The 143,180-nt window shown below is 48.7% G+C and overlaps 6 protein-coding genes across 17 annotated transcripts; 4 read left to right on the top strand and 2 right to left on the bottom strand.

Moving 5' to 3' along the window:
• Positions 1-11,717: 11,717 nt before the first annotated feature.
• Positions 11,718-22,452, bottom strand: LOC138801584 (nucleoside diphosphate kinase A1). Of its 2 annotated transcripts, none has more exons than XM_069984569.1 (5): positions 22,442-22,452; positions 14,671-14,800; positions 13,087-13,188; positions 12,619-12,731; positions 11,718-11,966 (listed from the first exon to the last, which is right to left on the bottom strand). In XM_069984569.1, the coding sequence occupies exons 2-5, from the start codon at positions 14,797-14,799 to the stop codon at positions 11,846-11,848; spliced, it is 465 nt and encodes a 154-aa protein (XP_069840670.1). In that variant the 5' UTR covers position 14,800; positions 22,442-22,452; the 3' UTR covers positions 11,718-11,845. The 2 variants fall into 2 exon arrangements, with proteins under 2 accessions (XP_069840670.1, XP_069840669.1); XM_069984568.1 differs by lacking the exon at positions 22,442-22,452 and adding an exon at positions 15,024-15,119.
• A 7,642-nt stretch (positions 22,453-30,094) lies between these two features.
• On the top strand, positions 30,095-39,511 carry LOC138801583 (FMR1-interacting protein NUFIP2-like). The gene is made up of 4 exons (XM_069984567.1): positions 30,095-30,403; positions 33,385-34,389; positions 35,403-35,435; positions 38,736-39,511. The coding sequence occupies exons 1-4, from the start codon at positions 30,274-30,276 to the stop codon at positions 38,783-38,785; spliced, it is 1,218 nt and encodes a 405-aa protein (XP_069840668.1). The 5' UTR covers positions 30,095-30,273; the 3' UTR covers positions 38,786-39,511.
• Positions 39,512-50,098: 10,587 nt separating this feature from the next.
• Positions 50,099-56,444, top strand: TMEM219 (transmembrane protein 219). Its single transcript, XM_069982265.1, has 6 exons — positions 50,099-50,311; positions 52,454-52,650; positions 52,861-53,089; positions 54,381-54,531; positions 55,919-56,066; positions 56,218-56,444. The coding sequence occupies exons 2-6, from the start codon at positions 52,495-52,497 to the stop codon at positions 56,350-56,352; spliced, it is 819 nt and encodes a 272-aa protein (XP_069838366.1). The 5' UTR covers positions 50,099-50,311; positions 52,454-52,494; the 3' UTR covers positions 56,353-56,444.
• Positions 56,445-59,014: 2,570 nt separating this feature from the next.
• Positions 59,015-92,825, top strand: TAOK2 (TAO kinase 2). 2 transcript variants are annotated; one of them, XM_069984565.1, is made up of 20 exons: positions 59,015-59,573; positions 76,039-76,242; positions 76,321-76,392; positions 76,473-76,574; positions 79,664-79,709; positions 79,910-80,006; positions 80,163-80,276; positions 80,359-80,450; positions 81,499-81,592; positions 82,056-82,137; positions 82,233-82,400; positions 82,520-82,726; positions 83,566-83,694; positions 83,773-84,009; positions 84,336-84,464; positions 85,673-85,876; positions 85,961-86,200; positions 89,683-89,895; positions 90,831-91,013; positions 91,509-92,825. In XM_069984565.1, the coding sequence occupies exons 2-20, from the start codon at positions 76,111-76,113 to the stop codon at positions 92,049-92,051; spliced, it is 3,084 nt and encodes a 1,027-aa protein (XP_069840666.1). In that variant the 5' UTR covers positions 59,015-59,573; positions 76,039-76,110; the 3' UTR covers positions 92,052-92,825. The 2 variants fall into 2 exon arrangements, with proteins under 2 accessions (XP_069840666.1, XP_069840665.1); XM_069984564.1 differs by lacking the exons at positions 89,683-89,895; positions 90,831-91,013; positions 91,509-92,825 and having other exon boundaries at positions 85,961-88,728.
• Positions 92,826-100,990: 8,165 nt separating this feature from the next.
• CDIPT (CDP-diacylglycerol--inositol 3-phosphatidyltransferase) lies at positions 100,991-108,273 on the top strand. Of its 10 annotated transcripts, none has more exons than XR_011364628.1 (7): positions 100,991-101,126; positions 102,819-102,953; positions 103,086-103,239; positions 103,386-103,467; positions 103,551-103,632; positions 104,870-107,364; positions 107,397-108,273. XR_011364628.1 is itself a non-coding variant. In XM_069984562.1 (6 exons), the coding sequence occupies exons 1-6, from the start codon at positions 101,084-101,086 to the stop codon at positions 105,034-105,036; spliced, it is 663 nt and encodes a 220-aa protein (XP_069840663.1). In that variant the 5' UTR covers positions 100,991-101,083; the 3' UTR covers positions 105,037-108,273. The 10 variants fall into 10 exon arrangements, 2 of the variants coding, with proteins under 2 accessions (XP_069840663.1, XP_069840664.1); XR_011364635.1 differs by having other exon boundaries at positions 104,870-107,556; positions 107,653-108,273; XR_011364634.1 differs by having other exon boundaries at positions 104,870-107,556; positions 107,621-108,273.
• A 3,101-nt stretch (positions 108,274-111,374) lies between these two features.
• Positions 111,375-134,050, bottom strand: LOC138801869 (uncharacterized). The gene is made up of 9 exons (XM_069984968.1): positions 133,021-134,050; positions 127,401-127,495; positions 124,890-124,945; positions 122,268-122,494; positions 121,711-121,979; positions 118,537-118,662; positions 117,627-117,768; positions 111,866-111,916; positions 111,375-111,748 (listed from the first exon to the last, which is right to left on the bottom strand). Exons 1-9 carry the CDS (start codon positions 134,048-134,050, stop codon positions 111,648-111,650), a joined length of 2,097 nt encoding a protein of 698 aa, XP_069841069.1. The 3' UTR covers positions 111,375-111,647.
• Between the last annotated feature and the right edge of the window lie 9,130 nt (positions 134,051-143,180).

Raw genomic sequence — 143,180 nt, 5'->3', positions numbered from 1 at the left:
AGGGTGCGGAGGAGGGACGGAGGGGTGGTGCAAAGTTTAAAAGTTGTTTTTTAGGACAATAACTGCATCACCTGCTGAACGGACCCCAGGACAAATCTTGGATTAAAAGCAGCTATCTGAAGGTACAAGTGGTTTGGGGGGTCAGATTGAGGCTACAGAGTCGCTTGAAAGTCCATCTTGTCAGGTAAAATGACCACCTATAAGGTACAAACATCCTAAGAGGGGGAAAATGTTTTCTTAGGGTATATTCACACGGGCGGGCTCGCTGCGAGCCCTGCAGGTCCTGTCAGTTCCCATAAACTACATACTTGCTGCGGTCTAAACGACCGCAGCGAGTATGTAATTATACCGCGCTTAACCCCTTCTACTCCCGCCGGCTCCCCCGCTGTAAGCAGCATACATTACCTGTCCTTGCTGCACGGGTCCGGCGTCCTGCTCTCCCGCCCGGCCAATCAGTGGCTGCGGCTGGGCAACACACTAATTGGCCGGACGGGAGAGCAGGACGCCGGACCCGTACAGCGAGGACAGGTAAAGTATGCTTACAGCGGGGGAGCCGGCGGGGGCAGAAGGGGTTAAGGGCGGTATAATTACATACTCGCTGCGGTCATTTAGACCGCAGCAAGTATGTAGTTTATGGGAACTGACAGGACCTGCCGGGCTCGCAGCGAGAATCTCCGCCCGTGTGAATATACCCTTAAAGGGATTGTCACACCTTTCACTCCTTCACCACTATGGGGGTTCAGAGAGACGCCATGACACTATTCTGATCCCGCACTGCTCCGGGATGCTATCCGCAGCCGGCGATCGCAGCTATTACCCAGCAAAGGCCGATTCCTGCCCCTCGCTATTTAACCAAAACTGACAGAGGCAGTTAAATGGCTTAAATTGCCATACTTGGTGGTCTAGTGCCCAGGCCGGGCCTCAGCAGCACTATGAGGTTGATCCCAGCTCTGCAATCCTTTACTATGGGCTCCTGCAGCCCATAGTAATCGAGCACCGATCTCAGAGATCAACGCAATACACATGTACTGTATTAATCTATATAAGAGATGAGTGCAGTAATTACAGAGACCCCAGAGAGACAAGGTACAGTGAAAAAAAATAAAAAAAAGTCTTTCATTAATAAAAAAATCCCATCCCATTTCATTTTAAAAATAAATAAAGATATTTGATGTTGCCGTGTAGAAGCGTCTGAACAATTAAATTATCACATTCCTGATCTCACAAACAACATAATTGCTAAAAAAAAAAAAAAAATAGGCCAAAGTGCAAAATTGCTGATTTTTTTATAACATAAAATTCTGAAAAATTGTAATAAAAAAGTGATAAAAAGTCACATATATGTAAGTAAGGTACCAATAGAAAGCACAGATCATGGCGCCTCACACAGCCCCAGAGACCAACAAACAAAAGTGTTATAAGGATGGGAATAGGGACATTTTAAACAGTTTTTAAGGTTTAAATAAAATAAAACTTACATAAGTTGCCTATTGTTTTTATCGTACTGATTTAAGGAACATAGATGATATGCCAGTTTTACCACAGGGTGAATGGCGTAAACACAAAACCCCCATCCATACTTGTTATTACCTATTCAGTCTCCTTCCCCCAGTTATGAGCTGCTGCTTTTTGCTGAAGACACAAAAATCTGTGTGTGAGATTCTCTTTCTGTCTCCCCCTTGCTCCCCTCCCTTCTGAGACGGCTGATGTAAACAAGTCCTTGTCTGGCTTTTTCTGCAACATTGTAGCTTCTTTGTAATTCCAGGTGGGATAACGGGAGGGATAATCACAGTTATGCCATCAGCAACCTGACCTCAGAATAACCCTCCCAGCATTACAAAGAAGCTATAATGTTGCAGATAAAGCCGGACAGGGACTTGTTTACAACAGCCGCCTCAGAAGTTGAGGAGAGTGAGACAGAGAGAAAGGCTCACACACAGATTTTTGTGTTTCCCACAGAAAGCAGCAGCTGAGAACTGGGGAAAGGAGACTGAATAGATAACAACAAGTATGAAAGGAATTGTTAGTCTCACCATGAGCAACAACATATCAAAAGTTTTTGAGTGGAGTACTCCTTTAAGGATTTGAATCTGAGGAGTCTGGAGAAAAGCAGGGAAAGGAGAGACATAATGGAAACCTTAATATATGTTACAGGAGGAAGAAGGGAAAGGGAGGAAATCCTTCCGGGTCAATCATTTTAGTTTATGTATAAATACTAGTGTGTAATGTACTTAATTATGCCTGATGAAGAGGGTGGTTAACCCTTGAACCGCGTAGCAATAAAGAACACATCTGGTTGGCAAGAATACTGGAAATCTCTGCCTCTTGATTGAAGTGGAGTGACTGCGCCTGGAGGTTTGAGCGCCAAGGAATCCACCATTGTTGCAAGGTCATTTGGATTTCAGTCCTCCTTATATACCTACAAGCCTACATTAGAGTCGTGCCTAATACGTACGACCTAACCAGGTGAGTGTGCATTTGTGTGAATTTACACATACACATCTCACAGGGTTAATCCGCCAGCACATGCAGCGCCACTGTGTTTCCATTTTTTCTTTTTATGTACAATAAACCTTTATATATGTTACAGGAGGAAGAAGGGAAAGGGGGGACATGATGGAAACCTTTATATATGTTACAGGAGGAAGAAGGGAAAGGGGGGACATGATGGAAACCTTTATATATGTTACAGGAGGAAGAAGGGAAAGGGGAGGACATGATGGAAACCTTTATATATGTTACAGGAGGGAAGAAGGGAAAGGGAGGACATGATGGAAACCTTTATATATGTTACAGGAGGAAGAAGGGAAAGGGAGGACATGATGGAAACCTTTATATATGTTACAGGAGGAAGAAGGGAAAGGGGGGACATGATGGAAACCTTTATATATGTTATAGGAGGAAGAGGGGAAAGGGAGGACATGATGGAAACCTTTATATATGTTACAGGAGGAAGAAGGGAAAGGAGGGACATGATGGAAACCTTTATATATGTTACAGGAGGAAGAAGGGAAAGGAGGACATGATGGAAACCTTTATATATGTTACAGGAGGAAGAAGGGAAAGGAGGGACATGATGCAAACCTTTATTTCCCTTACGTCCCATTGGCATCACAACATATGGGGGTAAATTCGCCCCTGCGAGCCCCTGGGACGAAGGAATATTTAATGAAAAAATAACAATTAAATTTTAATCCCCTCCTCCATGAGGTATAAATAGGCTCCACCTCCCCCTAGACCTCAGTCTTTTCTTACTTCGTTGCTGTTAGCCCTAGGGGACTTTGTCCCTCCTCCGTTTTTATGCTTTGTTAACCTGTAGCTCAGGGAACCAGGTTAGCGTAAAAAAACGAGTACGCTCTCAACCGCTGCCGAAGGGCGCTATGGTTAAAACCCTGGGTTGGAGATGCTAACTCCAAAATTCAGCTCTGTAATATGGAGTTCCAGCCAGGTAGGCTGTTTGGCTCTGAGCTGGATAAATTAATGGAGGAATTGTCTGACAAGGAGGGGAAGTCCCTACCATTGTCCTATAAGAGCGGTGATTCCTTTCTCAGAGCAAAATCTCCTCAGCGAGGCAAAGGGAGATACCAGTACAGAGGTCGAGGAAGAAACTTTTCCAGAAGAGGTTCCGGGAAGCAGCAGAATAAGGACACCAACAAGAAACCAGACTTCTGACGCAGAAGCTGTCCAGTGGGAACACGTCTGAGTTTGTTTCTCCCTGCCTGGGAAGAATTAAGAAAAGATCACTGGGTGTTAAATATTATTCAAAATGGTTATGTCCTTCATTTATCATCTCTTCCTCCTCCAAGATTTCTTTTGTCAAGAAATCTTAAGCCAGAAAGACACTTAGTCCTAGAGACAGAAATTCTTCACCTCCTTTCCATTGAGGCTCTAGGGGATGTTCCTCTATCTGAGATCGGTCAGGGAGTTTACTCCCCAGTGTTACTAGTGCTGAAGCCATCCGGAAATTGGAGGCTTATTATAGATTTGCGATATCTCAACAGGTGCATCGTAAAGAAGACGTTCCACATGGAGAACATAAGATCGGTAAAATCTATCCTCCAGGAGGGAGATTTTATGGTCACCATAGATCTACCGGATGCATATCTTCATGTACCGATTCTGAAGGCTCACAGGAAAGCCTTCGCCATCCAAATCCAGGGGAAGGTAAGACACTTACAATTCAAAGTCCTTCCATCCGGAATACCTCCGCACCCTTTGTTTTCACAAAGGTAGTGTCACCATGATGGTTCGCTTCCGTTTACAGGGGATAAAGTTATCCCTTACCTGGACGATTGGTTGATTATGACTCAGACTCAGGATCTTCTGAGAGTTCAGTTGTGTCCAGGACATACTTCAACAATTAGGTTGGCTCATCAACATAGAGAAATCAGACTTAATTCCTAATTCCTCCTCGTCAGGTATCCATAAGAACATAAATGCGCTTTTTAGGGCTCCTTGTCTCAGCTGCGGACGCGGTGCCATGGGCGTTATGGCACATGAGATTTCTTCAGAGAGAAGCACTAACAGTATGGAACCGAGGACTGAAGGACTTGGATGCGATGATGTTCTATCGACTCAAACAAGACATTCTCTAATGTGGTGGAGACAAGTCAAACATGGAGTTTTATTTTCAGAACCACACTGGATAACCATCACGACAGATGCTTCAGGAACAGGTTGGGGAGCTCATCTGACAGTCATCACGACTGCAGGATCTTGGAGTCAACAGGAATCCGCTCTGCCCTCCAACGTGAGGGAGCTCAGAGCGATTTACCTAGCTCTTCTTCATTGTTCTCCTCCTATTTTACAGAGAGCAGTCAGAATCCATATGAACGACATGGCCTGCGTGGCGTACCTAAACAGGGAGGTACCAGATCCCTTCTCTCCTCAGGGAAGTAGAGAGGATTTTCTGTTGGGCAGAAACCAGAATAACCAGACTCTCTGCCATTCATATCAGGGGTGTCGACAATATATTGGCGGATTGAGTCGAGGCCTGACATTACCGGGGGAATGGTCTATCAAGGAGAGTGTTCATTCAGCTAACCCAGAGGTGGGGGCTTCCTCAGAGAGACCTCATGGCATCAGCAAGCAATGCCAAACTGAGGAATTTCTGCTCCCTTTACAGGGCAGACAATCCCACAGTAGTGGACTCAATGACAATACCATAGACATACCAGCTGGCGTATATCTTTCCTCCCATAGCCATGGACATACCAGCTGGCGTATATCTTTCCTCCCATAGCCATGATTCCCAGAGTTTGATGAAGATCAGTCGTCAGTAATAATAATAACTCCTTTCTGGCCGAAGAGGTCATGGTTCACCCTGCCCATGAATATGAGCAGAGGGGAATTTTGGAGATTACCTCTGCATCCGGATCTAATATTCCAGGGTCAACATCTGTGCAGGAATCTTTCCAGCCTCAGCTTGACAGCTCGGAGACTGAGAGGACCGTATTGGACTCTAGTTTTTCTGAGAAGGTATAGTATACTCTTTCTCACGCTCGTAGTAGCACTACAAATAAATCTTATGCACGTATTTGGAAGATTTTTCAAGATTGGTGTGCAAGCAGGAGTATTGATGGACTTAAACCTTCTACTCCACAGTCATTGGAGTTTTTACAGGAAGGCTTCTATAAAGGATTAAAACCTAGTTCCATCAAGGTGCAGATAGCAGCCCTCTCTGCACACCTAAACTCACGTTTCTTTCAGATCTTGGAGGTAAAGAATCTTGTTAAGGCCTAACCTGGACTAACCTTAGACTAGGCCTAACCTGGACTAACCTTAGACTAGGCCTAACCTGTTAAAGCAGGTAGACCCATGGGACTTATCCTTTGTGTTGAGACGCCTGTGTCTTCTTCCCTTTGAGCCTTGGGAGGAAGTAGACTTCAAGTTAACATTAAAAGTTTCTCTTTTACTAGCCATTACCTCTGCTAAGAGAGTTGGAGAACTTCAAGCCCTTGGCTCCGCACCTCCATACGTGATTTTTTCCCAAGACAAGGTTATCCTTGGGTTCCTTCCAGGATTCCTGCCTATGGTGGCTTCATTTGCCTATAGTATTGCCTGTATTTTCTCCTACTGGATCATCTGAAGAAGACTTGGATCTTTCTTTATTGGACGTATCCAGTGCTATCAAGATCTATCTACATAGAGTAGGTGATTTTCGTAAAGACAAGAATTTCTTTATCCCTTTCGCAGGAAAGAATAAGGGGAGGAAGGCTTCAAAACCTTCAATATTCAGATGGATCTGTGACTCCATTGCCTTATGTTACTCCTCTGCAGATCTGGATCCACCAGAATTTACCAGGGCTCACTCTACTAGAGCTGTGGCCTCCACTTGGGCAGAGCGTGCCGCTGTGCCACCTGAGGACATATGCCAGGCAGCTACCTGGTCGTCTTTGACCTTTGTGAGATATTTCAGGCTGGATACTTCTTTCTTGTCAAGAACAACCTTTGCAAGATCTGTTCTTAATGCGGACGTAATAAATAACCCGCCCATTGGGGATAATGCTTGCTAATTCCCCATATGTTGTGATGCCAATGGGACGTAAGGGAAGCTAAAATTATTATGTTAATTTGTTTTCCCTGAGACCCATTGGCATCACAAGACTCCCTCCCTGTGTTTTATGTTTCTTTATAATTAGACTGAGGTCTAGGGGGAGGTGGAGCCTATTTATACCTCATGGAGGAGGGGATTAAAATTTAATTGTTATTTTTTCATTAAATATTCCTTCGTCCCAGGGGCTCGCAGGGGCGAATTTACCCCCATATGTTGTGATGCCAATGGGTCTCAGGGAAAACAAATTAACATAATAATTTTAGCATATGTTACAGGAGGAAGAAGGGAAAGGGAGGACATGATGGAAACCTTTATATATGTTACAGGAGGAAGAAGGGAAAGGAGGACTTGATGGAAACCTTTATATAAGTTACAGGAGGAAGAAGGGAAAGGGAGGACGATAGAAACCTTCTAATATATGGGAGGCAAACACGTTGCTACTGGCATAACCTTACAAACATTCAGCTATGTACTACTTTCCACCAGCAGAGGGCAGTTTAGATCTGCAGCTCACTGGGCAGACAGAAGGTACACCGTACACATGAATTCAGTATAAGGGTACGTGCACACTGAGGAATGGCGACGGATAACCCGTTGCGCATTCTGCAGCTCACACCCGCCGGCGGACTGAGGCAGTCGTGCTTGTCTACACCCGGGTCATGGACTCCAATCGAAGCCTCAGCGGATTCCGTCAACCTCCAAAGAATGAACGTGTTACATTACTGATCCTGAGTTACATCCTGTATTATACTCCAGAGCTGCACTCACTGTTCTTCTGGAGGGTGCATGATCTTCCTAGATTGATATGATGAGATATAAGGCCATATTACATAGAACTATAATCTGCCCAATCGGGCCAATTCTCCAGATTACCACTCTGTTGGTTGATCGTTACCCTTCAACTTGTCAAAAATCATTGGCCGTCAACCATACATCATTCTGTGTAAAAAATAAATAATATTTACCTGTCCACGCTCCTGTGTGTTCTTCTTGCTTCTGCCTGCAGCCCCCACTGGAACTTCGAAGTCAGTCTCTGCAGTGAGACCACTCAGCCAATCACTGGCCACAGTGCTGTCCTGGCCCAGCCAATCACCAGCCGCGGTGCTGTCCTGTCTCGGTGAGTGGTCTGTCACTGCAAAGACTGGGCTCAGAAGTCACAGCGGCGGCTGCAGGGAGTGGACAGAGGGCAGAAGCTAGAAGGACAGCAGAGAACGTGTACAGGTATGTATAAAGTTTAAGGCTAGGGCTGCATGGACATCGCTAATGATATACATATATCTATTGCTACACGATAGTCGAGCCATGTAATAGTCTCCATAAGTCAGCGCCGATCTAGCAGATTCAGCAAATCAGGCCGTGTAATGCGGCCCGTGTGGCTCCTATGCAGAGTATAGGGCTGGGCAATTAAAGGGGTACTCCAGCATGGGGGCTATTTTAAGAATCAACTAGATTTTTTGTGAAAATCGTAAATCCGATTCTCACAAAAATTCTGTGATTCTGCCCCATTCACCCCCAGCCTGCCCCTCATCTATACCTGTACTACTACTACACCCCTCATCTAAATATGTACCACTACAACTCTCATTTATACCTGTACTACTACACCCCTAATCTATACCTGTACTACTACACCCCTAATCTATACCTGTACTACTACACCCCTAATCTATACCTGTACTACTACACCACTAATCTATACCTGTACTACTACAACCCTTATTCACTATACCTCCACTACTACACCCTACCTAGATGGAGGCACAAAGAAGATCTCCTATACTATATGGGGGGGGGACAGAGTGGCACATATTCAGCAAACCTACTTATATGGGGCACAGTGGGGGCTTGTCTATTACATGGGGGCACAGGGGGAGCACTGTTACAGTGGAAAGCTATACAGTTGTCTCAAACGTCATTATCAGTATCTGACACTGCAAGGAGAAAAACGTTCTATTCATTTAGCGAAAAAGAATAAAATTGAGAATCATCCTAAAATAAAAAATTGAGATTTTATTTTTCGGCCATATTGCCTTGCCCTAGCAGAGTGTTACTGACTGAACTCCCAGCAGGGGGCAGCAATGAGCACCATCCTGATCTCCAGCAGTAGAGATCGCTGCAGTAACCTGCGGCCCTGATCAGGAGGGAGGGGAAAGATCACAGGAATGTTTGCCCCATATTGGGGAGGCAGAGAATTAATAAAGTTCCCATTGGGATCAGCGCACAGGGATTACAGAGTATTATTACCGCAGTGAATGCGCGGAGGATTATCTGGACAAACCTGCACATTAGCTTCAGCGAGAGGACGGACCATGAGGGTTTATGTAGGAAATCCCCCAGAATAGAGCAGAGAGGGAGGTGGCTACCGCAGCGTCCTCACCAGCTACTGCCCCCCAGGGACATCTCTCAGGTCTGTCTCAGTCTATACAGAATATGACCTTTCCTTCATGAATCAGCAGGCTCCGGCTGAATAAAGGAGAAAGCTGTGGCTCAGAGGCCGGAAAGGGAAGAGGGTGGTGAAACCTGATCTGCCCCGATCACAGACAGATGTATGGAAGTGTGACTGCAGTGCACCAAACCAGAGTGACAACCAGCACCTGTCACTGCAAGTCCGACACCCGCAGCGGCTGAGACCCCCCCCCCCCCATGACTCAGAGGAATGTGCTGAGACTACACCCAACCGCTTCCCCAATATATATATACACACATATATATATATATATATATATATAGCATGGGTTATACTCCAGAGCTGCACTCACTGTTCTACTGAAGTCTTCCCACCTTCCTCTGTGTCTGCACATATTGCCCTGGACTTCTGGGAAAACACACTAGGCTCTGTACAGTCACATGTAGGGGAAAAACTGCCCCGTCTTATATAGAAGTTAAGGGGTATATAGTGCCACCCAGTGACTACTGATAATAGTGAATTAAATGTAATAGCACAAATATGTATATAGGATGTCTGTGCTGTCAGTGTCCAGATGACTAGCAGCATGGATGTAAGTATACACTGTGCATGATCCAGGACCCAAGTCTCTGTCCTCCGGCTGTCTCTTCAGACCCCACCACCATGATGGCTGACAGACAGCAAGAGAACATAGGGCCTAAACATACAGCCATGACTAAGGAGCTTAGGCTCTGAAACGTGTCAGTTCTCTTTTCATATAGACATCCATGTAATTTTTAACATGCATTTATAATAAATTTGGATTTTTTACTACACTGGCTGGAGCTGGATTCACACTTTTTGCCATTTGGCACATTGCACCTGTATCTGTGGATGGGAGTCGGCCCATTGCTATCCATGCTCCACCGAGGATCGATACACAGGTTTGAGGATTTGGGTGAGCTGAATTCTTTTTTGCTTTGTTGTTACAGAATTTCCATGGCTGCACAAACAATGCAAGGATTGTTTGTGCAGCCCGATTTGTTGTGCCATGTAAAAGGATACCACAGCTGACAAATCTTTACATCTATAAAAGCATGTTAAAGAGGTACTCCCACTTAAAGGGAAAGCCCAGCAAATATTTTTATTAAAGTATTGCATTGCCCCCAAACGTTATACACAAATCCCCAATATATTAGGAGGAATGCTTATAAAGTGCTTTTTCCCTGCACTAACTACTACATCAAGGCTTCACTTCCAGGATAACATGGTGATGTCACGACCCAACTCCCAGAGCTGTGCGGGCTGTGGCTGCTGGAGAGGATGATGGCAGGGGGATGCTCAGTGTCCCTCCAGTGCCCTGTGTCCCTTTGCCATCATCCTCTCCAGCAGCCACAGCCTGCACAGCTCTGGGAGTTGGGTTGTGACACCATGTTATCCAGGATGTGACGTCACCATGTTATCCAGGAAGTGACATCACCATATTATCCAGGAAGTGACATCACCATATTATCCAGGAAGTGACATCACCATGTTATCCAGGAAGTGAAGCCTTGATGCAGTAGTATAAGTGCAGGGGAAAAGTGCATTTCCAGTAATAAGTGTATATTGAGGATTTGTATAACTTTTGCTGGGAGATGCAATTTCCCCACCAATGGCAGCTTGAATAAAGACTTAGAAAAACTTGTAATTCTGGAACTGTGGCAGTTAGACAGGAAAAAGCTCAATACGCAAGGGACTTTGTAAGACCACCTAGCTTTGGGAGCATTTAATTTACCTCTTGGGTGGAATACCCCTTTAATGCAGTATCTGTAAAGTGCAAGTAATGTATGTACACTGCAGAACTCCCAGGAGATGCTAGGACCTGCGGGTGCACATTATATCAGACATGGACAGAATTACCATATGGGACCGTTCACACTAAGACTAGCAGAATTCTGCAGCAGAACTCTACCGCGGAATCCCACCAGCCTCTGTCATACTGGCAGTCTATGGGAGGTTCGCGCACCTCCTCTTCAAAGAATTGACTTGTCAATTCTTAAGCGCAGAGGGGAGGAGCGCGAGCCTCCCATAGACTGCCAGTATGACGACTGCCAGTATGACAGAGGCTGGCCAGTTTTACTGTGTGAACTGGCCCTAAGTATTCCCTTTCGCTGCCAACAGTGACAGCTCAGCCCTTCAACAGGATTAATGTGAATACTGTCAGTCTGATTTGTCAAAATATTGTTTTGGGTCTGTGTGCTCACTGTACGGAGCCAGGCGAAGCACAAGACGAGCACTTCCCTCTCCAGCATCAGCATGCTGCTCTATGGGTTTCACTGCAGGAGATTTACCAAACTGGTGTAAAGTAGAATTGTCTTAGTTACCCCTAGCAGCCAATCAGATTCCACATTTTATTCAAACAATCTGAGGTATGACGAGTGGAATCTGATTGGTTGCTAGGGGTAACTAAGAATTCTATTTTATACCAGTTTGATAAGTCTGCCCCTAAGATTTGCTCTTTGCTGCAGCAAGCCATGGAGAGAAGCCCCCAGCCTAGTGCTTCTCCCCAAACCATCTAGCAGTCAGTGGCAGCCTGAACACCCAGACACCTGATAAAAACCAGACATATCCCCACTTCATATCACCAAACCTCACCCTTCAATAAGCCTCAGATGTCATTTTGGGTGTTCAGATCTCCATGTGACTGACAGCTGACCTGTAATAACCCTGCATGTTGCCCTGTCCCATAAGGATTATTCCCCCCCCCCCCAGGAACCACAGCAGCAGATCAGATTGTGCAAACCAGGTTGGAGGTTTTATTAACATGTTGGATTGGTCCCGGCCGGAGCATGGCCTCTGGGGTGTAATACTTATATAGAGAAGTAACGGAACACATGGCGGTGTGAGCAGGAGAGGGGCGCTCAGTTCTCACACACCCACTGGTAGGCACAGCTTGTGTAATTGGTCAGCTCCTCAGGCTTGAACCACAAGGCAATCTCCTTCTTGGCACTCTCCACAGAGTCACTGCCGTGGATGATGTTCCTGCGGAGAGGAGGAAAGTCCGTGAGCGGGAGGAGCAGGGTGTGACAGGTCAGATCATATAAACCCTACATCTCCTAAGTGCAGCACAGCTGACCACATCTATACGGCTGGAGTATAAGACACGTTAAGTACAGGTTAAATGAAGACAAGGGCAAAGTAACACGACGGGATGGACTCTGCAGACAGGAGATGGGTATTACTCTAATCTGCATCGGGAGCTGTCTGCTAGGATTGACACATGAAAGGTTAATCCCGAGGCAGATGAGAAGTCACATTGCACTGGATTAGCAGCCAGCACTCCGGCAGCTCCACAACCTCTGACCCCAAGAGAACCAAGACCCCCCGCAATGTCAAGTACTCTAGGTTTAAAGGGGACTACCGAGAAGTGATGGACTTACAGCACAATGCCCTGACTACCTGCATGCCTAGAAAGCACAGAACAGTGCATGCTGGGAGTTGTAGTGCCACAGCCAACACTGCCCTAATCCATTAAAATTAACAATGTGTAAAGAGGTCTCATCTCAGCCACACGATCCACCCCACACCTACTGCTGTCAGGGCATGGTGGGAGTTATAGTCCGGGAATTGCTGAGAGCAACACCCTGAAGAGTCCATGCCAACCACAAGGAAATAAGTCACAGCAGCTACTAACCTGCCAACCTGGATACAGAAGTCTCCCCGGATGGTGCCGGGCTTGGAGTCAGCAGGGTTGGTCTCACCCAGCATCACACGACCAGTCTTCACCACATTCAACCCTTCCCAGACCTACAAGGTAAAAATAAGTGTTACAAGCCTGACCAAGCGTTCTCTACACAAGATTCTTCACTGCGAGGGGTCACAGCTACAATATGCAGGTGGAGAAGACCCTACTATAACCAGACTACAGGGCAGAACACCTTAGGCAGGTTTAAGGATCAGGACTACCCATTCAGCCTAAACCACCAGTCTAGCTGTATCACTGATCCCCAATCCGTCTCTCCAGCCTTTGGCTCTCAGGGCCTGCTGGCTGCTGTAGTTTTACAGCTGCAGGAGAGAGACAGGACTCGTGTAATGTAGGAAAGTTATACAAGTCCTGATGCACCCGTGACAGGAGGGGGACAAGTCCCCAGCGGGCACTAACCATGGCGACCACAGGGCCGGAGTTCATGTATTCCACCAAACCTTTGTAGAAGGGACGATCCTTAAGGTCGATGTAATGTTCCTGCAGAAGCTCCTTGGAAGCCTGGGAGGAGAAGATAGACACCTGGTAAGTGAGAAACCCTCCAAGGGGAAGGAGGCAGCAAATACAGAGGAGAATGCGACACTACGGCACAGAAACATCACCCCAAGTGACACATGAGTCGCCATACACCTCAAAGGGTTAACACCACAGAGTCAAGTTTCTTATGCCAACCCGGAAGCCTGGAGGCCTAATGCGTCACACGGAAGAAAAGGAAGCAAGGTCATAGAGGTAGCCGAAAGCACACGGGGCCCCCAGGACGTCATACCATCAGAAGCACCAGACATGGCCCTCAGGATATCATACAAAGTTAGACGAAGCCCCTAGTATGTCAAAGTCATAGCAGTATTAGACAGGGCCCTGGATGTAATGGCAGAGTGCAGACGGGGCCCCCAGGATATCATACAAAGCTAGAGGTAGCGGAGGGCAGACAGAGCCCCTAGTATGTCAGTCAGTAGTACTAGATGAGGCCCCAGGTTGTCAAACAGGGACTAAAGGGCAGACAGGGCCCCCGCAGTTAACAGTCAGAGGGGTACCAGAGAGGGGCTTCAAAATATAAAACAAAGTCAAAGGAACCCTAGGGCAGATGGGCCCCCCCAGGACGTCTCAGCCATAGAGGCGCCGGAAGACGGGCCCCCCCAGGACGTCTCAGCCATAGAGGCGCCGGAAGACGGGCCCCCCCAGGACGTCTCAGCCATAGAGGCGCCGGAAGACGGGCCCCCCCAGGACGTCTCAGCCATAGAGGCGCCGGAAGACGGGCCCCCCCAGGACGTCTCAGCCATAGAGGCGCCGGAAGACGGGCCCCCCCAGGACGTCTCAGCCATAGAGGCGCCGGAAGACGGGCCCCCCCAGGACGTCTCAGCCATAGAGGCGCCGGAAGACGGGCCCCCCCAGGACGTCTCAGCCATAGAGGCGCCGGAAGACGGGCCCCCCCAGGACGTCTCAGCCATAGAGGCGCCGGAAGACGGGCCCCCCCAGGACGTCTCAGCCATAGAGGCGCCGGAAGACGGGCCCCCCCAGGACGTCTCAGCCATAGAGGCGCCGGAAGACGGGCCCCCCAGGACGTCTCAGCCATAAAGGCACCAGCCAGGCCCACCAGGACATTAGTCAGATACCAGAAGACGGGCCCCCCAGGAGGTCTCAGCCATAGAGGTACCAGAAGACGGGCCCCCCAGGAGGTCTCAGCCATAGAGGTACCAGAAGACGGGCCCCCCAGGACGTCTCAGCCATAGAGGTACCAGAAGACGGGCCCCCCAGGACGTCTCATCCATAGAGGCGCCAGCCAGGCCCACCAGGACATCAGTCAGATACCAGAAGACGGGCCCCCCAGGACGTCTCAGCCATAGAGGTACCAGAAGACGGGCCCCCCAGGACGTCTCATCCATAGAGGCGCCAGCCAGGCCCACCAGGACATCAGTCAGATACCAGAAGACGGGCCCCCCAGGACCTGAGATTAGGAATAAGGATGATGGGAGTAGTAGTCACCTGCTGCATCCTCATGGCCACCAGACGGAATCCCTTCTGCTCGAATCGCTTGATGATTTCCCCGATGAGGCCGCGCTGGACGCCATCAGGCTTGACAGCGATGAAGGTCTGTTCCTTGTTGGCGGCCATGCTTAAAGGAAGCAAAAGAGAAAATGTGGTCAAGTTCAAGTTTATAGGCTACATAGTGAAGGGCAAGTGTCTTATAGGGGCAGCAGGCTGACAGAAGAGAACAATGGCTGCACTAACAATCAGGACTCTATACCAACCACACAATGAGCTAAACCTATACAAGACAATAAGAGACTGAAGCAGGAGAGAACCGCACCCGGCGCCGCCTCCCGCCCGCCACTCACTTTCACTGCGGGAGACTGAAGGCGAAAGAAGAACGAAGCGCCGTCCACAGCCCTTTTATATTGGCGGTGACGTCACGCGCCTATCGGCTCCCCATTGGACGACGAGCTGGCACAGCGACGGAAAGAGCCGGGCGGGATGTGACGAGTGACCTGATTGGTCGGATAGAAGTCGAGCGGCGATTGGCCGGTATATTTAAATAGGCGCATCCCTGTGCTGTGCTGTGCGGTGCATGTTGGTCCTGACAAGACAAACTATGGCGTGGAGCCGCGATGCATTCTGGGGCGAAAATGTACATACATTCAAAATACGGTGTAGAGGCGTTGTCTATGGGAAGAGATGACTTATGAAACGGATGAAAACAATTATAATGTAAAATTGTCTATAATAGTAAAACTGACTTGGTTGCCCATAGCAACCAATTAGCGCCCAGCCTTTAATCCATAAATGACTACAATTGCTATGGGCAACAACGACAGATTTACTGTTAGTTGTTCCAATCTTGATCATTTGTTACCATAGAAACGTTGACCTTGACCGCTCATAAGCTATGACTCTCCAGCTGTTGCAAAACTACAACTCCCAGCATGCCTGGACAGCTGAGCATTGTAGTTTTGCAGCAGCTGGAGAGCCACAGGTTGACAACTACTGCCGTACACATGAGCCGTGATAACACAATGACTATCATGGAGTCTGTGGTATATAAGGAGGGTATATACAGGGTGACTTATCCGCAACGTGTACAGACGCTCTTAGGGACCTATTACACAAAGCGATTTTTAACGACTAACGATAAATGATCACAAACGAGATTGTTTATCGTTAACTTGAAATCGTTCACCATATTACACAGAGCGATGGTTGTTAGATACTATGGTTACTGCGATCGTTACTATGATCGTTTATGCTGCGTTTACAAGGAACGATTATCGTGCGAATGTGCATGATAACGATCGAATTCGAACGATAATAGTACGTGTAAACGCAGTAAACGATCAAGCGACAAGCGAGAAATCGTTCGTTTTGATCTTTGAACGTGTTCTCAAATCGTCGTTGGTCGTTCGCAAAAAAATCCAGATCGTTCCGTGTAAACAGTCGTTTAACCTATGGGCGAGGTAGGCTTAAGCGACCGCAAAACGATCACAAAACGATTTTTCCGTACGATATATTGTTCCGTCTAAACGCTGATCGTTATAAAAAAAAATCGTTACTTCGAAATCGTTAATCGTACGATCGGGCGAATAATCGCTCTGTGTAAATGCAGCATAACTCTATCTGATGCCGGCAAAACAATGAGCAATGTGCAATTACACTGAACGATTAGTGAACAAATGTGGAACTTGAGCAAACGAATGATTAACGATAATTTTAGGTTCAGATCTAAATCAACGATCAACGACACACAAACGATTTTCCGATCGTTGCCTGCAATTACACAGAACTGTTATTGTTTAAATTTGAACGATATAACGATTTTTCGCACAATGATCGTTCCGTGTAATAGGGCCCTTAGACCTTGTTCACACAGCCGGAATGCAACTGCACTTCAGCGTCCAAGAGCCAGACTCCCACAGGACTTAGTGCGCCATTGTGTGATCTTCACCGGTCGCCGACCTATCACCCAACTTTTGTACATTTTTGTCATTCTACAGGATCTTTGCTTAAAATATTCAAGTGCCCCGAAACGTTTACACAAAGGGAAAAAAAATGCTCCAAAAATGCGAAAACAGGCAGTCCACACACTGTTAATTTTCATCAGAGATTATATCGATTTGTTTGGGGTGATACTTGCCTCCAGTAACGTCCCTTTTTTGCCCAATATCGAATGAAGCTTTTTGTGCGTTTTCTTGTGAGTTTAGTAAAGCAAAGATAAAGACGCAGATACAAATGTATAAAATGCAATAAAAGAAGTGCAAAATAAACGTGAGGTTAAAGGGGAACTCCAACAAAAGTGTTTTTCTTTCAAATCAACTGGTTTCAAAAAGTTGTATAGATTTGTAATTTACTTCTACATAAAAATCTTCAGTCTTCCAGTACTTATCAGCTGCTGTATGTCCTGCGGGAAGTGATGTATTCTCTCCAGTCTGACACAGTGCTCTCTGCTGCCACCTCTGTCCATGTCAGGAACTGTCCAGAGCAGGAGAGGTTTTCTATGGGGATTTGCTGCTGCTCTGGACAGTTCCTGACATGGACAGAGGTGGCAGCAGAGGGCACTGTGTCAGACTGGAGAGAATACACCACTTCCTGCAGGACATACAGCAGCTGATAAGTACTGGAAGACTGGAGATTTTTAAATGGAAGTAATTTACAAATCTGTATAATTTTCTGAAACCAGTTTATTTTAAAGAAAAAGACTTTCACTGGACAACCCCTTTAAGGCGCTGTTCACACTGCATTGCACAGATTGTGGCTGCTCTGCTGCAGTAAATCTGCAGGGTGCTTCTGGCCTGAATCCGCTTCTTCACTTTACATCATCTGCTCCACAATCCTCTGCACCATATCCATGGGATGTCATGTGATCTGAATTCTGCCCTGTAGATTTACCTGCAGAAAATTCACAGCTTTACTATTTCTCGTCAAGGCTTCCTAGAAAGAGATACGCGAATCTCGAGCACGCGCAGGTCTGTCCGAGCCTGAACGCTCCGGTGGCTAAGGAAGTTAGATGCAGCCCTAAGGAGTCCTGGTGAATACAGCCTATGGCTATGTTCACACTACGTAAAAGTACTTTTCACATTGTGGAACACTGCCTTTGCTTCTGTGGGATCCCGGCCGGAGCGTACACACATCGCACACGCTCCGCCCGCGATCCGTGCGGCGCCGCAAAGAACTGACATCTCAGTTTTCTGCGACCACAATTCAATGAATTGCGACCGTAGGAAACCCTGTCAGTGCACACAGTAAAGCAAGCGGCTCCGGCCACTCGCTTCACTGTGTGCTGTGGGAAGCTCTGATGCGGGTGCGCGCTGATGCGCCCGCATCAGAGCTCTGCGACCGGAAAGATCATCCGGGCAGAGACCGGCCGTTCGTGACCCGGAATCGCCAGGAATCATGGAATCGCCGGTTCCTTACGTAGTGTGAACATAGCCTATGGCTGGGTTCACACACAGTATATTTCAGGCAGTATTTGGTCCTCATAGCAGCCACAACCAGTGAATTAAAAACACAGAAAGGCTCTGTTCACACAATGTTGTAATTGAGTGGATGGCCGTCATTTAATGGCAAATATTTGCTGTTATCTGAAAACAACGGCCTTTGTAGTGAAAAAATGGCCGTTATTTACCGTTATATGGCGGCCATCCACTCAATTTCAACATTGTGTGAACAGATCCTTTCTGTGTTTTTAATCCACTCCTGGTTTTGGTTGCTATGAGGACCACAATACTGACTGAAATATACGTAGTGTGAACCCGGCCTATGGCTGTATAAATGTTTTACAGGACTTCCTAGTGCTGTATCCAACTTCTTCAGCCACCGGAGCGTTCGGGCTCGGACAGACCTGAGCGTGCGTGACATTCGCTCACCTCTAAACCTAGAGCTGTGTTCACACTATGGGTTTTATCAGTGTTTTTTTTCTGGCACTTTTTCTGAGATTTTCTCTGCAGTATAGACCAGGAGTATTAAACTGCAGGTCTTCAGAGGATACAAAACTACAACGCCCATCATGTCTGGACAGCCAAAGCCTTAGCTATCCAACAACCAAAGGGAAAAGGGAAGCAGGTATATATCAACTGCTTCAGCTATGGAGGCATGATGGGAAATGTAGTTGTGCCTCAGCTGGAGGGCCTTGAGTTTGGTAACTGTGGTCTTGGTTTCTGTATTACTGGCATAGTTACATAGTTCCTTACTGTGTTGATCCAGAATAAGTCAAAAACCCTCATGAGGCAGAAGCCAACAGCCCCATCACAGGGAGAAAATTCTCCAATATGGCGACCAGAATAATCCCTGGATCAGCGTCCTATCACATAAAGCTTTTTATTATAAGTCATGTGATTCCAGGATTTCTCTAGAATTGGGGAAACAAACACCAGTAACACACAACAAGATGCATATAGGCGTTTTTTACTGGCGTTTTCCCCCCATAAAGACGTGGCAAAAAAAGGGAGGGGAAAAGACCACTACTTAATGGGAAGTCAAACGCTCCGTCTGCTGCAGGTGTGCAAAACTACAGAAGAGCAGAAAAATGCCAAAATCTCCTAAAAAAACATCATGTGGGTATTGGAATTCATATTTCCTCAGTGTTTCTGAGCCAAATACCCTAATATAGGACTATCCTATTTATTTAGGACTATCCCCGTACAGGACTATTATATTCATTCAGAACTATCCCCATAAAGGACTATCCTATTCATTCAGGACTATCCCCATACAGGAGTATCCTATTCATACAGGACTATCCCCATACAGGACTATACCTATACAGGACTATCCCCATACAGGACTATCCCTATACAGGAGTATCATATTCATACAGGACTATCCCCATACAGGACTATCCTATTCATTTAGGACTATCCCCATACAGGACTATTATATTCATTCAGGACTATCCCCATACAGGACTGTCCTATTCATTCAGGACTATCCCGATACAGGATTATCCCCATTCAGGAGTATCCTATTCATACAGGACTATCCCCATACAGGACTATCCTATTCATTCGGGACTATCCCCATACAGGAGTATCCTATTCATACAGGACTATCCCCATACAGGACTATACCTATACAGGACTATCCCCATACAGGACTATCCCCATACAGGACTATCTCCATACAGGACTATCCCCATACAGGACTATCCCAGTCATTCAGGACAATCCTATTTATACAGGACTATCCCCATACAGGACTATCTCCATACAGGATTATCCCCATACAGGACTATCCCAGTCATTCAGGACTATCCTATTCATACAGCACTATCCACATACAGGACTATCCCCATACAGGACTATCCTATTCATTCAGGACTATCCCCATACAGGACTATCCCTATACAGGACTATCCTATTCATTCAGAACTATCCACTTACAGGACTATCCTATTCATTCAGGACTATCCCCATACAGGAGTATCCTATTCATACAGGACTATCCCCATACAGGACTATACCTATACAGGACTATCCCCATACAGGACTATCACCATACAGGACTATGCTATTCATTCAGGACTATCCCCATACAGGAGTATCCTATTCATACAGGACTATCCCCATACAGGACTATCCCCATACAGGACTATCTCCATACAGGACTATCCCCATACAGGACTATCCCAGTCATTCAGGACTATCCTATTTATACAGGACTATCCCCATACAGGACTATCTCCATACAGGACTATCCCAGTCATTCAGGACTATCCTATTCATACAGCACTATCCACATACAGGACTATCCCCATACAGGACTATCCTATTCATTCAGGACTATCCCCATACAGGACTATCCCTATACAGGACTATCCTATTCATTCAGCACTATCCCCATACAGGACTATCCTATTCATTCAGGACTATCTCCATTCAGGACTATCTCCATACAGGACTATCCCTTTTATTCAGTACTATGCCATTCACTCAAGACTATCCCCATACAGGACTATCCCATTCATTCAGGACTATCCTATTCATTCAGGACTATCCCCATACAGGACTATCCCTATACAGGAGTATCATATTCATACAGGACTATCCCCATACAGGACTATCCTATTCATTTAGGACTATCCCCATACAGGACTATTATATTCATTCAGGACTATCCCCATACAGGCCTATCCCCATACAGGACTGTCCTATTCATTCAGGACTATCCCGATACAGGATTATCCCCATTCAGGAGTATCCTATTCATACAGGACTATCCCCATACAGGACTATCCTATTCATTCGGGACTATCCCCATACAGGAGTATCCTATTCATACAGGACTATCCCCATACAGGACTATACCTATACAGGACTATCCCCATACAGGACTATCCCCATACAGGACTATGCTATTCATTCAGGACTATCCCCATACAGGAGTATCCTATTCATACAGGACTATCCCCATACAGGACTATCCCCATACAGGACTATCTCCATACAGGACTATCCCCATACAGGACTATCCCAGTCATTCAGGACTATCCTATTTATACAGGACTATCCCCATACAGGACTATCTCCATACAGGATTATCCCCATACAGGACTATCCCAGTCATTCAGGACTATCCTATTCATACAGCACTATCCACATACAGGACTATCCTATTCATACAGCACTATCCACATACAGGACTATCCTATTCATACAGGACTATCCACATGCAGGACTATCCTATTAATACAGGACTATCCCCATACAGGACTATCCCCATACAGGACTATCCTATTTATACAGGACTATCCTATTCATACAGGACTATCCCCATACAGGACTATCCTATTTATACAGGACTATCCCTATACAGGACTATCCCCACACAGGACTATCCCCATACAGGACTATCCTATTCATACAGGACTATCCTATTCATACAGGACTATCCCCATACAGGACTATCCCCATACAGGACTATCCCCATACAGGACTATCTCCAGGGAATGCATTAGACCCGGCCCCCTGAGCTGACATCCCCTGCAGCATTGTGCTGCACATTGTCACGGCCGCGGCGGCTTCCCGCGTCCCGGGTGGCCGCCGCGACCGCCTCCTGTCCCGTGCAGCCGCCGGGGTCCTTGTGTAGGGACCCGGCGCTGCTGCTGCTTCGGCCCCTGGGGCGCCTCACCTCTCCTCCGTGCATGTCGCGGTCCGTGCCGGCCGGCGCGCGCGTCCCTGCCTCCTAGGGCGCGCGCGCGCCGGCTGTCTCAGATTTAAAGGGGCAGTGCGCTCCTAATTGGTTAGTGGCACCAATCACTCCCCTATAAATCCCAGCATGCCCTGTCCTTAGGGTTGGAGCCTCTACATGCTTCCCATAGCGTTGGCCCAGCCCCCTGTTGTTCCTGTGTCCTATTCCGCTACCTGGTCTTAGTCCCTGTTCCTGAGTCCTATCCGTTACCTGGTCCTAGTCCCTGTTCCTGAGTCCTATCCGTTACCTGGTCCCTAGTCCCTGTTCCTGGTTCCTGTTCCCCAGTCACTCCATCTGTTCCCGTGTTCAGCCTGTCACGTGCGCTCTCACCTGCAGACCATTGCCTGTGCCATCTCCTGCCACGCCTCGCCTGCCGACACCAGCAACCAAGCCAGGGGTAGCGACCTGGGGGTCGCCTGCCGCAGCAAGTCCATCCCGCCTTGCGGCGGGCTCTGGTGAAAACCAGCGGCCCCTTAGACTCTGCCCCCTGGTGAGGTTAGTGCCATCGCTGGTGTCGGTCCAGTGGATCCACTACTCCAGGCGTTACACACATGCCCTCCTACATTTCCTGATCTGGCACTTTCACTGCGAGCGCTCCTGAACGCAGCTATATGCGGGGCTGTGATTGACAGGGAGGCTCCTGGCCCTGCCAATCACCCTTGTGTCCGGATTTAGCATTCTGCCTCCAGATACAACAGCCCGCCCCCTCCCTCAGTGCTCCGGTGTACGAGTGACATCACTGCGCTCAGAGCGGGGAAAGGATAGAGACGCAGGACCATGCAGCTAGGTGAGTATTATTGTTTGGGTTTTTCTCCCACAAGGGGATGTCTGCATTGGTGGTGGGGGGGGGGGGGGGGGGGGGGGGGGTAAGCTACCTAACTGAGGCTAACTGAGGGATGCCTACATGGTGGGAAACGGGTTAATTTACCAGGGGGCGGACATGTGGAGGTGGGGTAACTTACAGGGGGATGCCTACATGCGGGGGAGGCGGCTAACCGGGGGATGCACACATGGGGGGAGGGTCCACCAAGGGAGCTGCTTACATTGGGGGTTGGGGGGGCTAACTACCTGAGGACAGAGGAGATGGCACATGGAGGAAGGGGGGCTGACTACCAGGGGAGATGAGTACATAGGAGGGGGCTGACTACCAGGGGAGATGAGTACATAGGAGGGGGCTGACTACCAGGGGAGATGAGTACATAGGAGGGGGCTGACTACCAGGGGAGATGAGTACATAGGAGGGGGCTGACTACCAGGGGAGATGAGTACATAAGATGCCTACATGGGAGCGATGGGGGTTTACTAACAGGGGAGATACGAATATGGAGGGCGGAGACTACAAGGGGAGACGCCTACAGAAGGGGGCTAACTACCACAGGAAATGACTTTGTGCAGGGGTAACTTACAGGGGGTGATTACCTACAGTGGAGTACTACATACTAGTGGGCTTACTACTGGGAGGGGGAGGGGCTTACAGGGGGATGCCTACCTTCCAGGTAGGTGGGGATACTACTTACTAGGGGGGCTACCTGCACAGGGAGGCCTAACTTCTATACAGATGTATAGAGAGGAGCCTACTGGGCGCACAGAAGGGTCTAACTACTGTATGGATACAGAGGGGACTAACCACTATATGAGGGCACAGATGGGGCAATATAGATGTGGAGGAGTGAGGAGCCTGAAATGATTGTCTGGCAGATCCTACAGGGACAACTCGTGACTGAGAGAAGTCCTCATGATGGCCCAGGCCAGATGGAGAGGAAGAGGAAAATGAGAAAATCCAATTGAAGAAGCCCCCTGTGATTCCCTCATAGAAGACGCCCCCTGTGAGTCACTGACCGTACCTGCACTGTAGTCACTTATGGTGTGCAGGGCCTGTGTAGAGCTGATATATGCTGCTATATAGTCAATGTATGAGGTGATACTGGTCTTTGTACAGTGGAATTTGTTCAGTAGCAGAGTGGTGGCATTAGTCAGCATGTTGGGGAGGTGAAGGATGGTGGGAAGCCATTTCTAGTTACACCCCTGACTATCCTATTCATTCAGGAATATCACCATACAGGACTATCCCTATAAAGGACTATCCCATTAATACAGCACTATCCCTATACAGGATGACTATCCCCATACAGGAATATCCTATTTATTCAAGACTATCCTCCAGCAGAATCTACCCCAGTCACGTAGCTGTACCGCGCTGCTGCATCGGGAGCAGAGAGACAAACTACTATATGGGGCACAGTGTTGGGGCCTACCATGTGGGGGCACAGAGGGAGAGTTACTACTATCTATAGGCGCAGTGTGGGAGCCTTATCGTACATGTGGCATAGAGGGTGTTTACTATAAGGGAGATATAGAGGGGGTCTAACTACTATGTAGAAGCACCAAGGGGACCTAATTACTATATGGGGCACAGTGTGGGAGACTAAGTACTATGTAGGGGCCTAATGACTATAATAGGGCACTGCAGAGGGCCTAATCACTATATAGGAGCACAGTGGGGAGCGAGGGCCTAACTACTATATGAGGCATAAAGTGGGCACTATTACTATGTGGCACATTACAGATGGTTAATCTGTATAGAGTTGAGGATGGTGCCAGAGTGAGCAGCCTAAAATGATTGACAGATTCTGCAGAGATAGGTTGTGGCCAGGAGATGTCTTCATCATGGACAGATGATGAAAAAAAAATGTGAAGGACTCCAAGAACATATCACCTGTGATTCATTTAGAGGATGCCCTCTGTAGTCTCTGAATCTAACTGCACTGTAATTACACATTCTGCAGATCCTGTGTACAGCTGGGACCTACCTCTGTATAATCAATGTAAGGGGCTATGTTGGTGTTTGTATAGGGGATGTTATTGAGTAACAGTACAGTAGTCATTATGTGGCAGTAATGGTAGTGGTCATGGTGTGGAGATACTATTTTCATACATTTCCCTTATATACAGGTATTGGTAGTATTGGTCTCTGCTTTCAGCAATGGTTCGGTAACAGTATAGTAGTTATATTCTTGTATATAGGAGCGGTATTATAGTAGTTATAATCCTGTATATAGGAGCAGTATTATAGTAGTTACATTCTTGTATATAGGAGCGGTATTATAGTAGTTATATTCCTGGATATAGGGGGCAGTATTATAGTAGTTATATTCTTGTATATAGGAGCAGTATTATAGTAGTTATATTCTTGTATATAGGAGCAGTATTATAGTAGTTATATTCTTGTATATAGGAGCAGTATTATAGTAGTTATATTCTTGTATATAGGAGCAGTATTATAGTAGTTATATTGTTGTATATAGGAGCGGTATTATAGTAGTTATATTCTTGTATATAGGAGCAGTATTATAGTAGTTATGGTTCAGGGAAGAAAAAGAGTGCTGCACCTCACACCTATGACTGATACTAGTACCTCTCGGCTGTATATAAAAACATCAGATTTCTGTATGTGAATTGATCAAGCCACACTGCCCCATGTACCGCGTGCAGGTATCTGATACACATGGGTCCCTACACTAAGTCCACACCGTGCCAGTCAGTGGCCACCAACCCCGCAGGCGTGCACAGTCAGGGAACGGGGGCCATGGAACGGCCCTGCAACCCCCATGCCACAGGACCAGACCCAAAAATGCCACACCAAAACCCAGCCAGCACCACCGGCGGAGGAAGCTGCCCCCAAACAGCACAAGTCTGGATAAGGTATTGCACTCACCATAGCTATCACAGATAGAATGGGACAGACAGGAGGGATTAAAACCATGAGCACTCAGGTGTCTCCTGCTAATTGCGGTCATGTGGGTCTCACCAGGAGGAGTGCAAAACACAGAGAAAAGAGCTGGCCGGGTTCTGGTGTGGCGTTTTTGGGTCTGGTCCTGTGGCATGGGGGTCGCAGGGCCGTCCCAGGGCCCCCGTTCCCTGACTGTGCACGCCTGCGGGGTTGGTGGCTACTGACTGGCACGGTGTGGACTTAGTGTAGGGACCCATGTGTATCAGATACCGGCACGAGGTACATGGGGCAGTATGGCTTGATCAATTCATACAGAAAATTCTGATGTGTTTTTTATTTAGCCAAGCGGCACTAGTATCAGCCATAGGTGTGAGGTGCAGCACTCTGTTTCTTCCCTGAACCGCATTATAGTAGTTATATTCCTGTATATAGGGGGCAGTATTATAGTAGTTATATTCTTGTATATAGGAGCAGTATTATAGTAGTTATATTCCTGTATATAGGAGCAGTATTATAGTAGTTATATTCTTGTATATAGGAGCAGTATTATAGTAGTTATATTCCTGTATATAGGAGCAGTATTATAGTAGTTATATTCTTGTATATAGGGGGCAGTATTATAGTAGTTATATTACTGTATATAGGAGCAGTATTATAGTAGTTATATTTTTGTATATAGGAGCAGTATTATAGTAGTTATAGTCTTGTATATAGGAGCAGTATTATAGTAGTTATATTCCTGTATATAGGAGCAGTATTATAGTAGTTATATTCTTGTATATAGGAGCAGTATTATAGTAGTTATATTCTTGTATATAGGAGCTGTATTATAGTAGTTATATTCCTGTATATAGGAGCAGTATTATAGTAGTTATAATCCTGTATATAGGAGCAGTATTATAGTAGTTATATTCTTGTATATAGGGGGCAGTATTATAGTAGTTATATCCCTGTATATAGGAGCAGTATTATAGTAGTTATATTCCTGTATATAGGAGCAGTATGATAGTAGTTATATTCCTATATATAGGAGCAGTATTATAGTAGTATATTCCTGTATATAGGGGCAGTATTACAGTAGTTATATTCCTGCATATAGGAGCAGTATTATAGTAGATATATTCCTGTATATAGGGAGCAGTATTATAGTAGTTATATTCTTGTATATAAGAGCAGTATTATAGTAGTTATATTCTTGTATATAGGAGCAGTATCATAGTAGTTATATTTCTGTATATAGGAGCAGTATTATAGTAGTTATATTCTTGTATATAGGAGCAGTATTATAGTAGTTATATTCCTGTATATAGGAGCAGTATTATAGTAGTTATATTCTTGTATATAGGGGGCAGTATTATAGTAGTTATATTACTGTATATAGGAGCAGTATTATAGTAGTTATATTTTTGTATATAGGAGCAGTATTATAGTAGTTATATTCTTGTATATAGGGAGCAGTATTATAGTAGTTATATTCTTGTATATAGGAGCAGTATTATAGTAGTTATATTCTTGTATATAGGGAGGAGTATTATAGTAGTTATATCCCTTTATATAGGGGGCAGTATTATAGTAGTTATAGTCTTGTATATAGGAGCAGTATTATAGTAGTTTTATTCCTGTATATAGAGGGCAGTATTATCGTAGTTGTATTCTTGTATATAGAAGCAGTATTATAGTAGTATATTCCTGTATACAGGGGCAGTATTATAGTAGTTATATTCTTGTATATTTAAGCAGTATTATAGTAGTTATAGAATGGTCTATAGGGGGCAGTATTATAGCAGGTATAGTATGGTCTATAGGGAGCAGTATTATAGTAGGTATAGTTTGGTCTATAGGGGACAGCAGTATAGTAGGTATAGTATGGTCTATAGGGGGCAGCAGTATAGTATGGTCTATAGGGGGCAGCAGTATAGAAAGTATAGTATGGTCTATAGGGGGCAGCAGTATAGTAGGTATAGTATGGTCTATATAGGAGCAGTATTATAGTAGGTATAGTATGGTTTATAGGGGGCAGCAGTATAGTAAGTATAGTATGGTCTATAGGGGGCAGCAGTATAGTATGGTCTATAGGGGGGCAGCAGTATAGTATGGTCTATAGGGGGCAGCAGTATAGTAAGTATAGTATGGTCTATAGGGGGCAGCAGTATAGTATGGTCTATAGGGGGGCAGCAGTATAGTATGGTCTATAGGGGGCAGCAGTACAGTATGGTCTATAGGGGGCAGCAGTATAGTATGGTCTATAGGGGACAGCAGTATAGTATGGTCTATAGGGGACAGCAGTATAGTATGGTCTATAGGGGGCAGCAGTATAGTAAGTATAGTATGGTCTATAGGGGACAGCAGTATAGTAAGTATAGTATGGTCTATAGGTGGCAGCAGTATAGTAAGTATAGTATGGTCTATAGGGGACAGCAGTATAGTATGGTCTATAGGGGGCAGCAGTATAGTATGGTCTATAGGGGACAGCAGTATAGTATGGTCTATAGGGGGCAGCAGTATAGTAGGTATAGTATGGTCTATAGGGGACAGCAGTATAATATGGTCTATAGGGGGCAGCAGTATAGTATGGTCTATAGGGGGCAGCAGTATAGTATGGTCTATAGGGGGCAGCAGTATAGTATGGTCTATAGGGGACAGCAGTATAGTATGGTCTATAGGGGACAGCAGTATAGTATGGTCTATAGGGGGCAGCAGTATAGTAGGTATAGTATGGTCTATAGGGGACAGCAGTATAATATGGTCTATAGGGGACAGCAGTATAATATGGTCTATAGGGGGCAGCAGTATAGTATGGTCTATAGGGGGCAGCAGTATAGTATGGTCTATAGGGGGCAGCAGTATAGTATGGTCTATAGGGGACAGCAGTATAGTATGGTCTATAGGGGACAGCAGTATAGTATGGTCTATAGGGGGCAGCAGTATAGTAGGTATAGTATGGTCTATAGGGGAAAGCAGTATAATATGGTCTATAGGGGGCAGCAGTATAGTATGGTCTATAGGGGGCAGCAGTATAGTATGGTCTATAGGGGGCAGCAGTATAGTATGGTCTATAGGGGCAGCAGTATAGTATGGTCTATAGGGGACAGCAGTATAGTATGGTCTATAGGGGGCAGCAGTATAGTAGGTATAGTATGGTCTATAGGGGACAGCAGTATAATATGGTCTATAGGGGGCAGCAGTATAGTATGGTCTATAGGGGGCAGCAGTACAGTATGGTCTATAGGGGGCAGCAGTATAGTATGGTCTATAGGTGGCAGCAGTATAGTATGGTCTATAGGGGGCAGCAGTATAGTATGGTCTATAGGGGGCAGCAGTATAGTATGGTCTATAGGGGGCAGCAGTATAGTATGGTCTATAGGGGGCAGCAGTATAGTATGGTCTATAGGGGCAGCAGTATAGTATGGTCTATAGGGGACAGCAGTATAGTATGGTCTATAGGGGGCAGCAGTATAGTATGGTCTATAGGGGGCAGCAGTATAGTAAGTATAGTATGGTCTATAGGGGGCAGCAGTATAGTAGGTATAGTATGGTCTATAGGGGGCAGCAGTATAGTATGGTCTATAGGGGGCAGCAGTATAGAAAGTATAGTATGGTCTATAGGGGGCAGCAGTATAGTAAGTATAGTATGGTCTATAGGGGGCAGCAGTATAGTATGGTCTATAGGGGGCAGCAGTATAGTATGGTCTATAGGGGGGCAGCAGTATAGTATGGTCTATAGGGGGCAGCAGTATAGTAAGTATAGTATGGTCTATAGGGGGCAGCAGTATAGTATGGTCTATAGGGGGGCAGCAGTATAGTATGGTCTATAGGGGGCAGCAGTATAGTATGGTCTATAGGGGACAGCAGTATAATATGGTCTATAGGGGGCAGCAGTATAATATGGTCTATAGGGGGCAGCAGTATAGTATGGTCTATAGGGGACAGCAGTATAGTATGGTCTATAGGGGGCAGCAGTATAGTATGGTCTATAGGGGGCAGCAGTATAGTATGGTCTATAGGGGGCAGCAGTATAGTATGGTCTATAGGGGGCAGCAGTATAGTATGGTCTATAGGGGACAGCAGTATAATATGGTCTATAGGGGGCAGCAGTATAGTATGGTCTATAGGGGACAGCAGTATAGTATGGTCTATAGGGGGCAGCAGTATAGTATGGTCTATAGGGGGCAGCAGTATAGTATGGTCTATAGGGGGCAGCAGTATAGTATGGTCTATAGGGGACAGCAGTATAGTATGGTCTATAGGGGGCAGCAGTATAGTATGGTCTATAGGGGGCAGCAGTATAGTATGGTCTATAGGGGGCAGCAGTATAGTATGGTCTATAGGGGGCAGCAGTATAGTACCGGTTCCCTTCCTTGTAATGCTGTGAGGTGTATTTTTAGCTTTTTCACATATTGCGTCAGAAATCTTTCCACCAACAATATGGCGGCGCTCGCTCTCGGCGACATACGTAATAGACGCGTCGCACGTGTCCCCCGGCCTCCCCCAGCACGTAACCCCGCCCCGCTAAGCTCCTCCCCCGGGCCGGAGCGGGCGGCCTCTGTCTCTTCCTGCTGCCGCCGCCTGTGTGGGTGAGGTTATTCGTGTCCCGGCCGCTCCTCTCCCGGTTTGTCCTCCGTTCTCTCCGCCTTCTCCGTTGATCAGGTCCGTTTCCTCCGTCGCCCCGCACCCTGATTATTATGCACAAGGAGCACCTGGCCCAGGATGAGAACAGTAACCCGCGGGAGGGCCCAGTGAGCCGGAGGAAGGAGAGGCTGAGCCCCGGCGAGCACGACATGAACCAGCTCAACCGCAGCCGCCCCAAGACAGGTAGGAGCGCGGGACCGGGAGGTATATACTGGATATACACGGTGCGGGGGGAGGATGGCCGCAGGGGGCGCTGCACTCCGCTCCGGCCGCCGCCGCAGGGCATGCTGGGGGATGTAGTTTCCCTACAGGTCAGGGAGCAGCGCCATAGATAGGGACGGGGCAGTGTGTGGTGTGCGAGGAGGAAGTAGTGGGGGAGGGGGAGTATATACACAGGCCTGGGGGGGAGAGGGCCGTATGTATATTTATATATATATGTGTGTGGAGAGCTTAGGGGAGAATATATAGGAGAGGGAGCAGTATATATGCCATGTGCTTTCCTTATAGAGGATGCAACTGTTATATTTATTGTTATATGTATACATGGTACAGGGGCTAAGGGGTTATATATATATATATATATATATATATATATATATATATATATATATATCACGCATGATGCCCTATGGGGGACTATATATATACACACACACACTATGGGGGACTACATATATATATATATATATATATATATATATATATATATATATATATATATATATATATATATATATATATATATTAGTCCCCCATAGTGTGTGTGTATATATATAGTCCCCCAACAGTATATATATATATATATATATATAGACACACACACACACACTATGGGGATCTATATATATACCACACACTGCCCTGTTGGGGGACTATATATAATATGTGCACACACACTATGGGGGACTATGTATAATATATATATATATATATATACACACACACACACTGCCCTATTGGGGGGTCTATCACTATATATATATATATATATATATATATATATATATATATATATATATATAGTATCTCTAGCATGCTGGGGGGGCTCTGTATACATTATATACCAGGATGTGATTATATACACGGGGGAGTCTCCTGTGATCTCCCGGGGGTCCCGCTCTTGCCCTCAGTTACAGGTGTGTGGGGGTGGGGGTTTGCGCGGGTTTTTGTTATGGTGGCTGAGGGCACTGAGGGGTTAACGTCTGCCCCTCCCCCGCCAGCCTCCGGAGGGGTGACTTTCCATCTCTATAGCGGTCTCCTCTTGGGGCCCCGTGAGGTGCTGGTGGCTGCCGCTTCCTCCTTCCTGTGTGCAGGGTGTGTGTACGGGGTTATATAATGTACCGGGGGTTACATATAACCACAGCCAGTTACAGGGTCTCATAAGGTGATCAGAGGGGTCCCGTCCATTCACTGTCAGCAAGTGGAGACCCTGAAAAGTGAGGAGGGACAGGAGAGAGGACAGGCCATAGGCCGGATCCACATGGCAGTCACATGTCCGGGCTCCGGCTGTGCTACTCTTTAAGTGAGGAGGATAGAGGGGATCTGTGATTCCAGACTCTCTTACTTCCAGTCATCTCTCTCATCTCACTCTGGTTGGCTGTCTCTCTCTCCAACCCCCTCAGCTGTCTGTCTCCCTTTTTCTTACCCCCATTGATTGGGTTCCTCATAGTCACACTCTTCTCTCTCCTGTTGGTTGGAGTCTCTCCCTTCTCTCTCTCCTGTTGGTTGGAGTCTCTCCCTTCTCTCTCTCCCGTTGGTTGGGGTCTTTCTTCTCTCTCTCGCTCCCGTTGGTTGGGGTCTCTCTCTTCTCTCTCATTGGTTGGTGTCTCTATACTCACTTTCTCTCTCTCTCTCCCGTTGGTTGGGGTCTCCATTCTCTCTCTCTCTCTCTCTCTCCCGTTGGTTGGGGTCTCCATTCTCTCTCTCTCTCTCTCTCTCCCGTTGGTTGGGGTCTCCATTCTCTCTCTCTCTCCCGTTGGTTGGGGTCTCCATTTTCTCTCTCTTTCGTTGGTTGGGGTCTCTTCTCTCTCGTTGGTTAGGGTCTCTATACTCACTATCTTCTCTCTCTATCTTCCTCTCCTGTTGGTTGGGGGGTCTCTCCCCCCGTTGGTTGGTGTCTCTATACTCACTCTCTTCTCTCTCTCGTTGGTTGGGATCTCTATACTCACTCTTTCTCTCTCTCTCTCCCTCCCATTGGTTGGGGTCTCCATACTCTTTCTCGTTGGTTGGGGTCTCTTCTCTCTCTTTCCCGTTGGTTGGGGTCTCTATACTCACTATCTTCTCTCTCTATCTTCCTCTCCTGTTGGTTGGGGGGTCTCTCCCCCCGTTGGTTGGTGTCTCTATACTCACTCTCTTCTCTCTCCTCTCTCTCGTTGGTTGGGATCTCTATACTCACTCTTTCTCTCTCTCTCCCTCCCATTGGTTGGGGTCTCCATACTCTCTCTTTCTCGTTGGTTGGGGTCTCTTCTCTCTCTTTCCCGTTGGTTGGTGTCTCTATACTCACTCTCTTCCCTCTCTCGTGTTGGTTGGGGTCTCTATACTCACTTTCTCTCTCTGTCTCTCTCCCGTTGGTTGGGGTCTCTATACTCACTCTTTGTCTTGTTGGTTGGGGGTCTTTATACTCACTTTCTCTTTCTGGTTGGTTGGGGTCTCTATACTCACTCCCTCCCTCTCTTGTTGGTTGGGGTCTCTATACTCTTTCTCTCTCTCTCTCGTTGGTTGGGGTCTCTTCTCTCTCTTTCCCGTTGGTTGGGGTCTCTATACTCTCTCTCGTTGGTTAGGGTCTTTATACTCACTATCTTCTCTCTCTCTCCCGTTGCTTGGGGGGTCTCTCTCACCCCCCGTTGGTTGGGGGTCTTTATACTCTTTCTCTTGTTGGTTGGGGGTCTTTATACTCACTTTCTCTTGTTGGTTAGGGGTCTTTATACTCACTCCCTCCCTCTCCCGTTGGTTGGGGTCTCTATACTCTTTCTCTCTCTCTCCCCTGTTGGTTGGGGTCTCTCTATTCTTTCCCATTGGTTGGGGTCTCTATACTCACTCTTTCTCTCTCTCTCTCTCTCTCTCTCGTTGGTGGGGGTCTCTCTCTATCTCTCCCGTTGGTTGGGGTCTCTCTCTTCTCTCTCCTATTGGTTGGACTCTCTATACTCACTCTCTTCTCTCTCCAGGATCCTGGGACTCTAACGGATACGGTCCAGAGATTGAGGCTCTCGCCAGCCGCCCCGAGGACAGCGTCCCCCTCAGTCCCTCCAACTCCCTGAACCTGCGTCACCTTCGAGGGTGTGAGAAGGACTCCAGCCGAGGGCTCCAGAGACCCCCGCCATCCCAGTACCACCCCAACTACTACCCCACACACCACCACCACCACCACCGCACCTCCTACACCGGACACCGCAAAGGCTATTGGGACTATGAGAGCCAATACCGGGATGGTAAACGTAAAGCCTGGGTGCCCCGACCCGGAGGTGGGCCCCACACCCAGCGCCCCCGCAACCGCGAAGCCTTAACCTCCACAGAGACCCCGTGTGCGGATATGAGGCCCGAGCAGACGGTGGTGGCGGCGGGGGATAAGAGCAGGAGCGTGTCACGCCAGCCCTCCCCCCCGGCAGAGAAGGAGCCGGCCGCCGACTGGCTGCTCTTCAAGCCCCTGCCCGTCTTTCCTGTTGACAGCAGCAGCGCCAGAACGCTGCCCAAAATCAGCTACGCCAGCAAAGTGAAAGAGAACCTGGATGGCAAAGGACTGGTGCCCAGCTCTGCCCTCCGCACCTCCACCACCCTCCCCAACTGCCTGCTGAATGCTGCACAGAGCGGAGCTGCCAGTGACAGCACCGCCGCCCCCCACTCCCTCTCCTCCTCCTCCTGCTCCTCCCTCTCCTCCTCCTCACCACCCTCCCCTGTCAGCCAGGAAAACCTGGGCGCCATTTTCCAGAATGAGTGGGGGCTGTCCTTTATCAACGAACCAGGGGCCGGGCAGGCAGCACCGGCCCAGGCCAGGGAGTCTGAGGAGGGGGTCCCTGGTGGGGTGGAAGGTGGTGGCGGCGGGGACCAGGCCTCTCCGGTGACGGCTCTGGTGCGTCTGTCTCACGGCTTCTACATAGAAGGAGCTGATCCTGAGGTCAACGCCATGGAGAATCCAAGGGACTGGGAAACCATGGTTTCCTTTAGCCTGCAAGGTGAGTAGTGTGCACCCAGCTCTGCTACATAGTGTGTAACACCATGGCCCTCTGTGGAGGAAGCCTTTTATTCATAACATTCCTTAAAGGGGTTGTCCACCAACATTTCTTTTCATCGCAATTAACTGGTCCCAGAAAGTGCCAGAGATTTGTAATTTACTTCTCTTAAAAAGTCTTCAGTCTTTCCCTACTTATCAGCTGCTGTATATCCTGCAGGAAGTGGTGTATTCTCTCCAGTGTGACACTGTGCTCTCTGCTGCCACCTCTGTCCATGTCAGGAACTGTCCAGAGCAGGAGAGGTTTTCTATGGGGATTTGCTGCTGCTCTGGACAGTTCCTGACATGGACAGAGATGGCAGCAGAGAGCACTGTGGCAGACTGGAGAGAACACACCACTTCCAGCAGGACATACAGCAGCTGATAAGTATTGAATGACTGGAGATATTAATTAGTTGAAGTAAATTACAAATCTGTATAATTTTCTGACACCAGTTGATTTAAAAGAAAAACATTTTGGTGAACAGCTCTGGATGGCGAGACCAGTGTGATTGTGTGCCCAGTTGGTGGCGCCAGATCAGTCAGCCAGCCGCTGCTCTCCGGGGTACAACTATACTATGGAGCAGTGATCCCCAACCTGTCTCACCTCCAACTGCAAAGCTACAACCCCCAACGTGCTCTGTCAGCGTTCCGCTGCAAAAACAGCTCCCTCCAGCTGTCAGGGCATGATGGGACTTGTAGTTTTGCAATAGGTTGGGGAGTAGAACACTATCTTGGAGACATTAGGGTTTTCCTTTAGTTCTGTAGTTGAGTTTACATTTGGGTAATCGGGTTGACTACCAAGATGGTCGCCATCTCTCTCTCTCTGATATATATGTCTCCTTACAGCTGAGGGTTTGTTACAGTTGTGTACAGTGAGCAGCAGCCCTGTGTCCCGTCTCGCAGGGTGTTTGTTACTTTGTGTCCTGGTTTATGCTTCCAGTTATTTATCATGGTCTTTGCTTTCTTGTTTTGCAGAATGGAATCGTGTGTGGAGCTTACACAAGAAAGGTGAGAGAAGCGGAGACGCTGCCCCCGACAGACAACTAGCTGAATGTCCCCCTCCGCTCCTATAGTTATACAGCTGAGCTGGTACCATCTATAAGGTGTCTCCTATCCCCTATAGTTACCCTGTATACAGCTGAGCTGGTACCATCTACAAGCTCACCTATGCCCTATAAGTTACCCTGTATACAGCTGAGCTGGTACCATCTATAAGGAGTCTCCTATCCCCTATAGTTACCCTGTATACAGCTGAGCTGGTACCATCTATAAGGTGTCTCCTATCCCCTATAGTTACTCTGTATACAGCTGAGCTGGTACCATCTACAAGCTCACCTATGCCCTATAAGTTACCCTGTATACAGCTGAGCTGGTACCATCTATAAGGTGTCTCCTATCCCCTATAGTTAGCCTGTATACAGCTGAGCTGGTACTGTCTATAAGGTGTCTCCTATCCCCTATAGTTACCCTGTATACAGCTAAGCTGGTACCATCTATAAGGTGTCTCCTATCCCCTATAGTTACCCTGTATACAGCTGAGCTGGTACCGTCTATAAGGTGTCTCATATCCCCTATAGTTACCCTGTATACAGCAGAGCTGGTACCATCTATAAGGTGCCTCCTATCCCCTATAGTTACCCTGTATACAGCTGAGCTGGTACCATCTATAAGGTGTCTCCTATCCACTATAGTTAGCCTGTATACAGCTAAGCTGGTACCATCTATAAGGTGTCTCCTATCCCCTATAGTTACCCTGTATACAGCTGAGCTGGTACCATCTATAAGGTGTCTCCTATCCCCTATAGTTACCCTGTATACAGCTGAGCTGGTACCATCTATAAGGTGTCTCCTATCCCCTATAGTTACCCTGTATACAGCTGAGCTGGTACCATCTATAAGGTGTCTCCTATCCCCTATAGTTACCCTGTATACAGCTAAGCTGGGACCATCTATAAGGTGTCTCCTATCCCCTATAGTTACCCTGTATACAGCTGAGCTGGTACCATCTATAAGGTGTCTATCCCCTATAGTTACCCTGTATACAGCTGAGCTGGTACCTTCTATAAGGTGTCTCCTATCCCCTATAGTTACCCTGTATACAGCTGAGCTGGTACCATCTATAAGGTGTCTATCCCCTATAGTTACCCTGTATACAGCTGAGCTGGTACCATCTATAAGGAGTCTCCTATCCCCTATAGTTACTCTGTATACAGCTGAGCTGGTACCATCTACAAGCTCACCTATGCCCTATAAGTTACCCTGTATACAGCTGAGCTGGTACCATCTATAAGGTGTCTCCTATCCCCTATAGTTAGCCTGTATACAGCTGAGCTGGTACCGTCTATAAGGTGTCTCCTATCCCCTATAGTTACCCTGTATACAGCTAAGCTGGTACCATCTATAAGGTGTCTCCTATCCCCTATAGTTACCCTGTATACAGCTGAGCTGGTACCATCTATAAGGTGTCTATCCCCTATAGTTACCCTGTATACAGCTGAGCTGGTACCATCTATAAGGTGTCTCCTATCCACTATAGTTACCCTGTATACAGCTAAGCTGGTACCATCTATAAGGTGTCTCCTATCCCCTATAGTTACCCTGTATACAGCTGAGCTGGTACCATCTATAAGGTGTCTCCTATCCCCTATAGTTACCCTGTATACAGCTGAGCTGGTACCATCTATAAGGTGTCTCCTATCCCCTATAGTTACCCTGTATACAGCTAAGCTGGGACCATCTATAAGGTGTCTCCTATCCCCTATAGTTACCCTGTATACAGCTGAGCTGGTACCATCTATAAGGTGTCTATCCCCTATAGTTACCCTGTATACAGCTGAGCTGGTACCTTCTATAAGATGTCTCCCCATCTGCTCCTGTGGTTACCCTGTATACAGCTGAGCTGGTACCGTCTATAAGGTGTCTCCTATCCCCTATAGTTACCCTGTATACAGCTGAGCTGGTACCATCTATAAGGTGTCTCCTATCCCCTATAGTTACCCTGTATACAGCTGAGCTGCTACCATCTATAAGGTGTCTCCCCATCTGCTCCTGTAGTTACCCTGTATACAGGTAATCACATCTACATTTATAAGGTGTCTCCCTCCTTACTACCCCCTCACCAGGAGCCAGCGGCCCCCTCTCACTTTCGGGTTAAAAGAAACTTTTGGCTCAATATGCGCAAAAGGAAATGAAGGTGTGCTGTGTGCAGGTAGTTCTTAGCATATGTATCCAGGGGAGAGCCGGCCGCCTGCTGCTGATCACAGTCCTGTTTAGCATCTCTAAGAGTCTTTGATGTGAGACTGGGTGCAGCCGGTGGATGTTGTGCAGCCGTCTCCATGACTATAATATACCCAGATTCATTACCCATGTCTACCTCAATGTGAGCGCCTGCATTGTGTGACCTCAAGAGGCTGAAACCTCTAAAGTCTACCTGTCACAAAAGCTTTTTTTTTATTCCAATTTTTTTTTTTTAGTTTTGTGTGTTAAATCAGTGTTATACATCCGGCCACTAGCTGTCTCCCTTCCGGGCTCCATGCTCCCTCCCCATCCGGCCACTAGCTGTCTCCCTTCCGTGCTCCATGCTCCCTCCCCATCCGGCCACTAGGTGTCTCCCTTCCGGGCTCCATGCTCCCTACCTGACGATATTTGGTCTTTTCTCTGTTCAGAAAGCGAGACCAAACACAAGAGGTCCCCATCCTTTGTGCAAACACAAGGAAAGACGCCTGTCCATCATGCAGGTTGTAGGTCAACTGAGGGCAATAACTGAGGCTAAATATATTACCAGCTCTGCAGCTTACCAGGACACAATGCTCTTTGTTATGTAACTGTTCAGTCACTATAATGTTGCTGTAAGGTGTAAGGTTTTGGTGCTGTGTGACAGGAGAGCTGACCATGCAATGCAAGCACCCCCAGGATTCTCTGCTACTGTATATGGATGCGAGCAGTGAAGACTTGGCTTGGGTATTGATTGACAGCCATTCCTGAGTATGCATGGAGTGCGTACTGGAACTTCCTGTGTTTGGTCTTTTTTTTTTTTTTTTTTTTTTTTTTAACAGGGAAAAGACCAAATATTGGCACTGAGGGCCAATAGCAATGTATTTAACCATACAGGGTTTAATTTCCCAGTGTAAAGGTAGGGTGTAGGGCTCCGGAGCTACAGCTTCCAGTATCCCTGGACAGCCATGCTGGGAGTTGTAGTTTTGCAGCACCCGGAGAGCCATTGATGTAGATGGAGGCACTGTAGGAATTTTTTGAATTCCTCTTTTACGTGTTCCAGGATCTGACCACCTCCTCCTCCTTCTTTTGCAGATCCCTCCCGTGTAGTCGTATATGCAGAAACCATGGACGGAAAAGGCTAACCCCACCGGACCAGCAAGAGGAGCCCCCCCGTCTCCTGAGCGAGGCCCGTCCCTCCGACCCCACACCCCACCTCCCCACCCAACACTCAGTCCGCAGAGCGGCACCCAAGACGCGCCACAGAGACCGTGCCCCATGAGAGACTGCGCCCCACGAGAGACTGCTTTACACCCCCGCACAGGAAGGGGTTAAGGTGGCATTTCCTGGAGAATCGTTTTTCGTTTTATTTTCCCCTCTTGTGTTGCCCCCCTGGGCGGAGAGTCCTGGATCTTCTCACAGAAGGGGGGGGCCCGATTGCCTCCTGCGTTCTGGCGCCCACGTGTGTGGATGAGTGGCCTCAGCCGCCCGGACTGGCGCTGCTTCCTCCTCCTCTTCTCCTCGGACTCGGCTCTTCCTTTCTGACCTTAGTTTCTTTGCTCTCTTGTTTTGGCTCCGGGTGGTAAGAGATGAGGCGCCTCCCCTGCGGGATCACTGTGCAGCGCCGCCTCCTCACACCGCCAGGCTTCTCCGGCACGGACATCCCACTCCCTCTTTTGTTGTCTTTTTTTTTTTTTTTCTTTTTTTTTTTTTTTTTAGGACTCGCTAAGCACCTTTCTTTTAAAAAAGTTTTCTGCATCTTATTTTAACCCTTTTCACGCTAAGTTGTGGCTGAGGCACCAAAACCCAAACTGGCGATTGGTTGAAGGCCAGACCTGGGCGATATTGTCATTAAAATCAGTTTTATTACCCTCCTGCCTGCTGGATTCCGGGTTATTCCTCATGGTGGGATAGAAGTCATAGATGGCGATCAGAGCCCTGTCCTCTATGGGTCCTAATACACGGCCGATGTGTAATGTGAACGAGCGCCAATCTGGCAGATTACCGAGCAGGTTACACAGCCAGACTATCGTGCAACAAGGGCTGTATAGATATATACATATATATATATATGTATATGTATGTGTGTGTTTGTATGTGAAGATATAGTTCTGTGTGTGTGTGTGTATATATATATATATATATATATATATATATATATATATATATATATATATATATATATATATAATGTGTATGTCTGTGCAGCAAGGGGTGTGTGTAATAGTGTAATATAAAAAAAAACTATATATATATATATATATATATTTATTTACACACACACACACACACACCCTTGCTGCATGGACATTGCTATTTGTGTAGATAGATAGATAGGGGCATGGCCAGATATTGATATACTTTATTATTTTTTCTCCCAGCAGTCAGTTGTGCTTCACTATTACACGTAGTATTTAGCGGCCGGTGATTTTTAGGTCAGAACCTAAAGACACAATCAGCCAATCGTTTTCTTTATTACACGTAGCGATGATCTGCTGAATCGGCCTGATTTGGCAGATTATCGCTCCATGGGGCCCTGATACAGAGCTCCCCAGCCTGGACAGATGCCCCACTCCGGCCATCACCACTAGGGGGAGCACTGCATTCTATGAGGTCGCAGGATACATTGTTTGAAGTCAATGTCCCCTAGTGACGGACACTTTGGGGGAGATTTATCTGACATATTGAAGCTAAAGCCAGAAACTATAGACTATATAGAATATAAACAGAGAACAGGTCATAAGGGAAAGACTGAGATTTCTCCTCTTCTCATATCAGTTCCTGGCTTTGACTTCAGAAATCTGTCAGATAAATCTGTGTGTAAGGGCACCAGTAGTTAAACAATTACATCCCACCTCTCTCTGCTGTGACAGCAAAAGAGGCATGCTGGGAGTTGTAGTTTGCTGTAGAGTTAGAGAACACTGATCTAAACCCCTGAAGGGGACGGATCACTTTGCAGCAGGTTAGATGGAGTATCTGATCGGTGGGGTCTGATGGGCGGGACCTTATGAGGACAAGGGTCGCTGCTGGTTACCGCCACATCAAGCCTATACGGCTATACCGCGTACTTTGGAAACCCCACAGTGCCTGGAGAGGCTGTCTGTCATCCAGGACGCCTGTTCTTCTGATCAGTCACAGCACTTTCCCACTGATCAGATACTTGGACTATGGTTCACACACTTAGGTTTGCTTCAAACATACCGTATCGCAGCAGATTTGTGGATTTAATGCTGTGTTTATTCATTTAGTCACATCTGCTGCAGATCCGCTGCGATACGTTACGTGTGCAGCTACCCTAAGGGGGAGATTTATCAAAACTGGCTCAGCTGCCCCCGGCAACCAATCAGATCCCACCTTTCATTCCTCACATACTTTGAAAAATGAAAGGTGGGATCTGATTGGTTGCTAGGGGCAAATAAGACAATTGTACTTACCAGTTTGATAAATCCCCCCCCTAAGCGTCTCTCATAGGTAAATTCCTTGAAGTGTCACTGTTATAACAAAGCCTTTGATGTGTCATTGGTGTTGATGGGTCCAGGTGTGCATGTTCGAACCCTGACCAAACGTGAGGGCGAGCCAAGAGAGGTCCGTCTTATGATGATGGAGTAGCGGACACTGCACACTGTGATGGTGTATTCATCCTTCTATGTATCCTTAGATGGTTTATTATTGTAGTGGCCGTGTGACATCCCTCTAAGGGCCCATGCACACTGAGTAAAAGAGGCTGAATTTATAAGCGAGGTTTGCCCGTAATTCTGCCTGTCCTATTTCTTCTATGGGATTTCTCTTGCTCCTCTCCGCACATGTCCATTCTCCACTCCGGACGCCGCTAGGCCTATTTTTTTTTTTTCCTCCCTGATCTGTGGAAAGTCGTCCGTATTTGCATCTGTTTCCATACAATGTGAATTGTACTCGTTTGCATAGATTTGATCTGTGTTTTATGGATGTCACATCCGTAACATCCATAAAAAAAAACCAGATCTTATGGTGCGTTTACACAGACAGATTTATCTGACAGATTTTGGAAGCCAAAGCCAGGAATGGATTTGAGAAGAGAAGAAATCTCAGTCTTTTCTTTATGACCTGTTGTCTGTTAATAGTCTGTTCCTGGTTTTGGCTTTCAAAATCTGTCAGCTAAATCTCCCTGTGTAAACGCACCCTTATAGACTTCTATTAGTAATCTGTCCCGCAATCACAATCCGCACTAGGTCATGTCCTTTTTCTTTTTTTAATTTATCGGAACAGATTACGGATAGAGATGAGCAAACCTGGAGCATGCTGGAGTCCATCCGAACCCGAATGATTGGTATTTGATTAGCGGTGGCTGCTGAAGTTGGATAAAGCTCTAAGGTTGTCTGGAAAACATGGATACAGCCAATGACTATATCCATGTTTTCCACATAGCCTTAGAGCTTAATCCAAGTTCAGCAGCCTCCGCTAATCAAATGCCGAACGTTCGGGTTCGGACGGACTCCAGCATGCTCCAGGTTCGCTCATCTCTAATTACAGATCAAATAAAACATGGACTGCGGTGTGAATAGCCCAATATAAATCAATGTGCTCTAAGGTGAATGGGGATTACAGATCCGCAATTACAGACAACTTTACGGGATGTGTGAATAAGGCCTAAGGGTCATTTACTGCAATGGAGGGAGAATTCCCAACAGGCCTGGTCATAATGATTGGTCAGGAAAGGGGAACCATCTACTCCCACTGTTGCTGGAGGGTCAGAGGTTCCTCATTCCCAGTGTAGAGGTCTGGAAATGGTTCCAGTAACCACAGATGTTGTGTATTGGCCCTAATACTGCCCCCTATGCCAGGGATGGGGAATTTGTGTCCCTTCAGCAGTTGCTGAACTACAATTCCCACAATGCCAAAGGGTATATAACAGCTATAGTACTGCCATCTATGCATTCTTGCAGAGAAACATGGCCGGTCAGATGGATTCAGATCTCTGAAGTAACATGGTTGATCAGATGGATCCAGATCTCTGCGGAGAAACATGGCCAGTCAGATGGATCCAGATTAGAGATGAGCGAACCGGGTTCGAGTCGATCCGAATCCGAACATTCGGTATTTGATTACCCGGGGCTGCTGAACTTGGATAAAGCTCTAAGGTTGTCTGGAAAACATGGATACAGCCAATGACTATATCCATGTTTTCAACATAGCCTTAGGGCTTTATCCAACTTCAGCAGCCACCGCTAATCAAATGCCGAAGGTTCGGGTTCGGATCGACTCGAGCATGCTCAACTCTAATCCAGATCTCTGTAGAGAAACATGGCCGGTCGGATGGATCCAGATCTCTATGAACATGGTCGGTGATATGGATCTAGATCTTTATAAACCTGGTCGGTCAGATGGATCCTGATCTCTGTAGAGAAACATGGTCGGTCAGATGGATCCAGATCTCTGTAGAGAAACATAGCCGATCAGATGATCTAGATCTCTGAAGTAACATGGCCGGTCAGATGGATCTAGATCGCTGTGGAGAAACATGGCCGGTCAGATGGATCTAGATCTCTATAAACATGGTCGGTGACATGGATCTGGAGCTCTGTGGAGAAACATGGCCGGTCAGATGGATCCAGATCTCTGCGGAGAAACATGGCCGGTCAGATGGATCCAGATCTCTATAAACATGGTCGGTGATATGGATCTGGAGCTCTGTGGAGAAACATGGCCGGTCAGATGGATCCAGATCTCTGCGGAGAAACATGGCCGGTCAGATGGATCTGGATCTCTGTGGAGAAACATGGCCGGTCAGATGGATCCAGATCTCTGCGGAGAAACATGGCCGGTCAGATGGATCCAGATCTCTATAAACATGGTAGGTGATATGGATCTGGAGCTCTGTGGAGAAACATGGCCGGTCAGATGTATCCGGATCTCTGTGGCTCCATGCTGATGTTGGGGTCAGGATCTGTCAGGTGTAAACAGGACAGGCTGGTGGTCATGGTCGGGGGAAGGTTTTCTTGACGCAGCTGTGGATGGATGTTTGGACAGTAGGGATTATCTAAGCATTGTGGTGGCCGTGTTCATCCCTCCATAGCAGCTGTTTCCCTTATGGCAGGAGAGGACAAAGGTCATATAGTCATGGATTCTCTCCGGAAACATGGCCGTAAGTTTTCTCTACTTCCCGGATCTTCTTCCTGTAGACGTCTCTAGTCCAGAGCAGGTCAGGACGTCCGTGTAATGGGGGCGAGGAGCGAACCTGTCCACATGGGCCGATATCCCAATGTCATCGCCCATCAGGATCTATAGCCGGAGGAATGATACTAGATGGGGGCTCTAGGGGACATGAGAACTATACTGCCCCCTATGGGTGACATTGCTGTGTCTTTGTCTGTAGGGGGCAGTGTATACCGTCAGGCAGGAGGCGCCATTGTCAGCCCCTGCAGGATATGGCGGCAGGAAGCTCGGCTTTCATAGCTTCCTGGATACTGCTTCCTGCATTCTCTGTACAGAGGGAAACAGGAATAGCAGCTGAACGTGAATAGCGAGCGGCGGGGGCTGTGGCGACGGCCGCCGGGGATAAATAGGTCGCCTGCCTCTCCCGTCCTGTCCCACGCACCACTATAGAAAGAAACAAGTAATAGCGCCAGCCAAATGACACCGCACTGATTCCAGCTCCGTTACTATGGCAACCCGTGAACGTGGCGGACGGTGAAGGGTTAACACTGTGCAGAACCTGCTGACTGCCGTGCCTTCTGGGTTCATAGACGGGGCCCCAATGGCTTCATAGCAGGGGCCAGGGGGGTGGACACCGAAAGTTCTCCACATAGCAGGATTAGATACATGGTTCTGCAGTGTATCACACAGGATGGGCTTAGATACAGCAGCTCGGCACAGTATTGGACTAAAGGATTAGATACAGAAGGTCAGCAAGTGGTATCTCACTGGATCGCCTTAGATACAACAGTTCGGGAGACAGTATTATAAATGAGAGGATTAGATACATGGCTCAGCACACAGTATCGCACAATCTTTTCATATTCAACAGCTCAGCAGACAGTATCACGCATAATAGGATTAGATACATGGCTCAGCAGACAAGATCACACATAATAGGATTAGATACATGAGGTAGGAGACCGTATCACACAACAGTGGCTCATCATACAGCATCACACAGATTAGGCTTAGATACGGAGGTTCAGTAGGTAGTGTCACGTATCACAGGCTTAGATACAGTGCATCATACTGGACAGTCTGAGATACAGCGGCTCGGCACACAGTATCACAGAAGGATTGTGCCTGCAGAACCTTGGCGTAATAGGCCCGGCAGCAGACCGCCGCTGTCTCCTATGTGCTGCCCGGATGATCTGACGATCGCCCAGGCAGCTCCCCACAGTGTAATAGCGCCAGCAGCGGGCGCTCGCTGGCTCTCCACATGGCCCTGTGTAATAGGAGCTTAAGCTATATGGCCCAGCTGGCAGTATTACACAGGACAAGCTTAGATACACAGCTCAGCTGGCAGTATTACACAGGACAAGCTTAGATACATGGCCCAGCTGGCAGTATGACACAGGACAAGCTTAGATACATGGCCCAGATGGCAATATTACACAGGACAAGCTTAGATACACGGCCCAGCTGGCAGTATTACACCGGACAAGTTTAGATACACAGCTCAGCTGGCAGTATTACACAGGACAAGCTTAGATACACAGCTCAGCTGGCAGTATTACACAGGACAAGCTTAGATAAATGGCCCAGCTGGCAGTATTACACAGGACAAGCTTAGATACACAGCTCAGCTGGCAGTATTACACAGGACAAGCTTAGATACATGGCCCAGATGGCAATATTACACAGGACAAGCTTAGATACACGGCCCAGCTGGCAGTATTACACCGGACAAGTTTAGATACACAGCTCAGCTGGCAGTATTACACAGGACAAGCTTAGATACACAGCTCAGCTGGCAGTATTACACAGGACAAGCTTAGATAAATGGCCCAGCTGGCAGTATGACACAGGACAAGCTTAGATACACAGCTCAGCTGGCAGTATTACACAGGACAAGCTTAGATACATGGCCCAGATGGCAATATTACACAGGACAAGCTTAGATACACGGCCCAGCTGGCAGTATTACACAGGACAAGCTTAGATACACAGCTCAGCTGGCAGTATTACACAGGACAAGTTTAGATACACGGCCCAGCTGTCAGTATTACACAGGACAAGCTTAGATACACGGCCCAGCTGGCAGTATTACACAGGACACGCTTAGATACATGGCTCAGCTGGCAGTATTACACAGGACAAGCTTAGATACACGGCCCAGCTGGCAGTATTACACAGGACAAGCTTAGATACACGGCCCAGCTGGCAGTATTACACAGGACAAGCTTAGATACACAGCCCAGCTGGCAGTATGACACAGGACAAGCTTAGATACACTGCCCAGCTGGCAGTATTACACAGGACAAGCTTAGATACACAGCTCAGCTGGCAGTATTACACAGGACATGCTTAGATACACAGCTCAGCTGGCAGTATTACACAGGACAAGCTTAGATACACAGCCCAGCTGGCAGTATCACACAGGACAAGCTTAGATACACGGCTTAGAATCCATACTCCTTACCTTCCCTATAGACTCCATGCAGCCATCTGGTTACTATGGGGACGTTACCCTGCTATTATATAAAGCATCATGTCTGGTAATAGATGACATTCTGTACATATAGCACAGACATATATATCACACATGTAACATTTCACACACACACACACACACACATATATATATATATATATATATATAACATATCACATACTCACATATATAACGTATATCACACATATATAACATATCACGCACACATACTCATATATAACATATATAACACACACATATACAATAATCAAACACATAACATATCACAAACATATGTAACATGTATATAACACATAGGCCACGTTCATACAACAAATATTTTCATTAAACAACGCCCGTTGTTGCAGGTTTGCAACAATGCAAATGACAGCAGCCAATCACTTAAATTACTATGGAATCCTGTCCGGAGTGTATACACTTAGTACATATATACATACACTCTGTATACATTCCGGCCGGGATTTTTTGCAGCCACACAGAAAACTGACATGTCAATTTTGTGCGGCTGCTATACTTTGAGCAGCAGACACACGATATAGACTGTGCAGACAATGGAAAGTGCGGCTCCGGCCCTTCTTTACATTGTCTGCTATGGTTAATTGGAACATGGGCGCACCCAAATTTAATATACAGTGGTGCCTTGGATTACGAGCATAATTTGTTCCGGGACGGCGCTTGTAATCCAAATCCACTTTATACCAAAGCAAATTTCCCATAAAAATCACTGATATGCAGAAAATTGGTTCCGCACCCCAAAAATATTTTTTTTTATTCTGAATAACATGTAGAACAGATGAAATAAACATTTATAAACAGCTGGATATGTGATATATAAGTTACTGTACAGTATAGCAGCATGTGGTATATAATGTATAGTAACTGTATAGCCCTGATAACACAGCAGCTGGATATGTGATATATAAGTTACTTTACAGTATAGCAGCATGTGGTGTATAATGTATAGTAACTGTATAACCCTGATAACACAGCAGCTGGATATGTGATATATAAGTTACTGTACAGTATAGCAGCATGTGGTATATAATGTATAGTAACTGTATAACCCTGATAACACAGCAGCTGGATATGTGATATATAAGTTACTGTACAGTATAGCAGCATGTGGTGTATAATGTATAGTAACTGTATAACCCTGATAACACAGCAGCTGGATATGTGATATATAAGTTACTTTACAGTATAGGAGCATGTGGTATATAATGTATAGTAACTGTATAACCCTGATAACACAGCAGCTGGATATGTGATATATAAGTTACTGTACAGTATAGCAGCATGTGGTGTATAATGTATAGTAACTGTATAACCCTGATAACACAGCAGCTGGATATGTGATATATAAGTTACTGTACAGTATAGCAATCAGCATGTGGTATATAATGTATAGTAACTGTATAACCCTGATAACACGGCAGCTGGATATGTGATATATAAGTTACTGTACAGTATAGCAATCAGCATGTGGTGTAAAATGTATAGTAACCCTGATAACACAGCAGCTGGATATGTGATATATAAGTTACTGTACAGTATAGTATCAGCATGTGGTATATAATGTATAGTAACTGTATAACCCTGATAACACGGCAGCTGGATATGTGATATATAAGTTACTGTACAGTATAGCAATCAGCATGTGGTGTAAAATGTATAGTAACCCTGATAACACAGCAGCTGGATATGTGATATTTAAGTTACTGTACAGTATAGCAGCATGTGGTATATAATGTATAGTAACTGTATAACCCTGATAACACAGCAGCTGGATATGTGATATATAAGTTACTGTACAGTATATCAATCAGCATGTGGAGTATAATGTATAGTAACTGTATAACCCTGATAACACAGCAGCAGTTTGTAGATACAGGATGGAGCTGCAGGTCCCCATAATGCAGTAGTGTAGTACAACAGGCTAGAATAGAGAAGCAGGGCTGCTGTCAGGGGTCTGTGTGGGCAGGACAGCAATAGGAAAGGGGTGTGTTCAGCATGGACCAATCAGGAAGTGAGAATCACAGAGCTGTGCAGGACAGTGACAGAAACTTCTCTATATAGCAGGCACATTATAGGAGCAGTGTGTATAGCTGAGTGTGAGTGCAGGCACATTATAGTAGCAGTGTGTATAGCTATGTGTAAGTGCAGACACAATATAGCAGTGTGTATAGCTGAGTGTAAGTGCAGACACATTTTAGCAGCAGTGTGTATAGCTGAGTGTAAGTGCAGGCACAATATAGCAGCAGTGTATAGCCGAGTGTAGGTGCAGGCACATTATAGCAGCACTGTGTATAGCAGAGTGCAAGTGCAGGAACATTATAGCAGCAGTGTTTATAGCTGAGTGTAAGTGCAGGCACAATATAGCAGCAGTGTATAGCCGAGTGTAGGTGCAGGCACATTATAGCAGCACTGTGTATAGCAGAGTGTAAGTGCAGGAACATTATAGCAGCAGTGTTTATAGCTGAGTGTAAGTGCAGGCACAATATAGCAGCAGTGTATAGCCGAGTGTAGGTGCAGGCACATTATAGCAGCACTGTGTATAGCTGAGTGTGAGTGCAGGCACAATATAGCAGCAGTGTGTATAGCTGAGAGCAAGTGCAGGCACAATATAGCAGCAGTGTATAGCCGAGTGTAGGTGCAGGCACATTATAGCAGCAGTGTGTATAGCTGAGTGTGAGTGCAGGCACAATATAGCAGCAGTGTATAGCCGAGTGTAGGTGCAGGCACATTATAGCAGCACTGTGTATAGCTGAGTGTGAGTGCAGGCACAATATAGCAGCAGTGTGTATAGCAGAGAGCAAGTGCAGGCACAATATAGCAGCAGTGTGTATAGCAGAGAGCAAGTGCAGGCACAATATAGCAGCAGTGTGTATAGCAGAGAGCAAGTGCAGGCACAATATAGCAGCAGTGTGTATAGCTGAGTGTGAGTGCAGGCACAATATAGCAGCAGTGTATAGCCGAGTGTAGGTGCAGGCACATTATAGCAGCAGTGTGTATAGCTGAGTGTGAGTGCAGGCACAATATAGCAGCAGTGTATAGCCGAGTGTAGGTGCAGGCACATTATAGCAGCACTGTGTATAGCTGAGTGTGAGTGCAGGCACAATATAGCAGCAGTGTGTATAGCTGAGTGTGAGTGCAGGCACATTATAGCAGCAGTGTTTATAGCTGAGTGTGAGTGCAGGCACATTATAGCAGCAGTGTGTATAGCTGAGTGTGAGTGCAGGCACATTATAGCAGCAGTGTTTATAGCTGAGTGTGAGTGCAGGCACATTATAGCAGCAGTGTGTATAGCTGAGTGTGAGTGCAGGCACAATATAGCAGCAGTGTGTATAGCAGAGAGCAAGTGCAGGCACATTATAGCAAAAGTGATGTTCATTCGGCAAGTACTGCAGTACCAGCTGAGGGTGAACTTCATAGACAGCAGCCGTTCAGTGAGGCGGCCATGTCACAGAACGGCCGCTGTTATACAGTATCTGAACATAACATTTAGATCACACGCACAACATATATATGACTCAAAAAATGTATATCACACACAACATATACTTATATATATAACACATAGGTATCACGTACATCACACACACATGTATTGTACATATAACGTATATATAGCACACATAGATAACACACACACATCACAGCAGTCTGTGTATTGGTCTCACTCTCCTCTGATTTACCATCAGACCAGTTATAGAAACCAGAACAATGGCCGCTTTACCCACTGTTGGCGACACCTTGGACTAGCGCAGGCCATTTGCCAGTTTCTATGGTAACCATAGAACACGTGGACATCCGTTTAACTGTCACTCGTCCGCGGCCATTTTGTTGTAGCTCACAGGGATGGTGGGTGACAGGCAGGAGATGCAGACACAAGCAGGGCCCCTCCCCCGTCCCTCACTACCTCTCTGGCTGCCTCCTGCTCTCCTCTGCTGATGGGACAGAAGAAAAGGAGGAGGAGCACCGAGCCGGCTGTGAGCTGGAGACTGTACAACATGGAGACTACTGGAGCTTCACTGTGTACACAGTAAGTGTGCTGGCATGTGTTACATATGTGACTATGTATTGTGCATGAGTGTGTATATCTGTGTGACTGTGTATGCAGTGTGTTGTGTGTGTATGATACATGTAATGTGTACAGGTGTGTAAGTACATTCAGCTGCACTGCAGCCTCTAGTGGCTGTCACATGATCACTAGAGGCTGCCCAGGAGGAGGCCGGACCTTACAGTAAGGAGTGGGGAGGGATGAGTATTACCCTCTGTAGTTGGGGGTGCTTGTATTTGTAATTTAAAAAAAAAAGACTTTTACTAGTTTGTGCTCTTCTTTTTTCTACTAAGCCGGGGATAACCCTAACCCCCACATTATATCCCCAGCACCCACCCACTCTTCCCAGTACCCCTGTGGAGGTGGGTACCGGGGTAATAATGTGAGGGTTAGTGTACATACTGACACTGCGCCCCAGCTTTGTAATGGACACTGTGTATCAGACGGCTTGTGATAACGGAGTCTACAATAAACAAAAAAATCTTTATTAAAGGGGTTATCCAGCGCTACAAAAACATGGCCACTTTCCCCCCACTGTTGTCTTCAGTTTGGGTTGGGTTTTGAAACTCTGTTCCATTGAAGTAAATGGAGCTTATTTGCAAACCGCACCTGAACTGTAGACAACAGTAGGGGGAAAAGTGGGCATGTTTTTGTAGCTGACAGACTTCCATGGTGTAACTGTACATCCAGGGTCGTCTAGGGGTTAAAGGGGTTGTTCACCAAAAATCTTTTTCGAATTAAAGGGAACCTGTCACCACGGACACGGGCAAAGAGTCCGCCCGACCCCCCCGGTTCAGCCCCCCGGATACTTACCCTTTCCGGTGAGTCCTGCTCCTTGAGCTGGTCCAGGGACAAATATATCAGCGCCCAAAGCCGTGCGCGCTGCAGAGATAAATCCGATGCCCATAGAGAATGACAGCTCCATCTCAGGACTCATCTCAGGTAATTTGCATACAGCGCGCACACAGCTTCAAGCACTGATATCTTCATCCCGGGACCGGCTCAAGGAGCGGGACTCACTGGAAAGGGTAAGTATCCGGGGGCTGCACCGAGGGGTAGGGCGGGCTCTGTGCCCACGTCCCCCGGTGACAGGTTCCCTTTAAGCGCCAGAGATTTGTAATATACTTTTATTAAAAAATCTCCAGTCTTCCAGTACTTATCAGCTGCTATATCTCCTGCAGTAGGCAGTGTATTCTCTCCAGTGTGACACAGTGCTCTCTGCTGCCACCTCTGTCCATGTCAGGAACTGTCCAGAGCAGCAGCAAATCCTCATAGAAAACTTCTCCTGCTCTGGACAGTTCCTGACATGGACAGAGGTGGCAGCAGATAGCACTGTGTCAGACTGGAGAGACTATACCACTTCCTGCAGGACATACAGCAGCTGAAAAGTAATGCAAGACTGGAGATGTTAAAAAAGAGGTAATATACCAATCTATATAACTTTCTGACACCAGCTGATTTGAAAGAAAAAAAAAAAAATTCCCGGAGTACCCCTTTAAATCATTGTTTATCACCCAGACATCTTCCCGTGTAAATAGAACATGTGGCCAATAGCAATGTATTTAAATGGCGGTACAAACAATACAGGGATTAATTTCCCAGTGTAAAGGAACAGTGATCTTGATGATCGGTCTGAAAGGACCCTAAGGTAGTGCTGCAAAGAAACAACTCCCAGCATCCCTGGACAGCCATACTGGGAGCTGTAGTTAATGCAATGCGGGTACATAGCTACCCCCTCTCTGCCCCTGTATGTATGGCATGCTCCTTCACACTGCAGCCTCTAGTTATTATGTTATGGGCACTAAAAGCTGCAGTGCAGCTGAAGACACAGCCAAAAGCTCCATTGAGGAGCAGAGCACCTGTCATTTTGACAGGTGTTCTGCTCCTTTATACTTGCCTACTGTCTGGCTGTAAAAGAGTGAAGGACATTTTTGCCGGGAGTTTTGCAGTGACTTGAGAGCCGCAGGTTGGAATTCGCAGGTGTATTAGATTGTGAGCCCTAATGGGGACCAGGACCAACATATATAAATCACATGAAGCGCTGCAAAGTTATGGAACATGTTCTGTTTGTCGTCGTTGACATGGAGACGTCCGCCATTACGCTTGTACTTTATTATCCTATAGGTGTCCCGGTTGAGGCCGGCCTCGGTTCCGGTCAGCACTCCATGGCTTGCACTTTCTGTACAGGGCTACACCTCTGCGCCCGCCATCACCCACCATTGGTGACGTTCTTCCTGTGCCTGCTGACGCTCGCCACCACCTTCCTGTGTTTTGGAGTTTACATCCGCGCCTATCCGGTGAAAGATGCCGACTTCACCAAGGTAAAGCAGACAGGAGCTGGTCACAGCTGAGGGGTTGTTACAGTCGTATCCAGTCTGGACTGACATCCTTTATTGCTTAAACTGGATGCAACTGTAACAAACCATCAGCTATGAGAAGGATGGGGAGTTTTCACTGAGGGCGAGCAGACATCTTGGAATTACTAGGAACTTTCAGTGATGACTTCGCGTTTCTTCTGCGGTTTTCCTCAGGATTTCGACACGGTCCTGCAGACGCTGAGCGCGGGTCGCATCTGTCCACAGAGGAACGCCACCGCTCCGGCCGCCCCCTCTGAGCCACCTCAGGCACTGGCCGGCGGTCCAGCCGCAGGTCTTGGCAGTGTGTCCGTCCTAATCAGTGTTACTCTGTCTCCATGGCAACGATCAGCCAATTACAGCGGCCTACAGATATGCGCTACGGCCAGTCAGCTTGGGATGAAAGGTCAGCGGGGAGGGGGGATCGGGGTTATAAAGGGGCATCTCCTGACATGGAGCTCCTCCGCCATCATTACCTACATATCTAGTATCGCCTTCACCAATACTACTACAACCACCGACATCTATCATAATTACCAACACTACTACCATCACGACACTTATCATTATACCACTGCCACCATCATTACTACCACTACCACTGCTACCGCTACCACCTTCTCTGCAGCTGTCACCCCCCCCCCCCCCCATCCACTTCCGCATACTTGCAGTAGGACTGTGTATTTGTTAGAAGACCAAGCCCCTTGCAAGGCAGCAGGGCCCAGTCTTTCTCCAAACTAAAATAATCATGGCCTCTCCCTGCACTTTCAGTCTGCAGCGACAGAAGATTGGGAAGGCTCCCTGCTCTGCCGCTGATCTGGGACCGGCTAGAGGATGAATAGGAGGCAGAGCCCTTGTGTCTTCATCTGCACTGTAGCCTCTAGGTATCACCTGATTGTCGTCTGCAGTGCAGAGGAAGATGCCAGGACACAGGCAGGAGTATGGAGGGCTGAGGAGGAGGCATACGTAGCATTCTGCTTACTTGCCTCCCCACTCGCAGACATCCTTACAGAGACTTCTGTGTCATGGTGAAAAGCAATATAAAGGGGCATTCTGGTGAATAATAATGATTCCTGACACAGCCATTAGTGGCAGCAGAGAGCCATGTCACCACTTACTGTTCACCTCCATCATCACCTTCTTTACTGACACCACCATTTCCATTCACACCACTGCAATTCCCTGTGCCACCATTCCCCTGTGCCACCAGCATTAACTTCACCTACACTGCTACTACTACCACTTCTACCTTCATCTATACTACTGTCACTGCTATCATTAACACCACCACTGCCTCCACCTACACCGCTACTACTACCTTCACATACACTACTGTCACTGCTATCATTACCACCACCACTGCCTTCACCTACACCGCTACTACTACCTTCACATACACTACTGTCACTGCTATCATTACCACCACCACTGCCTTCACCTACACCGCTACTACTACCTTCACATACACTACTGTCACTGCTATCATTACCACCACCACTGCCTCCACCTACACCGCTACTACTACCTTCTCCTACACTGTCACTGCTATCATTACCACCACCACTGCCTACACCTACACAGCTACTACTACCACTGCTACCGTCACCCCCACCACTTAATCCACGTACACTGCTGTCACTGTTGTCACCACTGCCACATAGTGACCTTTACCTTGTTTTTCTCTGTCCCGTTTTTAGGTTCCTCCACAGGTTCAGACACAGACCCCCATCTGCTTCTCACAGTGTCCTCCAGCTGGTGGTCCGCACAGTGTAATGAGAGTGATACTGAGTGTTCTGGAAAGTTCTGTCTTACAGTCATTGGTCCACAATCGTCCCTGCCCCTGAGCTGGTGAGTACCCTAGCAGCCTTACCACACTGTACTGGGGGAGGAGGATAGCAGCCTTACCACACTGTACTGGGGGAGGAGGAGGATAGCAGCCGTACCACACTGTACTGGGGGAGGAGGAGGAGGATAGCAGCCTTACCACACTGTACTGGGGGAGGAGGAGGAGGATAGCAGCCTTACCACACTGTACTGGGGGAGGAGGAGGATAGCAGCCGTACCACACTGTACTGGAGGAGGAGGATAGCAGCCGTACCACACTGTACTGGAGGAGGAGGATAGCAGCCGTACCACACTGTACTGGAGGAGGAGGATAGCAGCCTTACCACACTGTACTGGAGGAGGAGGATAGCAGCCGTACCACACTGTACTGGGGGAGGAGGAGGATAGCAGCCTTACCACACTGTACTGAAGGAGGAGGATAGCAGCCTTACCACACTGTACTGGGGGAGGAGGAGGATAGCAGCCTTACCACAATGTACTGGAGGAGGATAGAAGCCGTACCACACTGTACTGGAGGATGAGGATAGCAGCCGTACCACACTGTACTAGGGGAGGAGGAGGATAGCAGCCGTACCACACTGTACTGGAGGAGGAGGAGGATAGCAGCCTTAGCACACTGTACTGGGTGAGGAGGAGGATAGCAGCCTTACCACAATGTACTGGAGGAGGATAGCAGCTGTACCACACTGTACTGGGTGAGGCGGAGGATAGCAGCCTTACCACAATGTACTGGAGGAGGATAGCAGCCTTACCACACTGTACCGGAGGAGGAGGATAGCAGCCGTACCACACTGTACTGGAGGAGGAGGATAGCAGCCATACCACACTGTACTGGAGGAGGAGGATAGCAGCCTTACCACACTGTACTCGAGGAGGAGGATAGCAGCCTTACCACACTGTACTGGAGGAGGAGGATAGCAGCCTTACCACACTGTACTGGGGGAGGAGGAGGATAGCAGCCTTACCACAATGTACTGGAGGAGGATAGCAGCCTTACCACACTGTACTGGAGGAGGAGGATAGCAGCCTTACCACACTGTACTGGGGGAGGAGGAGGATAGCAGCCTTACCACAATGTACTGGAGGAGGATAGCAGCCTTACCACAATGTACTGGAGGAGGATAGCAGCCGTACCACACTGTACTGGAGGAGGAGGAGGATAGCAGCCTTAGCACACTGTACTGGGTGAGGAGGAGGATAGCAGCCTTACCACAATGTACTGGAGGAGGATAGCAGCCTTACCACAATGTACTGGAGGATATATAATACTATATGTAATACTCCGGTCCCATAATACTATATGTAATACTCCGGTCTTATAATACTACAGTTCCATTTCCATAATGATACAGGAACCGCACTCTCACTGTCCGTCTTCCTCTCCATGCAGGTCGCCCCTCCATTGTTCTCCAGCAAACCCCAATAGACCCCAACTTTTGCCTGAACTATATGAGGTTGCGGGAGGGAGCGACACCTCCTCTCAGTGTTACAGCCTACAGTATAGCGGGGATCCACTCCTGAAAGCCATGATGTCTCTGGTAAGCTCACCTCACAATAACACTTGGGGGGCAAGAAAGAGGGACACTTTGGGGACAGGATAATGACACTTGGGGTACAGGATAGTGACACGCTGACACTTTGGGTACAGGATAATGACACGCTGACACTTCCCGCTGTGTTCCCTGGCAGGTGGATTCCTCCACGTCCTCTGCTCGCCTGCTGGTCGCGATGCTCTGCTGCCTCCTGGCTGCTCTTGTGCTCTTGGTGTGTAGCGCCTGCTGGATCCATCCCATGAAGGAGAAGCGGACGCCTGGAGCGCTGTGACTGGGACTCGGGTCCTCTTCCTGTTTTTCCTTTGGACATTGTAATAAAATCTTTAGAACCCTGGAGCGGCAGTGACTGATTTCTCCTACTGACCCTGTTACCCTCCATACACTACAGATAAGACGTCTCCCCAGAGGATCCCCCCTATGATAGTGTACCGCTTTACTGATACTGGGGAGTCCCCTGTTACTTAAGAGCCACAGGTTTGGGGACACTGATTTACCATATTCCACCATTCATGAATGTTATAGACAATTACTCACTAATTATTTGGGACTTTGATCACAAGAGCTCACAAGAGCTTACAATCTATTAGGAAGGGACAAAGAGCATAAGGGCTAAAGTCCGTCCTTTCTACAATGGTCGACCATCTTTCATTATATTCCAGTCACCAACCAATGTCTGTATGTGTAAGTGATTGGTGTGTAGGGGAGCCATGATAGTTGGGAAGATGGATTACTGGTGACTGGTACAGGAGGAGGGGACACCAGTGTAGTGACTGGTACAGGAGAAGGGGGACACCAGTGTAGTGACTGGTACAGGAGGAGGAGGAGACATCAGTGTAGTGACTGGTACAGGAGGAGGAGGAGACATCAGTGTAGTGACTGGTACAGGAGGAGGAGGAGGAGGAGACATCAGTGTAGTGACTGGTACAGGAGGAGGAGGAGACATCAGTGTAGTGACTGGTACAGGAGGAGGAGGAGACATCAGTGTAGTGACTGGTACAGGAGGAGGAGGAGACATCAGTGTAGTGACTGGTACAGGAGGAGGAGGAGACATCAGTGTAGTGACTGGTACAGGAGGAGGAGGAGACATCAGTGTAGTGACTGGTACAGGAGGAGGAGGAGACATCAGTGTAGTGACTGGTACAGGAGGAGGAGGAGACATCAGTGTAGTGACTGGTACAGGAGGAGGAGGAGACATCAGTGTAGTGACTGGTACAGGAGGAGGAGGAGACATCAGTGTAGTGACTGGTACAGGAGGAGGAGGAGACATCAGTGTAGTGACTGGTACAGGAGGAGGAGGAGACATCAGTGTAGTGACTGGTACAGGAGGAGGAGGAGACATCAACTGGCGGACTGTGGTCTGAACGCGGACCACAGAGGCCAGCTGTCCGGACCCTTCTGCAGCTCAGTATACCTGTATACTGAGCTGTGCTCTGCACAGTGACTATGAGCGCTCGTAACAAGTGCTTATAGTTACCGTGCGGCAGCACTGACAGTGAGGGGGCCATTGGCTCACTCCCTGTCAGTCACTCTTGTGGCCGTAGCGGTTACAAGAGGCCGCTCTCTGTCTCAGGTTTCATCGCTCGAGTGATGTTACTGGATCGCCAGCGTCAGGACAAGGGGAGAGCGGCCTTTAGTGATTGCTGCTGTGCGGCAATATGGGAGGGGGAGTGCACAAGGGGGCTATATACTACTGGGGGGTAGCTCACAGGGGGGTTATATACTACTGAGGGGGAGCGCACAGGGGGGTTATATACTACTGAGCGGGAGCGCACAGGGGGGCTATATACTACTAGGGGGGAGCTCACAGGGGGACTACATACTACTGGGGGGAGCGTCACCTAACTGTAGACCCCGGTAAGTGGAGCGTCACCCGACTGTAGACCCCGGTAAGTGGCGCGTCACCCGACTGTAGACCCCGGTAAGTGGAGCGTCACCCGACTGTAGACCCCGGTAAGTGGAGCGTCACCCGACTGTAGACCCCGGTAAGTGGAGCGTCACCCGACTGTAGACCCCGGTAAGTGGAGCGTCACCCGACTGTAGACCCCGGTAAGTGGCGCGTCACCCGACTGTAGACCCCGGTAAGTGGAGCGTCACCCGACTGTAGACCCCGGTAAGTGGAGCGTCACCCGACTGTAGACCCCGGTAAGTGGAGCGTCACCCGACTGTAGACCCCGGTAAGTGGCGCGTCACCCGACTGTAGACCCCGGTAAGTGGAGCGTCACCCGACTGTAGACCCCGGTAAGTGGAGCGTCACCCGACTGTAGACCCCGGTAAGTGGAGAGTCACCCGACTGTAGACCCCGGTAAGTGGAGCGTCACCCGACTGTAGACCCCGGTAAGTGGAGCGTCACCCGACTGTAGACCCCGGTAAGTGGAGCGTCACCCGTCTGTAGACCCCGGTGAGTGGAGCGTCACCCGACCGTAGACCCCGGTAAGTGGCCCCTCACTCCCAAGTTGCTGAGTTCCCCTGCTGTAGTGACTGGATGGGTGTGGATCAACATGCTGGGGATTTGCCAATCTCTAGTGAAGAGGTATATAGCTATACAGCAGGGATGTCCTGGGAGACACAGAGGAGACACCTTGGAGTAGAACACCCTTCACCATTACAAAGATTTTGTTAACAAAGTTTTTTTTATATAAATACAATACCAACCTCCATTACAATCCCCTAACCTCCCAAAAACTTCTGTCAATAAAGTTTTATTGAATACAGACTCCGATACAAAGCTCGCCTTATTAAAGTTTTATTCAACATCCTCAAACAGGAAAGAAAAAAAAAAAAAAACAATGATGCACGCACGCGCAGAACGCACTCTACTGTTGTCCACGAAGAGAGGATTCCGCGCCTGCGCACCGCCTCCTTTCTCTCCCCGGAGCCGCCCCGCCAGTATGCGCATGCTCGCGTGGACTCCTAGCAGCTTCCGGTTTAGCTCCCGCCCGGTCCGCCATCTTGGATGGACAGAGAGGAAAAAAAAAGGGAGGGGGAGGAGAAGAGAGAGCAAGCGAGCTGTATAGAGAGGACGGGAGGAGGGGGCCGTAGGATGCTCCCTATAGACTGACACTGAGCCGGGGCTCCTGCACGGAGGGCACCTATAGACACCCGCCGCTGTGTACGGTACATGGGCTGATGGTCGTGTCCATCATGTAGACGGGGAGATCCGTGTACCTCAGGCTCCATATTGCCGTGCAGCCCCCATCTGTAGGCTCGGCCAGGCCCCATGTATGGGGGGCTCCCTCTCTAGTCACACATTACATTGCATTGGCACAGAAGAGACGGACTGAACAGCCAGCGGTGACCAACGGAGAGCGCCCGCTGAGGGGCTGACCGCCGGCATAGCCGCCTATGTCCACAGAGACCGCCAAGGAAACCGGGACAGGGGGGCAGGCTGCCTGGGGAGCCAGCATGGGGGGCCACGGGCAGAGGCTGGTGCCCCGTACCCACTGAGAGCGGCCCGAGCGCCCAGGACCGCCCCGCCGCACCACACCCCTTCAGGTAAGCCTGGCATCATGTGACCGCCCTATAGCGTTTGGGGGGGGGTGTTACATGAGCACAGCCGTAATGTCAATGCATCAAATCAAACGTCAACCGGGGGCGCAGCCGCCACACGGTGGAAGGACGGGAGTCTCCAGTGGGCAAGTATCAGTGGTCACGGTCTCTTCAGTAGTCTAGTATCGGTGGTCACGGTCTCTTCAGTAGTCTAGTATCGGTGGTCACAGTCTCTTTGGAAGTCCATAGAGATGAGCGAACCGGGTTCGAGTTGATCCGATCCGAACCGGAATGTTCGACATTTGATTAGTGGCGGCTTCTGAACTTGGATAAAGCTCTAAGGTTGTCTGGAAAACATGGATACAGCCAATGACTATATGCATGTTTTCCACATAGCCTTAGGGCTTTATCCAACTTCAGCAGCCACCGCTAATCAAATGCCAAAAGTTCGGATCGACTCGAACATGCTCCAGGTTCGCTCATCTCTAGCAGTCCAGTATCAGTGGTCACGGTCTCTTTGGTAGTCCAGTGTCGGTGGTCACGGTCTCTTTGGTAGTCCAGTGTCGGTGGTCATGGTCTCTTTGGTAGTCCAGTGTCGGTGGTCACGGTCTCTTCGGTGGTCACGGTCTCTTTGGTAGTCCAGTGTCGGTGGTCACGGTCTCTTTGGTAGTCCAGTGTCGGTGGTCACGGTCTCTTTGGTAGTCCAGTGTCGGTGGTCACGGTCTCTTTGGTAGTCCAGTGTCGGTGGTCACGGTCTCTTTGGTAGTCCAGTGTCGGTGGTCACGGTCTCTTTGGTAGTCCAGTGTCGGTGGTCACGGTCTCTTTGGTAGTCCAGTGTCGGTGGTCACGGTCTCTTTGGTAGTCCAGTGTCGGTGGTCACGGTCTCTTTGGTAGTCCAGTGTCGGTGGTCACGGTCTCTTTGGTAGTCCAGTGTCGGTGGTCACGGTCTCTTTGGTAGTCCAGTGTCGGTGGTCACGGTCTCTTTGGTAGTCCAGTGTCGGTGGTCACGGTCTCTTTGGTAGTCCAGTGTCGGTGGTCACGGTCTCTTCGGTGGTCACGGTCTCTTTGGTAGTCCAGTGTCGGTGGTCACGGTCTCTTTGGTAGTCCAGTGTCGGTGGTCACGGTCTCTTTGGTAGTCCAGTGTCGGTGGTCACGGTCTCTTTGGTAGTCCAGTGTCGGTGGTCACGGTCTCTTTGGTAGTCCAGTGTCGGTGGTCACGGTCTCTTTGGTAGTCCAGTGTCGGTGGTCACGGTCTCTTTGGTAGTCCAGTGTCGGTGGTCACGGTCTCTTTGGTAGTCCAGTGTCGGTGGTCACGGTCTCTTTGGTAGTCCAGTGTCGGTGGTCACGGTCTCTTTGGTAGTCCAGTGTCGGTGGTCACGGTCTCTTTGGTAGTCCAGTGTCGGTGGTCACGGTCTCTTTGGTAGTCCAGTGTCGGTGGTCACGGTCTCTTTGGTAGTCCAGTGTCGGTGGTCACGGTCTCTTTGGTAGTCCAGTGTCGGTGGTCACGGTCTCTTTGGTAGTCCAGTGTCGGTGGTCACGGTCTCTTTGGTAGTCCAGTGTCGGTGGTCACGGTCTCTTTGGTAGTCCAGTGTCGGTGGTCACGGTCTCTTTGGTAGTCCAGTGTCGGTGGTCACGGTCTCTTTGGTAGTCCAGTGTCGGTGGTCACGGTCTCTTTGGTAGTCCAGTGTCGGTGGTCACGGTCTCTTTGGTAGTCCAGTGTCGGTGGTCACGGTCTCTTTGGTAGTCCAGTGTCGGTGGTCACGGTCTCTTTGGTAGTCCAGTGTCGGTGGTCACGGTCTCTTTGGTAGTCCAGTGTCGGTGGTCACGGTCTCTTTGGTAGTCCAGTGTCGGTGGTCACGGTCTCTTTGGTAGTCCAGTGTCGGTGGTCACGGTCTCTTCGGTAGTCCAGCGTCGGTGGTCACGGTCACTAGTTGGCAAGTATCACTGGTCATGGTGTCTTTAGCTGTGTATCGATGGTCATGACCACTAGTAGTCAGGTACCAGAGTTATAGTCTTTTCAGTTGTTTGATGTTGATGGTCAGTCTCTTGCGAAGTCTGGTATTGAGAACCTATGATCACGTCAGTAGTTTGACATTTCAGTAGTTCAATATCGTGGTCATGGTCTCTTCAGTAGTCCGGTATCGGTGGTCATGGCTTCCTCAGTAGTTTGACATTTCAGTAGTCCAGTATAGTGGTCATGGTCTCTTCAGTAGTCCTGTATCTGTGGTCATGGCTCCTCAGTAGTTTATTATTGGTGGTCATAGTCTCTTCAGTAGTCAAATATCGGTGGCCATGGGCTCTTTTAATTGTCCAGTATCGGTGGTTATGGGTCCTTCAGTAATCCAGCATCGGTGGTCACAGTCTCTTTAGTAGTCCAGTATTTGTGGTCATGGCCCCTTTAGTAGTCCAGTATTGGTTGTCGCAGTCTCTTCAGTAGTCCAGTGTCGGTGGTTATGGCCTCTTCAGTGTTCGGCTATTGGTGGTCATAGTCGTGTTAGCCCGGTATAGATTGGGTCTCTTCAGTAGTCATATTTGTGGTCATGTTCTCTTCAGTAGTATCAGTGGTCGTGGTTTCTCTAGTATTCCAGTACTGGAGGTCAATATCTCTTCATTAGTTCAGTATCGGTGGTCATTCTCTTCAGTGGTCCAGTATTGTGGTCATTGTCTCTTCAGTGCATCGGTATTGGTGGTCATGGTTTACTTAGTAGTCTAGTGTCTGTGGTCATGGTTTACTTAGTAGTCCGGTATCTGTGGTCATGGTCTCCTTAGTAGTCTGGTATCTGTGGTCATGGTCTCCTTAGTAGTCTAGTATCTGTGGTCATGGTCTCGTTAGTAGTCCGGTATCTGTGGTCATGGTCTCCTTAGTAGTCCGGTATCTGTGGTCATGGTCTCCTTAGTAGTCTAGTATCTGTGGTCATGGTCTCCTTGGTAGTCCGGTATCTGTGGTCATGGTCTCCTTAGTAGCCCAGTATACATGGGGTCACTTCAATAGTCCAGGATTCATGGTCATGGTCTCGTCAGTAGTCCGGTATCAGTGGCCGTGGTTTCTCTAGTATTCCGGTATCAGTGGTTATGGTCTCTTCAGTGGATCGGTATAGGTGGTTATGGTCTCTTCAGTGGATCCGTATCGGTTGTTATGGTCTCTTCAGTGGATCCGTATCGGTGGTTATGGTCTCTTCAGTGGATCCGTATCGGTGGTTATGGTCTCTTCAGTGGATCCGTATCGGTGGTTATGGTCTCTTCAGTGGATCCGTATCAGTGGTTATGGTCTCTTCAGTGGATCCGTATCGGTGGTTATGGTCTCTTCAGTGGATCCGTATCGGTGGTTATGGTCTCTTCAGTGGATCCGTATCGGTGGTTATGGTCTCTTCTAGAGATGAAAGTACTTGAACATGCTCAAGTCCCTCTAAACCAGAAGGCTCTGTGTTTGATTTTCCGCAGCTTCAGAAGTTGGATGCGGCCCTAGTAAGAGATGGAAATAGCCTGTGTTTGCATATTTTCCTGGCAGCCCTAGGGCGGCATCCAATCTCTGCAGGTTGGCTCAACACTAGTAGTTTGTTATTGGTGGTCAGTCTCTTATGAAGTCTAGTATTAGGAAGCTATGGTCACTTCAGTAATTGCGCATTTTAATAGTCAGGTATCGGTGGTCATGGTCTCCTCAGTAGTCTGGTATAGGTGGTCATGGCTTCTTAAGTAGTCGGTATCAGTGGTCTTGATTTCTTCAGTAGTCTGGTATCGGGGGTCATGGTCTCCTCAGTAGTCTGGTATCGGGGGTCATGGTCTCCTCAGTAGTCCGGTATCGGGGGTCATGGTCTCCTCAGTAGTCCGATATCAGTCGTCATTGACTCTTCTGTAGTCTGAGAGAAATAAAGCAAGAGAGGGGCGCCTCCTAGTGCAATAAAATAGTGAATCAGTGTGTCTCATCAAAAAGTAGATGGACGCACTCACCTTGTGGAGTTGTGCAAGATATACGCTAATAGCGCTCATTTGCTCCTGTCAGTCGGCCCGTGGAATAGGGGCTTAAAGAGACTGTGACCACAGATAGAGGACTACTAAAGAGACCAAGACCACCGATACTGAACTACAGGAGAGAGCGTAACCACTGATGCCGGACTACTAAAGTGACTGTGGCCACAGATACCGGACTACTGTAGGGACATTCACACAACTGCAATTTTGCGGATGGGGAAGGTGAGTAATAGGTTTGTCCCCCCCGAATGATGCCAGCTGTGGGGAAACTCTTTAAATCACCACAGCACTGTAGTGACCCCCTAACACCTGAAGAGATCACAACCGTGATACCAGAATGTTAAAATACCCAAGAAGGGACCACAACCCCACCAGTACAGGACTACAGAAGATGGAGGAGAGTGTCCCAGAAGGGTCACAGGAACCACAAGATGGAAGGTCAGCGTCAGTCTGTATATTGGGTCACAGACTTTTGTTGCTTGATAAAGGTCTGTGACCCAATAGAGACCGAAACACGTGGCAGCAATAAAAAGAATACGAAGTCACACCACCGTGCGATGGTTTGTTTGTGACCGTGCCAACATCCTGGACGTTTACCTGCGCTGACCCTCCTCTGGGGTTTCTCATGGTTCCTGTGACCCTTCTGGGACACTCTCCTGCATCTCTATACTCACCGCTGGTGGCTGGTTATCCGAGGGACAGCTGCGGTTTATGGTTTAAGTGACACCATACGTTTACAGTAGAGTTGTGCCTATATCTTGTGAGTCTGGGGGGGGGGGGGAGGAGGGGCTGCCCAGGGGATTGCTGATCGTCTGGGCAGCCCATAGGATATAGCAGCGTCTGCTGCCCATGTTCCTATTCCACGGAGCGACGGCAGCAGATCGTTGCTGTATCAGTCGTTTGTTTTTCAACATGTTGAAAAACAAACAACTGCAACGATCAGCCGACATGAACGATGTCGGCTGATCGTTGCTGGCAATTCCACGGGACGATTATTGGCCGTAACGGCTGATATCGGCCGAATATGGTCGATAATCGTTCCGTGGAATAGGGCCTTTAGTAGTCCGCTATCTGTGGTCAGTCTCTTTAGTAGTCCGCTATCTGTGGTCAGTCTCTTTAGTAGTCCGCTATCTGTGGTCAGTCTCTTTAGTAGTCCGCTATCTGTGGTCAGTCTCTTTAGTAGTCCGCTATCTGTGGTCAGTCTCTTTAGTAGTCCGCTATCTGTGGTCAGTCTCTTTAGTAGTCCGCTATCTGTGGTCACAGTCTCTTTAGTACTCCGCTATCTTTGGTCACAGTCTCTTTAGTAGTCCGGTATCTGTGGTCACTGTCTCTTTAGTAGTCCGGTATCTGTGGTCACTGTCTCTTTAGTAGTCCGGTATCTGTGGTCACTGTCTCTTTAGTAGTCCGGTATCTGTGGTCGCTGTCTCTTTAGTAGTCCGGTATCTGTGGTCACTGTCTCTTTAGTAGTTCGGTATCTGTGATTGCTGTCTCTTTAGTAGTCTGGTATCTGGTCACAGTCTCTGTCAGGTATTAGTGATCACTTTGCCCTCTGGGATGTCTGTACTGTGGCCGGCAGGATTGGAGGGGGCTTGTGTTGGTTGGCATGTGTCCCCTCCCCATGTTGACCAGGTTTGGGCATCTTTTCTGTATACGATCTGTAAGAGTCCTATTGCACACACAGATATCTGACAGATTATTGCAGCCAAAGCCAGGAACAGACTATAAAAAGAGGACAGGTCGTAAAGTAAAGACTGAGATTTCCCGTCTTTTCAAATACATTCCTTTGGCTTCAATAATCTGTCAGATATCTGTTGGTGTTACATGGGGCGATGGCAGCAGATCGGTAACAGGCTGGTCGCTGGTGTTTCAGCCTAATAAGAGACAACGATCAGCCGACATTGTGCCCCTGATATTAGTTTGAGCACCAATGCTGCTTGGGGGGGGGGGGGGGGGTCTTTATACCCAGTCTCCTTCACATTCACACTGGCAGCTAGAAGACATCCCCCATCTTTGTTAGTGGTTGGGAGATCTGCAATTCCTTTAAACAAAAGTTTCAACAATTTGAAGTTGTGAAGTCATGTGATCCTGAGTGCTTGAGGAGATCCCCTTGGAGTTTCCAGAGTTGGTTCCTGGGATGCGGGGTAAGGGGCAAAGAGCTGCGCTGGTGTCTGTTCACATTGTGGATTCTCACTGATGCAGCTGCAGATTTCCTCTGTGTGTGAGGAGGAGGACGAGGAGGGAGATGCAGCTGCAGGTCTCTATGTGTTTGTGGGGAGGAGGAGAGAGATGCAGCTGCAGGTTTCCTCTGTATGTCTGAGGAGGGGGGAGAGATGCAGCTGCAGGTTTCCTCTATGTCTGAGGAGGGGGGAGAGATGCAGCTGCAGGTCTCCTCTTTGTGTCTGTGACGTGTGTGTTGGGGGGGAGATGCAGGGGAAGGTCTCCTCTGTGTGTTTGGGGGGATGCAGCTGCAGGTTTCCTCTGTGTGAGGAGGAGGGAGATGCAGCTGCAGGTTTTCTCTGTGTGAGGAGGGAGATGCAGCTGCAGGTTTCCTCTGTGAGGAGGAGGAGGGAGATGCAGCTGCAGGTTTCCTCTGTGAGGAGGAGGAGGGAGATGCAGCTGCAGGTTTCCTCTGTGAGGAGGAGGAGGGAGATGCAGCTGCAGGTTTCCTCTGTGAGGAGGAGGAGGGAGATGCAGCTGCAGGTTTCCTCTGTGAGGAGGAGGAGGGAGATGCAGCTGCAGGTTTCCTCTGTGAGGAGGAGGAGGGAGATGCAGCTGCAGGTTTCCTCTGTGAGGAGGAGGAGGGAGATGCAGCTGCAGGTTTCCTCTGTGAGGAGGAGGAGGGAGATGCAGCTGCAGGTTTCCTCTGTGAGGAGGAGGAGGAGGGAGATGCAGCTGCAGGTTTCCTCTGTGAGGAGGAGGAGGAGGGAGATGCAGCTGCAGGTTTCCTCTGTGAGGAGGAGGAGGAGGGAGATGCAGCTGCAGGTTTCCTCTGTGAGGAGGAGGAGGAGGGAGATGCAGCTGCAGGTTTCCTCTGTGAGGAGGAGGAGGAGGGAGATGCAGCTGCAGGTTTCCTCTGTGAGGAGGAGGAGGAGGGAGATGCAGCTGCAGGTTTCCTCTGTGAGGAGGAGGAGGGAGATGCAGCTGAAGGTTTCCTCTGTGAGGAGGAGGAGGAGGGAGATGCAGCTGCAGGTTTCCTCTGTGAGGAGGAGGAGGGAGATGCATCTGCAGGTTTCCTCTGTGAGGAGGAGGAGGGAGATGCATCTGCAGGTTTCCTCTGTGAGGAGGAGGAGGAGGAGGGGGGAGATGCAGCTGCAGGTTTCCTCTGTGAGGAGGAGGAGGGAGATGCAGGTTTCCTCTGTGAGGAGGAGGAGGGAGATGCATCTGCAGGTTTCCTCTGTGAGGAGGAGGAGGAGGAGGAGGGAGATGCATCTGCAGGTTTCCTCTGTGAGGAGGAGGAGGGAGATGCATCTGCAGGTTTCCTCTGTGAGGAGGAGGAGGAGGAGGGGGGAGATGCAGCTGCAGGTTTCCTCTGTGAGGAGGAGGAGGGAGATGCAGGTTTCCTCTGTGAGGAGGAGGAGGAGGAAGATTCAGCTGCAGGTTTCCTCTGTTCGGAGGAGGAGGAGGGAGATGCAGCTGCAGGTTTCCTCTGTGAGGAGGAGGAGGAGGAGGAGAAGGGAGATGCAGCTGCAGGTTTCCTCTGTGAGGAGGAGGGAGATGCAGCTGCAGGTTTCCTCTGTGAGGAAGAGGAGGAGGGAGATGCAGCTGCAGGTTTCCTCTGTGAGGAGGAGGAGGAGGGAGATGCAGCTGCAGGTTTCCTCTGTGAGGAGGAGGAGGGAGATGCAGCTGCAGGTTTCCTCTGTGAGGAGGAGGAGGAGGAGGGAGATGCAGCTGCAGGTTTCCTCTGTGAGGAGGAGGAGGAGGGAGATGCATCTGCAGGTTTCCTCTGTGAGGAGGAGGAGGAGGGAGATGCAGCTGCAGGTTTCCTCTGTGAGGAGGAGGAGGAGGAGGGAGATGCAGCTGCAGGTTTCCTCTGTGAGGAGGAGGAGGAGGGAGATGCAGCTGCAGGTTTCCTCTGTGAGGAGGAGGAGGGAGATGCAGCTGCAGGTTTCCTCTGTGAGGAGGAGGAAGATGCAGCTGCAGGTTTCCTCTGTTAGGAGGAGGAGGAGGAAGATGCAGCTGCAGGTTTCCTCTGTGAGGAGGAGGAAGATGCAGCTGCAGGTTTCCTCTGTGAGGAGGAGGAGGAGGAGGGAGATGCAGCTGCAGGTTTCCTCTGTGAGGAGGAGGAGGAGGAAGATGCAGCTGCAGGTTTCCTCTGTGAGGAGGAGGGAGATGCAGCTGCAGGTTTCCTCTGTGAGGAGGAGGAGGAGGGAGATGCAGCTGCAGGTTTCCTCTGTGAGGAGGAGGAGGAGGGAGATGCAGCTGCAGGTTTCCTCTGTGAGGAGGAGGAGGAGGGAGATGCAGCTGCAGGTTTCCTCTGTGAGGAGGAGGAGGAGGAGAAGGGAGATGCAGCTGCAGGTTTCCTCTGTGAGGAGGAGGAGGAGGAGGGAGATGCAGCTGCAGGTTTCCTCTGCGAGGAGGAGGAGGGAGATGCAGCTGCATGTTTCCTCTGTGAGGAGGAGGAGGAGGGAGATGCAGCTGCAGGTTTCCTCTGTGAGGAGGAGGAGGAGGAGAAGGGAGATGCAGCTGCAGGTTTCTTCTGTGAGGAGGAGGAGGAGGAGGGAGATGCAGCTGCAGGTTTCCTCTGTGAGGAGGAGGAGGAGGGAGATGCAGCTGCAGGTTTCCTCTGTGAGGAGGAGGAGGAGGAGGAGGGAGATGCAGCTGCAGGTTTCCTCTGTGAGGAGGAGGGAGATGCAGCTGCAGGTTTCCTCTGTGAGGAGGAGGAGGAGGAGGAGGGAGATGCAGCTGCAGGTTTCCTCTGTGAGGAGGAGGAGGGAGATGCAGCTGCAGGTTTCCTCTGTGAGGAGGAGGAGGGAGATGCAGCTGCAGGTTTCCTCTGTGAGGAGGAGGAGGGAGATGCATCTGCAGGTTTCCTCTGTGAGGAGGAGGGAGATGCATCTGCAGGTTTCCTCTGTGAGGAGGAGGGAGATGCAGCTGCAGGTTTCCTCTGTGAGGAGGAGGAGGAGGGAGATGCAGCTGCAGGTTTCCTCTGTGAGGAGGAGGAGGGAGATGCAGCTGCAGGTTTCCTCTGTGAGGAGGAGGAGGGAGATGCATCTGCAGGTTTCCTCTGTGAGGAGGAGGAGGAGGGAGATGCAGCTGCAGGTTTCCTCTGTGAGGAGGAGGAGGAGGAGGAGAAGGGAGATGCAGCTGCAGCTTTCCTCTGTGAGGAGGAGGAGGAGGGAGATGCAGCTGCAGGTTTCTTCTGTGAGGAGGAGGAGGAGGAGGGAGATGCAGCTGCAGGTTTCCTCTGTGAGGAGGAGGAGGAGGGAGATGCAGCTGCAGGTTTCCTCTGTGAGGAGGAGGAGGAGGGAGATGCAGCTGCAGGTTTCCTCTGTGAGGAGGAGGAGGGAGATGCAGCTGCAGGTTTCCTCTGTGAGGAGGAGGAGGAGGGAGATGCAACTGCAGGTTTCCTCTGTGAGGAAGAGGGAGATGCAGCTGCAGGTCTCCTGTGTGTCTGTGAGGGATGCAGCTGCAGGTCTCCTGTGTGTCTGAGGCGGGGGGATATACAGCTGCAGGTCTCCTGTGTGTCTGTGAGGAGGGGGGATATACAGCTGCAGGTCTCCTGTGTTTCTGTGAGGAGGGGGGATATACAGCTGCAGGTCTCCTCCGTGTTTCTGTGAGGAGGGGGAGATGCAGCTGCAGGTCTCCTGTGTGTGTCTTTGAGGAGAAGGAGGAGGACATGCAGCTGCAGGTCTCCTGTGTGTGTCTGTGAGGAGGAGGGGATGCAGGGGAAGGTCTCCTCTGTGTGTCTGTGAGGAAAAGGAGGAGATGCAGCTGCAGGTCTCCTCTGTGTGTTTGTGAGGAAAGGGAGGAGATGCAGCTGCAGGTCTCCTCTGTGTGTCTTTGAGGAGGGGGAGATGCAGCTGCAGGTCTCCTCTGTGTGTCTGTGAGGAGGGGGAATATACAGCTGCAGGTCTCCTCTGTGTGGCTGTGAGAAGGGGGAGATACAGCTGCAGGTCTCCTCTGTGTGTCTGTGAGGAGGGGGATATACAGCTGCAGGTCTCCTCTGTGTGTCTGTGAGGAATGGCCCTGTGACACCCTGAGATGCTGGTTGTCACCTTGGAGTTCTTGTCTTCTCTGCCCCCCTGTAACCCCCAGAACCCTCCTGCAGCTTTAACGATGAGCTGATGACTGGTTGCTGTATGTTCCGTCCATGCTAATGACTGGTTATCAGGATCATGTGACTTCCCAGTTACATTGGGACATACTGGGTGTCTGGTCTCCGGGCTCCGGGATGTCATTGGTTTATTGAGCGTCCATTGTGTCCTCTGTATACAGGAAGTGACCGAGCAGCATAGGAAGTGTCCGGCCATTGTTACCAGATGGGATGAGCATAGCAGTGCCCGAGCGTTACGTGTCATAGCGGCTGATATCAGTGCTGGAGTGCTATAAGAGGAGCGGCTGATATCAGTCACATATGATGTAATAGGAGGTTATATCAGGACTGGAGCGTTATAAGAGGAGCGGCTGATATCAGTCACATAGGATGTAATGTCTGGAAGTTATATCAGTGCTGGAGCGTTATAAGAGAAGCGGTGATATCAGTCACATAGGATGTAATAGGAGGTATATCCAGGGCTGTGGAGTCGGAGTTGGAGCTAGTTTTGGAGAGAAGGGTGGTCGGGGAATATATCAGTAATAGGACACTGGCCCTATTACATAAGGGTGGTCGGGGAATATATCAGTAATAGGACACTGGCCCTACTACATAAGGGTGGTCGGGGAATATATCAGTAATAGGACACTGGCTCTATTACATAAGGGTGGTCGGGGAATATATCAGTAATAGGACACTGGCCCTATTACATAAGGGTGGTCGGGGAATATATCAGTAATAGGACACTGGCCCTATTACATAAGGGTGGTCGGGGAATATATCAGTAATAGGACACTGGCCATATTACATAAGAGTGGTCGGGGAATATATCAGTAATAGGACACTGGCTCTATTACATAAGAGTGGTCGGGGAATATATCAGTAATAAGACACTGGCCCTATTACATAAGGGGGGTCGGGGGAAAGTTGACGGTCACTATTTGGCAGTTTGTTTCTGAGCTGGAAGAGTCCATTGTGTGGGGGGAGATCTGTGCTGTTCTCTTCCTGGATGCTGGATGACTGTATATGAGCAGCAGTGTAATATGAAGATATCCTGTGTAATATAGAGGAGGAGGAGAAGACATAAGTAGTGTAGCTGTAACATCTGTCCTCAGTGTGGGGTTTTCTCTCTGGGAGAAAATTGTGTGTTTTTCTTCAGTGTGCTATGGCTGCAGCTGTGTGTGTTTTGCGTGCGTGCGTGCTATGGCTGCAGTTGGCTGTGTGCGTATGCTATGGCCACAGTAGGCTGTGTGTGTGTGTGTACGCTATGACTGCAGCAGGCTGTGTGTGTGTATGCTATGGCCGCAGCAGGCTGTGTGTGTGTGTGTGTGTGTGTGTGTGTAATGGCTGCAGCAGGCTGTGTGTGTGTATGCTATGGCTGCAGCAGGCTGTGTGTGTGTGTGTAATGGTTGCAGCAGGCTGTGTGTGTGTGTGTATGCTATGGCTGCAGCAGGCTGTGTGTGTGTGTATGCTATGGCTGCAGCAGGCTGTGTGTGTGTGTATGCTATGGCTGCAGCAGGCTGTGTGTGTGCTATAGCTGCAGCAGGCTGTGTGCGTGTGTATATGCTATGGCTGCAGCAGGCTGTGTGAGTGTATGTGTGTGTGCTATAGCTGCAGCAGGCGGTGTGTGTGTGTGTGTGTGTGTGTGCTATAGCTGCAGCAGGCTGTGTGTGTGCTATTGCGTGCCCCCACAGTGACCCTCTATATCACTGTGTGACCCCCCCTCTCTATATCACTGTGTGACCCCCCCCCCTCTCTATATCACTGTGTGACCCCCCCTCTCTATATCACTGTGTGACCCCCCCCTCTCTATATCACTGTGTGACCCCTCTATATCACTATGTGTGACCCCTCTATATCACAGGGATCTGGTATTGTTAGCAGTGTGTCTTTAAGTCTGGTGAATATTTAGTTAGAAACATAGAAGATTGTTCAGGACATGGAGGCTGGAGACTGGCTGCATCCACTGCACACACCGGAGAAGCTGCTTTATATACAGTATTCCTTTATTTATTTAGAAGTCGCCCCAGGATCATGTAGGACATTAGGGAGAAGCTCCCCTGGTATATGACTGGCTATTTATGAAGGAGCAGGAGTCTGAGTCGGTCCTGATAAAATTCAGGAATCGGAGTCGGAGTTGCGGCTTACTCCGAGCGGCTGATATCAGTCACATATGATGTAATAGGAGATTATATCAGTGCTGGAGCGTTATAAGAGGAGGGGCTGATATCAGTCACATATGATGTAATGTCCGACTGTTATATCAGTGCTGGAGCGTTATAAGAGGAGCGGCTGATATAACCTCCTATTACATCCTATGTGACTGATATCAGCCCCTCCTCTTATAATGCTCCAGCACTGATATAACCTCCTATTACATCATATGTGACTGATATCAGCCGCTCCTCTTATAACGCTCCAGTACTGATATAACAGTCGGACATTACATCATATGTGACTGATATCAGCCCCTTCTCTTATAACGCTCCAGCACTGATATAACCTCCAGACATTACATCATATGTGAGTGATATCAGTACTGGAGCGTTATAAGAGGAGCGGCTGATATCAGTCACATCGGATGTAATAGGAGGTTATATCAGTGCTGGAGCGTTATAAGAGAAGCGGCTGATATCAGTCACATATGATGTAATAGGAGGATATATCAGTACTGGAGCGTTATAAGAGGAGCGGTGATATCGGTCACATATGATGTAATGTCTCTATATATCAGGACTGGAGCGTTATAAGAGGAGCGGTGATATCGGTCACATATGATGTAATGTCTCTATAAATCAGTACTGGAGCGTTATAAGAGGAGCGGTGATATCAGTCACATAGGATGTAATGTCTCTATATATCAGGACTGGAGCGTTATAAGAGGAGCGGTGATATCAGTCACATAGGATGTAATGTCTCTATATATCAGGACTGGAGCGTTATAAGAGGAGCGGTGATATCAGTCACATAGGATGTAATGTCTCTATATATCAGTAGCTGTTTCTTCGGCCGCTCGTTGTCTTTATTACACAGAGTGATAATCTGCTGGATCGGCCTGATTCTCCATGTAATGGGGCCCTTACAGCCGACCTCCCAGCAGATAAGATGGAGCAATAGCCAATGTACACATGAGGGGGAGCATAGACTGCAGAGCCCTCCGTGCCCTCTAGGCCTCTGCACCAGGGCAGCTGGCTCCAATCTGAGGGGGCCCTGCGGTGCGGAGCGGCAGTGGGGGGTCCAGGGCTCTGCAGTGTGGAGCGGCGGTGGGGGTCCAGGGCCCTGCAGTGCGGAGCGATGGTGGGGGGTCCAGGGCCCTGCAGTGTGGAGCGGCGGTGGGGTGAGGGCTTCTTGTAATAAAAGGAACTACTGTTCACATGGAGGAAGACGTTGTTTTTTTTTCGCCGGAGATGAAGGAATCTGTGCCTACTGTTACCCCATGTCCAGTGCTGTGCCCGGGAGGAACAGAGCAGGGGGTCAGAGGTACCCGGGATGAGGAGGGTGAGGGCAGGGGGTCAGAGGTACCCGGGAGGAGGAGGGTGAGGGCAGGGGGTCAGAGGTACCCGGGAGGAGGAGGGTGAGGGCAGGGGGTCAGAGGTACCCGGGAGGAGGAGGGTGAGGGCAGGGGGTCAGAGGTACCTGGAAGGAGGAGGAGGAGGGCAGGGGGTCAGAGGTACCTGGAAGGAGGAGGAGGGTGAGGGCAGGGGGTCAGAGGTACCCGGGAGCAGGAGGGTGAGGGCAGGGGGTCAGAGGTACCCGGGAGGAGGAGGGTGAGGGCAGGGGTCAGAGGTACCTGGGAGGAGAAGGAGGAGGCTAGGGGGTCAGAGGTACCTGGGAGGAGGAGGAGGAGGAGGAGGAGGGCAGGGGGTCAGAGGTACCAGGGAGGAGGAGGAGGAGGAGGGCAGGGGGTCAGAGGTACCAGGGAGGAGGAGGAGGAGGGTGAGGGCAGGGGGTCAGAGGTACCCAGGAGGAGGAGGGTGAGGGCAGGGGGTCAGAGGTACCCGGGAGGAGGAGGGTGAGGGCAGGGGGTCAGAGGTACCCGGGATGAGGAGGGTGAGGGCAGGGGGTCAGAGGTACCTGGGAGGAGGAGGAGGGTGAGGGCAGGGGGTCAGAGGTACCTTGGAGGAGGAGGTGGAGGAGGAGGGCAGGGGGTCAGAGGTACCCAGGAGGAGGAGGGTGAGGGCAGGGGGTCAGAGGTACCCGGGAGGAGGAGGGTGAGGGCAGGGGGTCAGAGGTACCCGGGATGAGGAGGAGGAGGGCAGGGGGTCAGAGGTACCTGGGAGGAGGAGGAGGGCAGGGGGTCAGAGGTACCAGGGAGGAGGAGGGTGAGGGCAGGGGGTCAGAGGTACCCGGGAGGAGGAGGGTGAGGGCAGGGGGTCAGAGGTACCCGGGAGGAGGAGGGTGAGGGCAGGGGGTCAGAGGTACCTGGGAGGAGGAGGGCAGGGGGTCAGAGGTACCCGGGAGGAGGAGGGTGAGGGCAGGGGGTCAGAGGTACCTTGGAGGAGGAGGTGGAGGAGGAGGGCAGGGGGTCAGAGGTACCAGGGAGGAGGAGGAGGGCAGGGGGTCAGAGGTACCAGGGAGGAGGAGGGTGAGGGCAGGGGGTCAGAGGTACCAGGGAGGAGGAGGGTGAGGGCAGGGGGTCAGAGGTACCCGGGAGGAGGAGGGTGAGGGCAGGGGGTCAGAGGTACCCGGGAGGAGGAGGGTGAGGGCAGGGGGTCAGAGGTACCTGGGAGGAGGAGGAGGAGGGCAGGGGGTCAGAGGTACCCGGGAGGAGGAGGGTGAGGGCAGGGGGTCAGAGGTACCTGGGAGGAGGAGGAGGAGGAGAAGGAGGGCAGGGGGTCAGAGGTACCTGGGAGGAGGAGGAGGAGGAGGAGAAGGAGGAGGGCAGGGGGTCAGAGGTACCTGGGAGGAGGAGGAGGAGGAGAAGGAGGGCAGGGGGTCAGAGGTACCAGGGAGGAGGAGGGTGAGGGCAGGGGGTCAGTGTATTAGGTCAATGACAGGAGGACGGTGAGGGTAGTAGTGGGGTCTCTCCTGTGATGGGTGAGAGGGGTCTCTCCTCTGTGATGGGTGAGGGGGTCTCTCCTCTGTGATGGGTGAGGGGGGTCTCTCCTCTGTGATGGGTGAGGGGGGTCTCTCCTCTGTGCTGGGTGTAGGGGGTCTCTCCTCTGTGCTGGGTGTAGGGGGTCTCTCCTCTGTGCTGGGTGAGGGGGTCTCTCCTCTGTGATGGGTGTGAGGGGTCTCTCCTCTGTGATGGGTGTGGGGGTCTCTCCTCTGTGATGGGTGAGAGGGGTCTCTCCTCTGTGATGGGTGAGGGGGGTCTCTCCTCTGTGCTGGGTGTAGGGGGTCTCTCCTCTGAGGGGTCTCTCCTCTGTGATGGGTGAAGGGGGTCTCTCCTCTGTGATGGGTGAGGGGGTCTCTCCTCTGTGATGGGTGTGGGGGTCTCTCTGATGGGTGAGGGGGGTCTCTCCTGTGATGGGTGAGGGGGGTCTCTCCTCTGTGATGGGTGTGGGGGTCTCTCCTCTGTGATGGGTGTGGGGGTCTCTCCTCTGTGATGGGTGTGGGGGTCTCTCCTCTGTGATGGGTGAGGGGGTCTCTCCTCTGTGATGGGTGTAGGGGGTCTCTCCTCTGTGATGGGTGTGGGGGTCTCTCCTCTGATGGGTGAGGGGGGTCTCTCCTCTGTGATGGGTGTGGGGGTCTCTCCTCTGTGATGGGTGTGGGGGTCTCTCCTCTGTCATGGGTGAGGGGTTTCTCCTCTGTGATGGGTGTGGGGGTCTCTCCTCTGTGATGGGGGTGGCAGGAGGATGCTCCGGCTATGACTGCTCTGCAAGACTCTGGTTTCCCGCCCCTCTGGGTGAGAACCAATAGGAATCCTGTATCTATGGCTGTCAGCAGAGGAGGCGGGGGCTCTGCATCTGTCATCTCCCCCGGTCTCTCCAGCAGCCGAGGGGTTAATGCGTGTCATAAACTACCTGGCCAGACGGGGGTTAGTGGAGCGCTGGATGATGGGGGTGTACGCGGTGGGGGAGGGTTTATAGGGGGGTCGGCAGGTCAGGACATATGGGGATGTGATGTGTGGATACTGTAATGTCGCTGTTATCCTGTCTGTCACCCCATTATGTGTTATCCCCCCCTCCCCCCATATCACTGTTGTCACGTCCGGACCCCAGGTGTATCTGCTATATACCATCTGTATGGCCCCCTGTACCTGTCCTGCCTTCATCCTCCCTTACTTCTCCTCCTTTCTTCCTGCAGCCTCAGTGGGTCCAGCCTCCGTTGGGAGTGGTGGCGGCGGCATCTCGCGGGGGGTACCCCCTGGCCCTCGTCATGCCGTCCAACGCCCGGGCCGGCAGCCTGAAGGACCCTGAAGTGGCCGAGCTTTTCTTCAAGGATGACCCGGAGAAACTCTTTGCCGACCTGCGGGAGATCGGGCACGGCAGCTTTGGTGCGGTTTACTTTGTAAGTACGGGGCCGATTCTAGGACCACCGCGCCATCTTACTGACTCTCCTGTAACAGCAGCTCTCTCCTCCCTCCAGGCCCGGGACATCCGCAACAATGAGGTCGTCGCCATTAAGAAGATGTCGTACAGCGGCAAGCAGTCCAATGAGGTGAGTGCTGCCGGGCCGGGGGACATAGAGGATGAGGTACAGCCCGGAGGTCACTAATAAACCTCTGCTTTCTGCTATAGAAATGGCAGGACATCATCAAAGAAGTGAAATTCCTCCAAAAGCTGCGACATCCCAACACTATAGAGTATAAAGGATGTTACCTGCGGGAGCACACAGCCTGGGTGAGTATACATTACTGATTCTGAGTTACATCCTGTATTATACTCCAGAGCTGCACTCACTATTCTGCTGTGTACATACATTACATTACTGATCCTGAATAATGCGGCTCAGACCCCGATCCTGCAGCCCTCCCACACGTTTCCCTCCTGCTCCCCCATTATAGTGGGCTGTGGTTCTCCTCCTGTCACATGAAGCATTAAGAGTCACCTGTAGGTTAGGCGCGATCTTTGGTCAGGGAGCCCCCTGTAGGTGGCGCTATGACATGTGATGATCTCTACATGTATGATGATGGTGGCAGCTCTTGTATGTATGATCACACCGCTCACATCTAGTCGTGTCTACGGAGTCCTGTGATTGCCGTGTGTGGGAGGCTGGAGCCGTGCACTGAGTGTACCGAAAAAGCAGCACAATAGCCCCCTGCCGGCCGCCCGCGTCACTGCCATACACCCCCTCTCCTCTCCCCTGCCCCATTGCCGTCCTGTGTCCTCTACTATTGTTAACCCCATTCCTGGGTCTGTTATTTCCGGGCCTTTGTTTTTCCTGCCCCCACCTCTCCTCACAACCATTCTATGTGCCAGACCTCCTCCTCTCCTCACCACCATGCTATGTGCCAGACCTCCTCCTCTCCTCACCACCATGCTATGTGCCAGGCCTCCTCCTCTCCTCACCACTATCTTATGTGCCAAGCCTCCTCCTCTCCTCACCACTATCCTATGTGCCAGGCCTCCTCCTCTCCTCACCACTATCCTATGTGCCAGGCCTCCTCCTCCTCTCCTCACCACTATCCTATGTGCCAGGCCTCCTCCTCCTCTCCTCACCACTATCCTATGTGCCAGGCCTCCTCCTCTCCTCACCACCATTCTATGTGCCAGACATCCTCCTCTCCTCACCACCATGCTATGTGCCAGGCCTCCTCCTCTCCTCACCACTATCTTATTTGCCAGGCCTCCTCCTCTCCTCACCACTATCCTATGTGCCAAGCCTCCTCCTCCTCTCCTCACCACTATCCTATGTGCCAGGCCTCCTCCTCTCCTCACCACTATCTTATGTGCCAGGCCTCCTCCTCTCCTCACCACTATCCTATGTGCCAGGCCTCCTCCTCTCCTCACCACTATCCTATGTGCCAGGCCTCCTCCTCCTCTCCTCACCACTATCCTATGTGCCAGGCCTCCTCCTCCTCCTCTCCTCACCACTATCCTATGTGCCAGGCCTCCTCCTCCTCTCCTCACCACTATCCTATGTGCCAGGCCTCCTCCTCCTCTCCTCACCACTATCCTATGTGCCAGGCCTCCTCCTCCTCTCCTCACCACTATCCTATGTGCCAGGCCTCCTCCTCCTCTCCTCACCACCATTCTATGTGCCAGGCCTCCTCCTCTCCTCACCACTATCCTATGTGCCAGGCCTCCTCCTCCTCTCCTCACCACTATCCTATGTGCCAGGCCTCCTCCTCCTCTCCTCACCACTATCCTATGTGCCAGGCCTCCTCCTCCTCTCCTCACCACTATCCTATGTGCCAGGCCTCCTCCTCCTCTCCTCACCACTATCCTATGTGCCAGGCCTCCTCCTCCTCTCCTCACCACTATCCTATGTGCCAGGCCTCCTCCTCCTCTCCTCACCACTATCCTATGTGCCAGGCCTCCTCCTCCTCTCCTCACCACTATCCTATGTGCCAGGCCTCCTCCTCCTCTCCTCACCACTATCCTATGTGCCAGGCCTCCTCCTCCTCTCCTCACCACCATTCTATGTGCCAGACCTCCTCTTCTCCTCACCAATATCTTATGTGCCAAGCCTCCTCCTCTCCTCACCACTATCCTATGTGCCAGGCCTCCTCCTATTCTCCTCACCACCATCCTATGTGCCAGACCTCCTCTTCTCCTCACCACCATCCTATGTGCCAGGCCTCCTTCTCTCCTCACCACTATCCTATGTGCCAGGCCTCCTCCTCTCCTCACCACTATCCTATGTGCCAGGCCTCCTCTTCTCCTCACCACCATCCTATGTGCCAGGCCTCCTTCTCTCCTCACCACTATCCTATGTGCCAGGCCTCCTCCTCTCCTCACCACTATCCTATGTGCCAGGCCTCCTCCTCTCCTCACCACTATCCTATGTGCCAGACCTCCTCCTCTCCTCACCACTACCCTACGTGCCAGGCCTCCTCCTCTCCTCACCACTATCCTATGTGCCAGACCTCCTCCTCTCCTCACCACTATCCTATGTGCCATGCGGGGCTGACATTCCCTCTCTTCAACCCTTTCTGTGATGCAACATGTAAGTAACACACAGTAATGAAGCACTCCATCACAGCACAGAAAGGGTTAACAGCAAAAAAACTGTGCTTTGCAGCGCTGTCTCCTGCTCTAGTGACCCCTGACCTCGTGCACTTTTGTTTCCTACTTGCCAGCAGCTTCGCTGGAAAAAGAGGTTTGGAGTGGTCAGAAGGAAACTACATGTTTCATCATCCACTGCACAGTCTACCCCTGAAAAATGTGTGTGACACCAGTGTGAAGGTCGGGGGCCATCAGAGCAGGAGCTGATACGGTGAAGCAAATCGGGTCTACTGTTAACCCTTTCTGTGCTGCAGCAAGTGATTTAGAGCCTAATTACTGTGCATCACTTACAGGCTGCGGCAAAGAAAGGGTTAATGGGGCAGGGGCACACAGCTACTGGGTGCTGTACCTATGCTTTTAACTATGAGGGTTCCTAATGAGCCCTTATAGTTAAATTCAGTGCATTGACAGAGCAACGAGCTATTGGCTCACCGCCCTGCCAGTCACTCTTGTGGCTGCAGGCAGCACTCTGGGGAATGTACTAAAGGGTTGGGTTTCCTACATGGATGGGGGCTGAGTACAGAGGACATGAACCAAAGGGATGCTTACTACAGGGAGATGGCAGCTGTAGCGACCCCACCCCCTGTTAGGCAAAGACCATGAAACGGTATCTGAGGCGGCTGCAAGTAGAAAAACAAGGGGGGGGGGGGGAAGAAATATAATGTTCAATGAGATCAAGATTTAATTTTTTGCTGATAACGCCCAGCTCTACCTCTAGTCATGACTGTTTTCTCTCTCGCCCCCTGTACACGGTGCTGCAGCTGGTGATGGAGTACTGTCTGGGATCCGCTTCCGACCTCCTGGAGGGTAAGTGAGATGTTATACTATGAGGGTCCTATTCCCGCCATTCATCTACCTTCCTGTATAGTGTCCAGACCTCAATCTCTTCACTTACCCATCTGTCTATTGGGGGGGTCGGGGGGAGACTCCAGCCATCTCCAGCTATTGTCAGTGTATTTCATAACGCACAATTGGATGACCACGGCTGTTTCTGTTCTTCTATCTAGTACATAAGAAACCCCTTCAGGAGGTGGAGATTGCTGCTATTACCCATGGTGCACTCCAGGGCCTGGCCTACCTCCATACACACAACATGATCCACAGGTAAGTTACAAAAGTCACTGTATCATCATCATCATCATTATTATTTTATACTCCAGAGCTGCACTCACTATTCTGCTGGTGAGGTCACTGTCTACATACATTACTTCTCTTGCATTATGTTCCGGAGCTGTACTCACTATTCTGCTTCCCTTATAGAGATGTGAAGGCTGGTAATATCCTCCTGACAGAGCCGGGGTTGGTGAAGTTGGGGGATTTCGGCTCGGCCTCTATAGTGGCTCCAGCTAATTCCTTTGTGGGAACTCCATACTGGTGAGTGGTGCTGGTCTACCTGTTGCCTTTCAAGCTTCTCTCTGGTGCTGGTCCTATAACATGACACGTGTTTGCTCCTCAGGATGGCTCCGGAGGTGATTCTGGCCATGGACGAGGGGCAGTATGATGGGAAGGTGGACGTGTGGTCCCTCGGGATCACCAGCATTGAGTTAGGTAAGAGGATGATTTAGTACGCTTTTTACTGTTTACTCTTTTAGGATGCGTTCACACGTACAGGATCTGCAGCATATTTGATGGTGCAGATTTGAATCTGCAGCAGTTCCAATGGCCTAGAATTAATTTGTTTTGAATCAGCAGCTTCAAATCTGCTGCAGATCCTGTATGTGTGAACGCACCCTTAACATGGACCCTGTCACCTCTATACTCACCCATCACCTGCTCTCCCAGCCATGGGCATGATGGGAGTAAACATCATTTCTTGCTGTCTTGTCCTTTTCTTCTGCGACTTTACTCCTCTTTCCTCGTCTTCCTCCCTCTTTCTCTTCTGCCACCCAACTCCTCCTCCTTTTCTCCCGCCACCTGACTCCTCCTCCTTCTCTTCTTCCATCACCCGACGTCTCCTCCTCCTTCTCTTCCGCCACCTGACTCTTCTTCCTTCCTTCTCTTTTGCCACCCTACTCCTCCTTCTCTTCCGCCACCTTAGTCCTCCTCCTTTTCTCCCGCCACCTGACTCCTCCTCCTCTTCTTCCATCACCCGACGTCGCCTCTTCTTTCTCTACCGCCACCTCCCTCCTTCTCTTCTGCCTCCCTACCCCTCATCCTCCTTCTCTTCCTTCTGCTCTTCAGTCTCCTCCTCTTCCTCTCTGTGCAGCTTGGCTCCTCTTCCTCTATTACTCCTCCTCATGTGATGCCTGCCTTCTTTCTTTCCTCTTCCGCCTGTGGCGCTGGTTTCTCTTGTCCTTAGTGTCTGGAGCAGGATGTGACATCTTTCATGGTGCTGATCTCTCTCCCTATCAGTCAGCCACAGTCTGAACCCCTACTAGTAAAGTAGGGACCAGATGTTTTTTCCCACCCTTTGTGTCCTGGACTGAACCACATGAGGCAGGGGGGGAATAGCGAACTACTTCTCCTACAATAAAAAGCAATGTAGCTGATGCAGAGAGATCACGGCAAGAGCCAAAAAGTGAGATTTATAAGGATTTAACATTTATCCATGCTAATGTGTAATACACTGACTACTATTTATACTGTATCTCCACAGCCGAGAGGAAGCCCCCACTCTTCAATATGAATGCTATGAGTGCCTTATACCACATAGCTCAGAATGAGTCTCCTGTCCTGCAGTCCAATCACTGGTGAGTACTCCCCAGCTGTGACCTTGGTATAGTCCACTGTCCTGCAGTCCAATCCCTGGTGAGTACTCCCCCCAGCTGTGACCTTGGTATAATCCACTGTCCTGCAGTCCAATCCCTGGTGAGTACTCCCCCCAGCTGTGACCTTGGTATAATCCACTGTCCTGCAGTCCAATCCCTGGTGAGTACTCCCCCCAGCTGTGACCTTGGTATAATCCACTGTCCTGCAGTCCAATCCCTGGTGAGTACTCCCCCCAGCTTTGACCTTGGTATAGTCCACTGTCCTGCAGTCCTAACCATGGTGAGGACTCCCAGTCCTTATATACAGGTGGCTGGGGGGGGGGGGGGGGGGGGTCACAGTCTCTCTGTCCTTAGTATACACTCCTCAGTGTGTATGTGTATATATGGATTTATTGAAGTGTGACCCTATATGTGTATGTGTCATGGCATTATCTCCTCTGTGCAGGTCTGAATATTTCCGGAATTTTGTGGATTCTTGTCTCCAGAAGATTCCCCAAGACAGACCAAGCTCTGACATTCTGCTTAAGGTTGGAGATATATATACACATACATATACACATAATGTCTCTCTGGTACGTTATAGTGAGATATTATACTGAGACCTGTGCGTCCTACTTTACAGCACCGCTTTCTGCAAAGGGAGAGGCCTCAGACGGTCATCATGGAGCTGATCCAGCGCACAAAGGACGCAGTGAGGGAGCTCGATAACCTGCAGTACCGCAAGATGAAGAAGATCCTCTTCCAGGACACCCAGAATGGGCCGAACACTGAGACCACTGAGGAGGAGGAGGTGAGAGGGCGCAGGGCCTGGATGTGACCTCTTATAATATCCACCCTGTAGTGTCATTGTCCATGGGGGATGCCTGCTGGTTGATGGCCGTCTCTGGTATGGTCTTTCCTCTCTTCTAGGAGTCGGAGCAGTTTCTTCACTGCACGGGTACAATAACCAGCATGGAGAGCAGCCAGTCTGTACCCAGCATGTCCATCAGCGCCAGCAGTCAGAGCAGCTCGGTGAACAGTCTGGCTGACGCCTCCGATGATAGCGGAGAGATGGCCATGATGCAGGAGGGAGAGCACACAGTCACCTCCAACAGCTCCGTCATACACCGGCTGCCGGTAAGCGTCTTCTCACGCCTGCAACATTGTGCTAGGATAGCTAACTGAGCCACCATTGTGGTGCATCTCCCAGTGATGTTACCACGCTGTTACCTGTCTGTGACTAGATGTAATTGCTAAGGCGTTTAGATGCACTGTACTTGCCCATGTGACCATCCGTGTGTGTATATACTGCAGCCACCTGTGTGTATATACCGCAGCTCCTGCAGCCATATGTGTATATACCACTGCACCCCGCAGCCATATGTGTATATACCATAGCCATATGTGTATATACCACCGCCCCCCGCAGCCATATATGTATATACCGCAGCCGTGTGTAAATACCGCAGCTCCCCGCAGCCATGTGTATATACCGCAGCCGTGTGTGTAAATACCGCAGCTCCCCGCAGCCGTGTGTGTGTGTATACTGTAGCTCCCTGCCTCTAAGTGTATGTATACCGCAGCTCCCTGCAGCCATATGTGTATATACCGCAGCTCCCCGCAGCCACGTATGTGTGTGTGTATATACCGCAGCTTCCCACAGCCAAGCGTATGTGCATACTGCAGCTCCCTGCAGCCACGTATGTGTGTGTATATACCGCAGCTCCCCACAGCCAGACAGTGCTGGCTGTAGTTGTTCCTGTATAGCAGTACACTGCAGCATTATGGCGGCTTTGTCCTTACCGTACCGGCTTGGACAGTTCTCTTTGGTCTCCATTGTACAATACTTTTGCTAAAGGGCAGAATATCAAACCTTTCCCCGTTCATTTGTTGTGCCTTCCAGCCGCCTGACGTCTACACCCACACACCCGGCTCCCTCACCGTTTCTTACATTAACACATTGGTTTTCTTACCAGACTCACGACAACATATACGATGATCCGTACCAGCCAGAGATGGAGGCTCAGCAGTCGACCTCGGCCGCTCGGAGGAGGGCATACTGCCGCAACAGGGACCACTTTGCCACAATCCGCACCGCCTCGCTGGTGAGCCCCCCCACCCAAATCTATGTCCGGTCACTACTCCAGGCCTGTCGCCTTCTCATCACCTTTCACCTCCTTTAGGTGACGCGGCAGATCCAGGAACATGAGCAGGACTCTGCGTTACGGGAACAGATGTCTGGGTACAAGCGGATGCGCCGGCAGCACCAGAAGCAGCTTATGGCCCTGGAGAATAAGCTGAAGTCGGAGCTGGACGAGCACCAGCAGCGCCTGGACAAGGAGCTGGAGGCTCACAGGAGCAACTTTGCTGCCGAGACCGATAAACTGGCCAAGAAACACCAGGCCATCTTTGAGAAGGAGGTAGTCATGTGGTATCTGGGGTCTGCAAACTCTACAGCAGGGGTGCGGAACCTCCCACCCTCCAGCTAAAGCTTCAGCTGTCCAGGCATGATGGGAGTTGTAGTTTTGCAACAGCTAAAGGTTCCTTATCCCTGCTGAAGATGGCCCACCCTCCAGCAGTGTCCCCCAAGCCATGGGGCTGCAAAACTACAACTCCTATTATGCCATAACAAAGTATCGCCGCATGATGGGATTTGTAGTTGCTGCTCGCTCGGGGACGGTGCTGTAGTCTGCTTGGAGCTCAGGGTAAGATGGCTGATGTCAGTAACAGCGTCCTTCCTTCCCAGGCTAAGGCTGCTATGGCTGAAGAGAAGAAGTTTCAGCAGCACATCTTGGGCCAGCAGAAGAAAGAGCTGACAAACCTGCTGGAGAGCCAGAAGCGGCAGTACAAGATCCGGAAGGAGCAGCTAAAGGAGGTAAGCCAATAGAAGACTCTTGTGACGCAATGTACAGGTACAGCGAGCAGAGTGGGCATCATACACTGTGAAAGGGGTGGTCTGGGCAAAATCAATTGTACCCTATCCACCGAATAAGGGAAAAGTAGGAGATCGTGTGGGGTCCTATCTCTGTAATCTCCATATCAGGCCCTGGCTTGTGATATGAATACAGCTGTGGGTACGGCACATGACCCGCGTCTCTATTCATTCCTAGGGAGCCGCTGGAAGGAGCTGAATGATCCGAAAGAGTAGTACTTGGCTCTCTGGTGGCTCCATAGGAATGAATAGAGCCGCGGGTCACATGCCGCACCCACAGCTGTATTCATGTCACAAGCCAGGGCCTAATATGGAGATTGGCGGGGGGTACAAAGGTCAGACCCCCGCAATCTCTTATTTTTTTCCCTATCCTGTGGACTGTGCCTGGACAACCTCTTTAAAGGGTAATTCTGGCTCCTTTTTTTTTTTTTTTTTTTTTTCCCCCTTTCAAAACAGCTGGTGTCAAAAGGTTATATAGATTTGGTGTTTTCTTTTATTTAACAATCTCCAGTCATTCAGTACTTAACAGCTGCTGTATGTCCTGCAGGAAGTGGTGTATTCTCTCCAGTCTGACAGTGTTCTCTGCTGCCCCCTCTGTCCATGTCAGAAAACCTCTTCTGCTATGGACCGTTCCTGACATGGACAGAGGTGGCAGCAGAGAGCACTGGAGAGAAAGCACCACTTCCTGCAGGACATACAGCAGCTGGTAAGTACTGGAAGGCTGGCGATTTTTAAGTCGAAGTAAATTACAAACCTGTATAACTTTCTGAGACCAGTTGATTTAACAGAAAAAGATTTTTGCCGGAAAACCCCTCAGTCGGCCATTCTAATGTTGCTCTTGGGCAGCCGTGTTACCCTGGCCTTACCGCAGCCATCTGTTTGGCAATTCCTCCTTTTTTATCTATTCTTAATATCCAATTTGATTTGTCACCTACTAGAGCAGAGATGGGGAACCTCCGTAGAGCCTTTGGCTGTCTAGGCATGGTGGGAATTGTAGTTTTGCCACAGCTGGAGGGCCACAGTTCCGATCTCTGCTCTAGAGGTTTAGTCCGTGGCTCCCCGGCCCTTCTGGTGGATAATGCTGAGGGTCACATGACACATGATGCTGCACTTACCATGCATTGTGCTAAGTGTTGGTTTCCATAACTCAGGAGCTGCAGGAAAACCAGAGCACCCCAAAGCGGGAGAAGCAGGAATGGCTGCTGCGCCAGAAGGAGAGTATGCAGCACTACCAGGCCGAGGAGGAGGCCAATCTGTTACGCCGCCAGCGCCAGTACTTCGAGCTCCAGTGTCGGCAATACAAGCGCAAGATGCTCCTGGCGCGGCACAATCTGGACCAGGATCTTCTGAGAGAGGTGAGCCGCCCGTCTATAACGCAGAGACCTCGGCCATGATGGCGGGTGACGACCATCCACAATAACCTCACCTTCTCTTCCCAGGAGCTGAACAAGAAGCAGACCCAGCGGGACCTGGAATGCGCCATGCTTCTGCGGCAGCACGAGTGCACCCAGGAGCTGGAGTTTCGTCACCTGCAGATGCTGCAGCACACCCGCAGCGAGCTCATCCGCCTGCAGCATCAGACCGAGCTGGGTAACCAGCTGGAGTACAACAAGCGGCGTGAGCAGGAACTCCGGCAGAAACACGCCGCCGAAGTCCGGCAGCAGCCCAAGAGCCTGAAAGTAAGGCCTGGGGAGGAGGATGAGACAGAGGAGGATGAGGAGGAGGGGGTAGAGGGAGACCGGTTCAGCCTCTGCAGCTCGGAGGAGGAGGAGGAGGCAGATGGATCTGTAGAGCGCAGCGAGGCCGATGGCTGTCCAGATCAGGACGCTCCCTACTTTGAGCTTACTACTACGTGGGAGCCTGAGCCGGAGGGTCCTGTCCGTCCTGCCCCGTCTCAGGCTTCCTCCTCACTACCCAGTCACGTCATGTGCGGAGTGCTGACTCTGCTGGCAGCTTCCCGGCCCTTCTGCCCCTGGTCGCTTCTTCCCCTGCTGCTGGCCCTCCTGACCCTCTGGAGACCGGGCCCCCTGATAGATTCAGCCCTGGTGGCCCTGGAGACCCTGGGTGCCAGCCTCCTGTGCGCTTACATCCTGCTATGCTGGGTCCTGGCGCTCAGCCCCGCTACCTTCATTTTGCTGGCTCAGAGCTGGGGGGCGCTGGCGGCGCTGGCAATGAGTTATAGACTCCGCTTATATTACGTGCCGGTCCTGGCCATAGCTGTGGGGGTCTTCACATCGCCCGGGATTTTCCTGTCCATCTTCCTAGTGGCTGGGTCCGTGGGTAAAACAGCTGGGCAGTGGCTTAAGGGCTGGCCTAAAAGATCCCGTAGGCTCTGGCTGCGAGCGTTGCTGCGGCTGCCCAGGCCCCTCTTCAGGGTCCTCCAGCGCTGCGGGGCTGCAGGGGAGGGGGGCCTATTCTATCTCTTCCCCAAAACATACAAAGGCGGCTACCGCAGCCGTATCCCTGTGCTGGCCAGCCGCTCCTCTAGCAACAGCAAGCCGCCATCATGGTGGCAGCGGCTCTCCAGGGCCCCCTCCCAGATAGCAAAGACACTAAACAATAGCCTCACACAGGGGGTCCGCAGGCTCTGCACAGTGCTGCCCCCAGTGGCTCTCATGTACATGACCAAAATGAAACTCCTAAGGGAGGAAAAGCCCAGCCGCATCCCCAGACTGATGAGCCGCGAGCGGAGGCGGAGGGAGGCCGCAAAGCGCAGTGAGCAGCGGGGGGCCCTGGTGGGCCGGTCAGTGGGCAGAGCCAAGAGGATAAACCCTCCCATCCCCTGGCGCTGACCGCCCACCGCCATGTCTTATGCTGAAAAGTGCCTTATTGCCTGACATGAAGGAGACGTTACATGGGGGGGCGCCTCTTAGCGGTTTGCACTATGGTAACAGGTTTTCTTTTGCACATAGGTTGTAGTTGATTCCTCCCCTGTGCGCCTGCACTTATCGCCCCACAGGGGGCAGTGTTATCAATATACACCTGCTGATGTCACCCCCGCACCTTTCACTGTATACAGATAACCAGAGGTGTCCCCTCCATGTAATGACCGGGATCATACCACTAGGGGGCAGCATGGAGGGTATTGTTTTGTTTTTTTTCTTTTTTGTGCGTGTTTTTTTTTTTTTTTTTTTTTTTTTCGAGGGCTCGTGCTGGTCTCTGTGGCAGGGAAGAGGTTAACCCTTCCATTTCTACGGTCAGTACTGTAATACATTTCATGGCTGGAGCGGGGGGTAACGTATTCTATATACAGAGTATTCGGTTGCGTGTCACGGACGATGATTATAAACGCAACCTGGAGAGATGTATATGATATGAGCGGCTGCTGTTATGGAGCTATAGCCCCCCCATCACCTGGCTGGTTATCTGCTGGGGGTTGTAGTTCCACAGAGGACTGTGAATAAGCTGCAGGTTGGTGCTATAGTCTGGACTGCGGGTGACATCTTGTGGCTGCCGCGTGTATTGCATCTATGGGTTCTCTATAGGTTCCTGCCCTGTGGGGCAGCCTCTTAGCCTTTTCTATGCCTGAGACCAGCCTTCCCCCAAACTCAGGATGAGAAAAAACAAAACAACTCCCCGCCTTTTTGTGCTTGTCGCCCCCGTTTTTTTAAATAATTTGATGGTATTATTTCTGTATTATAATTTCTTTTAATTTATTTCCTTCCCCATCCCTGGCATCTTGTAAAAACTGCTGGCCGTTCTGTGTTATATCAGCACAATCCATACAGATATATATTTAACGTTTAGCCCCCCCCCCCCCCCCCCCCGTGCTGCATTAAGGAGAGGCGGAGTGAGCAGACGGGCGTTCAACCTATTTATTAGCTCCTACATCTTCTCTTATTTTTCGCCATTCTTCCCTCCAGTGTAAAATCCGTCATTTCTGTTCCTTTTTTATTTTATTTTTGTGTTTTTATTTTTTATTTTTTGTTGTGTTTTTTTTTTGTTTGTAATAAACCGGAAGTGAAATCATCCGATGTGTCATCTCATTTGTCATCATTGTGCGCAGAGCCGAGCGAGCGCGTACAACTACACGGGGGAAGGCTGAGTCTATAGGCAGAGAGCAGGCTAATGGCGCCCAGTCACCGCTCATAGTATAACCCATGATGTGCAGTGTGTGGGGGGCCGTATCCAGCAGCGTCATTTTACCCGGGGGTCACATATTAGTGACGTCATAGCCAGAAACATAAAACCATCATTTTATGTTTTTATCCAGGATTACAAAAACATGGCCAAAAAAAAAAAAAAACAGCACCACTCCATCCACTGGTCATATGTGGTATTGCAGCTCAATTCCATTGAAGTGAATGGAGCTAAGATGCAGTACCTCACACATCCTGAAGACGGGTGGCGCTGGTTTTTTTTTTGGACAGAAGCGACTGTGTTTGTCTAACCCCTTTAGGGCCATATGTATCCAAAGCTGCATTCACAGTTATCTTCCAGCTGCCTCCAGAGCTGAATTCACAATTCCTAAGGGTCCTATTATATGGTATTATCAGCTGATATCACAGTGTGTATTAGGGCTAAAGCTCAGCCAATGAATAAGCTAAAGCCTGGGGGACAGCTCCGTGTGTAGGAGAGGATGTACGACTGAAGGCCGTGTAACTGAGCCCCGCTCACATACAGACTCATATGATACAGACTCGGCTCTTCAGAGCTGCATTCATAGTTCTTATCCTCCAGTCACCTTCAGAGCTGTATTCACAATTCAGTTGCTGCAGAGTACACTCCTGTGCCCAGAGCTTTATCAGGGACATGCCAGCTGAAGAATAGTGAGTGCAGCTCTGAGGTTCATACCATGATTTATATGGTGACACTGTTCCTCGAATAGCCAGGTACACCCGTACGCGTCCTCCGTACGCAGGTTTGCATTGACTGCTATGGGCAACACGGCATAAGATGCATCATCCTGCCTCCTGGTGGCTCTGTGTCCTGCTGTGCTGCATTGTGGGAGATGTAGTGTGTACAGCAGTAGAAGGTGTGATATAGGGGGGCACTGACCTAGCTCTGCTTTAACCCCTGTTTGCTGAGGAGGGAATGATTATCTTCTCTTCATCCCTATTCTTTCCTTCTCCTCTAATTTCCCATCATGCATTGGGTTTGCCCCCACCACCCACATCTGCTCCCATCTCTCCCCTTCCCCCTTTTATATTTCTACCTGTAGTCCAAGGAGCTGCAGATAAAGCGTCAGTTTCAGGACACGTGCAAGATCCAGACGCGGCAGTACAAGGCGCTGCGCAACCACCTGCTGGAGACCACCCCCAAGAGCGAGCACAAGAGCATCCTCAAGAGGCTGAAGGACGAGCAGACCCGCAAGCTGGCCATCCTGGCGGAGCAGTACGACCACAGCATCAACGAGATGCTCTCCACCCAAGCCGTACGTCCAGTGTATACATGCAAGGCCTCAGGCCTACCCCTGGCTGTATAAGACATTAACCCTTCAGGGTGGTGATGTCACTTCTGTTATATATCCCCTGACAGCCCCCTCCATGGTGCGCAGCGATGTCTAGAAGTCCTTTCCTGTAGTTGTCTGGATAGCACAGCACCTACTCCTCTCTGCTATACCCAGACATAGTGAATGTGCACTGGACTAAACTGTGTTGGATGATGTACAGTACTCTAGATGTCATGGGGAAGGAGAAGGGGTTACTGGTGCATTGGGTTTGCAGGTTGCTGCTGTGTAAGTAGAAAGGTATAGCAAGGAAGGGGTTACACTATAAAGGCCAGTTCACACAGAGTAAAAGCAGCGTAAGTCTCCGCCAGTTCCGCTGCTTTTACTCTGAACTGGCCCTAAGACCAGAACTGTTGATTAAAGGGAGAGAAGGGACAAGAAAGTATATCCAGGAGGCAGCACTGTGTACGTACAGTAATGGAAGTATAAGGGAAAGCTGCCCAGAAGGTTATGGGTGATGAGTGGGAAGCATTGATTTACCTTTTGGGTCTGTGTGGACCCTGTGGGGGAGGCAGTCAGGCTCCCAGACTGTAGGTACACAACCCTTGCTGGCTACACATAGCACATGCTAAACCCCACCCCTGTGTTCTGTCCTGATCTATCTGTTACTAGAGATGGACAGTGGGTTGCTGACAGGGGAGACACCTAGTGGCCAGAAGTTGAGCTGTAATTCTTTTTGGTAAATGAGTATAGAGATATGTTAGGAATGGCCTAGTCTATCCCATAGAGGGAAGAAGCATGACGCAGCAGCGACCATTTATTCTACTACAACTCACAGCACGTCTGCAGTGTTAGGGAGGGATGGTACTGCAGTTTGGCGGGTCTGGTTCTATTTTTCACTATCTCTCTTATAACTTCAGCTCCGGCTGGATGAGACTCAGGAGTCTGAGTACCAGGAGCTGCGGATTCAGCTGCAGAAAGAGCTGGAACTACTAAACGCCTACCAGAGCAAGATCAAGATCCACACCGAGGCGCAGCACGAGCGCGAGATCAAGGAGCTGGAGCAGCGCGTGTCCATCCGCCGGGCACTGCTGGAGCAGAGGGTGAGACAGGGATGGGTGTCCTGGGTGTGTGTGTTGGGGGGGGGGGGGCATGCCTGACCCGTGGTTGGTGTTGGGGGTTGGTTGGTGGTGGGGCTGGGGCTGATTAGCCCTGTGGTTGCTGTTGAGGGACTGTTGGCCTCGTGGTATAGGAGTGGCCTGGGTGTTGGGACGGTTGGCCCAGTGGTTGGTGCTGGGGGATGGTTAGCCTTGTGGTATAGTGGTGTCCGGACTGTTGGCCCAGTGGCTGGTGTTGGGGGAATGGTTGGCCCAGTGGCTGGTGTTGGGGGAATGGTTGGCCCAGTGGTTGGTGTTGGGGGGAGTGGTTGGCCTTGTGGTATAGGAGTGTCGGGACTGTTGGCCCAGTGGTTGGTGTTGGGGAATGGTAGGCCTTGTGGTATAGGAGTGTCGGGACTGTTGGCCCAGTGGTTGGTGTTGGGGGCTTGGGTGGTTTACATATTGTGTTCCCCATCTGATGGTGTCCCTTTACACCTGCAGATAGAGGAGGAGATGCTGGCCCTGCAAAGTGAACGCTCGGAGCGGATCCGCAGCCTTCTGGAACGCCAGGCGCGGGAGATCGAAGCCTTCGACTCGGAGAGTATGCGGCTAGGATTCAGCAACATGGCGCTGACTGGAATCCCTGCAGAGGCGTTCAATCAGGGCTACCCGGCCCCTCCTCCCGGCTGGCCCTCACGCCCTGTACCTCGCAGCGGCTCACACTGGAGTCACGGCGTGCAAAATACTGGGGCACCTCAACTATGGCGCCAACCAACACTACTAGCCCCTCCCTCCTCCTCATGGGGTCTGCACCCTCCGGGCTCCTCCTCCTCCTCCGCCATGCCTTCTTCCTCCTCCTCTTCTTCCTCCTCTGCCTCACCGTCGTCATCGTCCTCCAGCGGCCGGGCCGGCCTCCTCCTCCTGCGTAACAGCCCCCAACCTCTGAGGAGAGGGGCACCGGGAGGACCCTCGGAGGCGGGGCTGAGCCGGAGCACCAGTGTCACCTCTCAGCTCTCTAATGGCTCCCATCTGTCCTACTCCTGAGCCTAGGGCCCCTCAGTAACCCCTTCCTGACTACAGGAGCCCCCCCTTACATATACCTGTGATGATGACAATATGGCGGCTCTCGCCCTCCGCTCTCAAGTCCACACTTGTCGCCCTCATAAGTTTTCTCTCCAATTCCAGATATTTTTTTTATTTTTTTTTGCTTCATTTCCGTTCCTGCGCTATCGGACTGACCCCTCCCCCTGTACATAGAACTCTGCCCCCGTTCTTATTGGTTCTTCTTTGGTTGCGCTGCCCGCGTATTTCACCCGCGTCCGTGGTAGAAGATCAATCACTGCTTGTTTTTCTAGCACTTTACTGGGTAAATGCCTCTATTATAATTATTATTATAATGATTTTTTTTTTTTTTTTTAGTCCCTTTTATTATATGTTCGGTCGCTGTATCATTTTACGATGTTGTCACTGGGTGTTCTGATGGGCGGTTGTGCGTCTGTGTGTACCGTGAGCGTGCGAGAGATCGGATGTCTGGCAATTTTTTTTTTTAATAGAAAAAAGTGTAAAAAAATTTAAAAAAGACAAGCTATTAAGGAATGTATTAAAAATAATAAAAATCCTCAATATTCCTGCGGGGCGTCTAGGGCCCCCAGGGCCGGGACTAAGTTTCTGTATATTTTTTTTTTTTTATCCATGGATTTTATTTGGGAGGTGAGAATGAAGCAGGACGGCCGCTCCCGCTGAGCTGTGGGCATTTCAGGACCTCGCAGAGACTTTACATTACATGACATATGTTGGATATTAAAGTATTAAACTGGAATGGATACTGGCGTCCGTGTCGTGTGCCGCTTCTGGGGGAGGGGTAGGAGCTGAAAAGGGCCTCTTCTGTGTAATGTGGTTGTAACAGCAGCACAGAGTATCTTTGTGCCGTTGGTCCCCCCCCCCCCCCCCCCCCCCCCCCCCCACACACACACATATATCTTATCAGACAAAAATGCTTCTTTCCTCTCCCCCTCCTTCCTATATTCTTTTGTCTGCTTCACACTGCTGTGTTTTCTGGTCTGCAGTCAGTATAGGACCCGCTGATTCCTGTAGGACTATGCGCACCTCAGCAGTTTTGTGATCCACTAACAGAAGTGTGCAGGAGACATTACTTCTTGAGAGAGTAGACAGACTGTTCACTGAGTCATCAGATTACAGCTGGCTATAGAATTTTATAGAAAGGAGAGGAGGGAACAGCAGTAGAGTGACAGCAGCTTGTAATGTTACAACTCTCCCCATGCTAAATTCAGTTCAGTACTGCTTTATATTGTCCTCCATGCTGCTCCTGAGGATGCGCTCTAGGGAATCTGAATCCACTCTTCTGTGTCTGCATTCAGTGTATAGGAGACTTAGCAGCTACTCTACATCAACAGTGTCATATCGAATTCCAGTGGTGGCACAACGGCTTACTCTGCTCAGTACTGCTTTATAATGTTCTCTAGACTACTTCCCCTGAGGATGGTCTATACAGAATTAGAATCTGCTTGTGTGCGTGTGTGTTTTGCATTTTAGACGTAGTACCTAGTCTATGCCCACTAGAGATGGAGTAACTTTTAGTGACTGTTATAGCTTACTCCAGCAGTGGCTTAAAAGCCTACACTGCTCAGAACTGCTTTATAGTGTCCTCTATTCTTCTGAGGGTGGTCTTTAGAAATCAGTATCTCTTTTTCAGTGTATGGGAGATGATATACCAGCTATATTACACACGCTTTATATGGAGCAGCAGTAGTGTGTGTAATATCTAATACTTAGTTTGCTTTATAGTTTACACTGCTCAGAACTGCTCTATAGTGTCCTCCATTCTTCTGAGGGTGGCCTATAGAAATCAGTATCTCTTCAGTATATGGAAGGTGATATAGCGGCTAGATTATACACACTACATAGGGAGCAGCAGAAGAGTGTGTATTATCTAACACTAGTGTTGGCTTTACAGTTTACACTGCTCAGTACTGCTCTATAGTGACCTTTTGAGGGTGGGCTTTGGAGATATAGGGAGTAGGATCTCCAGAGGGCAAAACTGGTGAAAAACACTAAACAAGATCTATAGTGGTCCGGAAGCTGTATGACACCGCAATGTGGTTATCAGCCCTGTATGCAGGTATCTGTGATCCTTATGTCCTACAGCAAAGCATCATGGTCACCCCCCTCTCTTCTGAATGACGTACTTCATCTGTAGTATAGACGACCCAACCATTCTTCCAATATGGCCGCTGATGGTGGGGGAAGGTAGAATTCAAGTCCTTGTACGACTTCTCCATTAAATAATTCACTACCCACATCTATAGCTGGAGCTGTGGTTATAAATTGCCGGCACATGCTCGATGACATCACCAACCACCCGAGCACCTAGCAACCACTGTTCCCATGACAACAGCAGAGCAGCAGTTGGTGCCCATTTTAAAGGTAGACAAAGCAGAGTACGGGAATAACCTCCGGTAAGGGCAGCGGGTGTCCATCCTGTATGAGCTGTGATGGCAGCTAGAGGGCGCTGTCGCACTGTATAGATTCCTCCATGCACCTGTCATGGCTGCCTCCAGATAGAAAGTCCATGTAAGGTGGGGTTTAGATCAGGGTCCAGATTAGTCACATGACCCCCCCCCCCCCCCCCCCCCCCCCCCCCACCCCTCTGTGTTTCAAGTAAACAGATATGAAGATCGTCTGGAACATAAGAACCTCGGGGGCGGGGTTAGAGACAGTGGGCGGGAGTTATTATAGAAAGCTTAGCTTTACTCTTTCTTGATCAGCAGCTCAGGGTTAGATAAACATGGCGGAGCGTCAGGGAGGCCAAGATGGAAGCAATAGATCGGAGACTGGACCAAATGCTTACCGTAACCCCGCCCCCGAGGAGCAGGGCCGCAGCTCTGCAGAGGAAATCCAACATCTGAGCCGATTTACCATGAACACGGCCCCTCCGGTCCCCACCACAGCCGAGGTACAAGGCCTGGAGCCAAGGGTCACTGAATGGCGACATGTTTGTTTATATCCCGACCTGAGTCTTCACTTCTCACTGCTGAGGGTTTGTCACAGACTCCACAATATCATGAGAGCTAAACAAGATGGCGCAGACCTCCTTCATAATGTAATCCCTGCCTCCCATTAGGACAGGTGGTAATGGTGTGTGGCTTCCCTCTCTGCCAGGCTGATGGACTACAATAACCAGGCTGGAACTGAGCACCAGCTTTAGAGCATTACTGGGGGCCCCAGGGTGTATGCAAGAGCCAGGAGCTACAGTAGACTGCAACGTAGACTCATGTAGCTGACAGTAGGTATGGAGTACGCTGAGGTCATATACATATATATATATAGCACACCTATAAAGGTGACCACGTCATCACTGGTGTCTGCAGGATCCTGAGCTTATGAATCCGACACCTGGCTGGTCCCCACTAACAGCCACATGCAGCATAGTGTCACTGTGTAATGATGTGTGGTGCAACAGTGGCATCTACTGGTCACAAAGGAGAATGCAGGTCGTTTATAGCCAGTCTCCCTATACTGACTGCTGGGCTTGTGTATATAACCAGTCTCCCTATACTGACTGCTGGGCTTGTGTATATAACCAGTCTCCCTATACTGACTGCTGGGCTTGTGTATATAGTCAGTCTCCCTATACTGACTGCTGGGCTTGTGTATATAACCAGTCTCCCTATACTGACTGCTGGGCTTGTGTATATAACCAGTCTCCCTATACTGACTGCTGGGCTTGTGTATATAACCAGTCTCCCTATACTGACTGCTGGGCTTGTGTATATAGTCAGTCTCCCTATACTGACTGCTGGGCTTGTGTATATAACCAGTCTCCCTATACTGACTGCTGGGCTTGTGTATATAACCAGTCTCCCTATACTGACTGCTGGGCTTGTGTATATAACCAGTCTCCCTATACTGACTGCTGGGCTTGTGTATATAACCAGTCTCCCTATACTGACTGCTGGGCTTGTGTATATAGTCAGTCTCCCTATACTGACTGCTGGGCTTGTGTATATAACCAGTCTCCCTATAATGACTGCTGGGCTTGTGTATATAACCAGTCTCCCTATACTGACTGCTGGGCTTGTGTATATAACCAGTCTCCCTATACTGACTGCTGGGCTTGTGTATATAGTCAGTCTCCCTATACTGACTGCTGGGCTTGTGTATATAACCAGTCTCCCTATACTGACTGCTGGGCTTGTGTATATAACCAGTCTCCCTATACTGACTGCTGGGCTTGTGTATATAACCAGTCTCCCTATACTGACTGCTGGGCTTGTGTATATACCCAGGAGCCAATCTGAACAAGCAGAGCTGCGGTGTAAGGCATAGTGTACAGCACTGTACATAGGTCTCAGACTCTTCTACTGACAGTGAGGGGTCTCTGGGAGCTCAGACAGGACCTGCAGAGGAGAGGAGGAGTATTCCGGCCTCTGTGGCCCCTGGTGTAGTACGGGCCCCTGATAACTGTCTCTGTTCTAGGTTCAAGATGCAGTCAGGAGCCATTATATAAATGAGAAGACATCACATCATAAGCAGGTACCAAAACCTCTGTCCTAGAGAGTACCGGATCAGTGTATGAGGTCACAGTACATTATAGAGAGTACCGGATCCGTGTATGAGGTCACAGTACATTATAGAGAGTACCGGATCCGTGTATGAGGTCACAGTACATTATAGAGAGTACCGGATCCGTGTATGAGGTCACAGTACATTATAGAGAGTACCGGATCCGTGTATGAGGTCACAGTACATTATAGAGAGTACCGGATCAGTGTATGAGGTCACAGTACATTATATAGAGAGAGTACTGGATCAGTGTATGGAGGTCACAGTACATTATAGAGAGTACCAGATCAGTGTATGAGGTCACAGTACATTATAGAGAGTACCGGATCAGTGTATGAGGTCACAGTACATTATATAGAGAGTACCGGATCAGTGTACGGAGGTCACAGTACATTATATAGAGAGTACCGGATCAGTGTACGGAGGTCACAGTACATTATATAGAGAGTACCGGATCAGTGTATGAGGTCACAGTACGTTATAGAGAGTACTGGATCAGTGTATGAGGTCACAGTACATTATAGAGAGTACCGGATCAGTGTATGGAGGTCACAGTACATTATATAGAGAGTACCGGATCAGTGTATGAGGTCACAGTACGTTATAGAGAGTACTGGATCAGTGTATGAGGTCACAGTACATTATATAGAGAGTACCGGATCAGTGTATGGAGGTCACAGTACATTATAGAGAGTACTGGATCAGTGTATGAGGTCACAGTACATTATATAGAGAGTACCGGATCAGTGTATGGAGGTCACAGTACATTATAGAGAGTACCGGATCAGTGTATGAGGTCACAGTACATTATAGAGAGTACCGGATCCGTGTATGAGGTCACAGTACATTATAGAGAGTACCGGATCAGTGTATGAGGTCACAGTACATTATAGAGAGTACCGGATCAGTGTATGAGGTCACAGTACATTATATAGAGAGTACCGGATCCGTGTATGAGGTCACAGTACATTATAGAGAGTACCGGATCAGTGTATGGAGGTCACAGTACATTATAGAGAGTACCGGATCCGTGTATGAGGTCACAGTACATTATAGAGAGTACCGGATCCGTGTATGAGGTCACAGTACATTATAGAGAGTACCGGATCAGTGTATGGAGGTTACAGTACATTATAGAGAGTACCGGATCAGTGTATGGAGGTCACAGTACATTATATAGAGAGTACTGGATCAGTGTATGGAGGTTACAGTACATTATAGAGAGTACCGGATCCGTGTATGAGGTCACAGTACATTATAGAGAGTACCGGATCAGTGTATGAGGTCACAGTACATTATAGAGAGTACCGGATCAGTGTATGGAGGTCACAGTACATTATATAGAGAGTACCGGATCAGTGTATGAGGTCACAGTACATTATATAGAGAGTACCGGATCAGTGTATGAGGTCACAGTACATTATAGAGAGTACCGGATCAGTGTATGAGGTCACAGTACATTATAGAGAGTACCGGATCAGTGTATGAGGTCACAGTACATTATAGAGAGTACCGGATCAGTGTATGAGGTCACAGTACATTATAGAGAGTACCGGATCCGTGTATGAGGTCACAGTACATTATAGAGAGTACCGGATCAGTGTATGAGGTCACAGTACATTATAGAGAGTACCGGATCAGTGTATGAGGTCACAGTACATTATATAGAGAGTACCGGATCAGTGTATGAGGTCACAGTACATTATATAGAGAGAGTACTGGATCAGTGTATGAGGTCACAGTACATTATAGAGAGTACCGGATCAGTGTATGAGGTCACAGTACATTATATAGAGAGTACCGGATCAGTGTATGAGGTCACAGTACATTATATAGAGAGTACCGGATCCGTGTATGAGGTCACAGTACATTATAGAGAGTACCGGATCAGTGTATGAGGTCACAGTACATTATAGAGAGTACCGGATCAGTGTATGGAGGTCACAGTACATTATATAGAGAGTACCGGATCAGTGTATGAGGTCACAGTACATTATATAGAGAGTACCGGATCAGTGTATGAGGTCACAGTACATTATAGAGAGTACCGGATCAGTGTATGAGGTCACAGTACATTATAGAGAGTACCGGATCAGTGTATGAGGTCACAGTACATTATAGAGAGTACTGGATCTCTGTTGGGGGTCACAGTATATTATAGAGAGTACTGGATCTCTGTTGGGGGTCACTGTACATTATAGAGAGTACTGGATCTCTGTTGGGGGTCACAGTATATTATAGAGAGTACTGGGTCTCTGTTTGGTGGTCTTTGTACATTATAGAGAGTACTGGATCTCTGTTCAGGAGTCTCTGTACATTATAGAGAGTACTGGATCTCTGTTGGGGGTCTCTGTACATTATAGAGAGTACTGGATCTCTGTTTGGGGGGTCACTGTAAAATATAGAGAGTAGTGGATCTCTGTTGGGGGTCACTGTACATTATAGAGAGAGTACTGGATCTCTGTTGGGGGTCTCTGTACATTATAGAAAGTACTGGATCTCTGTTGGGGGGTCTCTGTACATTATAGAGAGTACTGGATCTCTGTTGGGGGGTCTTTGTACATTATAGAGAGTACTGGATCTCTGTTGGGGGTCACTGTACATTATAGAGAGTACTGGATCTCTGTTTGGGGGGGGCACTGTACATTATAGAGAGTACTGGATCTCTTTTGGGGGTCACTTTACATTATAGAGAGTACTGGATCTTTGTTGGGGGTCACTGTACATTATAGAGAGTACTGGATCTCTGTTGGGGGGTCTCTGTACATTATAGAGAGTACTGGATATCTGTTGGGGGTCACTGTACATTATAGAGAGTACTGGATCTCTGTTTGGGGGGGTCACTGTAAATTATAGAGAGTACTGGATCTCTGTTGGGGGTCTCTGTACATTATAGAGAGTACTGGATCTCTGTTGGGGGGTCTTTGTACATTATAGAGAGTACTGGATCTCTGTTGGGGGGTCTTTGTACATTATAGAGAGTACTGGATCTCTGTTTGGGGGGGTCACTGTACATTATAGAGAGTACTGGATCTCTGTTGGGGGTCACTTTACATTATAGAGAGTACTGGATCTCTGTTGGGGGTCACTGTACATTATAGAGAGTACTGGATCTCTGTTGGGGGGGGCACTGTACATTATAGAGTACTGGATCTCTTTTGGGGGTCACTTTACATTATAGAGAGTACTGGATCTTTGTTGGGGTCACTGTACATTATAGAGAGTACTGGATCTCTGTTTAAGGGTCTTTGTACATTATAGAGAGTACTGGATCTCTGTTGGGGGTCAGTGTACATTATAGAGAGTACTGGATCTCTGTTGGGGGTCACTGTACATTATAGAGAGTACTGGATCTCTGTTGGGGGTCACTGTACATTATAGAGAGTACTGGATCTCTGTTGGGGGTCAGTGTACATTATAGAGAGTACTGGATCTCTGTTGGGGGTCACTGTACATTATAGAGAGTACTGGATCTCTGTTGGGGGTCACTGTACATTATAGAGAGTACTGGATCTCTGTTGGGGGTCACTGTACATTACTCGTATAAGTATTTGATGTACCTGTCTCTTCGCAGGTTGATACTGTACGACAGGAGGAGCACAAGGGTGGAGTGTTCTGGACACAGCGCCCCCCGTCCTCCGGCCCTGACAGAGTCTCCCCTTTACTGTCTGAGGAGAAGCAGAACATTATAAAGGTATCGGCCATGCTTGCGGCTTTGCGCTCCTTCAAGGTATTGTGTATCCAGGACACTTAATAATATTGTAATACCTCAGGCCTGATGAAGGCGTCCCTACTGCTGCCTGCCCCTCCCCCATGTGACCGCCATATTGTGTTCCCTCCCCAGCCCATCGCTCCATCTCCAGGGAAAAGAGGTGGCGGATGTCTGACCAAGAAGATCCTTCATCGGGAGCGATCGCAGGAAGGATCAGGCAGTGAGGCGGAGGGGTGACACAGTCCTGCACCTACTGATCCCCTCACAGCCCTAATAAATAGTCCTGGATGTGCTGATATGTCCTACATGATGTGTATCACTGTATGGGCTCCATAGTGCTGGTAACCAGTCTGTATGGATTCCTTCAAGGGGAACATCCTCAAGACCACATCCTGTCCCTTTAAATCAGGTCTATATTTGTCTCTCTATATATGTGTTACTCAGTGAAGTATAAGCCATAGTAATGACTATAAGAGAAGATGGAGCCGCCATAACCCGGAGGGAAGAGCCCAGCTGTAGTCACAGCCCGTCCTGCTGCGCATGCGTGTAATACAGCGTTTCCTCCAGCAGGTGACGCTGCAGCTTCTCACAGGTCAGTCTATCACAGCGGCCATTCCCTAACCAGATCTAGGAGACGCTCTTCCCTGCCTCCTGCTCTCTATCATGTTTCGGAAGACGCTCTATCCAGTTAGCGCGCTATCGCTGATCCTGCAGCGGACGCTCTATCATCCTGCGCCGGTTGCCAGGTGCCAGAGTCCGGCCGGTGACGTCACGGAACAAGATGTCTGAGGAGAACATATTCCTGTTTGTGCCCAACCTGATCGGTAAGAGGCGATGGGGGCGGGGACTACCGACTGTGACCGCGTGCGGGGGGCCCGGGGATCAGAGAGATCAGAGGATCGGGCGGTGACGTCAGAGCTGCAGAACAGTGAGTGCAGCTCTGGAGTATAATACAGGATGGAACTCAGGATCAGTAATGTAATGTATATACACAGAGACCCCACCAGCAGAATAGTGAGTGCAGCTCTGGGGTATAATACAGCATGTAACTCAGGATCAGTAATGTAATGTATGTACACAGTGACCTCACCAGCAGAATAGTGAGTGCAGCTCTGAAGTATAATACAGGATGGAACTCAGCATCAGTAATGTAATGTATGTACACAGTGACCTCACCAGCAGAATAGTGAGTGCAGCTCTGGAGTATAATACAGGATGTAACTCAGGATCAGTAATGTAATGTATGTACACAGTGACCCCACCAGCAGAATAGTGATTACAGCTCTGGAGTATAATACAGGATGTAACTCAGGATCAGTTATGTAATGTATGTACACAGTGACCCCACCAGCAGAACAGTGAGTGCAGCTCTGGAGTATAATACAGGATGGAACTCAGGATCAGTAATGTAATGTATATACACAGTGACCCGACCAGCAGAATGGTGAGTGCAGCTCTGGAGTATAATTCAGGATGTAACTCAGGATCAGTAATGTATGTACACAGTGACCCCACCAGCAGAATAGTGAGTGCAGCTCTGGGGTATAATACAGGATGTAACTCAGGATCAGTAATGTAATGTATGTACACAGTGACCCGACCAGCAGAATAGTGAGTGCAGCTCTGGAGTATAATACAGGATGTAACTCAGGATCAGTAATGTATATACACAGTGACCTCACCAGCAGAATAGTGAGAGCAGCTCTGGGGTATAATACAGGGTCAGTAATGTAATGTATGTACACAGTGACCCCACCAGCAGAATAGTGATTACAGCTCTGGAGTATAATACAGCATCAGTAATGTAATGTGTGTACACAGTGACCCAACCAGCAGAATAGTGAGTGCAGCTCTGGAGTATAATACAGCATGTAACTCAGGATCAGTAATGTATATACACAGTGACCTCACCAGAAGAATAGTGAGTGCAGCTCTGGAGTATAATACAGGATCAGTTATGTAATGTATGCACACAGAGACCCAACCAGCAGAATAGTGAGTGCAGCTCTGGAGTATAATACAGCATGTAACTCAGGATCAGTAATGTAATGTATATACACAGAGACCCAACCAGCAGAATAGTGAGTGCAGCTCTGGAGTATAATACAGGATGGAACTAAGGATCAGTAATGTAATGTATGTACACAGTGACCCCACCAGCAGAATAGTGAGTGCAGCTCTGGAGTATAATACAGGATGTAACTCAGGATCAGTAATGTAATGTATGTACACAGTGACCTCACCAGCAGAATAGTGAGTGCAGCTCTAAAGTATAATACAGGATCAGTAATGTAATGTGTGTACACAGTGACCCAACCGGCAGAATAGTGAGTGCAGCTCTGGAGTATAATACAGCATGTAACTCAGGATCAGTAATGTAATGTACACAGTGACCCCACCAGCAGAATAGTGAGTGCAGCTCTGAAGTATAATACAGGATTAGTAATGTAATGTATGTAGACAGCAGAATAGTGAGTGCAGCTCTGGAGTATATAATTGTGGTGTCTTCTCTGCAGGTTATGCCCGGATCCTCTTTGCCTTTGTGTCTTTCTATTTCATGCCCTCCTCCCCCGGTCTGGCCTCCTCCTTCTATCTGCTCAGCGGTCTCCTGGACGCCTTTGATGGACACGCGGCTCGTGCTCTTAACCAGGGTGAGGCCATGGCGGCTGATGCCGGGCTCCGGCCATGGCGGCTGATGCCGGGCTCCGGCCATGGCGGCTGATGCCGGGCCCCGGCGCGGATCATACACAAGAGCACAAATCTGACATGTTGCTTTTCTCCAGGCACCAAGTTTGGCGCCATGCTGGACATGCTGACTGACCGCTGCGCCACCATGTGCCTCCTGGTGAACCTGTCGCTTCTCTACCCGTCATGCACCCTGCTGTTCCAGCTGAGTATGAGCCTGGACATCGCCAGCCACTGGCTGCACCTCCACAGGTATCTATCTGTTGTATGGCGGGGGGCGCAGGATATGGACGGTTGTAGTTTTGGGGGTGGTCATAGGGGGGCGCTCTAGCACTGAGCAGTGGTGGGAAGAGAATTGATGGCTTCCCCTGGTTACAGATCTTTCTCATTCCCACCAGCTCCATCCTGAAGGGCAGCGACAGCCACAAGACCATCGACCTGTCGGGTAACCCTGTGCTGCGGCTGTACTACACCTCCCGGGTATGTGTATAGTGTATTGTATGATGCCGGAGGATGGGGGGGGTCACGTCTGCTCCTGAGCTAACACCCCATTTCTATTGCAGCCGGTCCTGTTCTTCATGTGTGCCGGCAATGAGCTCTTCTACTGCATGTTATACCTGCTGCACTTCACCGAGGGACCAGCAGGTAGGCGCTGTGCCCCCTCAGTATCTAAGTGTGGAGCTATAGATGGCTGGTGGTCTGTACTGATGTCTCCTCCCTGTGGGGGGCGCTGTGTGTGGAGCTATAGATGGCTGGTGGTCTGTACTGATGTCTTCTCCCTGTGGGGGGCGCTGTGTGTGGTTATAGATGGCTGGTGGTCTGTACTGATGTCTTCTCCCTGTGGGGGGCGCTGTGTGTGGAGCTATAGATGGCTGGTGGTCTGCACTGACGTCTTCTCCCTGTGGGGGGCGCTGTGTGTGGAGTTATAGATGGCTGGTGGTCTGTACTGATGTCTTCTCCCTGTGGGGGGCGCTGTGTGTGGAGTTATAGATGGCTGGTGGTCTGTACTGATGTCTTCTCCCTGTGGGGGGCGCTGTGTGTGGAGCTATAGATGGCTGGTGGTCTGTACTGATGTCTTCTCCCTGTGGGGGCGCTGTGTGTGGAGTTATAGATGGCTGGTGGTCTGTACTGATGTCTTCTCCCTGTGGGGGGCGCTGTGTGTGGAGCTATAGATGGCTGGTGGTCTGTACTGACGTCTTCTCCCTGTGGGGGGCGCTGTGTGTGGAGCTATAGATGGCTGGTGGTCTGTACTGATGTCTTCTCCCTGTGGGGGGTGCTGAGTGTGGAGCTATAGATGGCTGGTCGTCTGTACTGACGTCTTTTCCCTGTGGGGGGCGCTGTGTGTGGAGTTATAGATGGCTGGTGGTCTGTACTGACGTCTTTTCCCTGTGGGGGGCGCTGTGTGTGGAGTTATAGATGGCTGGTGGTCTGTACTGACGTCTTTTCCCTGTGGGGGGCGCTGTGTGTGGAGCTATAGATGGCTGGTCGTCTGTACTGACGTCTTTTCCCTGTGGGGGGCGCTGTGTGTGGAGTTATAGATGGCTGGTGGTCTGTACTGATGTCTTCTCCCTGTGGGGGGCGCTGTGTGTGGAGTTATAGATGGCTGGTGGTCTGTACTGATGTCTTCTCCCTGTGGGGGGCGCTGTGTGTGGAGTTATAGATGGCTGGTGGTCTGTACTGATGTCTCCTCCCTGTGGGGGGCGCTGTGTGTGGAGCTATAGATGGCTGGTGGTCTATACTGATGTCTTCTCCCTGTGGGGGGCGCTATGTGTGGAGCTATAGATGGCTGGTGGTCTATACTGATGTCTTCTCCCTGTGGGGGGCGCTGTGTGTGGAGCTATAGATGGCTGGTGGTCTGTACTGATGTCTCCTCCCCCCACAGTCACGTTGGGACCCCTGGGGGCTGTCGGCCTCTTCCGCCTCCTCGTCTGGCTCTGCTGTCCGGTCTCTTTAGTGAAGTCTCTGATCAGCCTGCTGCACCTGGTAACTGCCTCCTGCAACATGGCCGCCCTGGACACGGCCGAGCGGGCCAAGAAGAGAAAGGATTGAGTGACGGAAGCTTCTAGACCGTGATATTTATTATGTCTTCTATATACTGTAACCCAGAACCCCCGACATTCCCAGACTCCTCCCCCAAAGCCTCTGCCGCGGTGCGTCTGGTGGATATGTCGCTGCCTGGTGGTGGCGCCAGGTATTACTATCTGCCCCTCCATAGTGGTTATGGGGGCGCTGTTTACGGTTCTTGGTGACCCCTCCTTCTCACCCTCCAGTGTTTCATCCTTTTTACTGTAATTTTTTGTAATTTTTTTTTTTGTTGTTAAGATTTCCGTCCAATCAGGTCACATTTAATTGTTTTTATTCTTTTTAATGTTGGATTTGCTCGTCCTCCGTCTCATCCTATGGACCATTCAGTGTAACGTCCCCCTCACAGTTGCCGTATACCTGCTCCCATCATGCACCCTGCAGTATACGGCATTTGGGGCAGTGATGTTTTGTGGTTTCCCCTTGTAGGGAGGTGGGGGGGCCCGGGCAGCCGGTCTGCCGCATGTATTGTGCTACTGCCTCATCTGCTAGTTATATTAGCTTTATAACGGGGGCTCTGCCACTATGGGGGGGGGGGTGAACCCCTCTCATATACTGTTATATGCCTATAAGGACAAAGGGAAGTAATGGAGGAGAGAATGTGGGGATGGGGGCGTGGCTGTGGGGATGGGGGCGTGGCTGTGGGGGATCAGGAAATGACTGTAGGGATCAGGCACAGAAGACACTCAGGGATAAGCACAAATTACAGCTTCACTTCTAGACGTTATTTTATAGGTTAAAGACTGATTCGAGATGAACAAATCTACGGTAAGATTTATCAACTCCGGTGAATCGGCCGTTGATTAGTATCGGCCGTTGATTAGTATCGGCCGTTGATTAGTATCGGCCGTTGATTAGTATCGGCCGTTGATTAGTATCGGCCGTTGATTAGTATCGGCTGTTAATTAGTATCGGCTGTTAATTAGTTTAGCCTTGTTAGTGCCATTCATCTTAGTGTTCCTCTTACCTGAATAGTCCGCTCCGATATTCTGAGCCGTCTTCCGGACTCTCCCGGGGATCGGGACACTCGGTAAGGGAACCTGAACAAGATTGAACTAATCGGTGGCCGATTCATTGGAGTTGATGGGATCTTCACTCTTGTCACCGCCGATCTTGGGTTCCGTCTTGTTTCCTAGTTCCTTCCAGCGCTGCAGTCACAATACTGTGCAATAAAAAGTAAGTGAACCCTGTGCAGTGATTTCAGTTTCTCCATTACCAATAATCCGCTGGTTGTCACTGTTCTAGACAAACAGAATGTATCTAAGCTAATACCAGTTGTACTGGTTATGTCTGGACTCAATGTCTGAACCCCAACAACAGGGTAAAATATAACATGCAGCCTACGGATATGGCATTGTTACCTATCTGCACCAGTTCTAAAACCACCACAGTCCATTTGTTTTGGGGTCTTAGTTCGGTACCTCCTCAGTACTACACTTCCCAGAATGCATTGCATCAGCCTTTCCTCCCACCCTACCTACTCCCCTCCTGCTCGTTCCTTGCCCAAAGCTGTTGCAGAACATCTCATTTCCTTGCAGACTATTGCATCAGTGGGGTTGCAGCACCTGCTGCATTATACATCACAAGGCAGCATGCTGTAATCGCAGCTCTGGGAGATGGTGATGTAGGCTGGAGGGACTGGTCAGTGATAACATTACTCATGGGTGGGCGGGGCTAGAGACAAGATCCGGCCACGCCTCCTGTGACATTAGAGGATGATGTATTGTTTACAAAGAGAGGGAGGAGTCGGGGAGCTGGAGACAATACACATTGTGTAGTTTTTCTATCCCCTGAATCACACAAAACCTGAAGCAGCAGAAGGAGAGGGAGATGGTCCCCAAACTGACCCCAAACAAGCAGAATACTGACTGCAGCTCTGGATGTGATTGGAGTATAGGACGTGCTGGTAAAAGGAGTAAATGATGTATGACGTTCCTCGGGACCCTGTGTAGGCTTATACTGTGAGGTAATGATTAGAAGTGGAAAGACCCCCGAACTAATGACAAATCCTCTACATCCAGCACTGCCTGGTGTCACCGTTCCTGCTCCGTTTTCTGTATACAGGACCACTGCTGGGGGGTCGATGACTGTGAGGTTTTAGTGTTCTTTTATTGGACCAGATATACTTGAAGCAGTCACAGCGAGTGATGGATCTGTATACGTGCAGGTATGGTGAGTGACGGATCTGTATACGTGCAGGTATGGTGAGTGACGGATATGTACACGTGCAGGTATGGTGAGTGATGGATCTGTATACGTGCAGGTATGGTGAGTGACGGATCTGTATACGTGCAGGTATGGTGAGTGACGGATATGTACACGTGCAGGTATGGTGAGTGATGGATCTGTATACGTGCAGGTATGGTGAGTGACGGATCTGTATACATGCAGGTATGGTGAGTGACGGATCTGTATACGTGCAGGTATGGTGAGTGACGGATCTGTATACGTGCAGGTATGGTGAGTGACGGATCTGTATACATGCAGGTATGGTGAGTGACAGATCTGTACACGTGCAGGTATGGTGAGTGACTGATCTGTACACATGCAGGTATGGTGAGTGACGGATATGTACACGTGCAGGTATGGTGAGTGACGGATCTGTATACGTGCAGGTATGGTGAGTGACGGATCTGTACACGTGCAGGTATGGTGAGTGACGGATATGTACACGTGCAGGTATGGTGAGTGACGGATCTGTACACGTGCAGGTATGGTGAGTGACGGATATGTACACGTGCAGGTATGGCCAGGGACTGATCTGTACACATGCAGGTATGGAGAGTGACAGATATGTACACGTGCAGGTATGGCCAGGGACTGATCTGTACACATGCAGGTATGGTGAGTGACGGATCTGTATACATGCAGGTATGGTGAGTGACGTATCTGTACACATGCAGGTATGGTGAGTGACGTATCTGTACACATGCAGGTATGGAGAGTGACGGATCTGTATACATGCAGGTATGGTGAGTGACGGATCTGTACACGTGCAGGTGCCGCGAGGGACGGATCTGTACACGTGCAGGTATGGTGAGTGACAGATCTGTACGTGCAGACATAATGGCCTTTTGCCTCTGTTATAACCCATATCCTGTTGTCTGTAGTAGCAGAGCATTGCACCCCTCTCCCTGCACAGTCTCTGTATCATTCCTCCTGTAGCCGGTCACTGTCTCTTATAATAAAGGATTGTGATTATTACCCGTGTGTACTGTGCTCTGTCAGGAATAGTGGAGCCATTATACATAGCACCGATCAGATCCCAGATCGTGTGTGAGTCCAGACTGATCCAGCCGGGAGTGACCACAGATCCAGTCTCCCATCCTGGTGTGGCTGTAGGGGGCGCTGCACTTATCCTGTACTGTTTACCAGTCAAATAAAAACTTTGGAAGGAAGAAATGTAAATCTGGACAAGATTGTGAGCTGGAGGAAGAGCGAGGAACTGCCGGAGACCCACTATACAGGTTAGTCCGGAAGTACAGGGACACCTGAAAGAATTTGGAATGGTGTCCTATTTGTCGTCATTCTGTAGGGGATGATGCCTAAGGGTGTCCAAATGTCAAAGCCGCCATCTTGGAACCACAGTGATATATTGAAATGGGAAGTTGTGCATATGACGTGTCTGATAAAGAACCCGATGGGGAATCCAAATCTGTGATGTCACGAATCTCTTATTCCTGTCAAAGTTATTTAATGACGTGGAACGATGATGATCCCCTATTGGATTTGCTGGATGAGATCTCCATTTCTCCTCTTCTCTCATGGACTATTCGCTAAGAGCAGAAATGTGTGTCCTCGGATCCATTGTATGTGCCGCACTGGATTTCATTAGCCTAAACCCAGGGTTTAACAACATCACCCACAGTTAGGAGACCAAAGGGTTGAGATCCAGTGAGCGCAGGGGCCACAATGCCCAATCCACTTCTCTGGAAGCTTCTGTCACTCATGGACGTCACGTTTATAATGCAGAGGGGGAAGCTAGCCAATGCAGACGTGTCAGACTGGGATCAAAGGTACAAGGTTAATGGGGGTCGCACACATTAACGGAGGAAATCTCCACTGATCCGCCAGCCTGCCCTCATGACGGCTACACTTCAAGGGTTCATGCATATCAAGCAGGTTTCCTATGTGCATGAGACATATATCTGGGAGGTAATTTGATGAGGAGTCTGACGCACCTATATTAGTTTGGCTTTTAATGGCCGTATTCTGGCAAGTGCGCTCATTGACAAAGGACATAAAGTAATTCCCCCAGATTGCTGCAAAACTCGTCCTGCTGTCCTGTTTTAGGAAGATGTAATGATTACAGTATGTCTGATCATACACTGGATCTGGCCAGGGAGGGAAAGGGAGGACATGATGGAAACCTTTATATGTTACAGGAGGAAGAAGGGAAAGGGAAGACATGATGGAAACCTTTATATATGTTACAGGAGGAAGAAGGGAAAGGGAAGACATGATGGAAACCTTTATATATGTTACAGGAGGAAGAAGGGAAAGGGGGGGGCCTGATGGAAACCTTTATATATGTTACAGGAGGAAGAAGGGAAAGGGAGGACATGATGGAAACCTTTATATATGTTACAGGAGGAAGAAGGGAAAGGGAGGACACGATGGAAACCTTTATATATGTTACAGGAGGAAGAAGAGAAAGGGAAGACATGATGGAAACCTTTATATATGTTACAGGAGGAAGAAGGGAAAGGGGGGGGCCTGATGGAAACCTTTATATATGTTACAGGAGGAAGAAGGGAAAGGGAGGACATGATGGAAACCTTTATATATGTTATAGGAGGAAGAGGGGAAAGGGGGGACATGATGGAAACCTTTATATATGTTACAGGAGGAAGAAGGGAAAGGGAAGACATGATGGAAACCTTTATATATGTTACAGGAGGAAGAAGGGAAAGTGGGGACATGATGGAAACCTTTATATATGTTACAGGAGGAAGAAGGGAAAGGGAGGACATGATGGAAACCTTTATATATGTTACAGGAGGAAGAAGGGAAAGGGAAGACATGATGGAAACCTTTATATATGTTACAGGAGGAAGAAGGGAAAGTGGGGACATGATGGAAACCTTTATATATGTTACAAGAGGAAGAAAGGAAAGGAGGACATGATGGAAACCTTTATATATGTTACAGGAGGAAGAAGGGAAAGGAGGGACATGATAGAAACCTTTATATATGTTACAGGAGGAAGAAGGGAAAGGGAGGACATGATGGAAACCTTTATATATGTTACAGGAGGAAGAAGGGAAAGGGAGGACATGATGGAAACCTTTATATATGTTACAGGAGGAAGAAGGGAAAGGGAGGACATGATGGAAACCTTTATATATGTTACAGGAGGAAGAAGGGAAAGGGAGGACATGATGGAAACCTTTATATATGTTACAGGAGGGATGAAGGGAAAGGGAGGACATGATGGAAACCTTTATATATGTTACAGGAGGAAGAAGGGAAAGGGAGGACATGATGGAAACCTTTATATATGTTACAGGAGGAAGAAGGGAAAGGAGGACAAGATGGAAACCTTTATATATGTTACAGGAGGAAGAAGGGAAAGGAGGGACATGATAGAAACCTTTATATATGTTACAGGAGGAAGAAGGGAAAGGAGGGACATGATAGAAACCTTTATATATGTTACAGGAGGAAGAAGGGAAAGGGAAGACATGATGGAAACCTTTATATATGTTACAGGAGGAAGAAGGGAAAGGAGGACATGATGGAAACCTTTATATATGTTACAGGAGGAAGAAGGGAAAGGGGGGACATGATGGAAACCTTTATATATGTTACAGGAGGAAGAAGGGAAAGGAGGACATGATGGAAACCTTTATATATGTTACAGGAGGAAGAAGGGAAAGGAGGACATGATGGACCTATATTATATATATATAAATAATCCTAAGATAATAAGAAGGGAAATACTAAAAGGGCATGGAGCAGGGGGGCTTTATCTGGCATCAATCTCCCATGTTTCTATGGTAACCCTGTCCTGTCCGTCACTTACACGTGACAATTCCCTCTGATGGGGGCTGCAATGTATGGAAGACACTCCGCCATCTTTTATGTGATATCTCGTCCAGTGTAGCAGTTTGTGTTGGAACATAGTTTCCCGCGACATAGCTCCAAAATACAATGTGAACAGAGCCCAACATCAGTGTCCCGTCCTGGGGTCAGTATGGAGGATCGGATTCACCAGTGACAGTGGTCAGTGAGCACAACTCATCAAGGTCTATAAATAAAGATTGGTTTAGTTATTAGCAAAATATTTTACTCTAAAATTGGGTGTAAAAAAATAATCCCAGTCAAACGATCAGCGAGATCAGTTACAGAACATTGATGGTCGGGGCCGGACACAGTTTTAGTGTATTGATGGTGGGAGGACAGGCCGTCCTATGACCGTCGTTCTCTCCAGGTCCTCCACCAGTCGGGGGTCTTTCTCCTTCAGGACTTTGCAGAGTTCTTCTTCTGCTCCTTTCCTGATGATCATCTTGAGTAATGTGTCATTTCTTACGGAGCTCAGGGCAGTGGAGTTTAGGAGTTCCTCCTCCTCCTCCCCATTAATGACTCCTCTGTGTCGTAGATCCAGCAGTATCGGGGGGGAGGAGAGGCATTCTATCACACAGACCTCTGTAATTCTTCTTTACAAAGGTTTTTGAATCTGAAAAAAAAAGTGATTACCGCATTTCAGGAGAATGTTTAGGGAACAAGGCCGGGTTCACACACAATCCACAGCACCTGAAGTAATACAGCTTATATACTGTATACAGCAATGTACCTGAGACCGGGGTCACAGCATCACAGGGAGCTGACAGGCTTTCCAGGTCATCTAAAAGTAATGACAACATAAGAATATTTACTCCGAACACTGGGCACAAAAACCAGAGGACCGGCCACAATAGATGGCACGTCCCGTTATACAGCCAGAAACATCACAGGTCTAAGGGTACGTTCACACTTACCGGATCCGCAGCTGATTTTCTGCTGCGGATCCGCAGCAGACGGTGCAGATTTGATGCTGTGTTCAGTTATTTAAATGAAATCTGCTGCGGATCCTGTAGGTGTGAACGCACCAACAGTAAAAATGCTGTTTTATCAGCAATTTATGGAGCAAAAACGTTCCGGGGCGCTGATGCCGCAGTAATACAAGCCGTACTGGATACCTGCAGCAATGTCATGATGCAGAAATGCTGCACCTGTAATGGACCAGAGCGCAGTCCCTGCAGCTGGGCCTCAGAGGGTCCCTGTTCACAAGGGGTTTTATCTATGTTTTATAAGGTAACATGTGAAACTGTGTAATGTATTCTCTGTACCAGTGTAACTGGCCGGTAGAGAATGGGTTACCTTGTCACACACACACTACACAAACTGTATAATGTATTCTCTGTACCAGTGTAAATTGCAGGCGGGGAATGGGTTACATTGACACACACACACACAAACACTATACACATACGCTACACACAATGTTTGGCAACAGTGACACCTGCAGTCCTTAGTGGGAACTGCTTTAGGTAGTCTAGAAGTCCCAGCTCTCTTTAGAATCTGCTAAGGTAAGTGGAGCATACTAATAGTCTCTACACAAAACTCTATGGGGGGATTTACAAAGACTGGCGTACAAGTACGCTGGTCTTATATTAGGCCCCGCCCCCTTTCCCTAAGAGGTGCACGCCTCTTAGTGAATCCGGACGGCCGGGTGCCCGAATCTGCGCCCAGCGTACAAAATGTATACATGCTTCCAGCAGGTGTAGATTTTGATCATGATTTACACCAGCGAGCAGGCCTAAATCATGATAAATAAGGCGCGGGAGGAGGCCTCACCTCCTCCCCGCCTTATCACGCCCCCACAAGGTCCGCCAGCCCGCCCATCGGGTGAGCGGGGCCTACCGGAGGCGTACGCCAGGGAGAAGGGGCACAGTTATGCTCAGCCAATCGCGGCTGAGCACAGTTATGACACAGCAGAGGGGGGGCGGCATGAGGGACAGCAGGAGCGGGTAGGCCTGTCGGTCTCCCGAAGATTACATCACTGTCTGCAGACGGCGGACGGGGGTCGACGCGTATCAGGTATGTATAATGCACTACACTTCCGGGTCCATGGGCGGGGGAACACGGGGAAGGGGGCCATTCACATACGTAACATACATTACAAAATTGTATAACTTTGTAATGTGTGTTATTTTGTGAATAATTTCTTAGCGCCGCACTACCCCTTTAACCCCTTCCTCTCAATTTGGTATCTGGCTATGCTGTTTCCCAACAAGGGTTACAAATAACTAATTGTTATCTCTTTATTATATAGATTGGTTTTTCTAATTATGGATATCGGCAGAGCAACATTAGCATTACAGCAGGTACATGAGACTACAGGGGCCACACAGGTAAATAAGACTACAGGGGCCGCACAGGTACATAACACTACAGGGGCCACACAGGTACATAAGACTACAGGGGCCGCACAGGTACATGAGACTACAGGGGCCGCACAGGTACATGAGACTACAGGGGCCGCACAGGTACATAACACTACAGGGGCCGCACAGGTACATAAGACTACAGGAGCCGCACAGGTACATAACACTACAGGGGCCACACAGGTACATAACACTACAGGGGCTGCACAGGTACATAACACTACAGGGGCCGCACAGGTACATAAGACTACAGGGGCCGCACAGGTACATAAGACTACAGGGGCCGCACAGGTACATAAGACTACAGGGGCCGCACAGGTACATAACACTACAGGGGCCGCACAGGTACATAAGACTACAGGGGCCGCACAGGTACATAACACTACAGGAGCCGCACAGGTACATAAGACTACAGGGGCCGCACAGGTGCATAAGACTACAGGGGCCACACAGGTACATAACACTACAGGGGCCGCACAGGTACATGAGACTACAGGGGCCGCACACGTACATGAGACTACAGGGGCTGCACAAGTACATAAGACTACAGGGGCCGCACTGGTACATAAGACTACAGGGGCCGCACTGGTACATAAGACTACAGGGGCCGCACAGGTACATAAGACTACAGGGGCCGCACAGGTACATAAGACTACAGGGGCCGCACAGGTGCATAAGACTACAGGGGCCGCACAGGTACATAACACTACAGGGGCCGCACAGGTACATGAGACTACAAGGGCCGCACAGGTACATGAGACTACAGGGGCCGCACAGGTACATAACACTACAGGGGCCGCACAGGTACATAACACTACAGGGGCCGCACAGGTACATAACACTACAGGGGCCGCACAGGTACATAAGACTACAGGGGCCGCACAGGTACATGAGACTACAGGGGCCGCACAGGTACATAACACTACAGGGGTCGCACAGGTACATAACACTACAGGGGCCGCGCAGGTACATAACACTACAGGGTCCGCACAGGTACATAACACTACAGGGGCCGCGCAGGTACATAACACTACAGGGGCCGCACAGGTACATGAGACTACAGGGGCCGCACAGGTACATAAGACTACAGGGGCCGCACAGGTACATAACTCTACAGGGGCCGCACAGGTACATAACTCTACAGGGGCCGCACAGGTACATAACACTACAGGGGCCGCACAGGTACTTAACACTACAGGGGCCGCACAGGTACATGAGACTACAGGGGCCGCACAGGTACATGAGACTACAGGGGCCGCACAGGTACATAACACTACAGGGGCCGCACAGGGACATAAGACTACAGGGCCGCACAGGTACATAACACTACAGGGGCCACACAGGTACATGAGACTACAGGGGCCGCACAGGTACATAAGACTATAGGGGCCGCACAGGTACATGAGACTACAGGGGCCGCACAGGGACATAAGTCTACAGGGGCCGCACAGGTACATAACACTACAGGGGCCGCACAGGTACATAACACTACAGGGGCCGCACAGGTACATATGACTACAGGGGCCGCACAGGTACATAACACTACAGGGGCCGCACAGGTACATAACACTACAGGGGCCGCACAGGTACATAACACTACAGGGGCCGCACAGGTACATAACACTACAGGGGCCGCACAGGTACATAACACTACAGGGGCCGCACAGGTACATAACACTACAGGGGCCGCACAGGTACATATGACTACAGGGGCCGCACAGGTACATAACACTACAGGGGCCGCACAGGTACATAACACTACAGGGGCCGCACAGGTACATAACACTACAGGGGCCGCACAGGTACATGAGACTACAGGGGCCGCACAGGTACATAACACTACAGGAGCCGCACAGGTACATAACACTACAGGGGCCGCACAGGTACATAACACTACAGGGGCCGCACAGGTACATAACACTACAGGGGCCACACAGGTACATATGACTACAGGGGCCGCACAGGTACATATGACTACAGGGGCCGCACAGGTACATAACACTACAGGGGCCGCACAGGTACATAACACTACAGGGGCCGCACAGATACATAACACTACAGGGGCCGCACAGATACATAACACTACAGGGGCCGCACAGGTACATAACACTACAGGGGCCGCACAGGTACATAACACTACAGGGGCCACACAGGTACATAATGTGGTGGTTGGTCAGACTTTTGGTCTGTTGTGAGCTTGACCAGTGATGTTAGTTGTCGTGACCCCAGTGTTAGTCCAGCACACAGGTGTGATATTGGTACCTGCTTTTTGTATATGGCCGGCTTGTATTCCCCTAAACTGTTAGTAACCTTCCGGGCTTGTTGCAGGTCCCTTGGGCTCTTGTCGTGGCAACTGACCCACCCGGGCTGCCGGTACCGCCACCCACAGAAGGGGGAAAAATTACCCAAGGTGCGCAGTGGTGTGTGTATAGGTGCAAACAGAGATGAGCAGAGTCCCGTGCGTTTGATATAAAAATAGAACAACTTTACTGTATAACTCTGGCAGGATAACAGTACATGTTACACAGACAACAATAATCTTGATACACGCTTGAGTGCTTGACTTAGTGCTTGAAGTGGGTACTTGAGAAGAGCAGAAGTAGTAGTGCTTTGTAGAAGATAGAGAGGACAGGAGTTTGCCAAAGGAGCCGTATTCCCAATGTAGCCCTTGTACTCTGCTGGAACCTTTCTAGATATCTTTAGTAGTGAAGTGATACTCGTACTCATGTATACACTATGTCTGACTGTCTTCTGCCCCCTAGTGTCGTAGAACCTGTCCTAGGTGGGTAGCACAAGCCCCAGCCGTAGTTATCTTAGTGTAGCAAGGTGCCTAACACCTGCACTGTACAGTAGGATACATAGACCTTTATATAACAGTAGCTTTGTCCTACTGAGATCAGCTCCTTTTGTATTAGGAGTCTGTCCTGCACTTTGTAGACGTTTTTCTGGCATGGACTAGGGTGTTCCTTGGTGGCTACTCTCCCTTACTTGTGCTTAGCACTGCATAGTGTGAGTAGTAGTTGCTTGAGAAAAACTCTTGGTCTCTAGCTGCATCTGGCCACACGGAAAGCTAGTCTGAACTGACCTTGGTGTGCCTGACAGAGGTCCTGGCAAAAACCAGGCCCTGGCCCAAAGACAGCAGGAACTGTTTTGTTTTTGTCCTCTCTCTCTCTCTCTCTCTCTCTCTCTCTCTCTCTCTCTCTCTCTCTCTCTCTCTCTGAGAAACTAACCAGGACTGAACTGCACTTCCTCCACCAGTAACTCCTCATACAGGGGCCTTTTTGCACATGCCTGTGAGTGGTGGAGATGAGTGTGCACAAGAAAGGCTAGAGAGGATAGGATAGAAGAAGCACCTTAGATAGGTCTGCACATAACACATATTATAAACAGACAATTAACCCATTACCTCCTTCAGCTATGCAATAATACATATACGTAACACTGACAGCTAGTGGGGAAACTTTAAAATACCTCATCCACAACTTGTTTAAACCTGAGAACTTTTGGACAGGTGCAAAGAAGAAAAACACCAGTGGTGGGACACCACACATAATATACCTTTAGCTATACCCTTTGGGGTCCATATACCTTAAGCTATGACCCTGGGGGCCCATATACCTTTAGCTATGCCACTGGGGGCCCATATACCTATAGCTATGCCCCTGGGTACCCATATACCTTTAGCTATACCCCTCAGGGCACATATACCTTTAGCTATTCCCCTGGGGGCCCATATACTTTTAGCTATGACCCTGGGGGCCATATACCTTTAGCTATGCCCCTGAGGCCCCATATACCTTTAGCTATGCCCCTGGGGCCCATATACCTTAAGCTATACCCCTGGGGCCCACATACCTTTAGCTATGCCCCTGGGGGCCCATATACCTTTAGTTATACCCCTCGGGCACATATACCGTTATCTATGCCCCTGGGGGCCCATATACCTTTAGCTATGACCCTGGGGGCCCATATACCTTTAGCTATACCCCTCAGGGCACATATACCTTTAGCTATGCCCCTGGAGGCCCATATACTTTTAGCTATGACCCTGGGGGCCCATATACCTTTAGCTAGACCCCTGAGGGCCCATATACCTTTAGTGTATAACGTTTAGATGAGGCATCTCACCATCCTCCAGCTGACATTCCCAGATCTTGTTGGAAGAGTCACTTTCTTTGATCTTCAGCCTGATGCGCGTCTCCTTGTTATTGATACGGATAGTGGAGAATGGGTATTGGGTTGACGGCTTTGTAAAGAGGAAATGCAGCTCCTGAAATTATAGATATATAAAACACTTTATCTATAGACGGTTCCGGTGTCACAATAAGCATCAAGTGGGTAATGGTTTTTCCATTACCACCATTTATCTCTTGTTCACAGCATAACGATAAACTCCAGCAGAGATATCGATGGAAGGGGGAGCGAGGAGGCGTTACTGTTCACCAGGTACTGGGACTACTGGGAGGTGATATGTAACGCTGTGTACAGGTAATATTTGGTCCTGATATAGTGGTATTTCTGTCCTTTACGGTACTAGCAACAATCCTGGCACCCACCTTCTGACCTGACTGAATGTGACTAAAGGCGGTCATACACCTCCACTAACGGATGGCTGAACAATTCTTCAGCTGACAGTTATCTCTCCCATCCGGCCCCGTCCTTCCCATACACAAGAATATTTGGCATGGTGAGCATTCCTGTGTTCCCTATGGGGTAAGCCACAGATAGACGGATCTGATGGCGGCTTATCTCTCCGAGAACAAAGAGGTTGAGCTCTTTTCCATCCCACCCGACCCCCTATGTCCACCAACATCATCCATCAGAGGACTGTCCTGAAGGCCCCATACATACCTCTTATACTGACAGCTGAGTATGTCATGAGCCATGGGTCCCGCTAACAAAAGTGTAAAGTGTACGCAGGACCTTAAAATGTTGCTACATAAATTCGGCATTTGGCCAAGGTAAAACCTATCCTGGAATGGAGCAAATGGCGCTGTAAGACCGTGAATGTGCATGAGTCACTAGCGGGGTTTTTTACCTTGGGACTTATCCGGGACCCTTGCGGTCCTGAGACGGTGTATATCTTTTTGGTGCAGGCATTTCTTACATACGCTGGTTTGTCAAACAAGTGGAATCCATTGCTGCACTTATAGTTGTGAATAGCCTGAAAGAGACAAAAAAAAAAACAGGATTCTATAGAAAGGTGTAATAATTCTATACAAGCCATTGAGGTAAGAAAACAAGATGTGGACGGGTTGTGGTTGGCCACATGTAGTTACTACTTCTGCAATGCTGGTAAAAGGGTTTTCCCACTACACAGTGAAGGGAGACAACTGCTTCCCACCCTGTTCACTGAGCAGAGCGGGGGCCCAGCAGCGGATTAGAGCAGGTGTTGGGGATAACTCATCAGTATATTTTGCATGAAAAACTCCTTTAACCCCTTAAGGACCCATGACATACCAGTACATGGGAGCCTGTCACTTAAGGACCCATAATGTAACGGTACAGCAGAAGGTCCGCCCATCACATGGCCCGATCCAAGGTCCGAACATAAGCCGAAAGAGATTTCCAGGACAGCATTCCAGATGTAATACTAACGTAAGGAAAAATGCAATAATGCTTGGTCCTTACAGAGTTAAACAGAGTTTTTTTTGTCACCCAAGGGACCTTACAATTGCTATGAGCTGTAATTCCTGCCTGTGTCAGGCTGCAGTAGTAGATTTGATATGGCAGCCACAGATGCTTTAAAAGGCCTTGGTTTTTTTCTTATTTCACATGCATAAGTTTTACATTTGTACATGTTTTAATTATTTTTTTACATAAAAACTATACATGAGCTGGACAGGCTGGGAGTGACTCAGTAAGGTCCTGCTATGTGTCATAGGTATCTGGAGCCGTGCTGACTATATTCCACAGCTGCTGGAGGGTTGGTCCATAGAGCAGCCAGGGTAGTACTTTGTCATCCTCTTGCATCCAATGCCAGTCACTAGCCATGTGACATGTTACATTGTCTTGTTGGAGGACCCAATTCACTCAAGGAAGACAACCAGCATGTATGGATGTAAGTGACTGGAAGGAATAGATTCATACCCAGATCAGCTGAGAGCGCCTCCAAATGGAGGAGGGGCCCTGAGTGCCGTGAGGGCATCCCCCAGACCATACCACTGCCCCCCACCAGCTTGTGTTCTTCCAGCAGTGGCTGCAGGATGTGTGTTCTGTGATGTTTCTCTCCTGACATGACAATGTCTAACCATATGATGAAGCAGAACATGTGATTAATCAAAGAAGACAAACCTTTACTGATCAGCAGAGAAGATAACCCTTTACCGATCAGCAGAGAAGACAACCCTTTACCAACCAGCGGAGAAGACAACCCTTTACCTTTCTAGCAGAGAAGACAACCCTTTACCAACCAGCGGTGAAGACAACCTTTTACCAATCATCAGAGAAGACAACCCTTTACCGATCAGCGAAAAAGACAACCCTTTACCTTTCTAGCAGAGAAGACAACCCTTTACCAACCAGAGGTGAAGACAACCCTTTACCAACCAGCAGTGAAGACAACCCTTTACCAATGAGTGGAAAAGACAACCCTTTACCTTTCTAGCAGAGAAGACAACCCTTTACCATCCAGCGGAGAAGACAACCCTTTACCTTTATAGCAGAGAAGACAACCCTTTACCAACCAGCGGAGAAGACACCCCTTTACCAATCATCAGAGAAGACAACCCTTTACCAACCAGCGGAGAAGACACCCCTTTACCAATCATCAGAGAAGACAACCCTTTACCAACCAGCAGAGAAAAAAACCCTTTACCCATCAGCAGGGAAGACAACTCTTTACAAAACATGAGAGAAGACAAACCTTTACCAATCAGTAGAGAAGACAGCCCTCTACCTTCCAGCAGAGAAGACAACCCTTTACCAACCAGCAGAGAAGACAACCCTTTACTGATCAGCAGAGAAGACAACCCTTTACCAACCAGCAGAGAAGAAAACCCTTTACCAACCAGCGGAGAAGACAACCCTTTACCAATAATCAGAGAAGACAACCCTTTACCAACCAGTGGAGAAGACACCCCTTTATCGATCAGCGAAGAAGACAACCCTTTACCAACCAGCAGAGAAGACAACCCTTTATCAACCAGCGGAGAAGACAACCCTTTACCAAAAAGAGGAGAAGACAACCCTTTACCAATCATTAGAGAAGACAACCCTTTACCGATCAGCAGAGAAGACAACCCTTTACCAAAGAGTGGAGAAGACAACCCTTTACCAATCATCAGAGAAGACAACCCTTTACCAACCAGCAGAGAAGAAAACCCTTTACCTATCAGAAGGGAAGACAAACCTTTACCAAAAAGAGGAGAAGACAACCCTTTACCAATCATTAGAGAAGACAACCCTTTACCAACCAGCAGAAAAGATAACCCTTTACCGATCAGCAGAGAAGACAGCCCTTTACCAACCAGCGGAGAAGACAACCCTTTACCAACCAGCGGAGAAGACAACCCTTTACCAATAATCAGAGAAGACAACCCTTTACCAACCAGTGGAGAAGACACCCCTTTATCGATCAGCAGAGAAGACAACCCTTTACCAAAGAGTGGAGAAGACAACCCTTTACCAATCATCAGAGAAGACAACCCTTTACCAACCAGCAGAGAAGAAAACCCTTTACCTATCAGAAGGGAAGACAAACCTTTACCAAAAAGAGAAGAAGACAACCCTTTACCAATCATTAGAGAAGACAACCCTTTACCAACCAGCAGAAAAGATAACCCTTTACCGATCAGCAGAGAAGACAACCCTTTACCAACCAGCAGAGAAGACAACCCTTTATCAACCAGCGGAGAAGACAACCCTTTACCAAAAAGAGGAGAAGACAACCCTTTACCAATCATTAGAGAAGACAACCCTTTACCGATCAGCAGAGAAGACAACCCTTTACCAATCATTAGAGAAGACAACTCTTTACCTTTCTAGCAGAGAGGACAACCCTTGGCTAACCAGCGGAGAAGACAACCCTTTACCAACCAGCGGAGAAGACAACCCTTTACCTTTTTTAGCAGAGAAGACAACCCTTTACTGATCAGCAGAGAAGACAGCCCTTTACCAACCAGCAGAGAAGAAAACCGTCTGTCATCACCCAGCCCTACTGGGTGGTATACATGACATGACATCATACTGCACAGGTGGTAGAACCTCTTACCTGTTTGCACGCAGATTGATGGTCTGGTACCAGGTAGAGATGAATGAGATACTTGGTTTTAAGTTTTCTGCCGTATATCAGCACCACTCCAGGGAAGGAAAAAAAGCTCGATATATACAGCCACACTTTTTCTATAATAGCTCCCAGGCAACAAAAACTTGGATTTTCCAGTATAATATAAGACGGATCAACCTGTGTTGGTGATTCCAGGATTATTTTATCTTCTCTGTAATGGACACATTTAATGTACGGCTGATATACTTTACAATCTGTACAGAGGAGACACAACTGGTCAGGGATGTAAGTGCAACACAGAAGCAAATCCACATAAGACGAGAGCCAAAGAGGCGAGTGTGACAGGAAAATGGTGGACTAGGAGCACGTCCGTGCAACACATCCGGCTTATCCTAGGGGGGTTCCCTGCTATTTACATCATAGGTGATAAAGGTTTGGTTTTTGGGGGGCTCCACTGCCGGCGACCTCCAACGATTACTGGGATGAGGGACCCCGGCTTGTGTAATTCCCAGTTTTATTGGGTTTAATTGGGTTTTACCTACCTTCTGCAGATAAGTAATGAGGTAGGTATACGGCGAGCACTTCTCCAGGCTGCACCACTGTCTTGATGTTGAAGAGAGGACTGATCACCTCATAGCCGTCCCGGTGTACTGGTGTCATGTGATCGCCCCAAGAACCATACTCATATTCAATTGTCAGAGGATGTTTCACCTGGAACTTAATCCTGGTCTTGGTGCAGCGGAAGAGACCAGAAGATTTCATCTCTAGTCTGGAATGAGAATGGAACAAGCATCTAAATCCTGGTCACTTTACCGTTACTTTAAGATTGGCGCTACCAGCACTTCCATTTAAAGTGGACCCTAGCCCCAAAAGCTATTTGCTCCCACTAGCAAGGTGGGTGTGTGTGAGGATTGGGGTTCAGGTGGGGTAGTGTGTGTGGGGATGGGGGTCAGGTGGGGTAGTGTGTGTGGGGATGGGGGTCAGGTGGGGTAGTGTGTGTGGGGATGGGGGTCAGGTGGGGTAGTGTGTGTGGGGATGGGGTCAGGTGGGGTAGTGTGTGTGGGGATGGGGGTCAGGTGGGGTAGTGTGTGTGGGGATGAGGGTCAGGTGGGGTAGTGTGTGTGGGGATGGGGGTCAGGTGGGGTAGTGTTCTGCACTTTGATGAGTATTGTAGCTGAAGCTGGGGGGTGGGGAGTTGTAGGGGCCCTTGCCTCGGATGTTTTAGGACCCTAGCAATGCCCCTGCAGCCAATACAAACCATGCCTATTGTCAGTGTGCTGTCAGTCTATGGAGGACAGTGGTACACCAAAGGAGGAAGTGGCAGGATAAGGCAGTAGAGGAATCCAGGCATTGTGAGCTCCACATCCACTCTACCCTGCTGTCCCTACTACTACCACCTCTGCTGCCACTACTACTAACACCACCCCTGCTGCCACTACTACTACCACCACCCCTGCTGTCACTACTACTACTAATATTACTACTACCCCTGCTTTCACTTCTACCCCTGCTGTCACTACTACTACCACCACCCCTGCTGTCACTACTACTACCACCACCCCTGCTGTCACTACTACTACCCCTGCTGTCACTACTACCACCACCCCTGCTGTCACTACTACTACCACCACCCCTGCTGTCACTACTACTACCACCACCCCTGCTGCCATTACTACTACCCAGGGGCGTAGCTAGGATTCATGGGGCCCCATAGCAAAAAACTGTATGGGGCCCATATATATATGTGATGTGGTGATGTGGCCAAAAAAAAATTGTGGCCAGAGGCAGAATCCTGCGTGCAGCAGACTACCTTCTTCTTAACATGCTGCAACACAAAAAAAGGTTTAATACAGAAGACAATTAGCTCTCTGCTTCACTACTCCTGCACTAATAACCCCTGACCTCTGCAGGAGCTCAGAGAACAGAGATCAAAGGTTATCAGAGCAGTGAAGCAGAGAGCTAATTGTCTTGAGCTTATTAACCCCTTTTTTGCAGCAGGTTATTAACCCTGTGTTGCAGCATGTAAGAGAACACTGGGTCACTTACACACTGCAGTACATAAGGGGTTAAGCAAAAGGACACAGGAGGCTCTTATCTTCCCTGTGCATCCCCAGGCCCCCCTCCCTCCAGGGGCCCCATAGCATCTGCCTTCCCTGCCTCTATGGTAGCTACGCCACTGCTACTAGCCCTGCTGTCACTACTACTACCCCTGCTGTCACTACTACTACCGCCACCCCTGCTGTCACTACTACTACCCCTGCTGTCACTACTACTACCACCATATGTAGGTGACCAACAGGGAAAATAATGGAAGGTAGATATCAGCCAAACAGGTTATCATGCTCAGTGTGGACAATCCAGGGAGGTCAGGGTGGTCAGTAGAGATGAGAAAATTTACATTACTAACAAAGTGAATCCCTTTGCTAGTTCAGCAGTCGGCTTATCACCTTTTACCTCTGTGCTGCTCCTCCCCGGGTGCCGGGAAAAGCTGGATCCAGTCCTGGGAAACCTCTCGTGGAGCAGCACCGAGTTAAAAGATGATAAGCCGACTGCTGAACTAACAAAGCCATTCATTTTGTTAATACTGTAAAGTCGCCCATCTCTAATGCCCAGTCCTGTAGCACATCCCGACTTTCCATGTAACTGAATTGCTGCAGGAGAACTACTACTTGCCACAGAGCTCCTGTGACTGGGGGGAAAGACAGTGGTTCGTGGTCATTAACAATAAGTTACTGATATTTGCTGTTTAGTATAGCTGCCATCTTTCTCGGAGCGGCTATAGCGTGGGTGGGTGGGAGGCCGTTCCCACGTCCCGGTCCAGGCTTTACTGGGTGTTTTTAGGCCTCTTGTTTCAGACATCAGGTGTGGAGAGACAACCTGATGAGAGTGATTAGGAGCCGGCGTCTCCACAGTGACTCTGGGCGACAGGAGCCCAGCAGCAGAACTGTGACAGACTTACTGGTCTGGATGAGGACACAACTACACAGTGACGAGTCTATATACTTTCTAATTTTGTGTTGCTGAGAGACAAGCCCTATGTGTTTGACGTTTGAACGGTTCCTGTGAATACCGCCTGCTGGACTATTTTTCTGTTACCAATAAACCCTTTTGTTTCTGCAACCAGTGACTACCACATGTGGCGCTAATCCCCAGTTACTTCTTACCTGTAGGTGCTTCCAATTATGACCGGACAGACTGGCACATCTCCGCTCTCTGGACTCTAATGAGACATAATGGAATATTGTTATATCGAGGAATCACTGAACACAAGAAGAGGCAAAAACCTTCTCATGTGTACAATACCAGGCGTCGGCAACAAACAGATTTCCATTTTATTCTGGATTTTCTTTCCCTTTACACGACTTTCAGTCTGTATTATCGTTATTTAACCGTTTGGATCAATAAAATTGTGGCACACCTGATATCTGATACAATTGTTCCATAGCAAAGCATTGATCAGTATTATCAGTAATCTGCACAGAGTCTGCCTGAGTCAGACTCTATTAGAAGATCACCAATCCCACAGGTAGGAGGTAAGTATTATATCACCGCCTGTCAGGGAAAGTGATCAGTCCCAATCAGTCAGTGACAGGTACTTCTCCTGTCACTGACTCCCTTATATCAATATAAATTGCGGTGTTTAAGTTGTTAATGACAGGCAGCTGTGTAACCGCAATTATAAGAATATTCACACCAGGCTCTCACCTACAATTATAAGAAGGGTCACATCAGGCTCTCAACCACAATTATAAGAAGAGTCACACCAGGCTCTCATCCATTCACACCAGACTCTCACCCAGAATTATAAGAAGTCACACCAGGCTCTCTTCCACAATTATAAGAGGATCACACCAGGCTCTCCTGCAATTATAAGTGTGGTTCTTCGGGTGTCTGGTCTTCCGGGCTTGTTTTTCTCCGGTCTGACTCGGGTAGCTACTTCCAATATAGGTGTGTACAGGTGGGATGTCGATACCTGTCTAGCCGGTTTACTATCCCCAATGGTCAGTAACCTCCGGGAGTGTTGAGGGTCCATTGGGCACTTGTCACGGTAACCTGAAGTGGTAGTAGACCCACCTGGGATGTCGGTACCACCAAAAAGAAAGGGGGAAAATAACCCAAGGAAAATAGTAGTGTGCATGGGTGCAGGTGCAGATAGACAAGACAGAGTCCCCTGCGTTAGGGAGAAAAATAGAACACCTTACTGAACAAGGCTTGGGGTGAACAGTACATGTAATACAGTAGTGCAAATCTTGACACTAACATGTAGTTGCTGACAGTAGAGTAAGACCAGTCCTTTATAGAAGTTGGTACTTTGTAGTAGTAAGTGCTTGGCAAGGAGAAGGAAGAGGAATTGCCAGAGGAGCCCTGCCCAATGTAGAATATGTGCTTCACCGGAGCAGGAGTGTAGAAAAGAAGATATAAGTGATACTCGTATTTACGGATGCCTACTTGTGGCTCTGAACCGCCGATGCCCTCTGGTTGCATAGACCCCATCCTAGGTGTGGTCAGACTGTGGGTACAGAGTTGCTTTAAGACAAGGAAATGAAGCTCAGTAGTGTGTGTGTGGCCTCCACGTGCCTTTATGACCTCCCTACAAGGCCCGGGCATGCTCCTGATGAGGTGGCCAATGGTCTCCTAAGGGATCTCCTCCCAGACCTGGACTAAAGCAGCCGCCAACTCCTTAACAGTCTGTGAGGAACTGACCCACTACCAAACTGGTCATGCTGAAAGAAGTTGTAGGTAGTAGAACATTCTCAACGGTGTCTCCAGACATTGTCACTTCTGTCCCATGTGCTCAGTGTGAACCTGTACAGGGCACCAATGTCCAATCTGCCAATCTTAGTGTTCTTTGGCGAATACCAATTGCCATGCATGGTGTTGGGTCTTCACTTTGTTTCTGACAGACACATGGATATTAGTGGCCGTCTAGAGGACATTGTGCAGGGCTCTGGCACTTCTCCTCCTTGCACAGAATAGGAGGTAGTGTTCCTACTGCTGAGTTGTTGCTCTCCATGTCTTCGAGTGTACTGGTATCTGCTCCACGCTCTGTACACTATGCTGATGGACACAGCCAATCTTCCTGCCACAGCTTGCATTGTTGTGCCATCCTGGATAAGCTGCACTACCTGATACACTACCCTACTAACTGCTATGGTTGTAGACACCGCCTCATGTTACCTCTAGGGAAGAGAGACAAAATGCAAAAGTGACCAAAACAACAGAAAAAATGGATGAGAACAGAGAGAAGGTGTGTGGTCACCACCTGCAGAATCTCTCCTTTATAGGGGGTTGTCTTGCTTCTTACCTATCATTTCTACCTGTTGTCTTCTCCATTTGTCTGCTCCAACAGCAAGAAATGAAACAGGAGACATGGGTCCACAATCAGTGATTATGGGGCGGTTATTTATTTGATCAGTGTATATTTGCAAAAACTGGGGTGCATTTAGTGCCCATAGCGGTACCATGGTGCTGAATAAAAAAGTGGTCCTCAAAAACAAAATAACTTAGCTCCATCTATCTTTTACCATTTACCTTATCTTGCAGATCTTCTACGATAATTTCATAGAATGTTTCAATAAAATGAGGCTCAGGGATATGTAATACAATCCTGTATCCTGAGTCCTCTCTATAACCTAGATGTGCTAATGGGTTAAATAAGCAAATACCCCACTTACCTTACTGTCCAGCACACTATCCACCTCCAGCTTTGTCTCAGTGTACAGACTCTTACCACTTGTACCTTCTTCTTTCATTACTTTATATGTCCCACCTAAAATACATGATGTATAAATGGTTATTTTTCTCTTATGTTCATATATTTTTTGTGGGGTGGTGTGAAAAACCATAATGAATACCCAGGTTGGGAATTCTTACTTATTATGGGGTGGGGAGACATTACTGTTGTCCAGGGTAGTTTTCAATTAGCCATAGCCAGGAGTGTAGCTAAAGATTCATGGACCTTGATGCGTACCCCCCCCACACACACATCTATGTTCTTATTGATATGCTGTGTCCAAGGAAAAAAACACTCAGGCTATGTTCACACAAAAAAAAACACAGAGAAAGAGAAAAGGCATCGGTTATTACAGCAGACAATTTTCATTTTTGCGCTTTCATTTTTTTCCTCCTTCTGTTTAAAAGGCCATAGCTATTGCATTTTTTTTTACCTACAGACCCACATGAGCCCTTATTTATTGGGCCACTAACTGTACTTTTACAATTACAGACTTAATTTTTCCATAATATATGCTGCCAAACCAGGGGCGGGGCTTCGTTTTTACGACGTTTATCCTATGGTAAAACTGACATGTTATCTATGTTCCACAAGTCAGTACAATTACAACAATATGTAACACTTGTGTAACTTTCATTTTATTTGACGGCTTTTAAAAAATTAAAACCTTTAAAAAACAAAAAAACGAAATGTGTTTAAAATTGCTCTATTCCCAGCCGTCTAACGCTTTTATCCTTTGGTCTATGAGGCTGTGTGATCACTTTTTATTACTGTTTTTCTGGATTTGATGCAAACAAATTTAGCACTTTGGTGGGTTTTAGCGCTATCACTGTTTACCGTGCAAGATCAGGAATGTGATCATTTAATAGATCAGACAATTAGGCACGCGGCGATACCAAATATGTTCGTTTATTTATTTATTTTTATTTATATGGGGAAAAGGGGGGTGATTTAAACTTTTATTAGGGGAGGGGATTCTTTTTATTAATAAAAGCACTTTATTTTTTTCTTACAAACAGTAATTTGAAGTCAATCTGGGGGACTAATTCAACTGCACTGATCTATCATATAGATCAGTGTAGTATACATAATACAGCACTGAGCCATTTGATCAGTTCTGTATTTGTCTGGTCTGCAGCACACCAGATCAATAGATTGCTGAGCCGGTATCAGTGTTAATCCGACGCTGAGGCCCAGCTTGGTAAGAAGAAGGGATCTCCCCCTGCAATGTCCCCCACTAGAGACCAGGGATGGGGGACAAACACTATTTAAATAGTTAGTTAGCCGGGAGCGGTAATCAGGGGCCGCATGCTGCAGAGAGGGCCCACACCATAAGTTCTCTCTGTTTACCCTTAATGGCAGCAGGACGAGTACACTCATATATCTCCTCTCTACAGTATAATGTCATACTACATGTCCTGTACTGCTGTGTGTGTCTAGTATCTCCTCTCTACAGTACAGTGTTAGGCTATGTTCCAACGTAGTAAGACACCAGCCGGTGTCAGAGAACATCATCCTGGCCAGGACTGCAGTACCGGCGGGATGATCGTCACTGCCACTGAGTTCCCCGCTGGCCACAATGGAGAGTGTGGCCAGAGCTGTGTGCACTGACATGTCTCCTGTGGCCGCTATTCAATGAATAGCAGCCGCAGAAAACTGTCATGTCAGTTTTTTGCGGCGCCGCTAGGGACCCCGGCCGGAATGTATACTATGTGTATACACTCTGGTCGAAATTCCATAGAGGGCAGCACAATGTAAGGTTCATATTAGTCACGGCCGTCAGTGTTGGACTGGGCCACCGGAGGACCCTCCGGTGGGCCCCTCCCCCACTCCCACTGACCGTCCAGCAGCTGGGGCCCCCAGACAGCCATAGGGTGATGCTGCCTGTCCTCAGTGGACCCCAGCGTCGGACGTACTGCAGCAGGATAAATACATGGTTTTGCCGTGACTGCCCAATTCTGAGGAGACAGCCCCGGCAAAACCATGTCCCGGGAAGCTACGCCTTCCCCCCCACGCCCCCGACGTTAGCGATCTCAGACTGGGGAGAGGAGTCGCTGGGGCACTAGAGGAACCATACAGGTGAGGTAAGTATAGCATTTTTGTTTTAAATACAGATGGAGGGGCTGGAGAATGATGGAGGTAGTAGTATGGTGAGGAGGGGCAAAAGGATGAGAGGGGTACTACTATGATGATGTATGATGATGAAAGGGCAGAAGGATGAAGGGGGAAGGAGGATTATGGAGGGGTAGTAATATGATGGAGGGGCAGGAAGATGCAGGGGGTAGTAGTAGTATGATGGGGTAGGAGGATGATTGAGGGGTAGTAATATGATGGAGCAGGAGGAGGTAGGGGGTTGTGGTATGATGTGGTAGGAGGATGATGGAGGGGTAGTAATATGATGGAGGGGCAGGAGGATGAAGGGGTAGTAGTATGATGATAAAGGGCATAGTATTATGATGATGGAGGGGCAGAAGGATGAATGGGTAGTGGTATGATGATGAAGGGATAGTAGTATGATCTCGGAGGTGCAGGAGAATGATGATGAAGGAGGTGGTAGTATTATGATGATGAAGGTGCAGGAGGATGAAGGAGGTAGTAGTATGATTATGGAGGTGCAGGAGGATGAAGGAGTAGTAGTATGATGATGGATGATTTGGTCAGTAACAGTGTGATGGTATGTTGAGAGGTACAGTATGGTGGTGATATATATATTTGTGATGTTCTGGGGTCACTTCCACACACTGAGCCCCCACATAACTGTATTCTGATCTCCCACAAAGCATTAAGTGTACAATGTACCTAAGACCCTCCAACTACAATGGCTGCAGGCACTACAACTCCCAGCATTACTGATAGTCTGCATCCCTCAGGATATGCTGGGAGTTGCAGTACATATGAGCTGCCACTGTAGAGACATATAGTGCTGGACCTTGAGGGCTGATGGTTATAACAGATTACGGCCACCAGAAGCTTCTGCACAACAATCAATTATTAAAGGTTTGTTCTGTCTGAAACTACAACTCCCAACATACCCTTCATTAAAGCTGCATAAGTGTAGGGTATTCTGAGAGTTATAGTTTGACTGAAAACATGTCATTCACAAGGGAGTTGTCGCAGATCCAGATGAATCCAGGATAGGGCCGGGTCAGTATGTCGCTTTTTACTGATTCTTCTTTGGTGGGCCCCAAGGATCATTTCCTCTGGTGGGCCCCAGGTATCCCAGTCTGACATTGACGGCCGTTGTTTCAAATCGGCAACAATGGCCTGATTAATATGAACCTTGTGTGAACATAGCCTTATACTACATGTCCTGTACTGCTGTGTGTGTCCAGTCTCTCCTCTCTACAGTATAGTGTGATACTACATGTCCTGTACTGCTGTGTGTGTGTCTGGTATCTCCTCTGTACAGTATAGTGTGATACTACATGTCCTGTACTGCTGTGTGTGTCCAGTCTCTCCTCTCTACAGTACAGTGTGATACTACATGTCCTGTACTGCTGTGTGTGTGTCTGGTATCTCCTCTGTACAGTATAGTGTGATACTACATGTCCTGTACTGCTGTGTGTGTCCAGTCTCTCCTCTCTACAGTACAGTGTGATACTACATGTCCTGTACTGCTGTGTGTTTCTAGTATCTCCTCCCTACAGTATAGTGTGATACTACATGCCCTATACTGCTGTGTGTGTCTAGTGTCTCCTCTCTACAGTATAGTGTGATACTACATGTCCTGTACTGCTGTGTGTGTCTAGTGTCTCCTCTCTACAGTATAGTGTGATACTACATGTCCTGTACTGCTGTGTGTGACTAGTGTCTCCTCTCTACAGTATAGTGTGATACTACATGTCCTGTACTGCTGTGTGTGTCTAGTGTCTCCTCTCTACAGTATAGTGTGATACTACATGTCCTGTACTGCTGTGTCTGGAAAAGGCATTGTTGATCGCTAAACTGCTCTTGGACGGTTGGGAGAAGTTGCTCTCGGAGGACATTCTGGTACCATTCTTTATTCATGGCTGTGTTTTTAGGCAAAACTATGAGAGAGCCGATTCCCTTGGCTGAGAAGCAACCCCACACATGAATGGTTTCAGGATGCTTTACAGTTGGCATGAGACAAGACTGGTGGTAGCGCCTCGTCTTCTCCCAATAAGCGTGTGATACTACATGTCCTGTACTGCTGTGTGTGTCTAGTATCTCCTCTCTACAGTACAGTGTGATACTACATGTCCTGTACTGCTGTGTGTGTGTCTGGTATCTCCTCTCTACAGTATAGTGGGATACTACATGTCCTGTACTGCTCTGTGTGTCTGGTATCTCCTCTGTACAGTGTAAAGTGATACTACATATCCTGTACTGCTGTGTCCAGTCTCTCCTCTCTACAGTATAGTGTGATACTACATGTCCTGTACTGCTGTGTGTCTGGTATCTCCTCTCTAATGTACAGTGTGATACTACATGTCCTGTACTGCTGTGTGTCTGGTATCTCCTCTCTACAGTAGTGTGATACTACATGTCCTGTACTGCTGTGTGTCTGGTATCTCCTCTCTACAGTATAGTGTGATACTACATGTCCTGTACTGCTGTGTCTAGAATCTCCTCTGTACACTATAGTGTGATACTACATGTCCTGTACTGCTGTGTCTAGAATCTCCTCTCTACAGTACAGTATTTACCTCTGCCAGTGTAAGGGCACCAGGTGAGGGCAGCTTCATTTTATTCTTCTGGGACCCTGTGTGATCTGTACAGATCCCTGGTAATGCTCCATGCTCTACATGGAAAGTAATTTACAGTCTCTTTCTGACTTGATTATAAGGACTTGCTTTATCCATATCAGTTATCTGCTTATTTTCCTTTAAATCTTTTTTTTTTCTCCTTTTGAGGTCTTCAGAACCAATTACCAGTTATGGACTCAAGATACAACATATTCAAAATGGAACCAAATAATATCATATCTGGAGGGCCCCCTGTATAGAGATGAGCTGAGGCAGAGATGGCTCGCCATTTACACACATAGGGGGAGATTTATCAAACATGGTGTAAAGTGAAACTGTCTAAGTTGCCCCTAGCAACCAATCAGATTCCACCTTTTATTTTCCAAAGAGTCTGTGAGGGATGAAAGGTGGAATCTGATTGGTTGCCGGGGACAACAGAGCCAGTTTCACTTTACACCATGTTTGATAATTCTTCCCTATAGGTTATGTTCACTCTGAGTAAAATAGTCGGACTTCCATGGCGGAACTTTCCACCGTGGAATCCCGCCTGCCGTCTGTTTCGATGGGACGTCTCACGCGCTTCTGCCGCTCTCCGCTCAAAGAATTGACAGCAAGTGGGTAAGAGGAGGGGGAGCGGTGCGCTGCGGTGAAAAGCTGCATCCAATCCTGGGAAACTCCTCCCAGTTGCTGTTCCTGACTTCCTTCTGCCTGCCCCTCAGACTCTCACCAGCCAGCTTTATATGGCCTATCCTCTGAGCAGTGTATTTCCTTCTGGTCCATCCATGTCTTATATCAATATGGGTGAATCTATTAAAATGAACTAGAATGTTGTAATAAGAGAGGGAATCTGCTTACCTTTAGGGACGTTGTACGTCAGAATTGCAGTCAGACTTCTGTATACATTGCCTAAGATCAGATCAGGGTCTAATTCCTTAATGAGAGGAACCTCCTTAGACTCTTCTCCTTTTTCTTCTTCTTCTTTGCAGGTTGCACCTTCCACTGCCCCCGATTGTTGTAGGAAAGTTATCGGACTGGTGAAGCGAAGCAGCTTCTTAATGTCACTTATGTTCTGGGATTGTTTCTTCTCTTTCTTTTTTAACTCCAGGATCAGGTTGGAGTAGTACTCAGAGACTTTAGTTTCTTGCATGGAAACCTCGGCTAGCACAGTCTTTTCCAGGTCTTGTAGTTGTTCCTTCAGGTGTCTGAACGTGGCTATGACCTGTTCCTCCAGATTCTTGGCTTTTTCTCGTTCTACACTCAGGCTTTTCTGGAGACTTTGGATTGTTGTTTCCGTCTCCATCCTTTTGGAGTCCAACCTGTGGAGATTGGTTTTCAGTTCCTCCTTCTTCGTCTTTGAAGCTTTGTATAGAGATTCCACTTTGTGCCCTTTATGCCCCCCCAGCAGGCCACAGTCTGCACAGACACAAGCAGAATCCTGGGGGCAGTAATATTTCAGGGGTAAATTGTGGTCGGGGCATTTTTGACTCTCCAGAGACTTTGTTGCATTTCTTAAATTATGTTCCAGTCTCCTGTTGTGTGCAGCCAAATGTGCAGAACACAGAGACACCTCACACCGTAGACAAGTCTTAATGGCGGGCGTTGAAGGGTTAATACAATATGTGCAGAGTACCTGAGGCTTTTCCCGCGCGGACTGAAGGTGCTCCACATGTTGGCTAAGCTTCGGGTTCCTCTGCAGGGACGGTCGTGCAGTGAATCTTTTCCCGCACTGAGGACAAGTATAGAACTGGGACTGGTCCTGTGTGTTTAGATACTCTCGGATACAGAGCAGGCAGAAGCTGTGTCCACACGGCAGGGATACGGGGTCGCTGTAAGGGTTCTGGCAGATGTGGCAGATCAGATCTTCTCCCGGCTTACAAGTCGCCATTCTTCAATCATTGTAAATGAAACTGAAAAGAATTTACTTTGCTGGAGGCTACTGTTACTTCCTCTTAAAGGAGCAGTCACCCACCTATAGTCTTCCTCCTGAATTAGCTAAGTTGCGACAGTTGTTATTAGTTCAACCCCGACCCGCGAGTAGGGAAAGTTTCTTTTTTAATTCATGTCTCCTACAAAAATCTTTCAGGGGGGGGGGGGGATAATGTCATAGTCTATAAGAGTGGAGACATACATTCATCCTCTTCTCCAGTACTGTACACAGTGCTCCCTGCTCTGATTGGTGGGGCAGCTGGCAGTCTAATAAGAGTGCGCTGACTACACAGGAAGCCTCTGCTAGCTGCTTCATGTTAATCTTAATTTTTACATGACTGGATTTTTACAATATTAGGATTTTTTTGTTAACTTTTGTTTAACCCCTTAAGGACAGAGCCTGAAATGGCCTTAAGGACAGAGACAAATTTTATGAATATGACTAGTGTCACTTTATTCATTAATAACTTCGGGATGCTTTTACCTATCCGGCTGATTCTGAGATTGTTTTCTCCTGACATATTGTACTTTACATTTCTGGTAAAATGGAGTCGATACTCATAACGAATCTTTATGGAAAACACCAAAATAACGTGAAAAATTGTGAAAAAATGCATTTTCCAACTTTGAAACCTTTCTGCTTATACAGAAAATGGTTATGCCACATAAATTATATATTAAATAGCATTAGCAACATGTCTACTTTATGTTGGCAGCATTTATTAAACTATATTTAATTTTTTTTAGACAATAGGAAGCTTAAAACATTAGCAGCAATTTTCCAAATTATCTGTAAAATTTCAAAATCAGATATTTTTAGGGACCTGTTCAGGTCCCAAGTGTATTTGAGGGGCCTGTATGTTAGAAAGCCCCACAAAGCACCCCATTTCAGAAACTGCATCCCCCAAACTCTGCAAAAGCATATCCAGAAAGTTTTTTTAACCCTTTAGGGGAGTCACAGAAATAAAAGCGAAGTGTGTAAGAAATTTGAAAATTTTTATTTTCTGTGCAGAGATTTTATTGTAATCCAATATCTTTCATAATGATAAACCTATTACCAGAGAAATGCACCCCAATATTGATTGCCCCGTTTCTGCAGTTTATAGAAATACCCCATATGTGACCCTATTGCGCTATTTGACGCAACCACAAGCCTCAGATATAAGGGAGCGCCTAGTGAATTTCAACGCCTCGGTTATATTTGGTCATTTTTGACTGTACCACTTCAGGTTGGCAGAGGCTCTGGGGTGCCAAAACCTAAAAATCACCCCTAAAGTGACACCATTTAGAAAACTACACCCCTCAAGGAATGTAACAAGGGGTGCGGTGAGCATTTGGACCCCACAGGTGCTTCGCAGTTTTTCCGAACAATGTGGTGTAAAAAAGGAAAAATTCTATTTTTTACACTAAAATGTTGTTCTAGCCTTCATTTTTCATTTTTACAAGGTGATAAAAGAAAAAAAAAACACCAAACATGTAGCGCAGTTTCTCCCAAGTACAGAAATACCCCACATGTGGACATAAAGTGCCAAGCGGGCGCAGGACGAGCCTCCAAAGGGAAGGAGCGCCAATTGGCGTTTGAAAGCTGGATTTTACTGGAATGGATTTCAAGGATCATGTCGCATTTACAGAGCCCTCGTGCTGCCAAAACACTGGAAACCCCCCACAAGTGACCCCATTCTGGAAACTACACCCCTCAAGGAATCTAACAAGGGGTTCAATAAGCATCTGGACCCCACTGGTGACGGGCACAAATGTGGAACAATGTGAGGTGAAAGGGAAAAATTTCATTTTTTCACTTTCACGGCACAAATGTGGCCGTCATCAAGGGGTCCATATCCTCAGTGCACCCCTTGTTAGATTCCTTGAGCGGTGTAGTTTCCAGAATGGGGTCACTTGTGGGGGGTTTCCAGTGTTTTGGCAGCACGAGGGCTCTGTAAATGCGACATGGCGTTCATCATCCATTCTGGCCAAATCCAACCTCCAAAATCCAAATGGCGCTCTTTCCCTTCGAAAATGACAGGTGTCCATCAAATTCAACCTGTGTTGATCCAGAGGAAGGCAAAAAACCCTTGTGAGGCAGACGACAGTAGCCTCATCACAGGGGAAAAATTCCTTCCCGACTCCATAATGGGGATCAGAATAATCCCCAGATCAACGTGACCCCTGAAATAGGAATAAGGGACAGAATTTAGATAATGTAGAACTCCGATGACGTGTGGTGCGCCTTGAAGCGATCCAGTATGCAGAGGCCGGGGGGATCAGGACAGGTGTCACACTGGAAAATGTTACACCAGACTCTGCACTTCTTCTGGGGTCTCCTGTTTTCCAGTGTGGGGGACGTCACCTGGAAAATGTTGTCCTGGTGCGATACGGGGTCCTTCATATCCAGAAGCGCTGGGTCCGCTTCATGGCTGCTAAATATTAGGGCTTTATTACTGCTTCTGATATGTTCGGATCGTGCCGCAAGCTACAGTAGCTCGGGCAGCGAGGGACCGGAAGAGGGGGTGCTGGTATAAAAGTTATCCCCGTACAGGTGGTGACCTTTATCCAGCAGTGGGAAGATCAGTTCCCGAACGATCTTCCCACTAATTCCAAGGATGGGGGGGGGGCATCTGGGGGCTGGATTTGGGTGTCCCTTCCTTCATACACTCTAAGGGTACGTGCACACTGCGGAATGGCGAAGGATAACCCTTTGTGCATTCCGCAGCTGGCACCCGCCGGCGGACTGATGGAGGCGCGCGTCTCCGCTTATGTCACACTCCATTATATGCACGGGCGGATTCCGCCCTCTGTCCAAAGAATGAACGTGTTCATTCTTTGGACGGACGACGGAATCTGCCCGTGCATAGAATGGAGTCTATGACACAGGTGGAGACGCACGCCTCCATCAGTCTGCCGGCGGGTGCCAGCTGCGGAATGCACAAAGGGTTATCCTTCGCCATTCCGCAGTGTGCACGTACCCTGGATCTGTAAGTGTACCCTGAGGTACTCTCACAGAGTTTGTAGAATTTCACGCCATACCGTCATCTCTTATTGGGACGGTACTGGCGGAAAAGACGTGTCTGGGGGGCAACGTACGCTACGCTACCCCCAGACACGTCACTGGATGATGAGGATGAATGGAGGAAAGAAGGATCCCCCCATTCATCCTCACTGGCTGTTTCGGTGTCGGAGGCAATAATAACGTATGCGTCCGACACCGAAAACACCCTGGGGCCCATCTTTATACGGGGACTAGTATATAGGGTATGTAAATGTGTAGTGGTGTAGTGTAAAACTTTATTCCATGTAGTGTGGTGTAGTGTAGTGTTTTTCACATGTTTTTTTGACAGTAAGAAAAAATATCCCTACGCCAAGAAAGGAGCTGCTGATAAATGCCGCACTTTTCTGCGGCACTTATCAGCAGACAGTGGCGGTAGGATAAAGGGGGGAAAAACGCCCCTACGCCAAAAAGGAGGAGTTGCTGATCAGTGGCGCACTTACGTGCGATGCTGATCAGCACTCATCGGCGTTAGGGCGCAAAAAAAGAAACAAAAAATTGGGGAAAAAAAAAATAAAATATCTTTTTAACCCAAAGCAACTGATCAGTGAATGATATTCACTGATCAGCCGATAGGGGGCAGTAGAGCGACTCTGCCGGAGATTGCCGAGACCCGTCGAACCCGAGGACCCGAACGTTTCCGAAGATTTCCGATGCTGGACGACCGAACCCGGAAGTGAAGCAAAGAAGACGCGAGGACGGCGCGGACCGCAGATCTTCGCTCCGGACGCCCAGATCAGGTGAGTATGGTACACCTGCACCACACACACTTGTTCTGCACCCCTCAGCTACCTAGCTGAGGGGTGCAGAATCCGACAAAACTGTTTTTTTACAGTTTGATCGCCATGATGGGCCGGCCGGTACTGGCCGGCCTATCACGGCGATCGTGGGGGTGGCATCGGCGCCATCTTTCCCCAGTACACTAATGGCGATTGGTGCTATCTCGGACAGCACCAATCGCCATTGCTTTCCGGGTCACCGGGTCACTGATGACGCGGAAAGCTGTTTTCAGCTGCTATATGCTGATCTGTATTGATCAGCATATAGCAGCGATCGTCGGCACGGGGGGTGATTAACCCCTCCCGTGCCGACGAGCAGAGATGGCCTGCTATACATTATAGCAGGCCATCTTCCCCGACCGCTGTGTGTGAACACACAGCGATCGGGGAAACATCGGGCGTAAGTATACGCCCGTTTGCGTTAAAGCCCACCCTGCGGGGGCGTATACTTATGCCTGATGTTGTTAAGGGGTTAACACCTTTTTTTTTATTCCTCCTAGTAAACAGGGCTGTTTTTCCTAGGTACTTTTGGCAACAGGGTGATAAAAGCACTACCCCCCATTTCTTCCCCTCCCCCTGCTGCTAGTGATGTCTAGGTGGGGGTGAGTTACTGCCAGGGCCGTTTCTAGCACCGTGCATGCCGGGGCGCTGACAGCTAGGGGGCGCCCTCCCTCACCACACAGCATCAGGGACGTTCTGCCCAGAGCAGGAGGCTTGGACTTCAAAGCCCCCCCCCCCCTTACACAAAGTTCCTGTCTCCTAGGGGCTCCTTTGTGTGATAGAGGAGGCAGCAGGGACTCCCCAACATTTCCCCCTGCTGCTCTGCTGATCATTCAGAACACTATCTAACCTCTATGTGTGTGTATATATATATATATATATATATAATATATATATATATATATATATATATATATATATATATACTGTAAATATAAATGTATGTAAGTACATATCTATCTGTCTGTATATACACCGAGTTTGGTAGTGTGATTTGCAATGGGGTTACATACCCACAACTTGCAGCATGAAATCCGCTGCGAATCCGGTAAGTGTGAAGCTACCCTTACAGTAAGTTCCAGAACCAGACCCGCATGGTGCAGCTGTTGATAATGCAGCCTGGAAAAATAAAAAGATACAGCTACACCATCCAATTCTGGTTCAGGTTCAAACTTACCCTAGGTTTATAAGGGTACATCCACACATACCATGTCTGCAGTAGATATCATGCCGGGAGCATCACAGTGAAATCTGCTGTGATACTGATTTCTATTCCAGTTTATGGCGCTCCATTCTTCCATTTTTGAGGCGGATTTTCATTCCTCTGAAAGAATGTATAGTGCCATAGACTTGTAAAAGAGAAAGCAAACCATTAACTTAGATTTTCCCGGTAAGGGTACTATTAACACGAAACCATAATCGGCCGAATCGGGATTATCGCTCCATGTAAAAAATACAACGATCAGCCGATTACAACAATCATCGGCTGATCATTGATATAGGTTCTGACCTATATTTGTCGGGCGCCGACCGCGCAACGTGTGATAGCGGTGCACGGACAGCGACTGACAATATACATTACCTATCCAGGCTCCAGGGCTGCTGCTGCGGTCCACTTCTCCCCGGGTCCCGCGCACTCTAGCTTCAAAGCGGCCTGTCAGCTGATCTAGCAGATTGGCGCTCGTTTACAGGTATTATCGGGCCCCCATCAGCCCGTGTAATACCACCCTAGCGCTACTAGCGGCGCCCAGAAGATGCCAAAATGCTTCCTTACCCTGTGTTCTATGTCTTCTGTAGAAGTCTAGCTGCTGAAACGGTCTATTATTTTGGCGCATGATACAAGCAGAGAGCCGGGAACTAGTAATCTGGGCTGTGACTAGTCATGGCTCTCTGCCTGTCAGTGAGCTCTGCAGGATGACTGACAGGAAAAGAGGTCGGTTAGAAGCCTCTATTCATGTCAGTCATCTCAGAACGCATCCTTTTTTTAACGTACACAAAAATTCAGTCTACTGCGTTTTTGTGTATGTTAAAAAAACAGAAGTCAATGGAAAAACGCATCAGAAAAATACACATGAGCATTAATTTTTCAATACATTTTTTTAGAAAATTTGAAAAACATCGCAAAATGTAAGGCATTCTGAGACTTTACTGCAGTAAAGTGAGTAGGTCGGTGAGTGATCCTCTGCTGTGCCATTCATATAGTAATAATGTCCCCTGCTGTGCCTCCATATAGTAATAATGTCCCCTGCTGTACCCTCCATATAATAATAATGTCTCCTGCTGTGCCTCCAAATAGTAATAATGTCCCCTGCTGTGCCTCCATATAGTAATAATGTCCCCTGCTGTGCCCTCCATATAGTAATAATGTCCCCTGCTGTGCCTCCATATAGTAATAATGTCCCATGATGTGCCCTCCATATAGTAATAGTCTCCTGCTGTGCCTACATATAGTAATAATGTCTCCTGCTCTTCCATCCATATAGTAATAATGTCCCCTGCTGTGCCTCCATATAGTAATAATGTCCCCTGCTGTGCCCTCCATATAGTAATAATGTCTCCTGCTGTGTCCTCCATATAGTAATAATGTCACCGGCTGTGCCCTCCATATAGTAATAACATTCCCTGCTGTGCCCTCCATATAGTAATAATGTCTCCTGCTGTGTCCTCCATATAGTAATAATGTCACCGGCTGTGCCCTCCATATAGTAATAACTTTCCCTGCTGTGCCTCCATATAGTAACAATGTCCCCTGCTGTGCCCTCCATATAGTAATAATGTCTCCTGCTGTGCCTCCATATAGTAATAATGTCCCCTGCTGTGCCCTCCATATAGCAATAATGTTCCCTGCTGTGCCTCCATATAGTAATAATGTCCCCTGCTGTCCATATAGTCCATATAGTAATAATAACTCCTGCTGTGCCCTCCATATAGTAATAATGTCTCCTTCTGTGCCTCCATATAGTAATAATGTCTCCTTCTGTGCCTCCATATAGTAATAATATCTCCTGCTGTGCCCTCCATATAGTAATAATATCTCCTGCTGTGCCTCCATATAATAATAATGTCCCCTGCTGTTCCCTCCATATAGTAATAATGTCCCCTGCTGTGCCTCCATATAGTAATAATGTCCCCTGCTGTGCCTCTATATAGTAATAATGTCTCCTGCTGTGCCTCTATATAGTAATAATGTCTCCTGCTGTGCCATCCATATAGTAATAATGTCCCCTGCTCTGCCTCCATATTGTAATAATGTCCCCTGCTGTGCCCTCCATATAGTAATGTCTCCTGCTGTGTCCTCCATATAGTAATAATGTCTCCTGCTGTGCCTCCATATAATAATAATGTCCCCTGCTGTTCCCTCCATATAGTAATAATGTCCCCTGCTGTGCCTCCATATAGTAATAATGTCCCCTGCTGTCCATATAGTCCATATAGTAATAATGTCTCCTGCTGTGCCTCTATATAGTAATAATGTCTCCTGTTTTACCTTCCATATAGTAATAATGTCCCCTGCTGTTCCTCTATATAGTAATAATGTCCTCTGCTATGCCCTCCATATAGTAATAATGTCTCCTGCTGTGCCTCCATATAATAATAATGTCCCCTGCTGTGCCCTCCATATAGTAATAATGTCTCCTGTTGTGCCTCCATATAATAATAATTTCCCGGCTGTTCCCTCCATATAGTAATAATGTCCCCTGCTGTGCCCTCCATATAGTAATAATGTCTCCTGCTGTGCCCTCCATATAATAATAATGTCCCATGCTGTGCCCTCCATATAGTAATAATGTCCCCTCATATAGAAATAATGTCCTCTGCTGTGCCTCCATATAGTAATAATGCCCCCTGCTGTCCATATAGTCCATATAGTAATAATGTCTCCTGCTGTGCCTCTATATAGTAATAATGTCTCCTGCTGTGCCATCCATATAGTAATAATGTCCCCTGCTCTGCCTCCATATTGTAATAATGTCCCCTGCTGTGCCCTCCATATAGTAATAATGTCTCCTGCTGTGTCCTCCATATTGTAATAATGTCCCCTGCTGTGCCCTCCATATAGTAATAATGTCTCCTGCTGTGTCCTCCATATAGTAATAATGTCTCCTGCTGTGCCCTCCATATAGTAATAATGTCTCCTGTTGTGCCTCCATATAATAATAATTTCCCGGCTGTTCCCTCCATATAGTAATAATGTCCCCTGCTGTGCCCTCCATATAGTAATAATGTCTCCTGCTGTGCCCTCCATATAATAATAATGTCCCATGCTGTGCCCTCCATATAGTAATAATGTCCCCTCATATAGAAATAATGTCCTCTGCTGTGCCTCCATATAGTAATAATGCCCCCTGCTGTCCATATAGTCCATATAGTAATAATGTCTCCTGCTGTGCCTCTATATAGTAATAATGTCTCCTGCTGTGCCATCCATATAGTAATAATGTCCCCTGCTCTGCCTCCATATTGTAATAATGTCCCCTGCTGTGCCCTCCATATAGTAATAATGTCTCCTGCTGTGTCCTCCATATTGTAATAATGTCCCCTGCTGTGCCCTCCATATAGTAATAATGTCTCCTGCTGTGTCCTCCATATAGTAATAATGTCTCCTGCTGTGCCCTCCATATAGTAATAATTTCTCCTTCTGTGCCTCCATATAGTAATAATGTCCCCTGCTGTGCCCTCCATATAGTAATGTCTCCTGCTGTGTCCTCCATATAGTAATAATGTCTCCTGCTGTGCCTCCATATAATAATAATGTCCCCTGCTGTTCCCTCCATATAGTAATAATGTCCCCTGCTGTGCCTCCATATAGTAATTATTACTATTTTGAGGGCGCAGCAGGAGAAATTATTACTATATGTAGGCACAGCAGGAGACATTATTACTATTTTGAGGGCGCAGCAGGAGAAATTATGTCTCCTGCTGTGCCTCCATATAGTAATAATGTCCCCTGCTGTGCCCTCCATATAGTTATTATGTCCCCTACTGTGCCCCCATATAGTAATAATGTCCCCTGCTGTGCCCCCATATAGTAATAATGGCCCCTCCTGTGCCGTCCATATAGTAATGATGCTTCCTGCTGTGTCCTCCATAATAATGTTCTAATCCAAGCAGGGAGCAGGTTTTTCTCTCTTCTGGCTCTCTTTATTCTTCTCAAGACTGTAAGCCGTGGGGTAGGATCCTCCAGCAGGCCCGATGCTGTCACATCATTGCACCTGCTGGAGAGATGCCTTCCTGGCCCCTGAGACACTGCTGAAGTTGGGGAGCGG

Source organism: Dendropsophus ebraccatus, chromosome 9 (assembly GCF_027789765.1).
Source record: "Dendropsophus ebraccatus isolate aDenEbr1 chromosome 9, aDenEbr1.pat, whole genome shotgun sequence".
NCBI lineage: Eukaryota > Metazoa > Chordata > Amphibia > Anura > Hylidae > Dendropsophus > Dendropsophus ebraccatus.
Note: the sequence above shows the minus strand (reverse complement) of the source record. Positions and strands in the feature narration are given on the sequence as shown.

Bases quoted from the DNA above. Each gene is read 5' to 3' on its own strand.
- LOC138801584 (XM_069984569.1), bottom strand. From the start codon at position 14,799: ATGGCCGCCAACAAGGAACAGACCTTCATCGCTGTCAAGCCTGATGGC. The intron at 13,189-14,670 runs GTGACTACTACT...TTCTCCTCCCAG, and splicing joins TGGCCATGAGGATGCAGCAG to GCTTCCAAGGAGCTTCTGCA. The intron at 11,967-12,618 runs GTTAGTAGCTGC...TCCTCTCCGCAG, and splicing joins TTCTGTATCCAGGTTGGCAG to GAACATCATCCACGGCAGTG.
- LOC138801583 (XM_069984567.1), top strand. From the start codon at position 30,274: ATGCACAAGGAGCACCTGGCCCAGGATGAGAACAGTAACCCGCGGGAG. The intron at 34,390-35,402 runs GTGAGTAGTGTG...CTTGTTTTGCAG, and splicing joins GGTTTCCTTTAGCCTGCAAG to AATGGAATCGTGTGTGGAGC. The intron at 35,436-38,735 runs GTGAGAGAAGCG...CTTCTTTTGCAG, and splicing joins GTGGAGCTTACACAAGAAAG to ATCCCTCCCGTGTAGTCGTA.
- TMEM219 (XM_069982265.1), top strand. From the start codon at position 52,495: ATGGCTTGCACTTTCTGTACAGGGCTACACCTCTGCGCCCGCCATCAC. The intron at 52,651-52,860 runs GTAAAGCAGACA...GGTTTTCCTCAG, and splicing joins AAGATGCCGACTTCACCAAG to GATTTCGACACGGTCCTGCA. The intron at 56,067-56,217 runs GTAAGCTCACCT...GTTCCCTGGCAG, and splicing joins TGAAAGCCATGATGTCTCTG to GTGGATTCCTCCACGTCCTC.
- TAOK2 (XM_069984564.1), top strand. From the start codon at position 76,111: ATGCCGTCCAACGCCCGGGCCGGCAGCCTGAAGGACCCTGAAGTGGCC. The intron at 79,710-79,909 runs GTAAGTGAGATG...TCTTCTATCTAG, and splicing joins CGCTTCCGACCTCCTGGAGG to TACATAAGAAACCCCTTCAG. The intron at 80,451-81,498 runs GTAAGAGGATGA...GTATCTCCACAG, and splicing joins GATCACCAGCATTGAGTTAG to CCGAGAGGAAGCCCCCACTC.
- CDIPT (XM_069984562.1), top strand. From the start codon at position 101,084: ATGTCTGAGGAGAACATATTCCTGTTTGTGCCCAACCTGATCG. The intron at 101,127-102,818 runs GTAAGAGGCGAT...TCTTCTCTGCAG, and splicing joins GTTTGTGCCCAACCTGATCG to GTTATGCCCGGATCCTCTTT. The intron at 103,240-103,385 runs GTATCTATCTGT...CATTCCCACCAG, and splicing joins CACTGGCTGCACCTCCACAG to CTCCATCCTGAAGGGCAGCG.
- LOC138801869 (XM_069984968.1), bottom strand. From the start codon at position 134,050: ATGGCGACTTGTAAGCCGGGAGAAGATCTGATCTGCCACATCTGCCAG. The intron at 127,496-133,020 runs GTAAGCAGATTC...CATGTATTTTAG, and splicing joins GACGTACAACGTCCCTAAAG to GTGGGACATATAAAGTAATG. The intron at 117,769-118,536 runs GTAAAAAACCCC...CTATAATTTCAG, and splicing joins GGTCCCGGATAAGTCCCAAG to GAGCTGCATTTCCTCTTTAC.